At 37.3% G+C, this 121,896-nt stretch overlaps 5 protein-coding genes across 5 annotated transcripts; 1 reads left to right on the top strand and 4 right to left on the bottom strand.

Moving 5' to 3' along the window:
• Positions 1-8,164: 8,164 nt before the first annotated feature.
• Positions 8,165-9,603, bottom strand: LOC127662884 (forkhead box protein G1-like). Its single transcript, XM_052154273.1, has one exon. It carries the CDS (start codon positions 9,495-9,497, stop codon positions 8,262-8,264), a length of 1,236 nt encoding a protein of 411 aa, XP_052010233.1. The 5' UTR covers positions 9,498-9,603; the 3' UTR covers positions 8,165-8,261.
• Positions 9,604-43,682: 34,079 nt separating this feature from the next.
• Positions 43,683-65,197, bottom strand: LOC127662586 (EH domain-containing protein 4-like). Its single transcript, XM_052153841.1, has 6 exons — positions 64,776-65,197; positions 62,927-63,103; positions 59,374-59,471; positions 51,983-52,395; positions 48,503-48,667; positions 43,683-46,421 (listed from the first exon to the last, which is right to left on the bottom strand). The coding sequence occupies exons 1-6, from the start codon at positions 65,003-65,005 to the stop codon at positions 45,864-45,866; spliced, it is 1,641 nt and encodes a 546-aa protein (XP_052009801.1). The 5' UTR covers positions 65,006-65,197; the 3' UTR covers positions 43,683-45,863.
• A 3,187-nt stretch (positions 65,198-68,384) lies between these two features.
• LOC127662585 (TNF receptor-associated factor 3-like) lies at positions 68,385-89,067 on the bottom strand. The gene is made up of 11 exons (XM_052153840.1): positions 88,814-89,067; positions 80,565-80,776; positions 79,659-79,710; positions 79,395-79,499; positions 78,718-78,882; positions 78,206-78,286; positions 77,988-78,062; positions 73,019-73,111; positions 72,640-72,780; positions 71,066-71,249; positions 68,385-70,731 (listed from the first exon to the last, which is right to left on the bottom strand). The coding sequence occupies exons 2-11, from the start codon at positions 80,771-80,773 to the stop codon at positions 70,160-70,162; spliced, it is 1,677 nt and encodes a 558-aa protein (XP_052009800.1). The 5' UTR covers positions 80,774-80,776; positions 88,814-89,067; the 3' UTR covers positions 68,385-70,159.
• A 1,229-nt stretch (positions 89,068-90,296) lies between these two features.
• On the bottom strand, positions 90,297-110,550 carry LOC127662875 (REST corepressor 1-like). The gene is made up of 13 exons (XM_052154263.1): positions 109,854-110,550; positions 109,697-109,756; positions 109,096-109,176; positions 108,706-108,758; positions 106,210-106,371; positions 105,782-105,900; positions 105,506-105,584; positions 104,747-104,797; positions 102,425-102,628; positions 99,152-99,229; positions 99,015-99,072; positions 96,298-96,524; positions 90,297-91,756 (listed from the first exon to the last, which is right to left on the bottom strand). The coding sequence occupies exons 1-13, from the start codon at positions 110,008-110,010 to the stop codon at positions 91,715-91,717; spliced, it is 1,371 nt and encodes a 456-aa protein (XP_052010223.1). The 5' UTR covers positions 110,011-110,550; the 3' UTR covers positions 90,297-91,714.
• Positions 110,551-120,012: 9,462 nt separating this feature from the next.
• On the top strand, positions 120,013-121,487 carry LOC127662672 (ankyrin repeat domain-containing protein 9-like). Its single transcript, XM_052153967.1, has one exon. It carries the CDS (start codon positions 120,605-120,607, stop codon positions 121,466-121,468), a length of 864 nt encoding a protein of 287 aa, XP_052009927.1. The 5' UTR covers positions 120,013-120,604; the 3' UTR covers positions 121,469-121,487.
• Positions 121,488-121,896: the final 409 nt, after the last annotated feature.

Raw genomic sequence — 121,896 nt, forward strand, 5'->3', positions numbered from 1 at the left:
AAACTCTTAGAGAACAGTTTCTCTTTTGCAGCAGTGCCCTGGATGGAGGAGGGGTTAAGGGGACTGGAGTAACATGATGCAGCACTCAACTTGGGGTTAAGTGCTTTGCTCAGGTGCACAACGGCAGTACTATACACTAGGACCCTTCTGTTACCCATTCATTCTTTTTGGTGCACCACTGGGGAATCAAACCCACAGACCCCCAGTTTGTAGTTGGTAGCCCTGTGTGCTCAGCTAGCTACCCCTTAAAGACATGCGTGCTCCCTCAGATCTTAGCATCTTGCATCCCAATCCATCCTGTGGAATTCCCCCTTGATCTTGGGCAATGATACCACACAAATTAAAACGCCATTGGTTTGCAATCTCATCTCAAGTCCTTGTGCCCAAATCCTTTGGGCATGTCTCTGTAACATCCTCAAACAATCAGTAATCTAAACATATCATCCTGTATACAGTCTCCAGCAGGCTGGCAGTGGAAAAGTTTGGCTTGTTTATTGAGCAGCCAAAGTCTGGCTGTGAGGCACCTTTTCTGTCCATAAACAGTCCCCTCTTGAGAAACTGATGCACTGATGAGACAGTCCATGGGCATGGATGACCCACATATATCTACTATCTTTGGAATGATTCCATAAACACCATTTAGGGTATTGTCATTTCATAGTATTTCACAGGTGTAAGGATGATAATCAAGAGCAGTATTACAACACATTTGCATTTCAATCAGTTAGGCTCTCAAACAACACCCTTAACTGAAGAACCATGAAGAGAAAAAATGTTAGTAGCACAAGAACAGAGGCTAATTGTATTGATTGGCAAGTTTGTTTGCCCTTCTTTTTGTTTGTTGGTATTTTTTGGAATGAAATGAAGGAAACTGAAAAAAATCATCATCAAGAGGTGAGCTATATGTTGACCATCTGCACTATTTTTCGTTTGCACTGTAGCAGTTTTGAGGTAAGGCCTAAATTCGGATGTTAAGTCTATAAATGATTTGAAAATGAAACACAATAAGCAGACAGGGCATTTAAATACCTATATAAATATGTGCAAAAGTAATCATCTTAACATTGTAATTTGTGTTCCTTGACGAGAAATGTGCGTGTCGTTTGTTAATATTTATTCACATTCAGGTTAGATGTTACAGCATGTGTGCCACAGGGGTTGGGCACCTGTATGTTCCGTACACATGTATCGGTGTAGCTATTCTGTCTGCGTATATGTGTTTAAATGAAATACGCTGGGGAGAAATTTTGTCAAATATTATGCCTCTAAGAAATGCACAAATATGTCCAATTAACAAAGGAATCAAATTAGGCAGGGCAACATTTTCCTCTCTGGCTAAGTTGGCCGTCTTTCAGCAGCACCGTGTTCGAGGCACACTGATAAAAGAGGTGGGCGCAGGGTTGTATGAATGAATCTGTGCGACACCATTGCAGACGAATAGTTGTACAAGATCAGAAAGTAATCTTGATATGTTTAACAAGCAGCCCAAAGCAAAGCCTGATAAATAATAAAGGAGCTTTTAGTGGATCCAGTTTATGAACCATTAACTGGAGGGGCATAATGGAGTAATTCGTTTTATCTCACGTCGGCTGTTATTGGACACTGCCGCGCTGAAAGAAAACTTTATTTTCTGGCCTAACTGTAAAGACAACGGGGAGTAATTTTCCGCACCGGGAGAGAGGGGTGGTCTCTTCTGCTTCTGGTGAGATCTGGATGTTCAGGTACAACACAGTGTTTATGTAGTACTCCCAAAAGTGTATCAAAGTTCGGATCCATGGAAATAAAAGAAATGTCAAACAAAACAAGCATTAGACTGCATAAAATAAAGTATGGACAAGGGAAACAGGTGAGGCTTTGTTTAGGTGGCTGAGGTAGATCAATATCTCGGCTTGCAGGCCAGGAATCTTGCCCGTTTTCCTCTAGCACTCTGCAGATCAGCTTACGGCTTGTAGACAGACTGTCGCCTACACCTCACTGACAGACAACCTGCCTCTCCCCAAAAGACGGAATAGGGGAAATATCTTCATTCTTTTCTGAAAGCGCTGGTGGAATTAGCTCGTCATTGCAAAATAATTAAGAAATGTATAAGAGTATATCGAGAGAGAAATCATCGAAAAAGCATAACCTGGAAACACTCAGGCTCGACGTGGCCTGCACCAACCCACGCGTGTTTTGACGGGCCATCTGAATGACAAGGTCCATCCTTCCCCTCCCACGTAACATCTTAAATATTTGCTTAAACGACCTAAATGTTGGTTTTAAAATAATGCACATTTGTGTGAAACGTATTGATATACATTTTCATTCTGAAAATTCCATTTCATTTCGATTTTCAAGACACCGTGGCGTGTAATGGTATAGCTACACTTGACTAGGAGAAAGTCTAAGGAATAGATAAATGCATTTGTACTCAATAGGCCAAACTGACCGCAAAATATGTTTTCATTCTTTATAATAATCATGTAGGCTAATAATAGCTAATACTTGCTATTCATATTATTAATATGCACATTAACAATTCCATTGAGTTTTTAAATAATAAAAACCGAATTGGCACTATGATTCAATTTGCCTTAAATGTGCTACAGTGGCCTCATAAACCACAAGGGTGTAAGTGTTTACTTGGACCATCGGGATTGCTCGTGAAATCTCTAAATCAGCGTAACGAAATTCTGCGGTTGTTTGCGGCAGAACATTTCAAACTAGATCTAATTCAATACGATGACATGAGTTATTGTGGCATTATAATATGAAGCACATTTACACGTTTATAGTAACGTTATTGCACACATAGTGTATGCGCAAGTGAGATCCGTTTGGTTCTGTTTCGGACACCCAACCCGCACTGGGAGTTTGCAATCTGATAGCACGACGGCTGTGATTCCACGCATTGTCTCGAGGCTGCTTCTGATAGATCGTGCATCACAACTGAAGGAGTGATGTCAGGCAACAAGAATAATTTGGGCACCTGTTGGCTACGTTTATGCCTGAAGAAAACCGCTGTTTATTAAACTAAACTAAACTAAACTAAATAAGTAAATAATAAACAAAGGCTAGTATTTCCATATACAATACTAATAATTATTATTATTATTTTAGTTGTTGTTCATTAGCCTGAATGAAATTTATCATGCATCCCAGGTGGTGTTTCCTTTTTGTGACTAAATACACCAGACCAAACATATTGGATGAGCTTATGTCTTTTATGTGTCACACAACGCTCCAAAAATGGCATTTGGGTCTGCTTAAAGGTGGAACACTCTCAAAGTGCGATCAGTCTATCCTAATTTATAACAACAATTTGAGTCAGTTAAAGTTAATAGAGAGATAAATAGATAGACGTACAAACATAAAAACAGACAGATAAATAAACAAATATTTTTTCCCCGAGGGAAGAAGACGTTAAGCGTGATGTGCATGATGTAGCTAAATGCCCTGGGGCATGTTTAACACTTGTGTAGGAAATCTGGCAAAGAAAGAAAGAAAGAAAGAAATATTATGCAGCTGATCAGATATGGACTTCACCCTACAAAAGCTGCCTACACCGGTGTCTAAAGAACATGCAGTTACACACACGAATTAAATATTTTACGTTGCTCTGTGTACGGGTGACGGGTTTTTTTATAATTTTTTGTATAATATTATGATTCTGTATAAGATGAGACAGTAATCAACTAATCGAAATTAGCAAATTTGTTTATGGTCACTATTACGCAGAGAGGGAGCGGGGTGCACAGGTCAAGGGACAAGCGCTTACTCACAAGAGCGCTACTATAGGCTATAGAAATAAAATTCCCTCAAAACATTTCCATAAAATCTCTACTATTTAAAATTAAGAGTTTTTATAATTTTGCTTTTGTCACCTTATTTTATCACTTCACTGTGGTTCAAAATATAGTAAAACAGGACGACATATTAGACCAGATAATCAGAAACAATGATATTGCTCAGGATGGACAGCCTGCCGTGACTCTTAGCCTCACCAGTCACATCCTTACTGAGTATTCAAGCGAGACTGTTAAAACATTTTCTCCTCAAGACACTATATAGGCTAAGCACCAGTCTGATACAATTTTAATTAATAATAGTGTCATTGATCCAATAATGTTATTTTTATCCAGCAACAATTCATTAGTCTTTAGTCAAAGGAGACCTAAATATTTTCTATTTTTAATTTGCGCTATTGTGGTGGCGTACACAAGTAAATACAAATCTGCAAACACCTTTTAACAATATGGCTATGCCTACTTTTAAGTAACTGGAATATTTGGAATTCCATTTATGAAATATAGACTTTCAGAAAGACAATGGATTTATAAAAAATTTTACAATACAAGTTTTTTTTAACCCGACTGCTCCTTTCACTAAATCGGTAGCGTTACACACACTCATTAAAACAATTATTCACGATCTGTCGAAAGTTTTCTTTCATTCGCAAATATTTCACTCCAATATAGGCTGGCGTTTACCACTGAAAAATATCCTGTTGACTCAAAAACAAAGATATCATTCTCGACCTAAACCTATTGCAATTGTTATGCTTATTAGGTGTTTTGAAGAAGTCGTTTTCGGTTTCAAAACTTTTCAAAAAGCAGGATATGATATTGTAATCATTTGTTCTTACAAGAGTGTGATTATTATGTTCATTATCCTTGAACTATGTCTAATTTCATGTTAAAAGCTACTGTGTCACTGGTGATAAGTGGTTTATGGTTACTGTAAAATTATGGCGATAAATTAGCATCAGTGGGAAAAAAAATAATAATAATGAATATTCATTTATTCCAAATTGCTTCGTGGAGTTATTCATTTATTTATTTAGGGAGTATTGTGGTTTATGGGAGCAACTTTCTGTATTATCGCTAGAGTTTTTCTTTTTTTTTTTTTTTTTTTTTTCACAGCTTGTAAAGGATATTATAGCTCTTCTTGCCACGGGCAAAACCTGGTATCCGAGAGGACATGTATTTTACAAAGATATGAAGTTAATGTCACTACAGTTCTGTGTCATTCTAGCGCCCTCACTCTGCCTGCTCATATTACTTTCTGAGAGCTAACGTCCTTAGCATTTAATGGTTCAAACAGCTTTGTTAATGCTTCGTTTTAACATATCATGGCAACAGTTATAGTTAATAATGACCTTAGGCATAAAATCATGCCAAACAGGTTATTTATACGTCATTTGGCGAGAGAGATTGGGCATTATAACACTGATTTATATCACATATTCTGAATTGACCTCTTTAGTCACAAATATTTGAAGACAAATGATCACAAGCAGCAAGATTACATACGAAATATTGTGTAGATATCATGGCAGGACAGTTTTGCAAATAGCAAAAAATAAATACATAAAAAACAAGAAATAAGCACAAATGTCGCACGCTACAGACATGCATAACAATGTGGCAATTTGTTAATAGATGATAGTATAGGTTGTAGGCTACAACTTTAATGTACAGCTTTATGCTTTATATGTAGCCTACATTTGTTCGTGTTGTTATTTAACTTAATTGGAGAAATACACTAATTTATTCTATTTACTGTAATTTTATTACTATGATATGCTTGTATAACTATCCTGAAAACATAGATCTATTTATTTGCATAAACTCAATCAATTCATGTTTTTTGGTAACTTTGTGGCTGTACGGTTGTCCCCAGTTCCCCCGACACACTCCCTGTGCCTTGGGGTGATACGCAGAAACCACACCTTTTGTAGCATATGACTACAGCCTGCTTGCAAGATCTTGTGAATAGGCAAAAACATTTTATAATTATTATAATTTCAAGTGCATTGCTTCATTAACCCTGCTTACATTTCTTTGAAATGCACGCGTTTCGTGTCAACTATGGGACCACGTCGTCGAATCGATAAGGATTTCCACGCAAATTTAAATTATGAGTGATTCAAGGCCTCATTTTTTGATTCAGGTAGATTGTTTGTTAATCCTTGTGGAAAGCTGTAGACCGGAAGCAGATGCAAGCCAATTAACAAGCACAGAGCAAACAATCAGCCCAAAGATCATAATTTTGCTTGCTCAGAATCATAAAGAAAAATAAATGCTTTGTTCATGAAGCTACTCAATTTTAACATCCACCACATGAAAGTATTAATTATTTAATTGTGTGCGTCTTCAGTCAAACAGCTGAATAAAGTAGAAGAGTATAAATTTGAAGTATAAATTTGCACATGAAAAATAAAAAATAAAATTCAAAGTCCAAATTCCAATTGAAACATTTCTGCGTAGCCTATATAATACGTCTCTGTTGTAATTATATTGTATATACATTCTCAAAAAGGCTAATTGTTTTGCATCCATACATATGCATAGCCTATAGGCGAAATATATATTCCTATAATAATGTGTAAAAGGGTGGAATGTACAGTATAGCTCCATTAAAGAGAAAGACATCTTCATCGGCTACACCAAGATTTGCATTAGTATATTTATTTATTTATACTTTAATTTATATAATATTCTGCTTCTAAATTCTAAATGTTTTTTTTTTCTTTTCTTTTTTTTTTCTTTTTTTTTTTCTTTTTTTTTTTTTTTTTTTGCTGTTGTTTTTTATGGGTCACCCCGTTTAACATTTGAACGATAACATCTTGCGAGGAGATATTGGGTTCCACCGGTCTATTGTAGAAAGTACAGAGGTTATTGCACCACGGTTGGGCACAATTACCACAAAGTCTCCTTTAAAGAAAATGAACAAATTACTGGACGTAAAGTGTTGAAAACTAAGTTGTTGCTATGTAGCCTACTGCAAATAATGTGTGTCGTTGGCCGAAAGCTGAAAGTGACTATCAGGCTTATGCAATAGTGTGTATGACCTCTACAACAAGGAGACGTTTATAATAAATGTGTAATAGCTAAGCTACAGCAAAATATTTCAGAAAAAAATATTTAACACATAATAAAGACGTTATTTCTAGTCGTTTCAAGTAACCCAAACGAAACGATCACAATACAAGGGATAATTAAATATTTAGCCATATATTGGTTAGTAAAGCCTACGATAGGAACATTATTATTATTATTATTATTATTATTATTATTATTATTGTTTAATTGTTATTGTTATTTATTTATTTTTTTGCTTAGTACTTAAGTAGTAAAAATTGTGTGTCTGGTTTTGTCTGTCAATTGACCCCTCAAATATCAATTTGTAAGTTTCGGTTTGCAAACAGGAAGGCCGCGGCCTTCAGATGCCCGCAAACTGTCGCTTAAATGTTTTATTAAACATACATTTCTAATCAATATAACTTCAGACTGCTAAATGATAGCTCTTCAAAAAAGACAGTGTTCTTAATAAATGTACTTAACCTACTTTTTTATTTTGTTCGGTTAACAGTTTAAGCGACAAACACGGGCATAGGACCACAAAATCACAACCATGGAATTTAAAGACGACATAAACAATCACTCAATATTTTATGAGGCATTTACTCAACACGGGTTACACGTTCGCAAAGTTAACCTATACAACAGGTATTGACATTTCACTAATTACAAAAAGAATGTGACCTGCATGGTGGTGACACAAACTAAAAGCATTCATAACGTCTGTCCCCTTCAGAACTGTCTGTAAAGTTAATATTAAAATATATATAGCCCAAAACAAAACAAAAACAAAACCAAAAAATATATGTTTTGCTTTTTGATACCCATTCTTTGGTCTGCAAAGAAACTGTTTTGTTAATATATGTATACAAATGCATTATAGATGCATTTATACATTCTTTATTATTAAAATAACAAAACAAGGAGTCACGGATTTGAACGGGTATTGTGCACTTATAGAACATATTTATTTAAAAATGAAAATACATTTTTGAATAATCTTACCCCATTAGTGCGCTCATGATACGTGATAATACTGCAAACATGATGCCTGGTGGTTGTTTTGTAAAGATATTAGATATTTTAACATTTAAAATTAGACAAAACTGCAACCACCATTTAAATAAACATTCTAAAGTAATCATACTGCCTTTTCAAAAAAAACTATGCTTCATCCTTGTTTTTACTCTGGTCACATTGCACGTTATTGACAGTGGAATAATAAACAGTTCCGCGACACTTGACGTTTGTATACAGAAATAAATGCAGGATAATAATTATAATAATAATAATAATACAAAATACCTGGAATTCGGCTTGCATTGTCCTTTCTTTCTCATTTTTTTTTTTTCATTTATATATATTACAGTGTAAATTGGTGTAAAACGTTCACTTACAGTCTGATCCTGTGGATGTTAGTTAGTGTATAAGTGGATTTGATGTTGACCCTTGATTCTGATGTGTAAAGTAGTCAGAAAGTCCGTTGGAAAGTCCGGCTGAGAAACTGGGCAGGGAAGGCCTTAACGAGTCACAAGAGAGAGAGGAGGCCGTTTGCGGGGAGGAGGAAGAAGCAGCCCTGGAGCTCATGGACGTGGTGCTCTGGGAGGTCATGGATGGGTGAGGGACGTGGGGGAAGAAATAACTGGACTGGCCCGCGAGCAGGTTCACTGAACACGGATTCAACGAGTAAGTCCCGGAGCAGGGTACGGAGAGCCCACATGGCACTGAAGCGGCCAAAGCGGCCGCTGTGAGGTGGTGTGTAGCGTAAGGAATGTCTCCATTCACAAGTCTGTCAACACTCAAGCCATTGGAGGATGGAAAGGAGTGATTGTTCCCCAAACTGTTTTGAGTCAACATTGTGCTATAGGACATCGGGTGACTAGGGTATACCGACGACGTGCCGTTATAACTCAACGCGCTGCTCGCCCTTGGATGGTGCAGCGAGAGGAACGGTGACATGGGCCAATATAAAGAGCCAGCTCTATCCATAAATGTCAGTCCAGTGGAAGTAAGCCGTGCACCCCTTTTAAAAGCCAGTTTTGCCCTCGATGTGGTCGATCTCCGCCGAAGTTTGCCCGTTGTACCGCCAATAAACACATCATCACTAGAGGGGTCAAGCATCCAGTAGTTCCCCTTCCCGGGGTCATCGTAATGCCGGGGCACTTTAACAAAACATTTGTTCAGACTCAAGTTGTGTCTGATGGAATTCTGCCATCCCTGTTTGTTCTCCCGGTAATACGGGAAATTTTTCATAATGAACTCGTAAATGCCGTTAAGAGTTAATCGTTTCTCCGGACTCTGCCGGATCGCCATCATAATCAAAGCATTATAGCTAAAAGGCGGTTTCTCGTACTTGCCGTTTTTCTTTTCGCCTTCTTTGCCTCCTTCGCCTTCTTTGGAGTCCCTTTTGTCTTCCTGTTTCTCCTTCTCGTCCGTGCACGAAGAGTCGTTGGACGAATTCTCACTTTTCGCGCAAGTGTTCTCTGACTTTTGTTCCTGGATTGGGGCAGGTAAAGGAGTCTTTTCCTCTTCCTCGTGCACCGTTCGGTGATGATGGTGGTTGTCACTTTGGACGGCTTCGGGAATCAGACTGTTTATACTGAACGATGATTTAGGAATCATTTTGATTTCTTTCCTTTCTCCCATGTCCAACATCACAAGTAAGATAGAGTAGCAACAACCAGCAGCGGCGGCAGCAGCACAGTTGGACTTCAAATCTCTTGCTCTGGCAACTCCTCTAATTAAAAAAATACGCACAACTATTTCATGTTCCTGAAAAACACGTCGATATGAGACAGCTAGCTACAATTAATTACGGATCCACAGACACTAAGCTGTAAAAAAATTGGTTGAACCTTTTTAGAGACTGCAACCAACCACAGCAGCATAAGTATTAACCGTGCAGCCAATCACTGAGCACTTCTTAGAGCCTGTTCAAGTGCGTAAGGATACACAAGATCCACCAATGCTCATGCCCAGTCAACAATGGCTTTCAATTCCCCCTGCAAACTCCTACCAAGAAAAACAGACCACATAACCTCAATCAATCTTATATATATATATATATATATATATATATATATATATATATATATATATATATATATATATATATATTCCAAAGCCATGCGTCCTCCGTTTGTTTTCATACCGCAGGGGAAAGGGATTCAAATGGTAGCCACAAAATCAGGTACTACTTCCTGTATCGGGAAAAACAAAATACCCTTTAAAACATACAGCTATAGAGCTAATATACCATTAATCTATAGCTAAATTGCACTGAGAGTAAGTGTTGCATTTGCATTGAATGTAGAATGTATATATGCGTCTCGTAAAACATACAGCCTACTTATTCATTCGTTCACACCTATCACAATTTAAATGTTTTTCTGAAACGTCATGTACTTATATGTAGAAACATACTTAGTTGCAAGTTTATGTAAATGATTTTGAACATGTAGCCTACGACATTCTGACGTTAATGCATGGTGTACTAAGTTGCTATTAGCATATTTATTATTGGCGTACTATGGTAATAAGGATGTTACTACAACCGTGAACAACATCATGACTGCAGTTGATAAGATCAAGCACATTACAAGATCAAGCACATTACTAGGCTAATCACTGCTACTACTACTACTACAACTGAATATTAATAATAATAATAATAATAAATAACAATGTCACTAATAAAGCGAGTTAATAACATGCTATGTCTGGGCGTGTATATAGAGATGGGGTTATTCATTAATTATAACTAACAACATAACCCAAGATGCATGCAGTTTTCCCTTTGCTATTCAAAAGGCATAGAGAAAACAAATGACAGAACTTATAGTATTTCTATGGGGTGGGGAGCATCTTCTCTCGAGATTACGAAATAAAACACAAAATAAGGACCATATAGACCGTGTAGTAGGGTACTGGTTGAGGCCCATGGTAATGTTCAAGAAATGCAGAATAGACTTGCACTACATCTCTTGTTGTTCAATTCTGTATATGCTAAATAAATGTCCTTTTGCGGGCACAAGAATAACTTAACTTGTGCTGGCATCAGTCAGCTGCTTTATATTTACGGTTGAAGTTTCTCTAATGGAAGGGGTGATAGGTGTGTATTTGTGCTGAGGACGTTGTTGCGAGGTTGACTGAACAACAGACACACGCACGGCACACACTGATTCACATGTGCAAACAAATCGTACACAAAGACACACGCACAAGCAAACACGCAAACAAACAAACAAACAAACCTACTTGATTCCCACAAGGTGTAATTTTAGTAATACACACAGGCCTTTATAGGCTATAAGCATAGCCTAAGTTAAATGAAAGAATTACAAAGTTATAAGATATAGGCATATTTTTGTCGATTATCTCAGTCGTAATAATGGAGATTCCTATTTTGGTTTGCTGCCTTTTATTTATTATTGCTTATGTAGTTATGTTTGTTTTTACCGTATTAAATTGTCTAACGGTTTAAACGACGGTTTAATTGGTTTTCTAAACTTAGACTACATTCATGAACGACCTCACACTTTCTGTGCGTTATAATCATATGAATATGCGACATTATTTCCCGTCAAATGGGAGATTAAATGAAAAAAAAAAAATTTGGAATAGAGAACATGATTGAAGATGATTGTGCTACTGTATGCCTTCTTCTGCATTTGTTAGCCTAGGAGATATAAACTCATTGTTGCTTTACACACAATGTCATTGATTATTATATCTATACAAACATGCAAATCTCGCACCAGCTGCACAGTTGGATTTATTTATTTGTAATTATTATTTTTTTGAAAAAAATAAAAAATAAATCAATGATAGCATATTTTATGGAAAATTATATAAACGCGCAACGACAGCCCACGTGTTGCTTTTAAGAGCTATATGTATATATACATTTCTTGACCCTTTGACCAGCTAAGAGTTTGACTCTATTACTTTAGGTTGTTTTTAGAAATGGCACGTGTTTATAGCCCACCGTCAGTAAATACGTTTTTCATGTGTGTGTTATTAATGTATAACTGTTCGTCATTGCTGTTCTGTAGATGAATAAATACAATAAAAATCCTGTCGCTGAAAATTCTGATCTTTTCGCAGGTCAAACTTGCCATAGGCGGATAGAGCTGAATTTATTAGTCCTCCGTCACAATTACAATTATTCACACTTGTATTTTCTATTTAAATGAGTGCATTTAGCCCATGAGTCACTGCACAAAAACATTCCTCTGGAGATGTTCTCTTCGCCTATATCAGACATTACATCCAGTGGTTACTGCAAAGTTCACGTTGGTTTGCGACGAGCCATTATGAAATGTATAGTCAAGTCGTTTTTATTTGTGTAGTGCTTTTCACAACACACATCCTTTTAAAGCAGCTTTACAGGAAATCATGCATTCAAATAAATAAACGTATTAATTAAACTGACATATATATAATGTCTTACAGTGATCATTGTTTAGTTTGATTAAATATGACTGTAAAATGTGTGTAGAAATTAAATAATTAAATTATAATTGTATTTAGAACTCCAGTGAGCAAGCTGAAGTCGACTGTGGCAAGGAACACAAAACTCCATAAGGTGTTGTTAAATGGAGAAAAGACACTCTCATGGCGAAATCGTCATGATTCGTATGACTTTTCTAAATTCGGCTAATTCGTATGATATTGTGCAACTGCACGCCATTGAATTTCTACGACTTTCACTACCAATGACGTCGCTGGACAAGATTTCCAGCTAATACAGACAGTTACTTCCTTCTGTCACACACAACAGCTTCCTTTCATGTTTACACACTCCACTGATTGGTTAGGTTTAGATAAGGGGTTTGGGTAAGGGCATAATATGAATAAGCATGTCCTTAACTCCTCAAGCCAGGAACAGCGCTAACTTCTGCATTAGACATCTGGGAATTTGCATGTGATGAAGTCCTATGACTTTTATGCAAGCAACATCTTGCAAGAGCATACCAAACAGCCAATTCGTAAATTATGTACGACTTTTCATGAAATTGGGTTGCCAATATTAGTATAGGCTACATGTCTTGTTATCATCCGATGAGTTCCCAAACAATGGGCAATTTTTATATTTGTAATGCTGCATTTGACAAATCATTACTAGAAATAAATAGGTATTAGGCACTCATTAATTATGGATTATAATCTATAGGCTATCAAAACTCCGGCCCTGCCCTGGGCAAACGGATTATAAAATAAAGTGTATCTATCTATTTAATTTTGTTTTCATTTATCTGTATTAAGCGACCTGTGTGCATACTGAGGTCCAGGTCACAGCCACCAACAAATTGAATGTTTTATATAAATATATTATGTGAAATCCCCACAATCCCCACATCGCTATTAAACATCGTCCAAATAATATTCCACGACCATATTCATTTATAACTTCACCTGTCCTTTGTACCAGCAGCAGAGCATTTGTGTTGACAAGACACCAGTAGATTAATGACGGCATTCTTGCGCGAGAGAGCTCCCTGAAAAGCCTGAAATGTTCATGAACAGGTCGCTTAAATAAGCATGTTGTCACTAACCTCAACAAACAAACGCTTGAGTTGAGATGAAAACCGATAAATAGAGAGTAGGTAATCTTGGGCAAAGTCAGTCCTGTGAGTCTCTGTTGTCTTTATTAGCGCGACCTCTAGCGACGAGAAAGATTGAAGCATTTCTCATCTTCAGCGCTTAGACTTTATTCAACAGAGATGATGGGGAAAGCATCCCGAAATCCGATTTTTTTAGAGTAATTTTGAGTATTTTTTTTTTATAAACACGCATACATTCAAACCACCTTTAAACACAGTCTGTTTTATACTCTTTTCATACTTACCTGTTCCATTCTAGTCATTTTTTGATTTCTTAACAATAACTTGAATACATACTACTGAAGAAGATTCTGATCGATTGGTAGCCTACACACAACGAGACGTGGCATGCACAATTAAGATCATATGATTATTTGATCACATACCTCTAGCTAAAATCTGAAGTTGAAGAATGAAATTGTGGCTTCTCGAAAATCAATAATTATGTTTGCATTGTCCGTAGCGTAAACTTAAGATTTTGCCTAATAAGAATTTGTACCTATAATTTAAAAGCTATGATTTAGACCTATCATTTGCCTAATAAAAAGAAACCAAAATAATGTTATGCTTATAGTTACAGTTGTTGCCACAAATGGTGACAACAAAACTAAGTTCACATCTAGATCTCATTCGCAATGAAATAAAAACAGTGGATAATTGGGCCTGTAATTTATTTTTTCATTTTTTCATTTATTTTGGGGTGAATCAGTACAGGCACCATAACTAATCGTCATTTGTTGACTCTAATAATAATATTAATATTTATAATAATAATATTAATACAAATACAATAACACATAAACAAAAGCACGTTTTTCTGTAATAGTTTAAAATGGTAAATATGCGCGAATGACCATGGGAATCTTAATTTGTAAAAATAATTTGAAAATATAGTTTCAACAGCCTTTTTATTTTATTATCATTTGTTGTTGTTGTTGTTGTCTTGTTCAGTATTTAAAATCCACAAAATGAGTGTTCACTTGCTTCTAAATTTAAAATAAGTATCGAATAATAATAATAATATAGATATATTTTTTTAAACAAACATTTTATTATGGAGTATTTTCTTTAAGACCGAGTAACAAACCAGTTTTTCAAAGTCTGTAGCGCCACCATGTGGTGGGTCAATTTAAATCGTGGAATTGCTTGATTCTCATTGAGTAGAACAAGACTTAACACTACCAAATAACTTGACATTTACATATTATCTTTTTTTATTAACATTTTATCATTATTATCTCAAATTACACACACCATCATTAGCATTCAAAACATCTTTGTACATAATAAATTCAGAGGTAAGAACATGAATTTAATAAAGATACTGGAAGAATTAGATTGGATACATTTCAGTTTTTACCTTTAGCATTTTAACATTTAACATAGTTGTGAAATCTACTTATTTATTTCTTTGAATCCTGTAAACACATTAAATGATTGAACGGTTGATTTAATGCCTGGAATTACAAAAGCAGACTTTGGATTTGAAGTACAGTACTGGGCAAAAGTTTTGAAACACTTGACTGAAATGTTTCTCATGAGCTTAAAAATCTTTTGATCTGAAGGCATAAGCTTAAATGTTTGATATTAGTTTTGTATACAAAAATATAATTGTGCCACCATATTAATTTATTTAATTAAAAACTAAAATGTAATAAAAAAAAAGTTTTTAAAATTAATAACTTAGACCAACTAATAAAGAAAAGAAGCCAATAAGTGCCCAACATAGATGGGAACTCCTTCAATACTGTTTAAAAAGCATCCCCAGGTGAAACCTCAAGAAGTAGAGAAATTGTTAAGAGCACATGTCTGTAAATTCTAGCAAAGGGTGACTACTCTGAAGATGCTAAAATATAACACAGTCTTTATTTATTTTGGATTTAGTTTAGTCACAACATAATTCCCATAGTTCCATTTTTGTTATTCGATAGTTTTGATGACTTTACTATTGTTCTAAAATGTGAAAAAGAACAAAATATAATACAGAATGAGTGTGTTTCAAAACGTTTGTCCGGTAGTTTATTATTTAGAGAAAATACAGTTTCTAGAATTACAGTGTATAATAATAAAATAATAACAATAATAACACATACTGTTAGATTACAAATATAAATATCCTTTAAAAATGGTCAACTGCCAACTACTGCAACAGCAACCTACAGTAGAGGGCAAATCTACCATTATATAAAACGTATTTTTGATAAATTTCTTAAAGACATGTTTTTGGCCTTGTATTTTTGGGTCCATTCTCTGTATTGTGATGGCGGTGGTGGGGGGGAAGGGGAGGCTGGTTCCTCTGCTGACTCCTTACATTAAGATATTTGGTTTTACAGCAACACTTTTCAAATACGTGAGTCGTAACAGGTATCACATCTCACCCGAGTCTTGGCTCTCTCCTCCATCAGGGTATCGATGTTTGTTGTAATAAGTGTGTGTGTGGGGAGCTGTCTCACAGCTCTCTGTGGCGTCTTCTGTTAATACAAATCCATGGTAAGTGTTAAACAGAAGCACACACACACACTCACATTGGCACACATAAACAAACAGAAGCACTCGGAGTTTGTTCTCTCACCCTTTTCCTGGTTTGACTTTGTTGAAGAGACTTGTGTGTCAGATGTGTCGACTGACACAGAATCACACTGCTCTGTGCTCTCTTTACTTGCTTCCGTGTTAATTCTATGTGGAGGACAAATCATGACAAGCCTATTAGAACATATGAGAAATAACAATTCTTCTATTTACTGATATACCCCTCTATTATTTGACAATGCTCTGACATAGTACTATCATTACTGTTGTTTGTTTGGTTTTACCTAAGACACAGTTTGATTTGTGCAAATTTTAAGCTCCTTCAGCCACTTTTGCTGTTCCCCTTGAGAGGAGCCGGCATCAGATAGTGACTGCCGTTGCTGAGTCTAAACCAGAGAGTAATATGGAATCATAGATTTTATTTAATTTTTTTAGACATCAGCAGTGTGAGCAGATGTTCCAATGATGACCCTTTATGGAGGGTGAAAAAAATCCCAACTCACATTAGTTTGAATGTGTGGCCCTTTCTTCTATAGTAAGGATTATCTTTACAAACTGCTCCAGCCAAGGTGACAGATGGCCTATGTGTACAGTTCTATCAAATTATACTAAACTTTAATGGATCACAATATGTTATTGCTCCAAGAAAATTCAAGGACATTTTTCATTGATAAAAAAATAAAATATGTGCATTTTAATATACATTTAAAAGAAAAAAAAAAGGAAAAAAAACAATATATATATATATATAGACAGAGAGAGAGAGAGAGAGAGAGAGAGAGAGAGAGAGAGAGAGAGAGAGGAGAGAGAGATGTCAGTCTATTTTTACTATAAATTCTTAACTCCACAAGAAGACGACTTTCTAGCAAAAAAGGACTTAAATATTGATCTGTTTCTCACCCACACCTATCATATCACTTCTGTAAATATGGATTAAAACATGTGAGTCATATAGATTACTTTTATGCTGCCTTTATGTGCTTTTTTGAGGGTCAAAATATTGGCATCCATTCACATGCATTGTATGGACCTACAGAGCTGAAATATTCCTCTAAAAATCATAATTTGTGTTCTGCAGAAGAAAGAAAGTCATACCCATTTGGAATGACATGAGGGTGAATACATGATGAGATAAGTTTCCTTTATGAGTGAACTATACTTTTAAAACCAAGAAGTCCATGAACACAGCAGAAATAAAATCTTTTTTTTCTGTGTAATGTTACTTAATTGTTGTCATCATGTGGTTGACACTGATATATGGTTGTCTGCAGAAATAACTGCCCTGTCTATCTGTATAGTTTATTAATAATAAACACTACTTTCATTAAAACCCTCTTTGTATAAACTGTCTTTACTGCCCTGGCTGCCAATAGTGTGTATATATAAGTGTGTGTGTGTGTGTGTGTGTGTGTGTGTGCGCGAGTACTACTGTGTTTTTCAGTGTAGAGTCATACCTCACTGGCGGCATCTTTGTCTTTAAACAGATTGAGTGTCTCTTCTTCCAGTAGTGCATAGACCGTTTCCCAATGATCCAAGCCCTATTCTAAACCAACAGATCAATGTTCCACCATTAAGTGCTCTTACAGAAACAAAACCACACTATAAACAAAGAAGTGAAGCTAAGCATTTTGGAGAGCTTTTTAATCAATACCACCCTTTGGTGTTGGTGGAAAAACGTACTTGAATTCCACCTTGTTTCTGTTTAATCTCCAAAGTACCCTCTATTTTGGCATGACCTCATCTGATCTAGAGAAGAACACAAATTATAAACCAAAATAAGGTAACAACTAATAAAAAAGCAACAACAAGATGAGCAGTGTTTACTTTGGTGGCAACAGTTGTCTCTACTGGAGTGTCAGTGGAGGACTCAGGTAGTTCTTCTTGCTCTGAAAAGGAAGATGGAGGATATGAGTGAAGATCTTCCAGAGGAGTAAATGGGGGAAGGTTCCTCTCCTCAGAGCTTTGCTTATTGACGGAGAGCATCTCTGTGTTGACTTTAAAAGGTGCACTCCAAAAAATATTTTAGCCTATTTTTAAGATGTATCCATTTCAATTGAATAACAAATTTCCATCTAATTGAATTGAATAGTCTTATTAATTCTGTAATTAATAAAACTTGCATTTTGTATGATTTGTACATTTTATTTTGTTAAAGATTAGGCAATTCAATTATATATAGATGGGTATAGATGTAGGTGAACCTCACTTCTCAATATCAGGACTTAATGGTCTCTGATGCCATGGTTTAGGAATGGCACTGAGGGAGGGGTTTGCTTGAAGAATCAATCTGTCTCAAAGAATCTGCCTCGTCTTTGGATGTGTAGGTGTGGTTAATCTTGGAAGCAATGTGTAGATAATGGGGTGGGGCTCTCCAGAACGGAGGTTGTCATGGGAAGTTACGGTCTCGCTACTACGGCTGCTGTACCTCATGAGGCCTGAAGCCACAAGAAGCAGAAGATTGCAGAGCAATCCATTTTACCACTACTGTTTCTGTTCAGGATGGATGTGGACACTCGGGAGGGTGTGGATGAATTATCACTCCTGCCACTGCTGGATAGGATTGGTCAACAAGGGTCGTGGAGGCAAAGCAGGACACTCAGGTGATTTTCTCTTCAGGGAAGTCACACGAACAGGCTTGTCTCTACTGCTGTCTGTACTGTCACCTCTATGAGTTACTTTCATCTTCTGTTCTCTCTGAAGGGCCACAGAAAGAGCAGAAAAATCACTTATTATGAGGTGAATGAAAACTCAGATAAACATGGTTGTTTGTACTGACATTTGTGTCGTTCCAAACCCATATTAATTCCTTTATTTAATGGAACACAAAAGGAGGTGTTAGGTAGAATGTTACAGATTGGCAGACTCAGTCACCTTTTACTTTCTTTATATGGGAAAAAGATACAATGAAAGTGAATGGTGACTGAGGCTAACATTGTACCCAACATTTCCTTTTGCATTCCACTGCAGAAGAAAAGGTCATATGGTTTGGGACGACATGAGCAAATGATGACAGAATGTAATTCTTTTTTGGAGAGCTATCGTTTTAACCAATGATCTGAATTTTTTTTCGAGGAGTCTTGAGATTCAAATATGAGAGGTGTAAAAAGATCAAAAGAGAATTTTGCCTCTGTAAAAACAAAACAGCTATTTATTTATTTATTTACTAAATGTAACAGAAAATCATTTATCGATATTGGCATTTACATGCCAACATTGAGAGCTAAACCAAAATGCTGTTATGAGTAATCAGAACATCAATGAAAAATATTCTCCATTGGAGACAGTACGATTACTTCTTTGTATATAAATGCATGTTACCTGAATTCTCCTAGTTTGCAGGGCATTAAATCTCTCACTCTGGGATTGAATCATGGCCTCCAGATCCACCTGAGTCTTCATCAACTCCAGAACATCTGAAACTGAGTCCTATCCAATAGACAAATTTGATATATTTTAGATATGATGAAGCTGTTTTTATATGAGGGTGTAGTGAGAATCACCCTGGCACCAATTGAAATGAACTGGGCCTCACACAAGACACCAAAGAATGTGGCGATTTTTGATCACATTTCACTTAAGGTGTGTTTGTGATTATTCATATCAGACGGCCCCTCCTTCCTCCTCGGGGCACCAGCTAAGGAGTTTCACCTTAACAGTCAAAGAATGATCCAAATTGACCATTAGAAATATGACCAATAGACATTAGAAATATGTAAATTGGAGGGAGCTGGTCATCTAATTAATCTGAAGGATTCATGAGATTCAGCCTTACCCTTTAGAGGTCTTCTGTATCATCAACACAAGCAACAGAGTTGTAATAAAGTGAGTTTTTTTATTTACAAAATGATAAACAAGAATAACTAACAAAAACTACAAAATGGTACTAATATGTTAAAAGAGAACATAAATGAATAGGTAAATAAAAGTGCATAGGATGGAAAGATGCAAGTGGTTGAATTGGATGTAGCAATGCCAAAGTATGACTATAATCTTATGAAAGATAAATCGCTGTTAATTAATAGGGTGAAACCCTTATTTCTATTTAAACTAATAACTCAAGTTTATTTGCTAGACATTTCATATGCAAGTTATGCAATCTAAGGAACACTAGATAATCATAAACTGATAGTATGCACTAATGCCAAGGTCTCTGGTTTAGTAGTGATATTTGAATTCTCCTTGATCGATCGCAGAGTTTGGTGATGGCGACGTCTTCCATTGGGGCTCCGGGCCACATTACAGTGGGGAAGGAGCTTGATTCCATTTCAACAGCCTTGGACACGAACGAACTGTGGAATTCTGATCTCCTGGAAACACCCAGAGGGATCTTGCAATCTGGAACATGCAGATATACAGCCCTTATGTCGGTGCAAGATTCATCATCTGGAACATGCAGATGCACAAAACTTGAAGAGAAGGTTTGCTCGCCAGAGTTAAACCTTGTCCCTGTAATTATCTCCCTAGTATAGGGATTCCGAACTTGCCGTTGCAATAGTCTCTTGTAGTGAGACTTGGTACTTGCTTGATCTTCTTCTGTCTCTCGGATGGAGACTAAGAATGTTAGATGATCTGTTATCTTCTCATGGAGTGAGACTTAGCATGTTGGATGGTTTTTATTCTGTTACATCTCCTACCACTCAGGCCAGGTATTCAGAATGTTCATTATTATTCTGTTATTGCTCCCAAACTCAAACAGCCGGGAACTCAAAACGTTGATTGGTCTGTTATTGCCTCTCTTTCTTGTAGAGTGAGACCAGAACAAAGGTGTGTATGTTTTAAGGATGCTTTATACCTTCCTGATGAGGAGGAGATTTCAGTTTGGTGCTTCTTGTTTCAGGGTTATGCTTGGCTGCTGACATCGGAGGTGGCTCACACAGTGTGGCTCATGCTCCCTTCTCTGTGTGGAACATTTACTTATTTTAAAGTACATAGTTAGAACAATGTCTTTCAAGTCTTTTATATGCATTGTTCCTTTTTCAAACCTCTTCAAAATTACTGTTGGCATTTTTCTGAAGATATAGAGACCGAACTGGATATTGAAAGATTAAATATTATGCATGTGTTCATATATAGTTCAGATTGTGTGAACTATTGTGCTAATCAAATAACTGCAATTTACATAAACAGTTCAGTGAACAAACATGGAATAGATGTTTTGCAGTTGAAGTCCAATTTAGGAGTAAAGTTTGTGTGTAAAGATTTGTCTTTGTGGCTTCTTTGTTTCAGTCTTTTCTACCAGTTGGGATGTAAACACTGCTTTGAGAAGTCTTGAATAGGGCAGCAACTAACGATTATTTTGATAATCGACTAATCTAGCGATTATTAGAATGATTATTCAACTTTTCAGGAGATTATTGCAACAATTAATCACTAGCCCTTAACCGACTATTCAGCTTGTGCCCCGACAGGGTGTAAGGATGTATTAAACGTGCTTACTAACAATAAAGCAGACAAAATCATCTTTTAAAAATACCTCTAAATGACATTCACTGAAATAAAGGGAAAATAAATACTTAAGTTTAATTCAGTAAAAGCATTCACTGCAAAAAATCCTATTTTTATCAAGTCTTTTTGTATTGTTTTCCATTTAAAATAGTCTAAAAATACATTTACTTGAGAAGCAACATATAAGATGTTTAGACTTGCTGTTAAGAGACAAATATAAGTGTATTTTATATATGTTTATTTCTTCACTTGGTTATTCTTCTGTGAGTGCAGCAAAGACAAAATATACTTATATTCAAGATCTATTCTCTAAAAGCAAGTCTAAATCTCGTATATGCTGCTTCTCAGGTGAATGCATCTTTTTTTTAAAGGATTTTTAGATATTTTAAAATATTTATATTTTTTAAATTATATTCAACATTCTCAGATAACTATTTCTTCTTCTGCAGTATAGCTGGTAAAGAAAATGTATGTTGTTTTAAAGGAGTTTAAATATTTATATGGGAATACAAGCCAAAACAGCCAGTTCCAACAGTTTGGAGAGCGTCTGGACTGTGAGATGTGTGTTCTTCCTCTCCTCAGTATGGCGTGAGCTGCAGTGCTTCTCTCGCAGGCCATCATTCGAGTTTCATATGATCTCATGTTAAGTTAAATTACATCAAACTTCTATTCGACAATGGAAATTGTCAACAAATTTTTATTGTCGACGTTGTCGATAACGTCAACAAATTGTTTCAGACCTAGTCTTAAAGAATCCTTCTCACCTCTTAGGGCAAACCTTAGGATGGGGGGTTTAAGAGGTTGCTAAGAAACCACTCATGGACCAATGAGAACAACAACAACTTACATTTATATAGCGCTTTTCTCAAACTCAAAGCGCTTTACATAGTATAGGGGGAATCTCCTCAACCACCACCAGTGTGCAGCATCCACCTGGATGATGCGACGGCAGCCATAGTGCGCCAGAACGCCCACCACACACCAGCTATTGGTGGAGAGGAGATGGTAGAGAGAAGTACTTTCTAACGTGTTAGAATGTCCTTCCTGCCTTGTGAGGGGTGTCTGACAGTTGTCTGAGCAGCTTATCTGATGGCTGTGATTGACATTTGTTTGTACTGGTCCTACCATGAGCCAATCAAAAGCCACTCTTCATTAAGTCTGTTCATCATACAAATGGATAATATGCCTTAAAAAGACTACTTTTATGACACTTTTGGAAGCTTTTAAGCTTTAAAGTGAGTCACCATCAACTACTATTGTATGGAAATCGGCAGTTGTGATATTCTTCAAAATATCTCCTTTTGTGTTGTGTAGAAGAAAGACAGACATATGGATATGGAACAGCACGAGGGTGTGTAAATAATGATACGAATTGTATTTTGGGATAAACTATTCCCAGATTAAAAAATAGCAATTCTACATGCGTTATGTTAAAATACATAAAGCAGTGCCACCAAACATCTGCTGTTGGAACCTCTGCTCTGAGTGCAGTCTCATAGGTGTTGAGCCAGTGCTCGGCCTGCTCCAACTCCCTCTGCCGTTGCTGTTGTTCCAGGTCTTCCTGATACTGAGATCTCCTTTCTGCCCAGGCCTGAAGCACCTGCACCTGCAGCTTCTGGAGCTCTGTAAGATGTTCCTCCAGCTGCAAACACACACACAAACATGCAATGACATTAAAGACAAGCGTCCACTACATGACTTGCAGTCAGCGCTCTGCGACTCAGAGTCTAGTTTTCTGTCGTGCAGGTGTACAAGCCATGTGTACACTGCTATTAAGATGTGTTTTGGGTGATCCGAGCACATTTGTACAAGCAAGGCACATCACCATTACACCTGGTCATCTCTTTTGACCACTTCTGTTTGGATTTCGAGGAGAGAGTCTCTGATTTCATCAGGACATACATTAATCATTATGTCTGTGTATTACTGAAAAATAAAGCACAACAAAGTAAAAAATTAGAAAGAAAGAACTAAAAACCAGCACACAGTTTCACTTAATTATTTGCAAACATGACGTTTAGAGCAGAATTTGAGTTATGTTAGTACCTGTACCTGTACACTGGCTGCCAAAAGTTTGGAATAATCTACAGATTTTGCGAGTAAATTGGTAATTTAATTCACCAAAGTGGCATTCAACAGATCACAAAGTATAGTCAGGACATTACTGATGTAAAAAACATAAGGCCCCCCGAAAAAAGTCATTTTTTATCAAATCTAGACAGGCCCCATTTCCAGCAGCCATCATTCCAACACCTTATTCTTGAGTAATCATGCTACATTGCTAATTTGGTACTAGAAAATCATTATATCAAACACATTTTAAAGCTATTTTGTTCTTTAAATGAAGCTTAGCTTCTTTGTGTTTGTTTTGAGTTGCCACAGAATGCAATAGACTGGCATGTCTTAAGGTCAATATTAAGTAAAAATGGCAAAAAAAATAATAAATAAACTGCTTTCTCTAGAAACTCGTCAGTCAATAATTGTTTTGAGGAATGGAGGCTATACAATGCTTGAAATTAACCAAGTAAAATGGAAGATTTCATACAAGGTGTACACTACAGTCTTCAAAGACAAAGAACAACTCTAACAAGGTGTACAACTAAACAAGAGGATAAGTACTTCAGAGTGTCTAGTTTGAGAAATAGACAGCTTCATTGAATTCTACCCGCTCAACACCAGTTGCATGTACAACAGTAAAGAGAAGACTCAGGGGTGCAGCCTTATAGGAAGAATTACAAAGAAAAAGCCACTTTTGAAACAGAAAACAAAAAGAAAAGGTTAGAGTGGGCAAAGAAACACAGACATTGTACAACAGATAATTGGAAAAGAGTGTTATGGATCTTTACCCCATTGAGCTTTTGTGGGATCAGTTAGACTGTAAGGTGCATGAGAAGTGCCCGACAAGACAGTCACATCTATGGCAAGTGCTACAGCAAGTGTGGGGTGAAATGTCACCTGAGTATCTGTACTAATTGACAGCTGGAATGTCAAGGATCTGCAAAGCTGTCATTGCTACACATGGAGAATTTTTTTTTTCAAATTGTAATAGCAATTCTTCCTGTTATTAATGTCCTGACTATACATTGTGATCACTTGAATGTCACTTTGGTGAATAAAAGGACCAATTTATTTCCATAAGAGCAAAACCTGCACATTATTCCAACCTTTTGGCCGCCAGTGTAACGGAGCTTCTTGTGTGCATGCTGTGCATATCTGTGTCCCTATTGTGCATGTTCGTGCATTCACTTTAAATCAGCACATAACCAACCGTTAATTCCCAACATTGCAGTTTTTTTTCTTGATGACATGTTAATAAACATGAAGAAACTGCTCTCGCCCATTTTTGCACATATTGGGACCATTTGCAAAGGGGGAAAAAAATGACAAAAACAGCTGAAAATAATAAAAACAACAAGTAGGGAGATAATCTGGTGGTGTGAATTCTGTGCTTCAAAATATTAAATGTTGTTTAATGACTAACATTAGTGTACTGTATTATAAATGTAAGTTTTTAATTGCTGCTCTCCCCCTTCATCACTAGTTGGCTTTGTGATTTTGGCTCTGGTATGTAAACAGCTGTATCACTTTATTAAGCTTTATAAATAGAAAAAAAAAATGTTTTGTGACTTTTGTTGCATCCCACAGTGCAGCACACTGAAGGTATGAAGAGTTTTGGTCATACTGTATACTGTACTGTGTATGGCAGTGAAGTCATATAATGAGATCACATGAAACAGGCAAATAGAACTGACCTCTTGGCTCAATTCAAAGTCTGTATATTTAAAAGCTGGATGTTTTTAATGTAGCTGGAAAATGTGTAGATGGTATATTTAAAAATTATGAATTCAATATTTTGTGTTATTAATGATGTATTGATTATTAAAACTACAAGCCGTCACACAAAACATCATATCCTCATTAGTTGAGAAGTCTGAAATAATTTTGTGTGCTCAAAATGAAGTGTGAACACCCCTTTAAATGGCAAGGGAATGCTGTGTAATCGTGCAGTGTCCGCAACTCACAATAGCAGTTCTGGTCTGATGCTTGACACATATAAACGCTCACAGCAATCCGATCACTTTATGTAGCGTTCATGTAAACAGTACTTCCGTAAATCATCAATCGGAATGATTTAATGGACACAAAAAATGTCAGTGTAAACGCAGCTACTGTCTCAATGAATGTGTCATCTGCATCTCTTTAACACGATGACTGCATTTGCCACTTTATTTGCTTGCCTGAATGAATGGGTCATCTGCATCTTTCATTGGGATATTAAATAAACGCCACATACCATTACATTCGCTATAAGTTATGAGCTATAATGAGCTATATTCGTAGGCTACTCATTGTTGGGTAAGTTACTTGAAAAAAATCTAATTACTAATTACTGCTCTAAAATTGTAATCAGATTACTTATTGCACGATTGAAAAGTAACCCCATTACTAATTACTTTACATTTAAATTAATTTCTAAAACACGTCTCACAGAAAGCACTCAAAATTCAAAATAATCAGGTGTTTACAATGTCTCGTTAATGACTCTTCTGCTGTCACAGAAATGCAAACAGACATACTTGTGAAAATAATTGATGTTTTAAACGTATTCTACATTAATAATATTACTTTAGAAATGTGTAACCACTTAAATGATGCACTTCACTAAAAGTCAGTGACTGTAATCTGATTATAATCTGAATAGAATGTAATGTATTACACTACTCTTAGACTAAAATAGTAATTAGATTACAGTAATTAAATCATTTGTAATCAGAATACACCCAACACTCTCCGTACTAGACTGTAGGATTGTTTTCTTAAGCTGTGTATTAAAAGGTTAAAAAAAAATATTCATATTATTACTACTCTAGTTCATGTCAAATCAAACTCTCAAAAAGTTTGTTGTTGATGGACTCAGATTTTCACTCGGTTTCTTTAAACGCTATCACGCTGGGTAACCTTGTCCGCTGTGAACTGACTCTAATACAAAACGGTCTGAAAACTCTCTCATAATCGTATGTTGAAATCTGTGCTATGTTGAAATATATATATATATATTTTTATATATATTTAAAAAATAGCACATTTTTTTTTTTTTTAAATGTGCTACGTTTTTGATTGTTGAACTAGTTAAAAGTCTTGAGCTGCTATACGGATTTTTTGTGTTTCACTGTTGAATTTGACTGATGAAGTGACCTGAGTTTTTCTTGCAATTTAGGATTTTTTAGGGGGGGGATTTTTTGGGATTTGAGAACACTTTAAGTTCGTAAATACACAGAATTAACTTAACTTCCCTGTGTACTTTTTTAATTGACTGCCTACATACTGTGGTTTTATGAGTGTGAAACTATTCTTACAAAGTCTAATGTTCATGTATATTGTTGATTTTCCTTGAAAATATTGATGGCATTTTGTGCAAGCAACCTTTGTATGTTTTCCTTTAAATGTACTTAACTATTGACAAACTGAAACTCAACACAATCGACAGAATTCCTGTATGGCACCCCAGCATTTTAAAAAGTAAATGAAAGTGGAAAGCGTTACAGCCTTTAAGATGTGACATATGTATGTTAAGAACAAACATGTTCAGTGTTGACGTGCACAAGTAAAGAGTTGACTTGAGTAATGCTATCAAGCGTGTGACTGGTTTATTTCAGAATAGTTTGCTCACAAACAAGGATATTAAATGAATGCACAAAAGTCAGCATCTCACTATTCGTCTAAAACAACTTGATTATGGCTGAGAGCCACACCAACCTTTTTCACTGCCTTGCCTGTTTCGCTGAGGTCTCGTGACAGACATTCCCACTCCCTATGCCTTTCTATCCGGTTTTTAAGTTCACTTTCGGTAAGCAAAACCTCAAAAACACTGCAGTCTCCTGTACTCTCTGTCTGACTGTGGCTTATTTGTTTATATGTAGCTCTTCAACCTCTCTCAGTTTGATTTCTGAGTACTCAAAACAAATAAGTCTGGGGATAGAAATGCATCTCCTCGTAAACTTCAAACTCTTCAGACGTTTTGTAAAATCTGTTCTTAGTTTGTGTCCAGCTGTGTTGTGTTCTGTTATTACTATCAGTAACAGACCTGTTTTTATATAAACAGAACGAGTTTCTGCTTGAACGTCCCATCTTGCATGCGGGGGCAGCTTAACTGCTGCTATCGTGTAATCACATGAACGAAGCAGGACAGCAACGGTCGTCAATATTTGTACAAAATAATAAATTCGATTTCAGTTTGGTTCTTGGATTGGATTTTTATGTTACATTTACATTACATTTATGCATTTGGCAGACGCTTTTATCCAAAGCGACTTACAGAACACTTATTACAGGGACAATCCCCCCAGAGCAACCTGGAGTTAAGTGCCTTGCTCAAGGACACAATGGTGGTGGCTGTGGGGAACGAACCAACGACCTTCTGATTAACAGTTGTGTGCATTAGCCCACTACGCCACCACATTTTAATTTGTTTTCAATTTTTTTTAATTCAATTTTAAAAACTATCAACGATTATTTGTTATTAGCCTTTTCAACCAACTTAGTTGGTGGTATCTGAAAAATCCACTATTGGTCAACCTCTAGTATTAACATTCTGTAAGAGTCTAATGCCAAACCTTTATGAGGGCATGCACTTACTGTAGTTGCGGTTGGTCAGTATCTCAGCCTTAAAGCTCTGATGTTTCAGCAGCTTAGCCTGAAGGTTAATAGGCTCTCTAAAGCTCTCATCAAGAGCCACAGAGTTCTTCTCATACAGCCAAGAAGAAACCTTTATAAGCAAAAGCACATTTTGCCTTTATTTTGTGAAAGGACAAAGGTATTGATATGTAAGAAGAAAATAAGACTACTTAAAAGGAATCGCATCTCTTGACTTTCCAAAATTCACCAAGAGTTTTTTTCTTTGCACACCTCATAGCTTCCTTCTAGGAACTTCTGCAGCTTAGAGATTCTTTCAAAGCTTTTTGTCGAGCTTTCTCATCTATAGTGTTTTGTCTTTTCTTTCAGAAAGAAATAACACATTGGATTTTACTTTTTATTTATTTTGATCTATGGAGTTGGTTAATCACTTTTATTCTTACTGCATACCTGAGCAGAATAGCTTTGGTCTTCTTCTTGATGTTGTCAGAGTCATAGTGTTTGGCAATGAGCTGCTGAGCATATCTGTCAATTTGTTTCACCCGTTCCATATGAGCTTCTAGAGAGCTCTCAAACAGAGCATGCTTCCTCTGAAGAGCCTCCACCTCTGAAAAGGATCCCGATAAAATGCCAATGAAAAACATTTATAAACATACAGTACATTTCCATAATTACTCAGGATAAAAAGCACAAAGGCCATTTTATATGTCAAGACAGATTTTTTTTTGGTAATTTATCGTGCAAAATAATGCCTTTCAAATAAGGTCTGAGACTGACTGGGAGCAGGTACCCCAAGATCTTTATTGATAAAGAACGCCTCCCTGTTAGTCATCCAGGTCTCACTTTGCTCAGCATAGCCCAGGAATACCTGCAGCCAATAAAAGTCTTGTTATTCCTCACATACCTCACAAAACAAATGTTTCTGGCTTGAGTAAGTCCAGTATTAATAGTAAAAACCACAATCAAGCAAAGCCATCTGTTGTCATTTTAAGTTACCTGGAGCTTCAGTGCTTGATCCAGAGTTTTCTGTCTGTCCTCCCAGGCTTGAGCAAGCTTTGACTTGGCATCCTCAATCTTGTGTAAGGCGTCTTTAATCTCTGCTTCATTGCCAGGTCCAGACTTGACAAGATTCTGTAAAAAACTCTTAACTGAATCTATACGCTAAGCAAGGGCATCAGTCTCAGCCTGAAAACAATGCAGCCACATTAGTAGCTCTGTATTAGGGTTAACTTCGTATTTCTTGACAGGGTTAGACAAACAATCTGGCAAACTACTAGCAATAACTTTCAGCAACAGGAGCAGAGGAGCTGAGAAGTTATTTTTTTGTTTAGTTTAATACCTTCCAGTCCTGGTGCTCCAGTATGCAGCTCTCAGCTTCAGTCTTATTCTTAGGCAGGCCCTTCTTCACCATCTCATCAGTCTGCTTCCATGTCCAGTCCAGCAGAAGGCGCTGGTTAGCTTTCAACAGCTGCAGCTGGTGAGATTCTTGCAACCATTCTTTCCTACAAAAACATAGTGAAGAAATAGTATACACACACACACACACACACACACACACACACACACACAGAGAGAGAGAGAGAGGAGAGAGAGAGAGAGCGAGAGAGAGAGAGAGAAATGTGTCATCATTCACTTTCTTCCATGGAATACAAAGTGAGATGTTTAAAGAAATGTAAAATCACCATTCACTTTCAGAGTTGTCATCTCCTTTTGTGTTCCACTGACGAACAACATGAGTTAATGATTTTTGGGTGAACCAACCTTTATAATAATTATACTGTTATAAGTATACAGTGTTAACCTTTTTATCCAAACTATCCTCCCATAAGGTTAAGCAATTTTGACCTCTTCCTGCTTCTTTTAAGTTTGTCATACAGGTCAGTGTGCCTTCAGTCTCCTCCAGGGCCTGGTTGTATAAATTAGAGCCTTTGTTTCCTTTGTAACCCTCACTTTAAGAAGAATACCTTTAAGTGAGTTACACAAACCCTCACTCTATATCAAATAATGCACCATAAATACATTATTTAAAGACTTTTGTACATACAAGTTTCACTTTACTGGAAGGTGCTAATAGGGTCACATAATGCACAAAGAAAAGTACACAAAAGGCATATTGTATATGAAGTGTTACCTGCAGTGCGCTGAATAATGAGGAGTCTGAAGGGGGCCATGAAGTGCAAAACAAAACAACAAATCTAAAAACATAATGGCACCTAACTAAATATAAATACAGAGACACAACAAATCATAAAACACATTGGCAAATCAGAAAAAACAAAAGGACAATCAGAAAACACGACGCCATATCTAGCGCCTTGCATGGCAGCTCTGCCGTCATTGGTGGGTGTATGGGACACAGTGTAAAGCGCTTTGGTAACCTCTAAGGTTAAAAAAAGTGCTATATAAGTGCAGACCATTTACCATTTGCAGACCATATCTTACAGTTTTTTATGATTGCTTTAGCAATATTTTGATAACGGAGCTCATTTTGTCAAAACACTACACACAATTCACACAACCACACACACAAGTAGCAATTTAGCACAACACCTCAGATCTTTGCAAAAGGAAACACTTCATTCAAAACCATACAATAATTTATAAAAACCCAATTTTTGACACCATATGGCAAACACGATCCATACACTCTGATTCTGTTTGAACCAGTTCCACACTGCTGTGCTCAATGTAAAACACTTTTAACATTTTGACTTTTCTAATGATATAGTCTGGGTTTGATTTTTTCAGAGATATTGTTAGAGTAAAGCACATGAATATATTGACCAAACACAACACAGAAGGACAGTACTGCACACTGATGAAAATATAGATTTCTCTCCAGAGTGTAAAATCAGTCAATACATCCATGCATTTCCAGTGGTTGCATTTTGCACTGAAAATCAGAACATAATATATTCTAAATAGAATATAGTACATACCGTAAACACAGCAAAAACATTTGTGGAGACCAAAAAAATCAATAAAAGAAGCATGAATAAAACAAAAACCTAAGCATCATCTCTTCGCCTTGCTGGATCTGGCCACAGCACTTCGTGCACATCACAGGATATGTCCTCTCTTGCAAGACAGCGAGGGAAGAATCTTCTTAAATGGTAAATCCTTGTCCAGTTATATAGATACAGTTTCAGTAATTTTAGAAAAAAACACTTTCATAAATTCATTTTCACAATTCATCAAGATGTTATTTTTACATCCCAGATGTTGTTGTAGGCTTCCAGTGGTGTGAATGACTAAGTTACTTTAATTATTAATTAGTTATTTAGAAAATAATTGAATTCTGTATATGTGTAATTGCACATACTGGGAAAATCTCTTCTAAATAAAGTCCAACACCATTAGCAGCTTGTTACAACCTTTAGAATATTAAAATCATATTTATTTTCTTTTCTAAAATAATTGAATGCTGTATAAATAATTGAGCATGCTGGCAAAATGTCATATGTAGTAAGTCAGCCATCACACTGGCAGCCTACTGCAACCTTTAGACTGTGAAAATGTTATTTTTTTAAGAACAGTGTTTGTTTTGTTAGTATATGCAAGTCTGTAGAATGAATGCTTGGATACTATTGACGTTTTAGGGCAGCTTGTGGACATTTAGACAGTTCCTGATGCAACATAGGAAAACAGTACCTTAAAATAACTTTTTTCCCACACTCACTGTTTTTGACTGTGTTATACAGTGTCCCGTTACTGTTTTACTGAGTGAGAAACCACTCCAAATGATTCAGTTATTTCATGGATCTTGAAATAATCACACAAGCGGGTAGTGAACCAATCATGAAGGGCTAGGTATCATCTACACAGCCAGTCAGGTGAGAAGTAATGGTACCTGCCCTTTCCATTTCGACTGACTTGTCGTTGCGTTTTCTGTCTTGCTGTTGTATTTTCTGTCTTGTTGTTGTGCTTTCTGACTTAGTGTTTCCAGATTTGCCATGGAGTTTCCAGGTTTGGCGTTGTGTTTCCAGATTTAGCGTTGTGTCTCTGAATTGTTATTCTGTTTTTGGATTTGCCGTTATGTTTTTAGCTACTGTATGTTGTTTTGTTTTGCACTTTACTGCCACAGAAGGAATCTGTTCTTTGTAGAACATTTGTCCACTCAATACAGTGCCTCTCTCTTGGATGCCTCAAGCCTCCCTTTCCATATCATGTCTGCGAATGAGGTTCTCCACAGTCTTCACATCCACCCCTGCAGCAACAGCATCTACGGCCCCAGACTACTTAAACTATGCACATTATATTCTACATTATCTATCTGCCTATCTGTCTGTCCAATTCAAAGGAATGGAAGCGCAACGTAGTTCTAGCGGGAAGACTAGCAGCTGTACATCATCACATCATTAGCTGGGTAATTCCTAGCCAATCGCATGTAAGCCATTGCTTTATCACATTGCTGTTTCAGTGTACTAACACGGCAACCTCCACCACCCCACCACCACCAGTTGAGCCCTGTCCCGCACGGGGGTAGGCTACTCGCCCCTGCCTCCTATCTCCAGCAGGACATGACGGTTCCGGGTACAACTCCCTCAGATCGCCGGACGGGGCCTAAGCCAAAGAGAGAGACATTACTTTCTGTTTTACATTTATCAAATAAATGGCATCTTATACTTCACTCAAGCCTGCGTGTCTTCCCGATAGAACTATAGAGATGGAGCACTGGAGGTCCAATTAATAAAGTTCAATGCAGTTGTTTTGATGATCTCTAAACGCAGCAGCGCGGCATTTCCTGAACTCTCATGCTGCGTAAGAAGTATCCAAGCCACTATGTAAAGCTATATATCACATCATATTTCCCAGCACAATTGATCAGTATAGATTTGCTTTCTTTGTGTCAGATTTATAATCCCCACTCTATATCTTCATACCTTCTCTCCAGCTCTGTCTCTGACCTCTTCTAACTCTCAGATCAAACCTTGGACCTCTAGCACTCTCTCTAGCTTCTGTTTATAGCTGCTCAAGTTGCCATGGAAATTACTCCATCTGTTATGAGTGTGAAAAGAAAGTCAAAACAAATGACAATGTGCTAGATTATAACAGAGCATGGTTGTATTGTTTAAAAATTAACAATGTAAAAACATGAGAATGAACCGTTCATTGAGCTGCTGTCTACACTTCCTCACAGTTGCCAGCTCATCACTGTTTTGTCTTTCTAGCCGAGCAGCCAGATTGTTGATGGTTTGATGTGAGCATCATCCACAGTCTCATCCTAAGGAATGAAAACTGCTTAGTGAATGAATCTAAATTACTGTACTGAGCCATATACTGTAAGTCTGCAGTCTGGAATCTGCTTAATAAATCAAAATTAAACACTTCAGCTTTAACATTTTCTAGACCAAGAGGAACACAAGACTTACCCCAGAGCCTCAAAATTCACTGAGCTTCTTCAGAAGCTGCTGACCATGTTTATGATCCTCCCCAATATCACCAATATTTATCATCACCTCCTATACAGAAAAGAAACAGAGGCCAGTTTAACAAAATGTTACATTTTGTGGGATGACCACAGATAGCAATGTTAAGCAATGTTGTTTATTGTCTGCAATGGAATAGAGTAAATACCATAAATATCAGTGTGCAAATATTTACTAGTAAATACAAATATAATAATAGTATAATAATAGCAGCATGTTGATTCCCAATTTGGGTTAGATGTACACACTTTTTACACAATTTCATTTCTGAAATTTTCTGAAATTTTATTTAATTTCTTTACCTTTTGTCTTATCCAAACTTCAACCTGTACCACTTTCTGCAGAACTCAAGAAAATCACGGTTATCCTCCAACCTTTCCACGAACCACAACTGCTTGCTTTAAAGCCTCCCAATGAAAGACCAGAGTGGTCTAGCTGGTCCAGTGCCGCATCACTTCCTCCCCGTCACCTGTAGGCTACAACTGTGCGATTGAACTGCTTCCTGGAAATTTGCTGCCTCTGGGACGGCTGTATTAACTCTTGGTTCCCAAGAGGGAGGCCATGAACAGGTGTCCGGTGTCAGGTGTTCTCTGGCAGCCGGTCTCATTCGCCCTTCCTCTTTGCCGGCAGGGGCAGGGTTCTTTGTGGAGAAGAAGGAAACGCTCGCTGAGACACCATATAGGGAGCTAAATGACATCACGGTGAATGATCACTATCCTTTACGTTGATGTCCTCAGCCTTCTAACTATTGCAGTGAGCGTCTGTCTTTAAGAAGTTGGACTTGCGCAACACTTATCACCTTGTCCAGATTAGGAAGGGGGATGAATGGAAGATGGTTTTTAACACCCACTGGCATTGGAGATCGCTTCACACTGCTGTAGCTAGTGCCAAAATTTTCTACATTCCTGAACCCAGTGACTGTTCATTACTGTTAATAAATCCTTTGAACTGTTTCTCTGTTCTTGGGTCTCACAATCATTTCTTACAATTATGTATCATAACTATGGCACTGTCCAGGAATGGCACTAAATTAATTAATGATACAAATCTAAGAACAGCGGTGTTTGACCCAGATGATGTGCTGAGCTTTGACAAAACACAAATAAATAATTACAGACTTCCAAGAAATATAATGGAGTTATAAATGTTTTTATTACTGCAGCTTTGGTATTAAAAGCGCATTGTTAGTTATGTAACTGGCATGAGAGCTGAATATCGAACAATCGAACATTTGTCAACATTCAGAAACCCCAAAGAAAATACATGACAGGAAAAATATGAACTTTTCATCAATTGCTAATACATAATAATGAGCGATTGAAGCTCTGTCTTATCACGCTGAACGTGGAAATCAGTACACCCCTACATTCTCTCAAATATTGGAGGATGTGCCGTGAACATTTTACCCCTGAGGATTTCAGACCATAGAAAGAAACAAAGGGCCGATATCGGAATTCATCGGCTGTGCCCGTGCTGTTTATCCAGCGAACTCAGGTATGTGTGAAAACTTTGTCATTGTCAAGCCTCCCTCGGGCTCTGCACCTCCCTCAGCGCTCTGTTCCTCATCACCCGATTTCTAATTCACCACACCTGCTCTCAATTCACTCGTTCATCACTGCTTGCATAAATAACTCAACTTCACACCACTTCACTTCAAGTCTCACACAAAGAACTCGCAGAGTTACCTATCTGAATTTGCTCTTGTTCTTTGTTTATATCTGTTAGTGCTTACCCTAAAGTTTTGTCTGTTGCCTCTTCAGTTCTGTGGACATCAACCTTGTGAAACCCATTTCAGTTTGTGAAGCTTCTCTTCTGTGTGATATCACCTGTACCATTGATCTCACTGTGAAAATTCAGTGAATCTCAGTAAATGCTCTCGCACTTGGTTTCACTAAATACAACTCGTGTGGCTTGAATTTCTGACAGTCATATAGCCTATATAGTTCTACTAAAGAAAAAGCGCAAGTAGATATGGTATTGCTCTGAAATAAATTATGGTTATTTACTGCTCTAATGTTTTTTATTATTATTCAAATTTTTTTATTTTATTGTTTTTTTAATTGTTTTGGACAGTTTTAGTTTGTGAATGGTTCTTGTTCTGTGCACATTTCTTTTGTAAACAATGATGCGCTTCCTACCTCCTCCACGTGACACGTGACCTTACCAACGATCTTACGTCATTCTTACGGTGGCAGTTTAGTTGCTCAAGTGTCACAGTGTTTTGGTTGCACTAACAAGAGAGAAGTCACCCACCTTTTTACATGCTGTGATTTAGAATTAAATGTTTCTCTGACTGTAAAGAACAGAAATGGTATTAAAAGATACATTAGTCAATGACAGATGGATTGCTTGGATCTCATCTTTGGACACATATTAAATGGAATGAGTCAAACCAAACATTTACAAACAACTGGCAGTGAAAGGATCTTGTGCTTAACTTTACTTAGAGTAAAAGATAGATTGTGGGATTTTAAGAATTAATATTGTGATTCTTTATTGTGACTTTAGTGAGCTCTAAAGTTGTTCTTAGTGAAGAATGTAATGCAGGAGTGCATATTTTATTAAGTCTTACCCTAACCCTAAACATCAGTGGAGTAAAATGTATTCTTAGAAGGAAAATAGAACCTCTGAAATGCGCTCTTCAACATGGGACCCAGGTCTCCCAGGAGGCTGATGAAACACGCTTCTGCTCACACCACAGGAAAAAGTCAGCATGATTGAATCTATGCAAAAATCTCAGATAGGAGATGGCACTTGTAAGCAACATTCGACTTCCTGTCTGATCACGTTGCACTCTGCAGTGGATCTAGTGCAGTGCTTTGTTTTTGGATAGCAATGTGTGGACAGTTTTCTTTCTGAAGAAAAATATGTAGTTATTTTTAAAGATCAGTGTGACCTTTAATCATAAATGTGATATGAACAATGTTGTCTAAAACAGAACAATACACAGTAGCAAATGCGGAAGGGGAAAAGGAAAGGGAAATGTAAAAACATGTCATTCTATCTGACAACTGCTTGTACACAGCTGTTAATAATTATTTTGCCCTAACAAGTCAAGAAATGCTCTTGTAGATCCACTTGTCTGTTTGGACATCTTCCTGCTCTAATGAATAGTGTTTATTATGTAAGTCTCTCAGCCAGTTCATATAATGTTGTTCTTGTTGTAACTACACTGTAAAAAATATTTGTAATTTTAACGATAAAAGACATAAACGATAAAAAATGTAAATTGGTTAATGAGTAGTTACCATAAAATATATGTAATTTTTTAAAAATATATTTAAAAAGACAACACATGTAGTTTTTTGGTAAAATGTTGTAAAAATTTTAATTTGTAGATGTAAAAATTATGGTTTTCCTGTATAATTAATGGTTAAATGGTAAAAATGTACATTGTTTAACAAGAGAATACATGTACTTTTTACAGTAAATTATCATTACAATTATGGTAAAAACTGTAATCAGGCATTCCCAGAATTCCCTGCGTGACCCATTATATTTAATTATATTTTATGGGACTAGTTATGTTTCTTCTTATTTTTAATATCAGTTATGTTCTTTGGGGTGTTCTGTGTTATATTTGATGTTGTTTAGTTAATGTTTATTGCATTATTTTAATTTCACATGTGTTTCCCTGATGGTGTTTAGTGTTTGTGTGAGTGACACTGAGCATGTCTCTACATGTTTATTGGTCATTACTCCTGGAAGAGCCACTATTAATGAACTTAATTTCAACATGTGCACTTCTGTAATTTATATGGTGTTTAACAACCAGATTTTTACAGTTTCAGAAGGTAATATATTAAGTTTATCATTTAATAATATAAAAGATGGCACTGCACCATAAAATATACTGTAAAGACAAAAGTTTTAAACTGTAAAATTTACAGGTTGTTCTGTGAAGTTGTTTACATTTTTACTGTATTTTTTACATAATTATTCTGGCAACCACAGCTGCCCATTTTTATTAATTTTTTTTGTAAAAAAACAATCAGATTTACAGTGTATCGTCAGCCACCTCACGATAGAATGCGTATTGCGATACACATGTCACAATTCAATATATATCGCAATACATCATAATATCATGATTAGATTTAAATTTTGCTTTTAATTTCAATTAATTTGGCTATATTTCAGTTATAATGTTCATTTTGCATGCATACAGTAAATTATCTTTCAGCTAATGCTGTCATTCATTATATATGGGACCTTCTAACTTGTTTAATTTACGGGCATATACATTTTACAAAATGTATTAAAAGAATGATCATTTTGGTGGCATTTTAGCTTTTTTTAAATATATGTTCCATGTATTACGTCAATAAATATGATTGTAATGGGGTAAGGTGGGCAAGGAGGAGGCAGGAACCGGCTGAACAGTCAACGTAAGTTTTAATAACATAAATTAGCTTAAATCAACGTAAACACAACAACACAGCGGCTGCATGTGGCTCTCTCTCTCGAACTGGCACTTCTGGCCTCCCAGCTGATAAGCCCAATTCGTGTGTCTTCAAGGCTCCACCCTCCTCCTTGTCACACTCCTCAATCACCTGACTCAGGCCGGGGGAACCCTACTCCCCTCCCTTCCTGGAGGGGGGTGTTGCCCTTTCGGCCGTACCAGCCGACAGGCCTTCCCCGCCTTTCTGGAGACCTGGGAGAGATAAAAGGAAGGAAAAGGGAAGAGTGAAATAGCTAGGCAGAGTGACAAAGAGAGAGAGATTAGAGAGAGAGGGAGAAAACTGGCTCGCCGGTCCCCGGACACGCCATCGCCTGGACCTCAGCCACTCCTCTGACCTCTGGCGGACAACAGCTCACTCCTCCTCTGACAGACGGCAGCGAGTCCTCCAACCCCTGGAAGATGGAACGGCTCCTCCCCTTTCTCGGCAGACAGTGACAGTGGTTCCTCCGACCCTCGGAGGCCGGCAGCGACCCATCCGTACCCAGGTAGACGGTTGCGGCTGCTCCCCTGTCAGGATGGCAGGGGCGAGGACTCTGCGACAGCGCATCCCTCCTCCTTCCGGGGTTTTGGCACCAATGTAACAGTCACTGTAAGTTTTAATAACATAAATTAACTTAAATCAACGCAAACACAAACACATAGACACACAGCGGTCGCATGTGGCTCTCTCTCGAACTGGTACCTCCGGTTCGTCTTTATCCCCCTCCCGGCTGATTAGTCGATTCAGGGCCGACGTGTGTCCTCACTGCCCGGCACCGCCCTCTACCTCATCACAATGATGCATTGAAACGGCATATAATATATTGAATATATACAGTAAATTGTCCATGTTTGTCGTTTAAATGCCTATTTGTACTATTTACAAGTATTAGATATGGATAACAAGTGCTAAAATGGTACTGTCTTTTAAGACCTGTGGCAGAGACTTTGGCAATTGTGTTGGCTTGGTCGAATGGCTTCTTTACAGCATTCATGCTAAGTGTGATTAGAATTAAATGTTTATTTTGTTGTTTTTTGATAAATAAATGACTGTAGAGAACAAAAAGTATATTAAAAGAGACATTGTTAAACAACAAACGGTTTGCTTGGATCTAATCTTTGGACTCACATCACACAGAAAGTGTCAAAGCTTTTACTCTCAGCATGCAGTGAAAAGATCTTCTTCACCACTACACCACTCAAACACTGGTGAGTGAAATATAAAACATTTACCAGACAGTGGCCAATCACAGACATTTTTTGTAGCATATGGGAAGTATTTACAAACATGATTGTAGGGGATTGCAGATAGAAAGAAAGAGTGATCTTGGCATTTCAAGAATTCACATTGGGATTGTACAAATGAAGATTAAGTAGAAAATCTATATTTTTGCCTGGCCCTAGATCCAGATGCATGAGAGAGGTCCAGCATGTTCGTGAGAGAAACCATGAATCCTGCAGGATCAGTTTTGGTCTCTTTCGTGCCTCATAGAAGAGTCTCTGTCTGCACTGAAAATATCATGATATATCACGATACATGGATCTAAGTATTGATACAATATCGTGAGAAATCGCGATTTATCGATATTTGATCGAATCGACACCGCTCTAGTTGTAACTTTGTCGAGAGGAGGACTCTTATGGTTAGGGACATTAGTCATGCTGTCTTGTTCTACCACTATAGAACACAGCACTCATGGAAATATATATAGTGGACATACTGTAGCTGTCATTAAAAGATAAATAAATTATGTTATGACGTTCAAGCTGGTTACATTTCCTTCCTAAATCTAATATTGGTGATGTTGATATGAGTCCATGCATTATGGTAAATAATTTCTTCTGTGCTGATCCACCAACGGTTTGTACAGCAGTGTCTAAACATTAACTATAAAGTTTTCCTTCCTGTGTGTGCCTGCCAATGCCGTGTTCATTGTTTATTTTTAAACTCAATATGAGAGTGTCTCTGAAAAAAGGATCTGCATTGCATGAGAAAGCAGCTAAGTATGTTTGTCCGCTTATCATGAGATGGGCACATAAAGAATATATATGGTATTCAACAATTTAAAAAATAATTATGACCATACCTTGGTTCAAGGGTTCACATCTAAAGGCAGTCATGCTGGAATGAGCACATTCCATCATAAAACTAAAGTATATCACAGGACTGGATTCAGGATGGATAATATTATTTTACACTACACCATATATTATTAATATAATATTAGACATCACCATGAGCTATTGTGACAAAGTTAATGTTTGTGTAAGTGGATTGCTGCAGTTCCGACAGCCATCCATCCATCCATCCATCTGTCTGTCCATTTACCTACATATCGATGTACTATCTAACTACCAACCATCTATCTATCTATCTGTCTGTCTATCTACTTGCCTATCTTCCCAGCTACCTAACTATCTACCTTCCTATTTTCCTATATATCCACCAACCTATCTACAGTAAATATTGACCTGTCTCCAACAATTGATTCTGCTTTGGCTTCATTTAGATCTATTTATGTATCAACAGACCACAAACAGACACAGGTCACACTTTACATTAGGTGTCTTTAACCACTATGTACTTACATCAAACTACATACAATTAATTTACTGTGTAACTACATGTTGTTCTGCAAAATCTCACAAGATTAACACTTACTATTGAAGTTAAGGTACGGTAGATAAGAGTAGGGTTACTGAAGGTTGGGGTAGGGTTAGGTTTAGGGGTAAGTTTAACAGTGTAACTACAAATGTAATCAATTCTGGTACTTTAAATGTAAGTATAATGTGACAACACATATGTACATAATAAGTACATTGTATCAAAGTAAATAGTATTTAAAGACACCTAATATAAAGTGGGATCCAGACATATCAACTGGCCTTTTAATACTGTAAATGGTGGCAGCTTATGTAAACATATATTATATATAAGCCTTAGTCTGAGAGTTGTTTGTGCTTTGTGGTGTGCAAACAGATTTGAAGCAAACATTTGTCATCTGTGAGTGGGGGGACACATGAGGGCCAGGCATCTGTCACTGCAGCAAAGACTCACACATGTTAGATTAATGCACACACACACAGAGAGATTACTGACACCTTGGATAATAAAAATATCATGAAGACATTGAGAGCAAGGCCACATTTGCGGTCTTCAAGTAACAGGTAGGACATTTCTTAATAGTTTAGAATATGGGTTAATTTTAATAGCTATTTTGTCTGAAAAATTATATTGTGTTTTATGTTTATTTCTCATTCACACTGACACACTGACAATAGTTTTGAACATGGTAGAATGTAAATGCATTGGCTGGCTTATTGACTTACTTAATTTCTGGTGAAAACGTTCCATTGCATTTAGTGTGAATGTGTGTGTACAGTAATAGACATGATCCCCAGGGAGACATAGTTCTCTGATGCCCTCGTTGTGCATGCATGCTGTGTATATCGTCTGTCTAAACTGCAGCACCCCTTGCCAAAAATGTGTTTCTGCGCCTTTGGATTTGGTGGTGCCAGTACTGGAGTTTTGAGAATTCAATTTATCTTCTGGGAAGCTAAAATAAAAATGGGTACTACCAAGGAAATGGCATTTTGAAAGTGCTACATATATAATTTGAGATATGTAACTTTCAATTTATAAATCTTCTACTTTTTCTCTGATATTTATGAGGAACTGAAAGTATCAGGGCAGTCATGCCTCACGTGCTGACAGTGTAACTATGTAGAAGTCTGACTTTACAGACATTACAGGCATTGTAAAAATACCAAGCATTTTCAAATCATTGAATTATCCAATTGAATATATTAATTATATTTACTGTTGAATATATTGTGAGCAAGGACAACATAAAAAAGGTAGAGAATGGCCTATTTTATATATATTACATTTCAGATCTTATTCACTGTGCACCAGCATCTTAGTAGCATCTTAAAACTTTGGTGTAGTATATACTGTAGGCCCATATTTTAACTATGACTTGTTTACAGCAGGTGTTATTGGAGTTAAAGTATGTATACTGTAATATTACAAATCTTTTCTTTTTGTATAACAATTGTATTCCATAACAAGCAGCACATTTAATGATTTAGTCATGTTGTCATTTGTATACCGCAGCTATTACAAATGTATCAACAAGGTAAGAAATCATATTATGTCAGTTATGTCAGGTTAAGTTAAGATTATTTACATTAGGTCAGTGTTGGATCAAGAGACAGCACATAAACTCAGCAAAAAAGAAACGTCCTCTCACTTTTAACTGATTTTATTTTCAGCAAAATCTAAAGTAACAGTCAATATCTGGTGTGGCCACCAGATTTGCCAGTTCTTGCTGTGAGATGTTACCCCACTCTTTCACCAAGGCACTTGCAAGTTCCCGGACATTTCTGGGGGGAATGGCCCTAGCCCTCACCCTCCGATCCAACAGGTCCCAGACATGCTCAATGGGATTGAGATCTGGGCTCTTCACTGGCCATAGAACACTGACATTCCTGTCTTGCAGGAAATCACACACACAATGAGCAGTATGGCTGGTGGCATTGTCATGCTGGAAGGTCATGTCAGGATGAGCCTGCAGGAAGGGTACCAAATGAGGGAGGAGGATGTCTTCCCTCTAATGCACAGCATTGAGATTGCCTGCAATGACAACAAGCTCAGTCCAATGATGCTGTGACACACCGCCCCAGACTATGATGGACCCTCCACCTCCAAATCGATCCCGCTCCAGAGTACAGGCCTCTGTGTAACGCTCATTCTTTTGATTATAAACGCGAGTCTGACCATCATGTCTGGTGTGACAAAACCGAGACTTGTCAGTGAAGAGCACATGCCAGTCCTGTCAGGTCCATCGACAGTGGGTTTATGCCCATAGGAGACGTAGTTGCCGGTGAAGTCTGGTAAGTACCTGCCTTACAACAGACCTACAAGCCCTCAGTCCAGCCTCTCTCAGCCTATTGCAAACAGTCTGAGCACTGATGGAGGGATTGTGCATTCCTGATGTAACTTGCAGTTGTTGTTGCCATCCTGTACCTGTGCCGCAGGTGAGATATTCGGATGTACCTATCCTCTGCAGGTGTTGTTACACATGGTCTGCCACAGTGAGGATGATCAGCTGTCCTTACTGTCTCCCTGTTGTCTTAGGCGTCTCAAAGTACGCACATTGGAATTTATTGCCCTGGCCACATCTGCAGTCCTCATGCCTCCATGCAGCATGCCTAAAGCACGTTCATTCAGATGGGTCAGTAGAAAGGTCTCTAAGTTTTTATTAATGTGAGTTTAATTTCCTACCGTCTCAAAGCTGTTAGTGTCTTAACGACCGTTCCACAGGTGTATGTTCATTAATTGTACAATAAAGATCTGTAAAGTAATTTGGATTTTTACAGAATTATCTTTAAAATGCAGTGTGCTGAAAAGGGAAATTTCTTTTTTACTGAGTTTACAAGTGCACAACATACAAAAAACTTTGAATTTACTTACCCTTCCCTTGTAGGTAACAGAATGAAAGGGAGGTTAAAGGTTGCAGCTATATTCATGATTTCATGCAATTTAACATCGCACGCCTCTCAACAGCCCAATCCAGGTACAGCCGTGCCATCAGGATGGAATTTAAATAGATTCAGGGTCAAAACTGCTGAAATAATTCAGACATTCAAGAAGATTCAGTCCAGATTAAAGTCATGCCCATTTGCTTGTTGTTCATTTCACAAAAATGGTTGAGGCAAAAACTGTTAATTTGAAATAGTTTTTATTACATTCCCTTATTCCGTATAAAAGGGTGTAGAAAAACATAATCTTTTTACAATTAATTATACATAAACAGGTGGCTTAAACTTCCACATACGTTAAAGGCTTGTTAAAGCAAATGTGGAAAACACCTTAAAGCAAAGCAAAGTTTAACATCAATTATATGAATGTAATGACCCAAGAACAGTATGGGTGTAATCACTTTTTACAGTAATCTTAATTTTACCAGTTTCTTGCTAAAGTACAAAAACACACTGATCATTCAGCTGATCAATAATGATCTTGTCACAAAGTCACAACCAAGCTCTTTGTATTCCATCTTTGAGCTAACTATATATCTAGAATCTACAGTAGTTACAATTTACATATGGTTACAATGACACTAGCATACACAATTACATTCATCACTATTAAAGTATACACCGATCACTAGGAAACCACCTGCCTAATATTGTGTAGTTCCAGCAGATCCGCAGTTACAGAAATACTCAAACCAGCCTATGGCACCAACAATCATGTCACAAAAACAAAAAAACTCCAGTGAGCGGAAGTCTTGTTCGAACTGACAAAGTCTATGGTAACTCAGATAACCACACTGTACAATTGTGGTGAGAAGAATATAATCTCATAATGCTATTCAGAGATGCGGGTTGGCACTGTTTAGGTGGAACAAGGGGGACCTACATAATATTAGGCAGGTGGTTTTAATGTTGTGGCTTAATGAAACTGAACTCGTTGCATCAGTTCATTAAGAACTTCTTTTGCACCCCAGTCATATAAAGTATTTTGTAACAAGCCTCCTTTCATTTTATGAAATCAAGAAAAATCACTTACTGTCAATATATATATTTTATCTAAATATATAATTCTTATTTTAAAAGGGTAATTGATTTAAAAGACAGAGAAAACACTTGGTAGTTTGGGACTAATAAAGGACTTATGCCTCTACTCAATACTGATTTTTAAAAAAAAAAATGTATTATTATTTTTTGTAAATGTTTTTGTCCATACATTTTTTTTACATAAACCATTATAATCCTTTACAACCTATTAATGGACAGTGTCAGACAGAAATTTTGCACTGACAGTAAAAATGACAAAACATAGTGTTATCATATAATGATGGTAAATGAACATATAATTTTAGTCAACGTCATGAAGTTTTATGCAGAGCATAAAATATGTAACACCCAGTGTGAGAAGACTAGAAACATTATATCTAAAATGTAAAAAATGAATTTTGCATCATGAAAAAACTGAATACACTTTCTATTTCCCTACATTACAAAATGTACATTAAAGATGTCTAATTCGGGATTTTGATGCAATTATTTTCCAGTTTAAACAATTGTGCCATCAAGAAGTTTGAATCAAGATTTAGATAAAAATAAACTGTTGTGCTGCAAACTTATTAAAAATATATAGATAAATAGTCTTTCACATTCATGCTGTGTCAGACTGAGTGAATTGAATTTTAATTTTGTCCGTGCCCTCAGTGATAGTGCTACATGTACAAGTAGATTACGTGTTAAGTTGCAATTTAAAGAGCAATTTTTATTGGTTGCATATTACAACACAACTGAAAAAGGTTATTTCTATTGAAGTGTAATATAAAAAATTTAAAGCACCCCAAACAATGATCTACAACTGCAACAATCTACAAATACTTAGTCAAATTAAACAAAACAAGGAGATACAATTTAGAAGTAACTCTTTCATTTTATGGGCTGATATATGAATTTGTAGATATTGTCAGTCATAAATCTGTGCTCTTCTCTAACACGAAGTTAAGCCAAACTAATAAGTTTTTGTTTAATTTTAACTTTAATTTTCAGTTTTCAAATGTCATCATTTACCAAAGTATGCAGTGCTGGAGAGCTTTTTCTAAAGTCTCAATTTACAGGGGAGGAAACACTTTTTCAGTGAGGATTAAAGGCGTAAATTAAGCAAAAACAACAAGTTTTCAAACCAAACATATTAGTGTGGATGTAGGCATATTTCCTTGTGTGAGAGCTACATTTAAGTTCAAAAGCAACATACAATGTGAAAGATGGCTTAACCAATAAAAATGGCCCTTTTCAACATAGTTTTTTACAATATTCTAATTTAAGGCCACACTGTGCTAGCAGCTGGATGATAACTATACATATACAGTATGAAGGAACCTCTATAAATGGGCACTGGCTGTTAAACTGATTAATCCTCCTGGTGACTGTATAATATGTCTGCAGTGGGGTTCTTCCTGTGTGATGGAGGCACTAGGTGAACTGGTAGCTCAGTTGGGATCTCAAATCCTTCCAGCTTGACCTTAATAAGGTGCTGAGCCAGAGCAAATTCTTCATCATCCAGCATCCCATCCTTATCACAGTCTGCAAGCTTCCAGATCTTTCCTAGTACAGTGTTGGGCAAGCGGGAACTCATCATCTCCTTCTTGGCATTGATGCCAGTCACCTTCCCATTGATAGGCATCAAGGTGTAGAAGATCTCGTCATAGCGATGTTTGTCACGACTTACGATCCAGTCTTCAGTGTCAGCCCCTGCACTGATACCCTCACCATAACCATGGCCGAAAGGTCCATCAGAAGAGTCCTCAAAGGCACCACCCATTACCAGCTGAGATGGTAGTTTGCTTTCTTCCTCTCGGATCATGTTCATCAGACTTGAGATCTTGGTTGACAACATCTTGTCCACAGATTCAATCAACTTCACCTTCAACGAAGGGAACTTGCTGAAGTCGTAATGTTGGAGTTGCTCCTGCATTTATACATACAGTGACAGAGTGAGACACCTTACAAACTAAGTTTGTAATACTAGATTTAAAACTCTGTATTAAAATTGCATTAACAGCTAAAGCACATTGGGTAACATACACCTATCAACCACAACATATTTGTTCATTATTTATTACTTTTAATTAATTTAGTTTAGTATTTGTTTATTTTTTATAACCAACACTTTGAAAATAAAATGTAGTAACGAAAAAGGATGCATTAAAGCCCTGATGTGGTTATTTCGGTGATATGATATCTAGCTGGTGCTAATCAATGCTGGCTGTTGGGTCTAGAGTCTATTTAAAGCATAGCCTTTATCTTTATCAAGTGTTGCAGTTAAGCAGTCCAGTCTGAAAGGCCAGTGTAAGTACTGTACATGGACAACTGATTTATATTTGTGTTATCTCATAAACTTAAGTGTATAACTCATACACTTCTTATGCATGAGACATCTATTGTGATTTGTATATGACTATGGCTATGTTCACACACTGCAGCTAAATGTGGCCCAAATCTGAATTTTTTCACTCATATGTAGCACAGATCTGTTAATTGTTTGACAGTGTGAGCAGCCACAACTGCACTGAATCAAATATTTTCAAATCCAATCTGGGCCACTTTCATACGTGGGCATAAATTGGATACTTATCTGCATTTTTCCAACGTGCCTTTATTGTGAACAGCCAGGTTGGATTTAATGTTGTTTTTACATGAATATAACTCAACTTTTAGCATTTGTACATTTGATTTACTGCTTATATATGCCTGTTATAGTTTAAAAGTTATTTGTATTAACTTATAGATGTACAGTTAATATTTTGCAATATGCTTTATTTTCTAGATAACAAATTCAGTTCTGTTTTAAGAAAATAAAATACAGTTATAGTCTTCATCAGCTGGCTTCAGCGATTCCCTTGGATTAGACATAGTAAAATATGCCTTAAAAAGAAGTAGATTTGTGTAACAGTATTCTTATCCAATGTCACTTTTAGTTTCTATTTTTCTTACACTGTAAATCTCAAAATGAGAATGCGAGTCAATGCAAATTTGAAGTAATTAGATAGCAACTCTTCTTTCCTAAAATATTTGTAATCCTATCCTTTGATTTTATGGTTGCTTTGCAATAATATCTATATTACTGAGAATTAAATTCCACCATATGACTACAAATTACTTTATTTATATATACATCAATTTGGTCTTCCTCTGTCACTTGCTGATACAATATATTATAAGATAGGCTTCAAATGTTCAGCTAAAAATAAAAATCACGAATAATTACAATTGTAATAATAATTTAATTAATTATTCATACTATAATGAGGAAAGGCATCTGGCGAAAAACTTGTGCCAAGTCAAATATGCGTATCACGGATGGTCTGCTGTGTTGACCCCTAACGGGAGCAGCCAAAAGAAGATGATTAATTTTATAACGATGAACATGCCAGGGTTTGTTATGCACATGATTAGGAAGTATTATTCATATGCAGGGCAGTTTAGGATTGTCGGCTGTTCAGACCAGTATCTGATGTGGGCTACATTTAAAAAGGCATGTGAACCACCTACTGTATACAGAACAACATTTTTTTATATGCTGCAGTGATCGCAGCCTATGACTAGTATTTATGTATAAGATCTACATATATGTCCATTCTTAATTAGCACTGCAGTCACTGATTTTGCAGAAACCTGTACTGTGTGTGTCATGCTGAGTAAACATCCTTACGCGAGGCCTACAGAAAGAAAAAGTCCAGACCCTGCTTTGCAGACAATAACAGGGTTAGGATGAATAATTGCCCTCTGGGAAAACAAGATCACGTCATTATATTTGTTTATATCTTCATTCTTAAAAAGAAGGAATAAAAATTACGTAAGATTGCTCTTACAATTCAACATAAATAATCAAAATAATCTTCTTATAAATAATCTGCCTATAAAAATACATAAACCAAAATGTTTATGAAAAATAAAATAAAATAAAATAAAAGATACATCCTGGTTAGTTTTGCAAACATACAGTATACAGCCTATTTGGCCATGTTCAAAAGCCAGTCCAGGTCTTACCTGCATTTTGATGACATTAGGGAAATCTCCAGGTGAGATGTGGTGCTCTCTCTGCAGCATCAAATAGATCTCAGGCAGGTGGGCAATCAACTCCTCCTTCTTCTTCTCTTTCCCAAACAGGGATGGCATCTCCTTCTTCAAGTAGCTGATGATGAAAGCATGCACCTACAAAACACAAAGTAGATTAAGATATTAATTTGGAGTATGAAGAAGCAATATGTATGGAACAAGGTTGGAGATAGATATATATATATATATACACAGTATCTCACAAAAGTGAGTACACCCCTCACATTTTTGTAAATATTTGATTATATCTTTTCATATGACAACACTGAAGAAATTACACTTTGCTACAATGTAAAGTAGTGAGTGTACAGCTTGTATAACAGTGTAAATTTGCTGTCCCCTCAAAATAACTCAACACACAGCCATTAATGTCTAAACCGCTGGCAACAAAAGAGAGTACACCCCCTAAGTGAATATGTCCAGATATATATAGTATATGTGTATATATACAGTATTTACATGTATACTGTATATATACACAGTATACAGTATATAAGACAAATGAGGTTGTCCAAGGAGATAAAACTGAGAAATCTATTATGTCTAGTTAAAAAAAGTTTGTAGAAATGTAATCTTTATTTTATTAAAATACATTTATTGCAATATCTAAAAATAAATTAGATTTAATGACTTCAAAAACGATAAGTGGGGTAACCATCAAGTAAGAGGAATTCAAATACTTTCCTAGCACCTTTAATACAATTGTACATAATATAATTTTGTGTCAAAAATATCAAGATGTTTTCTTATGGTTACTCAATTTCACCTGCACAAAATGTATTTTTTCATAAAACATTTCATGATCATTTTTTTTAAGATGAGATCAAAATGGTATCCTATGTTGGATAAATCACCTGACTTTGATTTGGTGGACAAACAGTACAACAAAATTATTTAACTGGTACTTTTTTTTTAAAGAAATACTAATAAAAGATTATTCCAAACTACCAATGCAATTTTTTCAGCTTTTAATAAAATAGTTTTACCGTATAATGATAGTTAAAGTCCCAGAAAATATATCAAAATGACTTAGTTTGAACTCAGAAAAAGTAAACATGTTCAAGTAATTGTTTTGTGTGTATTGGTTCTGAACAAAAACAAAATAGCGTCACATCATTGACCCATTTACAGTATATTTGTTTGAGCATCCCAACCAGCCTGACATAGCAACATTATCTCAACCAATGGCGTGACTTTGGGTGGGACTATCTGTCTATTTTAGACCAATGGCAGACAGTGTTTTGGAAGTGTTTTGGAAACCTGTTTGAAAACAATCTTATTTTATGCGATTCTGTTTGGTGTCACTAGAAGCTCAAACATTTGTGGAACACATCTAGATAATCCATCCTAATAAAATGAAATAAAATTGTACCATTATCAAAATATTGGATTGATATCAGGGATCAATGGTGGGGGAAGTCTTGCTGTTTAATTCAGGCAATTTCTCTCACATCTGCAAAACATCCACCTACTGCTCATCTTGGCTAATTACTTAATCAAACACCATGTGTTTACACAGTGGAAACACCCTTGCCAAAGGAACATCGAAGAGCGTCTATATTTACACAAACATTTTCCTCAATTAGAGGAAGTACACTGCAAGAGATCCAAAATAAGGCTGGCCTTTTCCCCTATAAGCCATGTTTATTCCTCTGACCGGGCAGAGGAGGGACAGGAATGGCGTAAACATGACGAGTGGCAAGACTGAGTGGGGTGGAAAGGTTAGGAAAAATAAGGGCCGTGCTCTCCTAGAGCACATTGCCCACATTCCTTTGTACCATGGAAAGGGACTTAGCTGGGCCTTTCCAGGAGATGGATATGGAGTTTAATTGCCTGTCTGCAAGATACAGGATTCCTGTTTGCTGAACGTGTTTGGAAAATATTGCGGAAGAGATAAGACGAACTTCTGTCATGGTTCCATGAGTGGATTGTTTAGAGCAACTCGATTTAAGTGCAAGACGCAACCAGGCAGTTTTTACTGGGGCTCATGTAGCCCAATGTTTCAGTTTGTATAGTCTGCTAAAAACAATAGTGGTTGAACTAAGGTCAAACACAAGACAAAACAGACAATGAGCAGCCATGATGGAAAGTTGAATCAACATGAATCCAGGAGGGCCTGGGTAGCTCAGTGAGTATTGTCGCTGACTACCACCCCTGGAGTCCAGGTCTCCTAAGCAACCAAATTGGACTGGTTGCTAGGGAGGGTACAGTCACATGGGGTAACCTCCTTGTGGTCGCGATTAGTGGTTCTCGCTCACAATGGGACGCATGATAATTTGTGTGTGGATCGCAGAACATGAGCTTCCCGTGCTGAGAATCTCCACGGTGTCATGCACAGCGAGCCAAGTGATAAGATGCGCAGATTGAATATCTCAGAAGCGGCGGCAACTGAGACTTGTCCTCTGCCATGCAGATTGAGGTGAGTAACCATGCCACCACAAGGATCTAATAAGTAATGGGAATTGGGCATTCCAAATTGGGAGAAAAGGGGATATAAAAAAATATATAATATATATAATAAAAATCTACATGAATCTGTAAATTCAGCTTTTACTGTTAGGGTTAGTTCACACAAAATTGAAAATTGACTCACCATTTATTCACCCTCATCATGCTTTCTAATGTGTGTATGAATTTCTTTCTCCTGCAGTGCACAAACGAAGATCTTTAGAAGAATATCTCAGCTCTGTAGGTCCATACAATGCAAGTGAATGGTGGCCAGGCATTTGAAGCTCCAATAAGCATATCAAGTCAGCATAAACATAATCCATCATACTCCAGTGGTTAAATCAATTTCTTCTGAAGCAATCCAGTTGGTTTAGGGTGATAACAGTCCTTGGCGATCATGATTTCAAGCTCGATTACACTTCATATAGCACCTTCTAGCACTCTGTGCATATGTCAAGCACTAGGAATCTAATCAAGCTTAAAATCATGATCGTTACTAGAGACTGCAATGGCAAGATGTAGTGAAAAGGAGTTATATTTTAGTCTGTTCTCACCCAAAACCAACTGGATAGCTTCAGAAGTAATTGATTTAAACACTGGAGGCTTATGGACTACCCTAATGCTGACTTTATCTTCTTTTTGGAGCTTGAAAGGCCTGGCCACCATTCACTTGTATTGTATGGACCTACAGAGCTGAGAAATTCTTACTTTGTGTTCCGCAAAAGACAGAAAGTCATACAAATCTGTGAGTGAATGATGAGAGAATTTTTGGGTGAACTGTCCCTTTAATTAAGGACTACAAAAAACACAGTATATATTACTATACTATATAAATAAAGTACATTTAATATGCCAATAATAAAAAAACACATATAAATGCATTTCCAAGCATGAAGATCAGGATTGTAGACCACTAATCTAGGGCAACATGACATCTAAATACATTGTTTCTAGAATGCCTACCTTAGCAAGACGAGCTCTTTTGATGAGGTCATTAAGTTTACGCAGGGCAGCATTTCGAGGAAGACTTTGGATGTCTCTAAAGAGATCCTGTGTTTCAGCTTCAAACAGGCGGCGGTTCTCTGCGTTTTGGAGAGGCTTGGCCCAAAAGGAGCCGAGATAGACCCTCACCACCTCTGGTGTATTGATCACCTTCCCCAGTGACCACATCAGTGCACCATAAACCCGCATCAGCTGCTGAGTGTCCACTTGGTCAGCCTTGTTCAGCACCACACGGATTTTATCATCCTGTCCACGGAAAGCTTTGATCGCTTCAGAAAACTCATCAGATATGTCCAGCTTGTGAGCATCAAAGAGGAGGATTATACGGTCCACTCGCTCTCCAAACCAGCGCAGAACTTCAGTGAAATCATAGCCTGTGTGGAAAATTTGAGATTACACTGTCAAATAATTAGAATTGAATTAGAGAGTATTTAAAATGTCCCATTAAGGGAAATTAGTTTTGACTTTGGGTTGTGAAAACCATGGACATCACACTAGAAATTAACATGTTGTTTCCGGAAGTTCATGTACCCTGAAATCAACCCTATTTGGCTGAATTATTGATAAGCAGCACCATATCTGATCAGATATTTTTGCAACATTTCACATGTGATCACCTTTCCCTCTAGTGATACTGATAGCATGTCCTGATAGCAAATAAAGAGACAGGTTCAGGTCCCATGACAACCAGAAAGTAATCATGATCACATAAACAATCATGAGCATGATTCAGAGGTTGCATTTCTTTATTTTTATGCCACTGATGGTTAGGTTTTGGGTTTGGATTAGGGTGTTAATAGAATATGCATTCAAATTGACTGTATTACATCATTTACAACTAAAAACACAAAAGCTTTTGGTGCAACACTGTGGGCATTTCCTTAATTTTACTTTTACATTTTACTTAAGCTCACACATACACATGTGTCCAACAAAGCTTCCAGATTCATCCACTAGGGGCAGTGAATCACAAACCAATTTTTTTTGCAGAATTTTCGACATACTGTTGCTGAATTCACAGTAAGATTGATCTTGACACAATCAATCACACACATATACAAATAAAACAATAGTTTATAGTGACAATTTCAATATAAATTAAAATGACACATGGAAAATAATTGTGAAAACAGCACAAAATGTTGATTATAAACCAAATAGTTCAGACTCTAAATTTTGTTTGGTTAAGCCATGTTTAAAGCCATTCTAAATACACACCAGTGACCACATTTTTTATATAGATAACTCTGCTTCACATTGTGCCTAATAACCTAATAAAAAATGTATTTGAATGCTCGGTTTAGCATGTGCACGTGTTGCACCCTTTGATCCCACAGTAATTACCACAACACTAAAAACAGGTATATGGCGAGAAATTATTTCATGACTGGAAAATATGTTGTTCAGCTGTACAATTGTCACATTCTTCCCTCATGCATTAATAATGACCAGTTACACATTCTCCAGTTACACATTTCAGTGGAAGAAACAGGTATAAAAGAGAGATGGAAATAACAGATCAGTTTTCAAGCTGTGTATTAGTGCGTAGGTCCCTGACCTAGCATGGTCATGAGAACCTCATAAAGAAAGGGACTGCACATCAGTCCTCATTCACTGGTCCAGACGTATTCCTCATTATAAACCTTATTACTGGAGTATTGGCTGAGTTTCAGCACATGCACTGATGAATTCAGATTTTAATGCTATGAGATGCTTTTCCAAACACCCAACAGCCATGAGGAAATTACGTTACTTCAAAAACAATGCCATGGATTACACATTGCTATAACAATTTTACAAAAAGCTCTGCCAAGATTTAACAGAGGAGGAGCTCAGTGCTTAAAGTGTGGGAACCATCGATGCTGTTCCATGTAAGGCAACTTATTATATTAGAAGGAAATACTTATCCTCACTCTAAATTAACCTTAATTTTAAGTCTCAATCCTAACTATACAAATATGTTGCCCTTATTTATGAAATCTGCAGATTGCAACATGTTTCAGAATTTATATCCAGTAAATTTAACAGAAATGTCCAAGTATAAATTCTGTTCATTTCAAATTCTGAAAATTTCAGTTAGAAATTCTTAGTCATTTTAAAAATCAATGCACAAGCTTATGCACTAGCATAATATGTATCATTAGATGAGTCAGAGCTGCGTTAGAGGAATAAAACCTCAGCTGTGCAGTGCTAAAGCAGAAACAGATGTGTGGAACGCCCATGTGTCTCATCCCTAAATAAAAGTATTCTGGTATTAAATATTTCTCTTGATCACTCAGTAGCCTGCTACATATAGGATGTATGAGAGAGCTGATTCAAACCCTGATGTGTATTTGGCCAACTACACCCATGCATGCTAAATGAGGCAAAGACAAGTGAGAAATGCTGACATAGCATGACAGTGTCATCAGGGTTTCCAGTGTGTCAGTTGTTGCCATGTACTAGGAGACAGGAACGGAAATGATAGAAGAAGTTTACAAAGAAACATGCCTGCATCTGGTGACTGAAATGAAAACTAATGGCTGCAGCATTTACACTGGAACACTCCCTGAGTCCTGAGAGAGAACTGGCCTGTCTGCAGTAATGCATCATATCAAATTGTTTTTTAAATGGGAACTAGCCATAGAGACTCCAGGATGAAGAATACTGCGGAGCTGGACAGAAGAATTCATGATGCGCTGGTCATGTGACATTTCTTACCATCCACTAAGCCATCCAATTCACATAATAAAGGATTAGTTCACTCAAAACTAACATTTTTCAAGACTGCGTATTCCAAAATACACTCTGCACTCAGCCATGTAGCGTATGAACTAAAAGTGTAGTATCATCCCAAATGGAACACTTAAAACTTTTTTTACTACACTAAAAGTATTCACCGTTTAACAGTTGACAGAAGTGATGTTTCCACACATGTGATGCATTGCTGCAAGCTTAGCACATTATCCAACCTCAGTTCAAAACTTGTATCTCAGACAATGTACATATTTGCACATATTTACATTTGTAATGTGCTGTCTTCACTGAAGTTTCGCTACATTTTCCATTATTTACACTTGATTTGTCAAGTGACTCCGCCCCTTCTGCTACATACGGCAAGCCACGAGCACTGCATACGGCATGTCCAACGTTCCACACGGTTTTGACGGTTGAAGAAGTTCATAATCCAAGTGCTCACTGTCCACTTCTTTTTGTTGCATTTTCAGTTAACATACTGCTCGCACTATTATACTTGCAAAGCACCTTAAGACTTTTAACCGTTGAACACAAAAGGAACAATTTTGAAGAATGCTGATGCTGGTGCTTTCCTAGAAAATGAAAGTGAGATTGTTAGTCTCATATATTCTGTTCCGTTGACGCGATGCAACAACTTGAGGCTGTCTACACTGGACGCTTCAACACGAATATTATAAAGCATTTATTCTGTTGTTGGTAGTAGTAGCGCCAGCGCATGCAGCACAAAATTGAACGGGACACCCGTTTACTGTTGGTATGATGCAACACATCCCAGTGGGTGCTTCCAGTGTAGACAGCATCATTGATTATAATTGAGTTCTATTCAGGGCTACAGACTGTGACTAAAATGGTAGCAAATGCGACAACAAAATAAATCAGATATCATCTTGTAAGTTACTGAATACATCTTTAGAGTGCACACCGCCAATGTGTCTCAAGTCACTTTTCACCAATTCTGTTGTTATGAGCTCGCTGCACTGCACGAAACAATAAACCCAGAGCGAGAGAGTTGTGACCATATTACTTTTTCATGAATCACCCAAAAAGAACTGAGGGTGTGAGCTCAGGTTAGCAGTTTGAATCAGCCACTTTCTCAGCGAATCATCAAAATCAAATCAAATCCTTTTATTGTCACTCAACCATATACACAAGTGCAACAGTGGGTGAAAGTCTTGGGGGCAGTTCCGAGCAACATAGCAGTCATGACAGTGACATACAGTATACCAATTTACAATAAACATTAGATTTACACAACAAAATTTTCATATCTAATGTACACATAATTACACACAACACAAAATACAAATAATAATATACAATGTACAGTATACAATACACACAATATAGAATACAAAGTAAACAATATAAATAGTATATATAAAAATACAGTAGGTTGTATTGTGCTGTGTTGACATTCAGGCTGTCGGTTGATAGTCAGTTGCCAGTGTGTTGTTAAGAGAGAATAGAATTATGACAGTCCAGTGTAAGATTAATAAACAGCAGTGCTGATGTATCTTGATTGTGAGAGATCAAGAGTTCAAAAGTATGTTTGCTTGGCAGAAGAAGCTGTCATGGACTCGGCTGGTGCGGGTCCTGATGCTGCGATACCGCCTGCCTGATAGTAGCATGGCTCGGGTGGCTGGAGTGTCTGATGATCCTCCAAGCTTTTTTCACACACCGCCTGGTATAGATGTCCTGGAGGGAGAGAAGCTCACCTCCAATGATGTGTCTGGCAGTTTGCACCACCCTTTGTGGGACTTTGCGGTTGAGGGTAGTACTGTTGCCATACCAGGAGGTGATGCAGCCAGTCAGGATGCTCTCTACAATGCTGGTGTAGAACCGTATGAGGATTTGGTGATTCATTCCAAACTTCCTCAGCCATCTCAGGAAGAGGCGCTGTGAGCCTTTTTCACAATGGCCTCAGTGTGGATGGACCATGTGAATTCCTCAGTGATATGTACACCGAAAAACTAGAAGATGCTGACTCTCTCCACCTGTGCCCCATTGATTGTGATGGGGCTGTGTTCTCTGTCTTTTTGACCTTAATGACCTGTCTCTTGTTGAGGTGGACTTTTGAAGTCCACCTCAAGTTCCTTCATCTTGCTGATGTTGAGGGAGAGGTTGTGCTCCTGACAACAGCCTGCCAGAGTGTGCACCTCCTCTCTGTAGGCTGTTTCATAATTTTCAGACCAGACATACCACTGTCATATCATCAGCAAACTTAATGATTGGAGCTATGTGTTGCCACACAGTCATGTGTGTATAGGGAATACAGGAGTGGGCTGAGAACACAGCCCTGAGGGGCTCCAGTGTTAAGGGGATGTTGCTGTCCATTCTAACCACCTGATGTCTGCTTGACAGGAAGTCCAGGATCCAGCAGCACAGCAAGCTGTTTAAGCCCAGAGCCCAGAGTTTCTCATCAAGCTTGGAGGGCACTATGGTGTTGAATGCTGAGCTGTAGTCTACAAACAGCATTCTCACATATGTGTTTCTTTTTTCCAGGTGAGAGAAAGCAATGAGTAGTGTAGATGCAATTGCATCATCAGTGAAGCGATTGTTGCAGTAGACAAACTGCAGTGAATCCAGTGAGGTGGGCAGCACAGAGCAGATGTAATCTCTGATTAGTCTCTCAAAGCATTTGCTGATGATGGGGGTCAGAGTCATCCATCAGTGTGTTCACAATTGTGAGTAAAGACATTTCAAAATAGGACTCCCATGTGTATTTCTGGCTTCTTTAATTAAAAGTCCCACACCACTATATATATTATACATACACACACACACACACACACACACACACACTGGCGGCCAAACATTTGGAATAATGTACAGATTTGGATGTTTCAGAAGAAATGGTACTTTAATTTAAAAAAAAAAGTGGCATTCAGCTGATCACAAAGTATAGTCAGTACATTATTGATGTAAAAAAACAGCACCATGACTATTTGAAAAAAGAATTTTTTTATCAAATCTAGACAGGCCCCATTTCCACCAGCCATCAATCCAGCATCTTATCCTTGAGTAATCATGCTACATTGCTAATTTGGTTCTAGAAAATCACTTGCCATTATATCAAACACATTTGAAAGCTATTTGGTTTGTTAAATGAAGCTTAACATTGTCTTTGTGTTTGTTTATGAGTCGCCACAGTATGTAATAGACTGGCATGTCTTAAGGGCAATATTAGGTCAAAAATAGCAAAAAAGAAACCGCTTTCTCTAAATTAGCTATAAAATGCTTGAAATTGCCAAAAAACTGAAGATCTTATACAAAGGTGTACATTACAGTCTTCAAAGACATAGGAAAAGAGTGTTATGGATCTTAACCCCATTGAGCTATTGTGGGATCAGCTAGACTGTAAGGTGCGTGAGAAGTGTCCGACAAGACAGCCACATCTATAGCAAGTGCTATTGGAAGTGTGGGGTGAAATGTCAACTGAGTATTAGGACAAACTGACAGCTAGAATGCCAAGGATCTGCAATGCTGTCATTGCTGCTTGTGGTTTAAGAAGTTCTGAAAATGTTTTTCAAATTGTAATTAATTTCATATTATTAATGTCCTGACTATATATTGTGATCAGTTGAATGCCACTTTGGTGAAAAAAAGTAACAGTTTCTTTCCATAAGAGCAAAATCTGCACATTATTCCAAACTTTTGACACCCAGTCTATTTATCTATCTATCTATCTATCTATCTATCTATCTATCTATGAGATCCAGCTTTTGATGCTTTATTTTGACACAGGACAATTAAGGGACTTGTACACAACTATTAAACAAGGTGCAAACATTCATTGTTGCTCAAGAAGGCAACACACTAATATATGCATACTGTGTTATGTAAATATCTGCTTATGTAGATTCTAAAGGGCAGTACTAAATAAAAAAAAGTTTTATCTCTTATATTTGTATAATGTTAAAACAATATTATGTAAGGGGTCTGAACACTGATGAGACAAAAGGGGAATGCAAACTTACGTACCTTCTCAACTATGTATGTTTATTACACCACTGATTAATGGGTTATCAGCTGTCTTCCTTCTGCTTTCTATCTTGTTTCTGAACAACAATCTAAATCAAGAAATTTGGCGACTAAAACCAGCCATTTGGCTCCTTAATGTTTCAGTTATGGAGCCAATGTCTCCAAAGTAATTTTTTTTAGTCTGGAGCCCTGGTTCTATTGCTTATGACGCAACGTTCGCGTCCTGTGTAAACATTGTGTGAGATATATTTTATACAAAAGTGTTTGGAATGACATGAGAGTGAGCAAATAATGACAGAATGTTTATTTTTGGTTGAACAACGCCTTCAACAATCTGTATATCAATCGAGTTTTAAATATATAAGTAGCTCTAATAAATATCTTTGGAGTGGCACTTGAGAAGACTTTCAGAGTAGAATAATATTCGAAGTTGTCCACTTTGTCATTTAATGTCCCATTGTCTGACTTCTGTAGCATGTGTCTGGATATGAGTCAGTGTGTACCTACTAGTCTTTGTTTACCATACAATTCAGTATGGATTAGCTCCTGAGCACACAGAGACACTACAACGGCACATACAATTACTACAGATAAAATATAATTCTATAGAGTAAAAGCTCACTGTAGACACTGACCTCTGCTTATGCGTTGCTTCTCGCCAGACAAGATCCCCGGGGTGTCAATGATGCTAATGCTATGCAGGACTTGGTTAGGCATTTGCGAGCAGATGAACCTGGTGAAACAGATGGAAGGAGTTCATCAACTTATGGTATACCCTGGTAGTGCCACTACATTTTCTTGTTGACTCAAATTATCTGAGTCGTGAGAAAGCAAATTTAGTTTACTCTTTTGTTTTATTTATTTTTTTTATCTTGAAACATGACGTGTTTAAATGGGCAAATCTAGTAATGCAGTAAATAAAATGTATAAAATGAAAGTCCCAATTCAGACAATAAAAAAATTTACAATTGTGAACAATATGATGCATGGTGTGCACTCCAATGTCATTTTATCAACTCAGGGTGGATGTTACATCCATCCCAATATAGGTGATTACTTTAGCCCCTTATCCATAATTCTACACCTGAACATCTACATATTCATGTGATTATCTAATCAGTTAATAGTGTGGTAGCAGTGTAATGTATAAAAATCATAAAAATACATGTCAGGAGCATCAGTTAATGTTTACATCAATCATAATAATGGGGAAAAATGTGATCTCAGTGATTTAGACCATAGCATGATTGTTGGTGTCAGTCAGGCTAGTTTGAGTATTTCTGTAACTGCTGATCTTCTGGGATTTTCAAGCACAAAAGTCTCTCGAGTGTATAGAGAATGGTGCGAAAAACAAAAAACTTCCAGTGAGCAGCAGTTCTGTGGACAAAAATGGCTTGTTAATGACAGAGGTCAGAGGAAAATGGCCAGACTAATCCAAGTTTACAGGAAGGTGACAGTAACCCAAATAAACACACTTTACAACAGTGCTATGCAGAAAAGCATTTCTGAACATACAACATGTCAGACATTGAGGAAGATGGGTTACAGCAGCAGGAGACCCCTCCGGGCACCAGTACTGACAGCTAAGAACAGGAAACTGAGGCTGTAGTGGGCACAGGCTCACTAAAACTGGACAGGAGACGATTGGCAAAACATCGCCTGGTCTGCCAAATCTGGATTTCTCATACACAAATGGTAGGCCCACTGCAGCCTCTCAGTTTTCTGTTCTTGCTGACAGAAGTGGAACCCAACGTGGTCTTCTGCTGTTGTAGCCCATGTTGTGCATTCTGAGATGCTAATCTGCTCACTACAACTGTACAGAGGGGTTATCTGTAGCCTTTATATCAGCTCAAACCAGTCTGGTCATTCTCCATTGACCTCTCTCATCAAGGCATTTTCGTCCACAGAACTGCCACTCATTGGTTGTTTTTTGTTTTTCGCACCATTTTCTTTACACTCTAGAGACTGTTGAAAATCCCAGAGATTAGCAGTTACAGAAATATTCTAACCAGCCCATCTAGCACAAACAATCATACCACAGTCAAAATAACTGAGATCACATTTTTCCCTATTCTGATGGTTAAGGTGAACATTAACTGGAGCTCTTGACCCATCTCTGCATGATTTTATGCACTTCACTGCTGCCACACGATTGGCTGATTAGATAATCGCATAAATGTGTAGGTGTACCTAATAAAGTGGATGGTGAGTGTATATGGCAATTATGTATAAATTATTATGTTTTTAACTTATGACAACATAAATTCAAAATGACAATGAAAGTGGTAATGCACCTAGTTAATCTTAAATATTAACCATTGTGTTTTATTGTAATGTTAGATGTGTAACTCTCCCAAAAAACATCATTTTGGAAAATAAACAATTGGTAATGATTAGATTCTTGTTGTAAAGTAAAAAATAATAATGTAATATTGCATGCATTAATGTGGTATGTACAACTTGCCATATTAAGATTGGATAGTTTACACTTTTCCTGAGCAACCACTGGTATTGGAACATGGTATTAAGTGAGTTTGAAGATATATATATATATATATATATATATATATATATATACAAAAACTAAGAGGAAATTGCAACATCTGTGAGCAAACATTAACTGTGAGCTGCAAAGCAGAGAGACTAATTGAAAATAGAAGAGAACCCAGTTTAATTTTCAAGAAAACTGTATAAGCCTATTTATTCAGAAAGTTAGTATGATTAAAAGAGAGAGATAATGAGAAAAATAAACTGTTGTGCCTAAACAAGCCATCACATGACGCACAACAGTGTCCACAGGAAACAAAGTGCATTGTTTTAAGTTCCTCTGCAGGAGAGATGTTCTGTTAAGCGTGCCTTTGACCTTTATAGTGGTCACTGTCAAAGAATTACTTACCCATTTCCCCTCTACATAAATATCCAGCAAACGGGGGAAAAAAACCCTTTGTCCAAACGTCTATGTGCTAAAATTAAACAATAAAATTTGTGGAAGCCAGTTACCTAAAATGAGAATCTACCAAGGTCCTTTACACAGTTTGTATAACATTTTGTGAAACATATTTGTCTTGTAGAAAATCAGATTGCGTTGGATGACTTTTCATGAAAAGTTAACCTTATAGAGAATTTTAATCCTTAGTTGTACTGTAAACCTTGAATTGTCCACTTCTGCCTTTCCAGACTAGTTTTTCTTTTCCTAAGCCACCACCAGAGCTCAGAAGTATGTTAAATGCTTAGTGAACTAACCCTTTAATGGAAAATCCTTGTTTTGATAATGGCCCGGGCAAGAGGGAAACCTGTTACAGTATCTACTGAGAGAGCTTGTGCTTACATCCCAGCTCTCCCAGCCTGTATGACATAGTGTCTTACGACCATTTTCCTGAATCAAATTTCACAGCACATCTGATAAAAAGTGAAATATGGTAAATAAACTTTACCAGCAATATCATCCTGCAGCTCTCATGTGGTTACCCACTGAGGCTAGGCAGGGTTGAGATTGGCTAGTACCTGGATGGGAGACCGAAAAGTTCAGTTGCTGCTGTTAGAGGTCAGCAGTGGGTGCTCACCCTGTGGTCTGTGTGAGACCTAATGCGTATAGTGAGACGCTATAATGTAAATGGCACTGTCTTTCGAATGAGAAGTTAAACTGAGGTCCTGGCTCTCTGTGGTCATAAAAAAATCCCAGGGTACTTCTCATAAAGAGTATGGTTTTAACCCCTGTGTCCTGTCCAAATGTGCCCATTGGCTTCAATCATCATGGCTTCCCAATAATCCCATATAAATTAATTGGCTACATCACAGTACTCTGCTCTCCACCAATAGCTAGTGTGCGGTGGGCATTCTGGCACACCATGGTTGCCGTTGAATCATCCATGTGGATGCTGCACCATAGTGGTTGTTGAGGAGATTCCCCAAATACTATGTAAAGTGCTTTGATTGCCTGAAAAATGGCTAAATACTGTAAATGTAAGGAATGATTATTTTTATAAACTGACCAAAACTACCAGTTTATTCACACCCATTCTCTACCACTAGACATACTCAAATTGTACAGAGATTAATTTCCTATGACCAAGCAAACAGCCTTTTGATTAATCGACTGTTTTAAACACTTGATTGAAATATAATTTCACTCTTAATATATCTTCAGTCATGACCTTAAAATAGAATGAGTCCCCACTGAATCATTACCTGTTTAAGAAGGCATTTCCAAAGGTATTGAGTTTCCGGAAAGGTTTCTTTTGGTCAACAACCAAGGCATTTCCAGGAACGACCCCCTCGTTCTCATTATACATCACTGCAATGAATCCATCTGTCGTTGGTTCGGGGCCAATTCGCATCCCTGGGAAATCCTGCTCCAGAAGATACCTGCAAGAGAAAGAGGATAAGCATTAACTTTAAACCAGAATCTTGTGACAGCACATGCAAACACCAAAATGGCATGGTTGAAAGAGAATCAAACTAATGAAATAAATACTTGGGACAACATGAAGGTAAGTAAATGATGACCAATTTATTGTTTGGGGTGAATTATCAGTTTAAAACCAAGCATTAATCAATAGCCTTCCCGTTGAGACAATGCAATCACAAAAAGAGATGGTCAGAAATTAACTCTGATTGAGCATCAAAGCTAAGCACCAGATGCATTCCTAGAATGTGAAAACAGACCTATTCAGTCTTGTTCTTCCTGTAAGGCAAAGGCATACTAAAGCTCCTTTCCACATCCTGTCAGAGGATGAGAAAGTGTCAAAGGTCTTCAAGCAAAGAAACACACATGGGGTGTCATTAACTTTTTACATAAATATAAGGGAACTATAAATCAGGGTGTTCATACTTGAATAAGGTACAAATGTCTCCTTAGTGCATATGTCAAATGGGAGAGAAACTTTGGGGGAATACATTTCACTGGAGAAAGAAAGCAATGCAAACGGAATTTGTATTCACTCTTATACAAGTAGAACTTTGAAACAGTGGTCTTTCATTGTTCAGGATTATTTAGACTTAACAGGCAGGTGTAATGTGTAAAAACAGCCTTAAACATCCATCTTTCGAATAATGCCCAAATGCATCACATTATGAAGTTCAAAGTTACCTAATCATAAATTAATCCTAGTTTGAGGGGCAGTATATCCTGAGCTAATTTTTTTTTTTTAAAACCTTTTTTCCCTCCCCAATTTTGCATGCCCAATTCCCACTACTTACTAGGTCTTCATGGTGGCACGGTTACTCGCCTCAATCTAGGTGGCAGAGAACATGTCTCAGTTGCCTCCGCTTCTGAGGTAGTCAATCTACGAATCTTATCACGTTGCTCGCTGTACATGACACAGTGGAGACTCACAGCATGTGGAGACTCAAGCTACTCTCTGCGATCCATGCACAACTTACCACGCACCCCATTGAGAGCGAGAACCACTAATTGTGACCATGAGGAGGTTACCCCATGTGACTCTACCCTCCCTGGCAACCAGGCCAATTTGGTTGCTAAGGAGACCTGGCTCCTTAGGATTCACTCAGCACACCATGGTTCGAACTCGTGACTCCAAGGGTGGTAATCAGTGTTAATACTCTCTGAGCTACCCAGGACACCACATCCTGAGCTATTGGATTTTCTCATTCTTTCTGAGACTCCCAGTACTGGTTATGCCCTGATGAGATTCAACAGAGACATCAATAAGGGAGGTACTGATTAACAGTGAAAAGTCAGTGAGAAGGACAATTCTGCCATTTATGAGTTGTTTGCATACTCCCCAGCCAGTCTTCACAGACTGTGTGAGCTGGCACAAGCCGTTTTTGCAGTAACCACAAAGAGCTAACTGTACTCAATTTTCCACTTGCATGTGCTGTTATTCAGTGACTAAAAATAAAAGTGTATACATACATGTTAATATCGAAAAGCCTTTCTCTACTTGCTAGACATTGCATTACATTTATTTTAATAAATTTATTAAAAATACTGGCTTAGACGTTTCTGAATATGTAGGAAAGTATTTTGTGTTTTCCTTGAAGAAACACAAAATCCTCTCAATTCAAACTTCATTACCTTATGAAAGTGGTCTTCCCTGTGGAATACTGTCCGACCAGGAGGACCATAGGTTTGCTCTGGAAGTCCGCTTCCTCCAGTGCAGGTGAGTGGAAGTCGTGGAAGAAGTACGTCTCCTCTAACGGCAGCAGCTTCTTGGAATAAAGACTCTGAAGTCCTTCAGTCACGGTCTGAAACATATCGCCCTCCTTGTTCCTTCCACCCTGTTCCTTATTTACCCAAGTGAACATGTTGCCGTTCCTCTTGAAGCTCTCTTTTATACGTTGTGTAACCTTAGTTCCTCTTTTCTATATTCGAGGAATTTAAAACTGTGTCCAATGTGTTTTTCTTCTATTTGTAAATAAAGACGTGACACCAGCCTGTCGTATGCCCTTTGCGCGTGCTGTCCAGCTGTGACTTCATCTGTATACTTTTATGAGACGCTCATTCTCATTAATATTAATGAAGTAAAGTGACGCACGGGTTTCACAGTGGAGCGTTCCCTAGTGAGTGAGGGTTGTTAGGGTGGAGTTGAATGCAATGACGCGTTCAGCCCTGAAATCTACAGGCACTGCCTTGACTGTCTGACAGCTGTAAATCACTGCAAAGTTTCTAGTGTTTGTAAGAAAGTAGCTGACATTACGCAAACCAGAATCTGAAATTAAATGCTCTCTCACTTGTCGTCTCGCTGTAGCCCTACATTTCTATATTGAAAACAGTTTGAATACACAACGCTGGCTATTTTAAAGAACGTATGGCTTTTTGACCAAGGGGGTGGTCAAATGGTACAGATGAACCCGGGCCCAAGGTTGACCCTTAATGGGATCAAGTACAACAATTTACTTACTGACTTTTATCACCGAAAATTTACAAGATAAATACATGAATTGTTATTATTAAAACACATTTCACCTTGTCATATGATTCTGATCCCCATCCCCCCCGCTGTTATTGTGTAAATGGTGCGATCGAAACACCTGGCCAATCAGATGTGCGGAACACACACACACACACACACACACACACGACGTGCATTGTGCAGCTAATGTACAGTAGGGACTTACTAGAGAGTCAAAATGCCTCACCATCTATCTAATTAAAAAAATAAACATCGCAATTTTCCTGCCATGTAGGGATGTCACTGTTTCAAGTTTTCACATTATACCTCGGTTTTAAAATGGATGGTTATTATACCGTTGAAATCTTCTCATTGACAGTATTTCATGAAGACAGATTATTTCAGAACTTTTCTAAAATCCCAATCAGTTTAATAAAGACAGAATCTGCGACATTTACACATCATCATATAAACTTGGCTAGATAAAATAAATCTTCAAATTGCGCCTTCCTCATGTTGCATTTGACTGTCACTCAATTTTAAAGGTGACATACAGGTGTCGTGAGCGCTGCGCATCACGAGCACAAGTCCGAGCGCAACATAGCCTACACAGACATGTCCGGGCGAGCCTAAACCTTTATTCCCGCTGTCTGTGATTACTTGTAAAAGACCCACGAACCACCATCAATGTTGATGGCTACCCAGTCTGAAAAGTTTGTTGAAACAATTAACGGCTCAGGTGGGAAACACTTCAAACTTTAAGCAAAATCTCCGCGAGCACCATCCGGAATTTGCGGAGATTATAATGTGGAAATACAGAACAAATGATAATAATTTATAGCCCGTTTCATAAAAACACATGATTCAATGTAGTTTTACCTGACTTGTTAAGCTACAGTTATGATTATGTCTAAAGTTCTGTTCACTTCCTGTCACATTCACAAATGCAGCAAACGGATTTAAAACCTCGTTCAACATTACGATGTGCCAACTGTTTGTGTGCAGCGCAACAGCAGGCCAATGTGTTTGATAATAATAATAGCCTAATATTTATTTGTAAAACATTGTACTAAATAGGGTTCACAAAATGCTTTTTGGTGTTCAGGAAATTGACATTGACCATATGCAAGAATTTGACAGTGAAACTGTGGCAGAAATTGTCAGTATTGGACAAAATGCCAATAAATAAACTGCACATGACTAATATATTTTAAGTAGGCCTAGGTATTGTAGAATTGCACTAGATCACAAATGCAACAAATTACTGAATGCATGTGAATGCATATCTGAAGTGTTGCAATAATCATTACAAATGATTACAATTCAATTTAATAAATAATAAAATACATTTAACTGCTTTTAATATTATCAATGCACCTAAATACAATGAAACAAACCGTAATACCGCGTTAAATTTTGTGACGGTTGTCATAACGTTACACCCCACGGTGACAGGTCCACCTGCACTTGACCCACGTGTGCGCTGTTTGACTGACAACAAACACAACACCACAATTATTTATTGACATTTTAGATTTGTTTCCAGTGAGATATTGAGTTTATATAGTGAATTTGCTGTGTTAAACATTACTGTTGCTACACTAGAAACAACATTCTTTAAAAATATATATAAATAATATATTTGCAGCATTTGTTTAGTTAAAAAAATATATATATTAAGAGTAAGACAACGTTCTTTATTAGAATATTAGTTTTTTGTATCCAGGTTGGCAATGAGCACGTACAAGCACTGCGCAGTTAAACCCAATTGGGATGGGGGGATTAGGAAAATTTTGTGTTCTGGATTATGCATTTACGCCACCTCGTGGCCAGTAATCAAATGACAAAACATTGCAAACTATTGAACAAACTGTTAGAATGGCTATACCATGAAACAGTGTCCCTTAAAAGGGGTTGACTTCGCTAGTCAGATAATAATAATTGTCCAATTTTAACTTTTCATCGTGTATTTTCCACTCAAATGCGGAGTTCGGAATGGCATACTACTTCTGCCATGTGTGTCTATGGCAGAAATTGTAAGTAGTATGCAATTCCTAACTCAGACAAAGTTTATCAGCGTCATCACTCTGCCGATGCAACAGCCGTCAATCATTGTTCAGACCAAGAAACCGTTGTCACGTGGACACCTTTTCCAAGCGCTTGCTAGTTTGAACTAAACACAGTGGTTTATGATTATAGCAAGATTAACATTGCATTTCTTTATATATATATTTAAAAAATAAACACTGGGGTGGTATTTATTTCGTATGTATGGCACTAATCCTTGAAATGTATCGATTTAAATGATTATACATTTTAGCATACAAATAATGTCACGTCTTCAATACTAACTTTCACCTTATTCACGCTAGCGCCATCTTTGATTTTTCATTGGGAATGACAACGAGGCTGTGAGGGATAGACTTACAGTCTCATCAATGGCACGAACGGTATAAACCTGTAAAAAGTTTCTACAATTATTTTCCACAACTCATGTTGTCTGGAGTTCTTTGAATACTGAATGTGCTTGGACAGATATTTTATCAATGTTTTGTCTGCAGACCGATCCAAAAACACTTCAAACTGCAGTAAAGCCCATGGAAGAGACTAAGCAAGAGTGCACCCCACCCATTATTTAGGGACATTCTCACATATGCCACCTCAAAATTGCACCACACTGAGCTAAGTTAAGACAGTTTTGTTGTACTTCTAAACAAATACCATTTCTATCACAATATTTGATTAACTACATACTGACGAGAAATGCATTTCCATTGTTAGGTAAATTTCTGTTCTTCTCAACAATTTTAATAATATATTTGTACATATTACACATTCAAACAATACTTGTGCAAAAACCATCCCTACCATGAAAAATGATCTGGATTATTGTATGTGTGTCTGGCAGCATCGCTGGAGGCATAAAGGCATTATTTCAAACTGTTTTAAAATATAACATACAAATAACAAATACACACAAAAAAGGACAATATATTCTGATGCATAGCATCCATTAATTATAACATTACAAAAAATAATGTGTCAAAGTGGTAAACGCAGGGAAGGTTAAGTCATGTAAGAATAGTTTTTACATGCACAAAAATCTGAGGTTTTGTTTCTTGACAATGGAACCCCTTTGGAGGGTCACTGTTTAGTGCCAATATAGTCCTTCATGAATGCTCCATAGTTGGGTCCTTTATAACTACTACACAGAACAGAAACACATCCACCCCTAACCGCACAAACAAAACTCCTCTCAACATTAACTGAACACCACCACACAACACTGACAACAGATGTTAGCTCAAGTACTTATTTGCATATTGTACAAAATGCATAAATACATCCAAATACAAAACTCGTCATGATTACCAAACATATAGGGTTATCTTCCAGACATAGCCAACTATAAGAGAGATGACTATTAGCCTCAAAAAACATTCACACTAATTTAAGGCTAATACAATAGCTGGGTTTCCATCCAACTATTTTTATTCGCATTTTGAAAATATGCATAAGAAATCCTGAATGAAATGCTTGACCTGCAAATAAACATTCTACATTTGCTTAAAATGTAATGCGCTTGGAGGAGGTTGATGTTCTAGAGTTTTGCATTAGTTGAAATGTGCATTATGGTGATGGAAACAGTTTATTCGCAAAACGATGATGACCATTCGTGCATGTTTTGCAATAACTTGGCATGACTGGCCCACCGAAGGTCTGACCTTAGCAAGAAATTCTTTGAACATAGCGCTTGACTTTAGGAAGAATTTAACCCACAGCTGGTCGATAAAATGGTTCCTCACAATCTGTCAGAACAGTTTTAAGAACAGTTGCTACAAGGTATGTGGAGACGTGTTGGCATCGCAGCTATTTCAGCCCCATTATATCAGATATTACACTTATTCTGTGACGTCTCCTGGCAGCATTTGGTACAATTGTTCCAATTCTGCAAATAAAACTCTCTTCGAAGCAAGGAGGCCATTCACATGCTCCATCACAACAAGGGCATCCTCCTGCGCATTATGCACTGTATGGAAATGCACAACAGGTTCGAATTTTCTAAAGTAATTTTTTTTTTTTTTTAAATGTGTTTAAAAATGCACAAAAAAAAAATTATGGAAACCCAGCTAATGACAAAAGAGTAAACAGTTTCCTCTCAGGTTAGACTTGTTGTTGGCCACCAAATACAATACACAGTTTTCTTTTCAATTTCTCCCCATTCTCTAGCTAGAAATTCTGTTGCTTATTTAGAGTTGAAGTTTCTTTACTCACTTAATGAGGCTGGCACTGGATATCTCATTTACTTAAACAGTGTAGTAAACACAGTTCAGTTAGACCTCCTCTTAAAGGCATTAGCAATCTAGCCCAGCAAAGGCCCTTTTGTTTCCCGAAGAGCACACGATCTCGCAAGCCCAAGCTTACAGCCCTGACTGTCATGATCCTCCAGTTAGATACCCAAACTTGCCCAGGGTTCCTCGTCTCTTCGCCCAGCTCTTTGAAGCTGCACAGTCTTGGCTGGGAGGACTGTGTGACTTTGTATTAGTTGGAAACAATAAAATTTCAATCAAGGATCTGGCAAGTCGGAGGTATCAACAGTCACCTTGATGAAAATGGTGTCATCTTTGATGTAGGTTCCATTCTCCAGGACAGTTTGAGCCACAAAGAGTGGACAGCCAGAGGCAATGTTCATCTCACCAGTGGGTCGGCGAAAGCTACTGCTAATGGGGTCTGGTTTGAAGGCATCACCTAAGTGTTTCCGTGCCGGTCCCTGGTCCATTAGCATCAACGTTACTTTCTGTTTGAATGGCCATGGCAACAAGGCGTCATATTCGCCACGCATGACCACAAAGAAGAGGGAGAGATGTGTGCCTTTACCCATACCGTCCCCATTTAGATAGACGCGGGCGCACATCTTGTAGCCGAAGTAGCCTGTGTAGAAGGGTTGGCTGTAGAGCGAGAGGGTTTTGGAGGCCACGGCTTCCTGTTTCCGTCGTTTGTAGTCACGGATCTTCCAAATGAGCGTACCATTGAAGCTGGCTGTCTCTAGCAGCTGCAGCTTCAGGTCCATCTCTGCCAGGCGGATATCATGTACACTCAATGTGTCGTCGTGGCGTGAGAGCTGCTGCTCTAAGGAGCCTGGTGACAGTAATGAAAAGGGTTACTAATACTAATGTGACAGTAATACTTTGGTCGCAAGACATTTAATTGATATTATTGCTCAAGGACACAACTTTGATAAGAAGTAGCACTGCAACTAATACCATAATATAGGAATATAAACAACAAATGTAAACATAGGGAATGTGAGCAAAATCAGAAGGCTCACAAGATCTGTATGGTTCAACACATAGGCTAGTAACTGCAGTGGGCCAACAATTTGAATATTTGAAGTGCAATACGGGATGTTGCATCAGAACATCACCCAGGTATTGAGGTGTTTATAAAAATGGTACAAAACTGTTCGCCTTACCCAGGGTGTGAGAACCAGAACTGGATCCGACACGGCCCGAGTCCAGGGATGATACAATTGACCGCATGCTCTCCACTGACCCTCTGAGAGCTTCCACCTCCTCCCTAATCGCTCGCAGTGGACGAAGCTCCAGTAGCTCCATCTCAACCTCAAGCAGTTTCTCTGAATGAGTACTCATCATGTTCTACAAACATAACAAAACACACACAAACATATACACCACAAAATAGTTAAATAACCATCTAAAATGCAAGGCTAAAGTCATACTCAGACAGAATAGCTCAGACAGACCAAATCCTGTGAAAAGCCTGATTTATACAATGGAAGAAGTCAAATCTTTTCTTCTGGACAAACTAAAGCACCCTAGGCAAACAAAGCCGGTGTTTATACTACACGCGGCATCATTTTAAAATGAGTTTGTTGAGGGTTATGTTCCTGTGTTTAATGTACTGTTCCAGCCATGGAAATGATGGCAACAATACAGGTCTTTCTCTCCATGGATCACCGCTTTTTGAGCTGCATCGCTTCTTTGCGTTATTAAGCTTGTCACGGAGCCCCTTCCACTTTTGGTGACAAGTTATTTGATATGAGTTCATAAAAACGTTTGTAGTGGCCACACTGTCTTTGTGGAGTTTGTGCTGCGAATCATATTAAAAAGTATGATTCTGAATAATCTCTGAAAAGACGGGCTTCAAAGTTATACATTTTAATGACAGTAACCAAGGTAGCAACTCTAGCTGGCACGTGCGATTGCAAATACATAACCACAACTAGTTTTATCCATTCATCAACACTCTTATATTTTGAGGCCACATTTTGTAATTCTTGTTGGCCTCAAAAAAATCTTCATATGGGGCTTTTCTCAGCAAATATTGATGTCTGTGAATAAATCAGCATATATATGTAATTAATTCTTAAAGTTTTTTAATTGATTGACCTGCCGAAAAAACACATAATATATAACATAAGATGTGTTACAAAAAAAATTGCCCAATACTTTTGTTACTATTGATTATTTAAAGGAATCATTCACCCAAAAATAAAAAGTCCCATATTTTGTGTGAAACACAAAAGGAGATCTCAGTCACCATTCACTTTTAGGGCTGCAACTAATGATTATTTTGATAATCGATAATCGGTTGTTTTTCTGCTTCAAGTTGTTGTTTTTCAAATGAGTTTCATCATGCGACACAGTTTCCACCGTGCTGTAAAGTGACGTCACCTACGGAGCTTCTCCATGCTTGCAGCATATATCCAACTAATCGATAATGAAATTAATCGATAATATATCAGTTTTATTACTTCGTTGTTGCAGCTCCATTCACTTTCATTGCATCTTTTGTCCATACAATGAAAGTGAATGGTGACTGAGGCTGTCATTCTGTCTAACATCTCTTTTTGTGCTCCACATAAGAAAGCCATACGGGTTTGGTGCAACATGAGGGTGAGTAAATGCGTCAACTATTCCTTTAAGTACAGCTGTTTTACGTGACTTTATACAAAGTGGAAGTTATTTATAGCTACACCAAATGACTCAAAAGGAAATAAAACTACTACATTCTGATGGCTCTCACCTGCACGCCAAGTAGCTTCTGTTCCAGCTGTCTGTTCTTTTCTTTTATCTCCTCATATTGTGTTTCTACCTCTGCCAAACGACTGCTGAGGCTGGGCAAAACCTTATAACGCTCCATCAGCTCACTCTTAACATCTTCAACCTACACACACACAAACACACACACACATTGCATGTATGATTGTTAACACTGTTAACATTAATACATTTATATGATGTTTGATTTGATTACATTTATGGTTAAAAAAATAAACGGAAAAACAGATCCATTTTCACACAGGAAACAACAGATGTTATTAACAGACATAAAACAGTTTCTTGCGTCCGATATGTAAATACAGCTGTAAAGTCTATGAGATGCAGTTTGTGTTGACTTGTACCTTGGCCTCTAGTGTGGTATTTCTGACTGTCATCAGTCTAAGGTGCTCAGAGGCAAAACTGGCCTCATGTTCCCTCATCTCTTGATTCAGCCCCTTTCAAATAATGAGACACATATTATTAAGGACATAAGTCAGTCTAGACTTAAAAAATACTTTGACACTTCCAATGTATAATGTAATAATTGTATACATAGATATACATGTATATACACACACAAAGATATACAATGCTGTGCAAAAAGTCTTGGGTGCATTATATTTTTCACAAAAAATTTTGTCTTAAGTTTATTTTATATATTCTGCTTTTAGTGTATCAATAGGAAATATACATTTTAGATTTCAACATTCTGTTTGCTAATAGAACTGAATAGAAGAACAAGGAGCACTACAACAGCTCGTATGGCCCCCACAGAGCCCGGATCTCAACATCGAGTCAGTCTGGGATTACATGATGGGACAAGAAGCAATTGAGACAGAAGAGAGATAGAAGAACTGTGGCAAGTTATCCAAGAGCCTTGGAACATCCTATCAGCCATCAAACAAGAAAAACGGTTATGGTACTGAAATGGTGCTGTTTTGAAGGCAAAGGTTGTCGCACCAAATACTGATTTAGCTGTTTTTATGTTTCCTTTGTATAATGTTTTTTGATAAATGAATACAATTTAAGGCAGTGGAATTTAAAGTTCCAAGAGGTCCTGTCTTGACATTTCCGTCCCACCAAATGTCTGGACAATAATAACTTGTTTTGTTCGTGGCCATTCTGACCAATGACAATGTGTAAGAAATGCACATTTTGTGGAACAGTTATTATAAATTTCCATGTTGGCAGCAATAGTACTTTGTAAAATAAGAAAAAAAGGATCATAAATGGTCCAAAAAAGTCTCTAAATATCTGGGCAAGAACGAGAAAATTCGAAGCCAAAAGACAACAATGTAGTGGGCTTATGGGGGATCTTCTAACGCTTATATATGCAGTATATATTGTGTATGTTTATATATACACACATTACATACACTGATGGCCAAAAGTTTGGAATAATGTACAGATTTTGCTCTTATGGAAAGAATTTCAGTACTTCTGATTTCTCATCAAAAAATCCTCCATGTGCAGCAATGACAGCTTTGCAAATCCTTGACATTCTTGCTGTCAATTCTTCACAAAAGGCCTGCACCCCTGAGTCTTCTATTTACTGTTGTATATGAATCTGGTGTTGAGCGGGTAGAATTCAATGAAGCTGTCAGCTGAGGACATGTGATGCATTTATTTCTCAAACTAGAGACTCTGATGTACTTATCCTCTTGTTTAGTTGTACACCTGGTCTTCCACATCTCTTTCTGTCCTTGTTAGAGCCAGTTGTACTTTGTCTTTGAAGACTGTAGTGTACACCTTTGTATGAAATCTTCAGTTTTTTTAGGCAATTGCAAGCATTGTATAGCCTTCATTCCTCAAAACAATGACTGGTGTTGGAGTTTGATTGATGGCTGTTGGAAATTGGGCCCATCTAGATTTGATCAAAAATGACTTTTTTCAAATAGTGACTTGCACTATTTTTTTTACATCAGTAATGCCCTGACTATACATTGTGATCAGCTGAATGCCACTTTGGTGAATTAAAGTACCAATTTCCTTCCGAAACACCAAAATCTGTCCATTATTCCGAACTTTTGGCCGCCAGTGTATATAGGCCAAATTGTATATTTTCAGTTAATTTGACAGGCTGTCTGCAAAAAACAACAGCAGTTTATGTTAACCTGTTTCACCTTGTGAACATAAATATACAAAAACACAATATTCAGTCTTTGAAGTGTTGTCCTCAAAATGTAAGAACTCTAAATTTACATCTGCACTGCTGAACACAATTAATGTTCAGATCAGATGCAGCATATTTCAGTTAGCCAAGCTTTGTAAACTTTTAAAAGTAAAATTTGATGCTTTTCATTTCATTTAAGCTGACTAAAATGTCTCGCACAACTTTATCGTGCTTCCTCGGTTGACTGAAGGGATGAAAAGCAGCCAATCGCAGTGTGAAATGTAACTATTGCGGAGTGTAGAAGCATCTGGGCATTGTAATGTTTATTCTGATTGTACTATACAACACTTCATGAGCTTCAATCTAGGGTCGGGAATCTTTAGGCACCTCACGATTTGATCCGATTCTGGGAGTCACAATCCGATTTCAAAATTATTCTTGCTACATCTTCCTTTTTTCACAAAAGGGAAAACACAGTAACTTCACATTTTGACACAAACCGGGGTTCTTAGACTGCAAGTTGCCCTGTGACGCTCAACTAATTTTGAGAACTACAAAATCCGCACTCAAATCAAGTAACTGTTTTGTTGGTGTACAGTGTATTTACAGCCTTTGTATGGCAGTATTGTCATAATAAAAAGTGATAAACACTGACCTCTTTACACAAGAATATACATTACATAAATAGGCCTATTGGTTTTCAAAACACAATACTATTAAATAAAATAATAATTTTATGTTAAAAGCATTCTTAATCATTTATTTATTTAATAGTATTGTGTTTTTAAAACCAATAGGCCTATTTATTTTAAATGTTTAATTAGAATAAACCTATCAGAGGCATTTTGATTTTTTATTTGAACTATAACTACAGGTTGGTGCTTCAAGTTTAATACATGAGATATCTGCTTCAACAAGAGTGCAGATGTCAGCTTCTCCTTTCCTCAACCCAAACAGCGGGATTATTATTTTTAAAAACAAAAATCTATCAAGCATTCCGTATGCACTGTTCCATCAGTTTGATCTGAAAGTAGAAGTCTCACCTGCTTATCATTTATCTAATGAGCTGTCAGGTGTGCACAATCTTCCCGACAAGCAAGGGATCAGCAATGTGCAACAGCGAATGAAAGAGTGCAAGAGGATTTAAAGAGATTGGCCAGCAGACAATAAATTCGTAGAAATTAAAAACAACACCCATGTCTCCCAAACCACTCTCATCACGTCTCATTATTTTCAGGTGTTTTTTTCCTCTTGTTGTGCAAATTAGTGTAATAATGGGTGCATTTTTAGTCGCATTTACTGTATAGCCCCGTCATATGCGGAGAACTCGTAATTTCAAAGTTTTGGTACTTTTTGCCATCCATGCCAGAGATGACGCTATCCCTATTCAGACAGGCAGCAGCTAGTGAGACTGGGGAAATTTACTTCCAGCACTGGTGCCCCCCCCCAGGGATGTGTTCTCTCCCCACTACTCTTCTCCCTGTACACAAATGACTGCACCACCAAGGACCCTCTGTCAAACTCCTGAAGTTTGCAGACGACACTACTGTCATTGACCTCATCAAAGATGTCGACGAGTCTGCATACAGAAGAGAGGTTGAGGCTGTCTGGTGCAGTCAAAACAACCTGGAGCTGAACACACTCAAAACAGCAGAGATGATTGTGGACTTCAGGAGGAACACCCCAACATTGACCATTCTGAACAGCACTGTGGCAGCAGTGGAGTCATTCAGGTTTTTGACCACATTGACTCACATTGACATTGGCCCAGCAGAAGTTGTACTTCCTTTGCCAGCTGTGAAAGTTCAACCTGCCACATGTGCTGCTAATCTGGTTCTACTCAGCAGTCATTGAGTCTGTCCTCTGCACATCAATAACTGTCTGGTTTGGTTCAGCTTCAAAATTGGACATCAGAAGACTACAAAGGACAGTTCGGACTGCTAAGCGGATTATTGGTGGCCCTTGCCCTCCATTCAAGAACTGTACACTTCCAGAGAGAGGAAAAGGGCTGGTAAAATCACTCTTGACCCCACTCACCCAGCCCAATACCTTTTAGAACTGTTGCCTTCTGGTCGGTGCTACAGTGCTCGGAGCACCAGAACTGTCAGGAATAAGAACAGTTTTTTCCCCTCAGGCTATCCATCTTATGAACAGCTAAAACTGCCCCAATGAGCAATAATTATGTGCAATATACAGCTTAGTCTATTTATATTTATCAAACATATCCTACCTCTTCTGCCATTACATACTCTGCAGCTCTACTATGCAGTGCCTCATTTCATAGGCCGAGGAAGAGGCAACGTGTGTGGAGCGCGAAAGGGGATAAATTACGCGTGTTCAGTGCTAGAGAAAAACATTTGAGGATACAACACTGAAAGATCAGTGCTATCTATGCCCTGGAACTGTGTGTATATGCATATATGTATGTATGTGTGTGTGTGTGTGTGTGTGTGTGTGTGTGTGTGTCACAATTCAAATAAACTATAGTTATACAGAATGCAAATGTATTTCTTATTTTATTTTTTGTTTATACAATACTGTATATATATATATATATATATATATATTAGTTGTTTTTATGTTGATATAATTAGCAAATAAGTGGGAAAAATTCTCAACTTTAAATTAAAATAAAAGCATTAAAAAGGAATTATCCAAGTAAAATACAAGTTTAGCTCAAATCAACAGTTTTGTGTAATAATGCCGATTACCACAAAAAATAATTTCCTAACTCGTCCCTTTAAAAAAAAAAAAAAAAAGAAGCAGAAATCCCGTTTACAGTAAGGCACTTACAATGTCCTTAAACATTAAAATACACATTGTTTCAAAAGTATATAAACAAGATTTGTATTTATTATTATAAATAGTATTAAAAGGAAATATTAAGAGCGGGGACAGGAAACATGGGAAAAGTGGGACAAATGGCGGAATCGGACCCTGGTCCGTCCGTGCGACAAAAACACATCCATTCCACATAATCATTACACACCACTGCAGCGACACTAGTGGGAGCAGTTTGTCTACAATTTCTGTGTTTCCTAGACTATTGGAGTGCAAACTGCCATGCTGTGTGGCAGACCAAAAACCTTATGCTACAAATGCTGTCGATTAAGCTAAACTTGTACTGAACCCAGAACATTACTTTGTCACATTAGCAGCATTGCAGACAGTAATACTAATGTTAATAAATATCACAAGTCACTGCGATTGAAAATCACCTGGTAGGAGCATCCGTAGCGAATGAAGGGGCAGGTCACCTGGGCATTTGGACAGTCGTGCTGGTGACTGGACAGCTATAGGAGACAACTTATGAGTACATCACAATTAATCTGCCTTTACAAATAATTCACAATTCAAGTAAACTTTCATGCATTTAAATGCCAAACATGAAACAGTTAGTAAAACAAAAGTAATGCTCTGCACACTCCAAACCTACCTCGCTTCTTAAAATGGAAGAAAAGGAGCAGTGATTAGGACATGCTACAGGAAATGCAGGACAGACGGTTTCTTTGTGTTTCTGAGAAGAAAGACGGCTATTAAACTAGAATGCACCAAGAAACATATTGTATACTGTCATGTTTCAAGACAAGAATAAAGTATAAATGATGGTTATTGCATTGAGTAATAATGACAGGTTTAACTAGGTGGAAAGACAGCAAGCTGTGATGTATGTTTTCACTTGAAGAATTGAAGTGAAAACATACATCAGTCACTCTCTAAATGACAATCAACATAATGGGAGATTCCCCCAAGTTCCCTGTACAAATGTGAAACTAAAGGTCATGGGACATTAAACACAGCACACAAGGGGAATACTTCTCATAGAGGAACTGAGAGGTCCACTAATTCCAATCCATGAAAAAGACGGTCATGATTTTATCAGTACTTTCCATTAGATTTCAGGTCCCTTTTATGGGAACTGTGGGGAATTTGGGCAATCTGTGTTACCTGTAACTCGGTGAGGGCCATCTTGTGTTTGCAAAATTCACAGGTGATCTCTCTGTGTTTGCATTTGCTGTTCAAGTGCTCGGGCATGTCTTTCCTCATCATCTTCTCCTTACACTTTCCCATAAGGCATGGCACCTCAAAGTATTGACAAACTTCCAAGTGAATCTGTATAAAAGAGAAAAAACTAGGTTGTGTAACAAAATACAATACATAAAAACAAATCTAATTTTCAGTTTCTTAAAATACTTATTATAAATAATATAAATCCATTTAAAAATTGCCAATTTGACCCATATTTGAAGAACCAGCTATGACCTTTCAGCATGTTATTCAGTTATATTTATTTATATAAATCTTTGAATACAAATTTTAAATAACATATTTTACATACATACACAGTGTTCTCTGGAAAATTTGACCCAAGGATCACAGGTGGATGCTGCTTCTTAGATAATTGGATAGGTAACTAAGCAAGCTCTGCTCTTACATTACATACAATAACATTTAATCTCTGCATAAAAATTTATAGATTCCCCATTCACATACTGCAATGAAGGATACATCTGTAAAAATAAAGTTAGCTTAAATCTAGTCTCCTCATTCTTTGTGCCTTCTAGAGAGGAGGAATTTCACATATGATATACATAGACATTGCGGCTAAGAATAATATGACATACCATGACGTGTTGTAAACTCATTTGTTCTTTACATCCATTTTTCTCACTCCGGCAGTAGACTTTAAGAGCCATAATTTCCTTATGGCAGCAAACATCCCGGAATATCTGACGAAGAAAGAAAAAAAATCCATTATCAAGCCTGTCTAAAACAGATGTGTTGTATTCAGTCTGTTATGTGGCCCACATTTCTTTCACTTGTGCAAGCGAGATTTAATATCAAAAAGAGTGGGTGTGGTCTTGACTGTTTTGGCTTCACTTTCTTACCTTATCTAAAAAGAGTGGTTCAAAATCAGCTGGACACACTGGGTTAGGCTTACTGAAAAAGAAATTCAGACCCAACTGTAAGCAAACTATAGCAACGTTCAAATGACCTACATTTTGAGGAAGAAAAAAAAAAAGAGAGAAATACTGGAAATACTCAACATTATTTTGCAATGACATTTGAAAAGAATGTATCCAATAACACTTATTCTTTAGACCACAATTAATAATATTGGCTTTGTAAGACTAAGCATTCAGTGTTGGTTTTGACCAACATGCATGAGATGCGTTCACTGTCAGCTGTTTATACATCAGATTTGTGACAGAATATCTACATTTCTCAGCTCTATCAATTCCTAATCAAGGTTCCCACAATTTCCAAATCCAACAATTGGAACATAACTAAAAATAAATAATTATATATATATATATATGTGTGTGTGTGTGTGTGTATATTGTCTACAGATATTTTTCTATGACTTCCAAGATGTTTTTTAAAAGGTGCACAATTTTTGCTTCATGCTAAATGTTTAAACGGAGATAAAAAAGAACAGTTTGTGTTTAAAATTAGATAAAGTCTATTAGATAAAAAGCATATGGTACTGGGTGCACATTCATGAGTGCTACCATGTTGAGATCATATGACCAGCTGAATACTGCTCACTTTATCTCAATAATCCCTTGTAATTGGACACTTTCACTCTCTGAATAAATTCATCAATAGCACATTTTTATAATGACATCAGAAACTGACCGCTCTGTTTATGTGTGATGCTGATGCACAACATCACATTTTACTGAGTGCACCTATTTTCCATGACTTTTACAGGCCTGGACATTTCAATAACCATGGGAATTTTGTGTTAGAATAACTTCTGGAGAACTTGTACAAAAAGAACCCTTGCCCACCTAAGCAGATCTGTGATGCAGCTCTCGCAGAAGCGATGTCCACATTCAGTCTGCCGAGGGCTACACAGTACTAGTCTGCAGGACTTGCAGCAGTACTTGGGCTCAGGCGTCGTGACAAAGTGGTCCCTGAAGCCGCCATGTACTGGCAGGAAGCCTGGCTCGGGCCGCTGAGAGGTATGACGATGTTCCACATTATGCCTTGCGGACATGACCTGAAGAAACAGACAGAAAGATTAGGGTATTAATATAAAATAAATGATAGACACATCATGATCCCCTGATATGACAAACACACTAGAATATGTTGGATATCTTAGGGTTTCAATAACATTCACAAGTATTTCCAAAAGTTACGAATATATAGAAGATCCTGTTTTTTTAACAGCAGTACAATCATAATGGATTCCACAGTGAAGATCCCATTGTCATCTGCAGACAAAACTGGGATTATAGATTGAAAACAGGCATAAATATAGGGTACTCTACTGTCATCTTTGGCATATTCAATTTGAATGTGCAACAACAGCAAAAGTTACCATAGCCTTTCTGTCAGCTCAAACCAGTCTGGCCATTCTCCACTGACCTCACTCATCAACAAGGCTTTTCCGTCAGCAGAACTGCCATGTACTGGATGTTTTTTGTTTTTGGCACCATTCGGAGTAAACTCCCAGAAGTAAAAACCAAAGAGATCAGCAGTTGCAGAAATACTTCAACCAGCTCATCTGACACCAAAATCATGCCACTGTTGAAATCACCGAGAGCACATTTTTCTCTATTCTGATGGTTGATGTGAACATTAACTGAAGCTCCTGACCCATATCTGCATGATTTAATGCACTGCAGCCACACAATTAGCTGATTAAATAATTGCAAGAATAAGAAGCTGTACAGCCTAAACAGCTCTAAAGTGGAAAGTCTAATTAAAGCACAGCATAGAAAACATCTGTACAAACTATTTCACAGACATATCTAAGATAACAGAATATAAAGTTCTGCTTGTGGATATCCACTTAAATTGCTTCTATAAGCCTCAAACAAAAATCTGAATACCTTTAAAAGATTTGATGTCACTTACCTGGCAAATTAATTGACTGCATCAACAATGAACATTGTGAACACAACTAAATCGAAGTTCCATTAAACCAGATTGCAACTTACTAAATCAAATAAGTGTTTTCCAGTTTTGTGTGCAATATGCATCAGACAGTGCACAGTGTGCACGGCCTGTGAGGCCAAGACAGGTTCCACTCAACAGGTGTCCTAGCAGAGTAACCAGGTAAAGTTCATCACATTTACTAAGAACATTTCAAATGCTTAAAACTAGGTTTGAATCATTTGTGTGTGTGAATGTCTTTACATAATAAATAATAATAATTAAAAAAAGTTTCTGAAATGAGTTGGCCTGGAGAGTTAAGTAATACAACCAACAAGTGCCCAGTATGGAACTCACTCAAGACTCTTTCACATGAAGTTGGTTGGGAAAATGCCAAGAGTTCAAGAAACTGTAAATGTGGCAAAGAATGGTTGCTTTGAAGAGGCTAAAATATATTGTTGAGTTGTTTAACATTATTTAGTCACAGTTCCCATACTTCCATGTGTTATTTTTAGCTTTAATATCTAAATTCTAAAATCTGAAAAATAGTACTAATAAAGAATGAGTGGGAGAAAACACCCTTTCCTTGCCATTCCTTTCCCAAAAAACAAAACACAACAGTTAAATATTCCGCCACTATACTGTGGAACACGTATATTTTAAATTTATGTCAGCATTTTCACACTATAAAAAAAAAATCCTATTAAATTTATGGTAAAAAAAAGAAACTAACAGCTGTGGTTGCCAGAAATTCCCCTGTAAAAAATATGGTAACCAAGTTTCAGGCTTTACGGGATGTAATTTTGATGCCTGTATATTTTACGGTGCATTACCCTAATTTATATTATTAAATAATAAACTTGATATATTAACCTTCTGAACTGTAAAAATCTGCTTTCCACTTTATAATGTATTGTTAATCACTGTAGTAATTACAAAAGTGCACATGATGACATGAAGTCCATCAATAGAGGAGTTTCCAGGAGCAATGACCAAATAAACATGGAGAGACACAAACCCTAAACACCAGCAGGGTAACACATGGGAAATTAAAATAATGGATTAAACATTAACTAAAATACATCAACTATAACACAGAACACCCCAAAATACATAGCTGATATTAAAAATAAGAAGAAACATAACTATTCCCATAATCAATCTCTCTCTCTCTCTCTACACAGCTTTATCCCTCTCCTCGACTGATTAGTGTGCTCACTCACTCACGGCCCGGCCCCACCCCACCCTACTCCTCGTCGTCACATACATGGATTGTCTTTTTAAATATATTTAAAAATGTTACCGTATATTTTAAAGTAACTACCTGTTAACCAATTAACTTTAGATTTTTTGTTTTTTACTGTAGCATTTTTACAGTCTTTTACCGTTAATAATCCGAAAATTTTTTACAGTACACATCATTTTCACAAGTAGGCCTTGACTAAATTTCAGCTTCATTCATCTGGACTGCGAGTACGTCACGAGAACAACAGTGAGTATATTACACCCTCAAACACCATCTGACATCACAATGGCACGACTTCTGTCTGTCTCACAACAAATAACCTTGAGTCAAGCATAGACAGTCAAAAGTTTGTCATCTCCTTTTAAATTTTCATATGCTAATGCCTGGCATTGAGGCGACACTTTACCATTGTGCTTACACTGCCATATCAACAGCTACTGACCGGCAGCTCTCAGGCTGGGAAATCCCTTCATAACAGCCATAGCACTCTAGCTCTAATAATATCTCGCCTATGAGCCAGCTACACTAACCACACAAGCAGGAAGATCTGCCACTCATTGCTGCTAGAATTCCTTCAAGCAGATGATACCACAGTTATTCCACAGTAGTGTCCACCGCAGATGCCTTTTCTTCAGTGCGGAGATGTTGACGCCAAAGGAAACTAAAATTATAGCCATTTATGGAGAAGTTAATGAATGAAGGCAAATCTCTTGAAGAAATTATTCTTAAAAGGGGAAAATAGCAGAGCGTAAACCAGTCGAAACAGTCAAAAGACTTGAGTCAGCATGGCCTCCTTCCATTGACGAGTGATATTTACATCTAGTACCCAGGTAAAGGGATGAATCTCATGAAACATGTAAAGAACATATCTGTCACATTTCACCCCAACATCAGAAGAAATTGGAAAATACATTTTGTATGACACTGAAAATATTATTATTATTATTATATAAATGTTTTGGGGTTTTCACAAAAAAAACTTTCCGTGATAATCAGTCATTTTCCCCCATAAAACTGCTGTAATAATAATTACAAAAATCGTATTCTCATGACTGTAATGCGAAAAATAAAGATATATTATTTAAACTGCAACATACATCACAGAAGTATTTGTTGTACTGCCTTCCATTTGCCTTTCCATACACTAGATCATTGTTTTAAAGTAATATAGTAAAAAACAAAACACAAAATATTTTAGAGTAGGGAGACTCTAATGATAATCACCTAAAAATGCTCGAAAATGTCCGGAACACATAATGGTAAAGAGAATTTGGGGAAAAACTGGGTTACTGTCTTGAAAATAATAATAGTCCTAAAATAGGTTTTAATTTCTTTTTTTTTGATTTTGGAATTAATTGGGCTTTCATGTTTTCATGAGATTTACCCAAAGACTATTGGTTCATGACAAGTAGCCTACTATTAGAAATGGAAAACAAATTTGACACTCTTCTCCTTGTCACAATCATAAACTGTGTCTGTTTCATCAACTTTTTTGGCAATCAAGAAATTAAATAGTATTAGTTATTAGTTAATTAATTAGACAATGCACACAGATGATGACTGTATCCACGAGTTGAGAAAATCTGTCCGGCGCTCACTCAGGCTGTGCGAACTGGATTATGTCAAAATTTACGTCACATATACTGTGTGCAGAGTGATCCACAAAGCTGGCGCCAAGTATACTTTGGCCTTTAGTGCTATAGACATGAGTGATGCCTCAATTGTTTTGTGGCTTGTTGCAGAGAGATGTGTTATTACAGTACATTTCAAGTAATCTGACTTACAACTTCACTTGGTGGATAATTAAACATTTTCTTCAGAAAATGTCAAATATAGGCTAGATTTCTATTCTTCTGCTGGCTCTCAAATGGTTGGTTGCCCAGATGCATGGTTAATTGGGTGGCCTATGACAACCAGGGTGGGAAATTAGCACCCGCCACCAGCCAATGGCGGGTACTTTTTCAAAGTGGCGCGTGACTTTGCCTTGTATACTAGCCACAGTGGCGGGTAGATTGTAAAACATATTTTTATTGGTTACTACTTAAAACATTCCTTGTAACGGATTGGACAGCTTTTGTCAAAGAATGCTGTTGCTAAGTAACAATAATGCACTTTTGTCAAGTAACTAATTTGATTGGTTTTCAGTGACACATATAGCTGAGCTGAGGTAGGCCTACATACAGTACAGACGAAAGGAAAATTTAAAAAATGTGGCGACATATTCCTGGTGTTAAGAGGCCCGCCGCGGAGTCAGCAGTAGCTGTACAAACTGTTGAGGGCGAAGTAAATAAAAAGAGAAGGTACTTTTCGAACAAGTGGCGCATTGATGACGAAGGGAAAACGAGGGAATGGTTAGCCTACCTTCCCGTTGAACAGTCCATGCACTGTACTTACTGTCGAACCTATGCGTCGTCCGAAAATGCAAACAATTTGTTCGTTAGAGGAACAACTAACCTTAAAATAGAGTCAATAAAAGAGCACGAGTCATCCAAGTCTCATATCAAGAGCACTGCCATACAGCTGGCGAAGACGGGACCCCAGGAGCAAAGTGTGGCAATAAAGGCTATCTGCTCTATGCAATCCGCGCAGTTGGACCGAATGAGAATTCTATTCAGAAACGTCCATGCGATCGGCAAAAAGGGCAGACCTTTTCGGGACTACGTTTGGATGTGCAAGTAAGTAACGTTAAATTACTAACTTGAAGTTGTGTGTTTTGTGATGGCTAGATAGCTATCGTTTTTTTAGTTTAGCGATAGTTTTAGCAGCCACGAGGATAGGAGCCGATAGCCTACCGTGGGTGCTCCGGAGCTCGATTGCGTGTCAGTTAAACTTTTCATCTCCAACCCTATCTGTATTTGCTTTATTATCGAGCTTTCATGGAAAGAGGAGCCAAGAAGAGCCAACTTGAAGATGAGAAGGAGACATCTGAAGATGATGATGACTCTGAAGAAGACTAAAGTGACTTTTTTCACATCACTTTTTATTGATTTATTATGTATTAATTTTGTATTAATAATAAAAAAATGATTGAAGCAATTCAAAATATGCTAGTGCACTTTCTTTTATAAATTTGAATTCCGGAAAAAGTGGCTAGTAAAAAATATAAGTGGCTGGTAAAATTGGGCATCCACCAGCCACTGTGGCTGGTGGGCAAAAAAGTTAATTTCCCACCCTGATGACAACCATGTTGGATGCTCACACACACAGTCACACCCATCCAATTATTCACACACTCAGCAAGAAATGTTAAATCCCACCTGACATATAAAACATGTTATAGCATATAGGAGGGGCGTTCCACAAACACTCCATGGCTCAAGATGACTTACATAAAATTAAAATGACAATAACTCTTTCCAACACTTTCTTTACTGTAACTTTTAAAGCAAATGTCCAAAACAACACACTTGGAAAATTTGGTGGAGCTTAACGCTGCTTTTGTTTTGGTTTCAAGGTAACAGCCTACCTTTATCTACCACGTTGGACTATACCGCTGAATTCAAAGGTAAAACTTCCTATAAGTTTGAATAAAACTGCCCCTAAACTAGTATGCTCATTCCAGAAACTTTGAAGAAAGAAAAAAAATTCCTTTACAACAGTGCAAATAAAAATCTACTCTCTGTACTGGTTGACCAGTATGTTCAGTTCTCTAGGGATTTCCAGGAATATTTAAGGGACTTTTCCATTTGCTGCCTCATCTCTCACTTTCACTGCTGACAATACACACACATACACACACACACACACACACACACACACACACACACACACACACACACACACACAAATGAATACAAATTATGGAAAAGCAGTCGGTATGCAACTATTGTGTATGTGATTAATTATGCAGTTATCAAAAATTAAAAGAAAAATATAAGCATATTAAAGGGATAAAAGGGAACGGTGACTGAGTTCAGCAAACACTGAAAAAAACATGTATAATAACAATTGCCTATTTTTAGGATTTACACATTTCAATTTCAGAAAAAGAGGCCCAACAAATTGAACTGTGTATTTTTAAACTAAATTAAATTAATAAAACTAAAAATTATTTAATTTTCATTGTATTTATTTAAAGATTACTTGATAGAATTATGTTATAAAATTAAAATGCATAAATCCTAAAATAAATTTTTGAGAGTATTATCTTCTTTTGTGTTTCACTAAAGAAAATCATAAAGATTTGTAACAACATGATTTTTAGTAAATGATGACAGAATTTTTATTTTTGGGTAAACTATTCCTTTAAATGTTCAAACAAATGTATATAAAAATATCTTGAGTGCAATGCCATACAATACAGTTTTAGGTAATTGCATAGTGTTAATTATGCCAAAAAATAACAACAACAAAAAAAACATTGATTAAGTCCTTCCTGACCTAGTCAAAGGTTTAAAGCTATAATTAATGTATCTGTCTCAAGAAACTAGATGAAAGACAGAAAAGAATAATAATTAAATCCAATGGACCATAAATTTGAATTTTAAAAATGAAATTTAAAAATGTCGCTCTAAGAGAGACTGCAAATAAGACTTAAAATGCTCTCATAAAGCCAGCAGCATCCAAAGTCATCTAGAATTTAATACCAGCAAGAGCTGCAGGTGAAAAGTGTAACACAATACATGTCAGACTGCAAGTTTAGGGATGAGAAGTGTCAGGGTAATACAGCTTCTTTGAATGTATTTGCACTGCAGGAGATCTCATAACAAAAATGAAACAGAAGAAGGGGAATATGCTTTATTCTCATCTGACCTTTTACCAGAGAAAGACATATGTGACTACCGTGGTCACTTACAGGAATAAAATGTCATTTCACAAATGAACATATGGTAAAGGTGTGATGGGAAAAATGCATTGTCGAGGGGTTACTTAATGTGAAAACGCAGAGACAGAAATCCGGCTTTTTTCCTTCTCTTCTTCGCTTTTTGCTGTTAGGAGAGTGTCTACGGTCTGTCTGGTCCAACCTCTGATGAAATCAAGCCCCCAAACGTGTGTCCCCTGTAGCATATCACAGCACTTTACAGTGTCGCTCTGAGAGTGAAACTAAACTGGATTTAAGCAGTCTCAGTTTTGATCTGCACAGAGCAGCACATGTTGAACTATTTTAGAATAATTTTCTTTCTGTCAATATATTCAAACTATATCAATACAGAAGCATCTATGAGTAAGTACAGATAAAAAGTTATTTTCATATCGATAAAAAAAGCAGCACACCCATTTCTCTGTTATAAACTGCATCCAACAGTGGAATACAGTATGCCATCATGGTTTTTTCCATCAGTAGCGTACCTACAGACCTAAATCATGCAAGTTAGGTATTGCCCCCAAAGATTAAGACCACAGAAGATTTAAGGGGGAAGAAAATTTTATATTACACTGTATGAATGTGTGTACATGTATGTATGTATATTCATAGAGTGTGCTCTTTAATTTATGTATGTATGGCTTTATTTCCAAAGCATGTATAAACCAAATATGTGAGATGTAAAAATCCTTGTAAAATCATGATCACAATTATGAAGAAAAGAACAGCAACAGTGTAAAGTTGACATACAAATGCAAAGGTTAGTGGCTGCTTAAGGTCTTTTACCATTAATGGCAGCAGTTCTTGCATATCTATCATGATTTGTTTTAAAGGAGCTGTTCAGGATTTAAGCTGTAATCATTCTCATGTAACTTACAGAACCAGAACCAAGAAGACCCATATGTGTCCTGGAGATCTCAGAGAGGGCAGGTGAACATCTCAGATGAGAGCAGAACATTAGACTGGAGTGAGATGTGACTTTGATCACAGAGGGTAAACCTATAGACCTCAACACAAAGTGCTTTTGGCTTTTCTTAAGCATACCTTTCACTGACATGAGCTACTTGGTATATTACGTGCAGGTAATTAAATAGCCATTCACTTACATGAATCAGTTGGTCAGCGATGTCGTCCAATGATCCAACCGTGTTTCTCTGAAGAATTTCACGAATGGAGCGACGGATGGTCCACTCATATGACAGACGCCGAGACAACAACGTCCAAATTCACGCGGCCACAGCTCCGTCCTCGCTTCTCAAACAGGCAACAACGGCCGTGCGATCAAATCCTTTCATTTTTAAACCGGATGCTTCAAAAACGACTCGGTAAAGGTATGCGAATAGGTAGAGATGCCGCTACTGTGGCAGGGTGCTGTTGATAGCAAGTCTAGTAACTGGAAAGCCCCCTTGGTCTGACTTCCTTAGGAAATCCCCGTCATGAAAAAAAGAAAAAAATGTAGCTTGTTAATGGACGCCATAGAGAAATAGCAGGCTGTAGTGTGGCGTGTGGTCGCTGGGTGGCGCCAGCGAGCGCTCCTTTCACTTCAGCAGGTCTTCCACGTGTTTCGTGACTGACGGTGAGAACTACGTAGTGTTCACTGTTCAAATTTACCCGACCGACAGCTGACACATGAACACGAGGTGAGATGAGGAAATGATGACAGTGATTGTTACAGAACACATGTACTACGGTTCTGATTACATTTGACATGCAATTGTATTTGTAGAAATGTACATTTGTACGATTTAGATATTCGCGATCATATTTGTGTATAGTGTGTATAAGGTGTGCGTGCAGTGGCCTAAAACAGGTGTTTACGCGTAAAAATGTATTAGACAGATAGATTTGGGATAATCTAATGACATTACAATGCACCTGTATGTGTCCAAATAAATGTAGAGATATACAGTACTGTGCAAAATTCTTAGGCACATAAGATGTTTTACCGAAGCTTGGAACATCGTATCTGGAAACAACCAAGAAAAACTGTCCAGGTCTAGGAGAATTGGTGCTGTTTTGAAGGCAAATGTGGTCACACCAAATATTTATTTAGCTTTTTTTTTTAACTGTTTTACTCTGCTTTCGTAAGACAAGGTTTATGTTTTCTAACAAGTCAAAAAAAAATTATAAAATAAAAATTATTGTATGGGAGGTCTTTTTATATGTGAATAGATATAGCAGCCTTTTTATTTTAGGAAAGGTGTCCCTTGCAAGAAGATCATAATATATGTGGTGGTCCTTGGCATCAAAAAGTTTGTAAACCCCTGATGTAATTAACAGATGTTAAGTAAACTATGACACTGTAGTGAGTGTAATGCATTGAGACAATGCCTCTCCAACAACTCAAAATGTTACTAGCATCATCTGTTCTTGTTAGCCTGAACACACAGCACTGTAAATAAATCTCCTAAATAGTCTGTTAATTTACTTATTAAAAATTCCTTTGCTTTATTAACAACTGCAAAACAAGAATTCTGTAGTCACCAAAATTGAACCAAGCTTCTCATTTAAAATTTGCCCATGATAAATTCAATAAATGTAACAATGTATACTGGGTTTTAAAAATAATTGTAACACAATGCATTGGACTGTATATATCCCTTAAGTTTATTATGACTAATGTGTGACAAACGGATTACACATACAGGCGAAGTCTATGGCCACATTAGATCGCACCCACACACGCAGACACACACAATTTGACCTCAACCATTTACATATTATCAGCACACATAAGCTTAAAAGAAGTTCACACATGTATGGTACCAGTACAGTTATTACAGGGGAAAAGTTGGTAGAAACAGGTGAGATGTGCACACATTTTAAATAGTTTTCAAATTAAAAACAATAGAACTCATGTACTTTTTCCCCTCCAAACACCTTGTTAACTTTGGATGTATAAAAATATCTACAAGTGTGAAATTGAATAAAATGTAGATGTGCTCCCACATCTTGAAATTCTTAATAACTATTCATGGCAATTCCTATTTTAGTTTAGATACCCTAAAAAGGTGAAAAGCATAACCTTGGCACTGAGGCTGTGTCAAGAAACTCTTCATGCATAATAACAGTTTTAAATAATATCTTTAATATCCAAGCAAGAACAAACATACTTCAAATACAATTCCCATTCCATAACTACACTTGCCTCTTTTTAGTCAAAGGCCTCAGCCAAGAAACCTTTAGAGACAGTGAATTTCAATTAAAATGCACCGTGATTAAACATACGTATATTCCGACGAATACTAGACCAATTCACTTGAATAATATATAAGAGCTGCAAACTATCTCATTCTTAAAATGAATATAAAAATGTACATTAAAACAATTTCGAATTTAATCTACACTGGCATTTTATGTGTATCGATACAGTGCAGTTCTCATAATTTATGCAAATAAATATTTTAACATAATCCAACCAGAGATCACCAAACCTCCCAAAAGTTCTACTTCAAAGAACAAATCATATAACTAGAAGATATACTACAGTAACAAAAAGGTAACTGGAAAGGATGTTTGACTAGGACCAAGTCAGAGTCCTATGAATATAAAAAGAAAAAGAGAGATGGTCAGTGACATTGAGAAACAATATGAAAAAGCTCCTTATGACAAATATTTCAGGAGCACAATTCAATAACCAATTATGATTGGATGGGAGACTGTCTCTTTCTCCCATTTGACAGACTATAAGTTTCATTTACCCTATGTGGAGAAGGCTAACTAAACATGATTTTTGGAGCACCAGACTGGTAGAGTCATGGACTCTACTTCTGTTGGCAGTGGCAATAAACAAGGAAGATAGTCCTGGTTCCTTTCAGTTGCTTGTGTTTGCACTCCCATTCGGTAGCATCTGATTGAGTCCTGGGTTCAGCTGGGTGGTGGGATTTGGTGTGAAGAGGAATGTCCATTAAGAAGAGGCTACACTTAAGGCTTCTTAAGCCTTAATGCCCCTTATGCACAGCTGCAATATCTACTGAATTGACCTCATCTGACCAGTGGTTGAGAAGTCAGGAAGCTGAAGGGTTCTGCGTTTCCATTGTCGTTGGTTCCTGAACAAAATATTTTTGATGTTTATTCAAAGAGAGGCAGCAAAGACTTACAAAAAAAACAGATGCCTGACAAAATCCTTCACTTAAATCCTTTTCATACATGCAGTGACTTTGTTTAAGGTTGCTAGTCTCTGTACTGAGGTCGCTAGCTGGCATTCCTACTGATGTCGTTCTAACTTATCTGGTGGACTGCATGCCTGGCCTTATCTTTATCTTTAGAAAATCTGATCACAAATGAGACATTTTACCATTATAACTAAGATTTAGTTCTAATTTAACAAGGAATTCATTTTCTTGTCACTATAAATGAACATTCTACAGTGGATTTATATATACTCGTACCACAGTTTTCAGACTTGGAGGCGCAGGGCATGTGTCAAACATCCCGGGGGCGCCAGAGCGCTCAAATATACGCAGCTCTATGAAATCTCCCTGCTCTAGCCCAGAGAGTGCGTGTGCATGTCATATGCACTCACAAATCTATTTTGAAGCAACATAGCTCTGACTTTGTTCATACATAAAAAAATATTCTACCTCTGTAGAAGTGTTATATCAAGGGAGAAAAGATACCAGAGTCAAACTCGCCATTTGGCCTGCACATTTTATTTGTGGAAAATGCAGCATAATGGTTAAATTTGTATTGCAAGCATGCTAGGCTATTGTGATGCTCGCTGACAATGTAAGTGTCTAGGATGCAGAAAATAGTAAAAAAAAAAAAAAATCACAACATGTCCTTTATAATGAGTTCAACTTTATATCGGGTCGATGTGTTTGAGACCAGTACAGTTTCAAATTTGGATGGAGATTGGCAAATGTGATGTGATTTGATCACAGATATAGACTATAACAGTTAAGTAATCCCAATGTCATGAGGACAAACCATATATTTTATAAAAATAATGCAAAATACGGCTTCATAAATATTTATAGCCGTTAATCCTGTATAACACATTGTTAGACTGAATTAAAGGTTATTGATGAATTGCTCCAACACCTTTTATAGTATAGAGTTTTATAATTAAAAAAAAATGTTATCCCCTTTTCTCCCAATTTGGAATGTCCAATTCCCACTACTTAGTAGATCCTCGTGGTGGTGTGGTTACTAACCTCAATCCAGGTGGCGGAGGACAAGTTTCAGTTGCCTCAGCTTCTGAGACAGTCAATCCGCGCATCTTATAACGTGGCTCGCGTACATGACACCGTAGAGACTCACAGCATGTGGAGGCTCATGCTACTCTCCGTGATCCACGCACAACTTACCATGCGCCCCCCCTGAGAGCGAGAACCCCTAATCGCGACCACAAGGACGTTACTCCATGTGACTCTACCCTCCCTAGCAACCGGGCCAATTTGGTTGCCTGGGAGACCTGGCTGGAGTCACTCAGCACGCCCTGAATTCAAACTCACGACTCCAGGGATGGTAGTCAGCATCAAAACTCGCCAAAATATGATACATATTACACTAGAGGACAATGCCTGAAATAACTTCAAAGTGGCAAGAATGTACCTGCTGTTATATATATATATATATATATAATTAATTTTTTTTACATTTAGCATAGGCTGTATTATTTATCATTTACTATTGTAAAGGCCTATATAAAATTATTGTATTGGTCTAAGGGGGGGCGCGGTCTTGCAAATTTTCTCTGAAGGCGGCTTACTGTCAAAGACTTTGAAAACCCCTGAACTAGTACATTAAATCATTGACCAGATGCACGCCAGCCATATCTAAAACTTCATTCTAATTTGACAAAGAATTTAGTTTTTTTTTGTCCCTAAAATATTACATTCTGCAGGGGTGTGTTTGAAAATGAGCTGTTCTGACAGTTTCTTTTCCACTCATCCTTTTAATTAAATCCATGTACATGGTTTCAGACAAATCATATAGAACAGTGAAATCACTCAAAAAAACTTCTCAGTCTCGCCTGCACTCAACACTTATATCTCACAGGAAACAGATGGCATGAGCTCCACTGACACTGAAGTGTATCCCCTTTATGCATTCAGCAGCGGCACTGCTGCTGAATTAAGAGCGATACATTTACGATACATATTATCTATTGATATTTCATATGGTTAATTAATATCCATGAAGCAATGTAACACTTGCCAGCACCAGTCACCTGCGCGCTTATACTGTGTGCAGTCAAACGGGACGCCTGTATGAAGCAAAAGATACCCCAACATATACTTGCACATATTCACAGTGATGTCATGATCTAGCAGCCCATCAAAGGCTGTTCATGAGTGCGTACACATACACAACAGAGAAGCAAGAGACCAGACATAATACCTCTTCTAGCTTAAAGTCTTTTAGTCTGATAACTTCTTTGGCAAAGGTAGTAGAATATAGGGGTCCAGACTGTGACTACATTTAAAAAAAAATAATAATTTCCCGGCGGTGAGATTCAAGTTTTCTTTTTTTTTTCTTTTTTTTGAGGAGGTCACACCGGTTGACACGTCTGTTTTCTGTTTCGTATGAGAACGTAACAGCACTACTTGGATCTATTATCAGCCAGCTCAATGAACAGAGCAGCACAGAGCAGTCTAACCCACGCAGTGCAGATCATTATAAAAAGCGCTGTGAGAAACGTGGTGCAAGATTAGGGCTGGGATAAACGATTATTTTTTAAACGATTAATCTAGCGATTATTTTTTCGATGCATCGATTAATCTAACGATTCGTTTTTTCAGTCCGATTCGATTAATCGACTTGTGACAACACCGGTAATACCGGTTTCATCGGGGGTGGGGGTGTATAAAATGTTTAAAAAAAAACATTTGCCGGGAGTTTGATTGACTGGCGATCTGATCAATCAATCATAATACGCCATTTTTGTCCGACAAAGTAGTCAGGAGAGAGAAGATTAACGTCAGTGGATTTGAATTTGAATAATGGATTGTAGGCTATTGTACTTACATCTTTCCGCGGTTAAAACAACAGTCCTTCTGATGTAGGCTACATTCATGTTTAGCCTGTTTGATGCTATAAATTAACCAAGGAAAAGTTGATCAGTTTACGAGCAGCTTTAACTGAGGCAATCTGTCACGACACATTAAAGAGCCACAAAATAGTATGCCTATTTATGGTTTAATTTTCTTTGAATGACCAAATTTGAAAGTTGAGACTTTATTAAATGTTACCTGCTTGGACCTGTCTGTCAGCGCGTTGTCAGTGACCTCTATGTATTTTTCACGACATTCATAGCTATAAGCGCATTATTAATAGCTAAAAGCGAAAACTTTTGGTGTCGACAACGTATTATAGCCTACTCCAACATCGAGTGCAAAGTGGGGAGTTGGAAAAAAAAAAACTTACGGTGCTCTGTCCTCTGCAGCTGCAACCGGGTGGCGCCTCTTAAGGTGCTGGTGCATTGCCGTGGTGCTAGAATGGAAGGCCATCTCCATTTTGCAAAGACGACATATCACGGAATTGTTTCCTTTAAAATTAAAGAATTCCCATACTTTAGAGGAACGAGTGCACGCCGCCTTGCACTTCTGATAGTCTGAGGAGCCACTCGCGTTGCTATTACTTGCCGGCGCCGCCATCTTTGTTTTGGGTCCGACGAATCGACGCGCATATTTTGCGTCGACGTGTTTTTGACGTCGACGCGTTGTCCCAGCCCTATGCAAGATGCGAAACTCATTTGAATGTGGCTGTGGAAAACCCAACTAAACCCTTAGTGTCTCTTGCCTTGGTGATTTAACAAGTTTTAAACCATGTTTAATGGCACACCATTATAAAATACACTGACCAGAACATAAAAAAGGCTGTACCAATCATGAATTCTATGATTTTATGCTTTCATTCTGGAGCCCTGGCTTCAAAATTATTTTTTGGTATATTGTTTCGCCAGATGGCGCCATTTTTCTCATGTTTAGCCTATGGAGCAAATACATGCTTTTTTCTATTTTCCATTTGCTGTATTATAGAGCAATGCAGGCCAATTGAATAAATGATGCAGCTGATATTGTGTGGGTGTGTTGGTATGGATGTCACAGTGTGTTTTGTATGTGTGTATTGAGAAATGCACTTGTGTGTGTATAAAAACACACATTATGCATGTGGCATTATGTAAACAAACTGGCATTTAAAGGGTAACATCCTGAAAATGAATGAATATTGTGTATTATGATCAGGACTGATGTTGGTTTGTGTCACTGAATGTGGAAAACAATATTAATATATAATATTTTTATGGCAGTTTATTTGACACTAACATATTTGTCCTCTAAGGACCTCTGAGTAACTTTTTTTAAATTGACACACAATTGTTAAGATAATTAAATAAATTTTTATGCTAAAAGTTCCCAAAACTTGGAATAAGACCCTGAAGTGCTGTTTGTTTGTTGGCAGGTTGTTACGTAAAATGGTCAAGTTGCTTCATCGTTCGGCTCTCAAGTCAGTTAAAACAGTGAGCTGGTCCAGATTCACTGACCTAAGCATTGTCTCCTGCATCATTTCAGTGAAAAAGGGGTAACAGCCCATTTAACTAGAGGTGCTGATGAGAAACTGTGGAAAGCACACAGCTACTGACCTCTGTCTGATTTTCTGCAGACCCAGGGGTGTTCCCCTCCTCCGAAGACACCTCCATCTTTTCTTCCTCTCTTCCTTCGACACCGTGCTCAGCCTCCCACTCCTGCAGCACCTCATCCAGGTTAAAACGTCGACGGTAATTGACAAAGAAGTTTTTCACTTGAACCACAGACTTGTTGCCAATCACATCAGAAATGGCTTGGAAATCCTGCCCATACTTCCTTATAGCTAAGAGAGGGAACAGAGAATTGTCCAGAATGAGACAAGGATTCAGAGCAATGTAACAAAGTTTCTGTAAATTGTAGGACTTAGCGATATGATGATATATCTTGTGGCGACGATAAAAAGTGTCAATCGATATTTCTATATCATGTATATTGTGATATGCAAATCCATGTGCAGTGTAGGGTATCGGTGGTTTCACGGTATGAAAATTGATGGTTATCATACCATGTACATTTGCTTATCTACGGTATTGAGAAAAAAAATACAACCGGATGGAGAATCTCACATGCGCAGTACCTTTCCTCCTTGTCTGCCTGTCAGACTCATCAAATTGCGTCACACACACATGCAGAGAAAATGTCAGAGAGAAGCGAGGCAAGGGGGTCTGACATGAGTATGTGTGGGAGTTAAAACAGCGTTTCTCAACTGGTGGGTCGCAGGTCTATTCGGACTGGGTCGCGGACCGCAGGGAAAGAACAATGCCATGGCTCTCCTATTGAAGATATTTTGGCGGCCGCCCAAGTGATAGCCTATTTACAACTGCCGAGGCAGATTTAATGATAATCTTGCAATCAACTAAAGGCTCCTCATTTGCACTTTCGCACGAAAGTTATGGCACGCGCATGCAACAAATGGGCTTCCCTCGATATTGCCGAGCACAGACATCAAAACTGATGTGACCAATTTCAATTCTAGTGAGACTTTTCTAGTTTAAAGCATTACGGAGGAAGTCAAGTCAAACCCATCAAACAGTAGCAGCCCTGACATGCCAAACAGCACTGAGGAGGAAAAGAGCAACACTGTGCTATGCGCCAAAAATATTTATTAATAATAATAACACACCAACACCTTTACAAATTTGTTTCACAATTTTACATGAGTAAAAGTAACTGTTATATTTTCACAAAATGTTAGTTTCATATGAAATAATCTTAAGGTATAATCTATTAGACCTCATTTTATATCAACAGTGGCAGTTGTAGTTAAAGTTTCAAGATGTGTTTCAGCTAGTATTTATTTTTTCATAAATACATTAATTTATTATTATTACTATTATTATTATTACTATTATTTAAGACTAGCTACACTGAGCTAACCACTGTAATGAGGAGCCTTTCCTCCTGTGTAATATGTATGTTCTGTTTGAATTATGTTTGAAATTAGGGAACAAATGGGATGATAATGGTCTCAAAGTAAATATGGTCTTCAATTTTTAAAAGGGGGGAAGAGAAAACTTCCTGTTGATTTTGTTGTTGACATCAACAAAAATAATGTCACTTGATGCATATCCTTGTACTGGAAAACCATGAACAAATCTATGCAACATAAAAGGAAATGCACTCAGGATACATTAAATACAGGCTATGTTTTACAGGCAATGTAAAAAATGTAAAAGCAAAACCAGTTGATAATCACTGAGTTAAAGGTACAGACAGGAGCAGTCTGGCGTTGTGCACCTGCAGTATATGTTCATTATTAATAACCATATGACATTACTTTAAAAGCTCACACAGCTGATGTCATTTTTCATTTAGTATTTAATTTAGCATGTTATGCTACCATGTAAACTGACATGCTTCAATATTTACATAATATTACATAACATGTTATAGTTACATGCTATTTTTTATCATGTTTATAATTTGGTTATTATAATTCTGTTAGCTTTCTTATTTTTCTATTTATTTTATTAATTTCTTTACACATAGTTCAATAAAAAAAAAAAACTTTTATAACTTGAAGTTTCAATTATAATAGTGTTTGCTCAAAATAAATAAAATAAGCCTTCTGTTTTCACTGATAATAGTAATTGTTTAATACCGTATACAGTGATTTTTCTGAGACTATTATCATACTGTGAAAATCTATCAGGGGGCAGGGCTTTACATGAAACCGAGTAATACAAGCAATCTGTTTTAACACCTCAAAATTAAGCATGCTAAAGAATATTATATTATTATTATTATTATTATACAAAAAGATGTGCTATGCATTAATTGGGCCATCATTTTTGCAAGTATTTAACTTTTTTAAAAGAAGTGTTTGAAGTGTGAAAGTGATTGAGTAAAAAAGGCATTTTGATTTTGATCCGTTTCTCACCCACACCTACATCATCACTTCTGAAGACATGGATTAAACCACTAGAGTCTTGTGGATTACTTCTAGGTTTCCTTTATGTGCTTTTTGGAGCACATAAATGCAGTACATTGGTAAAATGTACTGCATTGTGAGGAACTACAAAGCTGAGATATTAATCTAAACATCTTTGTGTTCTGCTGAAGAAAGTCATCCACATCTAGGATGGCATGAGGGTGAGTAAATGAAGAGAATTTTCATTAAATCTAATTTCTGCACCACTAGAGTCACCATATTGAATTGCAAAAGTGATAATGGTTTCCTGAACACTTTCCCACATATTTTAACACAAACACAAATTGCACAATTTCCCTTTAAGTAAGCCCCACAACTATTGAGAAATTTGGTTAAAATTACCTTGTACTGCAAGCAGCTGCTCTTCTGTGGTCCAGCGTGTATTAAATTTCTGAGAAGCCTGAGAAAAACAAACAAAAATTGTAAATATGGCCGTCTTTGTTCATCAAGAATTCTGAGGATTCAGTAAATATTGTTACCTCAGATGGCCTAAGCTCATCTACGCCTGTTTCTAGCTTGTCTCTCAGGGCACTATTGTACTGTTTGATGCTCTGAATCTGTAAAAGAGGTTAGAATTATCTACATGATTTCCAAAATTTGCTGTTTTAGACTTAATAACTTTGCTGTTGTTAGATTTATATCTAGTTTTTCACAATGTCTCAAATATAACACACTAAGATGAAAGTGAGGTTAAAGGTGCACACAAGAATTTTTATCCATCCCAATAATATCAATGGTTTTGGACTTTATGCTGACACATACCACATGAATGCGCAAGGTTTGTTTATTAAATGCTGCCACTTCACACTGAAGATGTTTATCCTCCGTTTTGTTACTTTTAGTGTGTTTTCTCCATCTCATCCTATACACATCCGTATAACGGACATTCTTGGATTAAATCCAAGCAAATGTTTATGCACTCTTGCACACTGGACTGTGTGACAGGACTCTCCCGACTTGCGTGCTCTCTGGCGGTTGTGACTGTTGCGTGTTTGCACTCGGCACTTGATGTTGTGCCATTTTATCCATTATCTGTGGTATGATAGCTGCAGGTAGTAGCAGTTTGTTTCATGACTCCAGCATGGACCATTTGTCTTTCCACTTGCACTCATTCTGTTTAGACTGTCTGGTGGATCACACACCAGTACACAATACTTTTGACTCAGGTTCCTTTGTCTGCAGTATGTACTGTATATTGTGTTTGTTGTATTGTCTGGTTTGTTTTTGTTGTTAACATGTACTTTTATGTTTGAGCATTGGCAAAAAGCGCTATAAAAGTAACCAAGTAATGATTATTGTTTTTTTTATTATCTGTCCTTTGCATGACACAGGTTCTTATGTGACGTAAACATGGCAGCACCAATCAGGGGCGACCCGCTCAATCACTCCTTTGACCATGTTAACGGATAAGTGCCGTAATGATGAAGAGTGCACATGTGTGTGGAACAGATCAGATAAAGTCCGTCACTGGATGTAGCCTTACATCATATCAACACAGTGGAAAGAATTCAAAATTTCTGCGAGTACAATGAGTAAGGAAAAAAAACGACACCAATTTTAAATATTGACTACTGTCTCTCATGTTCACATATGCACTCAAATACATTGGGGGGAATACCGGAGTTTGGCATAAACGGGATAACCCCACTACTGCAGCACAATCCGCTGCAGGCCGCAATGGACCGTTATGGAAACAAACATTGCAACTCAAGAATATCAGGAAATAAACAAAGAATAAAAAATAGCAAAGGTGTACTCAAGATGTCAGGTTAATGTACACTAGCATCGATGTATTAAAAAAAAGCTGCTTACTGACCAAGCCGCATGTGCAGTTGAAGTCAGAAGTTTACATACACTTAGGTTGAAGTCATTAAAACACATTTTTTAACCACTCCACAGATTTCATATTAGCAAAATATAGTTTAGTCAAGTTGTTTAGGACCTCTTTGTGCATGACATGAGTAATTTGTCCAACAATTCTTTACAGAGACCGTTTCACTTTTAATTGAATCACAATTCCAGTAGGTCAGAAGTTTCTTACACTACATTAACTGAGCCTTTAAGCAGCTTGGAATATTCCAGAAAATTATGACAAGCCTTTAGGCAATTAGCTTCTGATAGGCTAATTGGTGTCAACTGGAGGTGTACCTGTCGACGTATTTTAAGGCCTACCCTTTAAACCTATGCTTCTTTGTTGACATCATGTGAAAATAAAAAGAAATTAGCCAAGACCTCAGAAAACAAATTGTGGACCTCCACAAGTCTGGTTCATGCTTGGGAGCAATTTCCAAATGCCTGAAGGTACCACGTTCATCTGTACGAACAAATGTACGCAAGTATAAACACCATGGGACCATTCAGCCATCACACCACTCAGGAAGGACATTCTGTCTACTTGAGATTAACATAGTTTGGTGCAAAAAGTGCAAATCAATCCCAGAACAACAGCAAAGGGCCTTGTGAAGATGCTGGAGGAAACAGGTAGACAAGAATAGATACCCACAGTAAAATGAGTCCGATATTGACATAATCTGAAAGGCTGCTCAGCAAGGAAGACGACACTGATCCAAAGCCGCCAAAAAAATCCAGACTACAGTTTGCAAGTGCACATAGGGACAAAGATCTTTCTTTTTGGAGAAATGTCCTCTGGTATGATGAAACAAAAATGTAACTGTTTGGCCATAATGACCATTGTAATGTTTGGATTAAAAAGGGTGAGGCTTGCAAGCGGAAGAACACCATCCCAACCATGAAAAATGGGGAGCATCATGTTGTGAGGGTGCTTTGCTGCAGTAGGGAATGGTGCACTTCACAAAATAGATGGCATCATGAGGAAGGAAAATTATATGGATATATTGAAGCAACATCTCATGACATCAGCAAGGAATTTAAAGCTCAGGCGCAAATGGGTCTTCCAAATGGACAATGACCCCAAGCGTACCTCCAAATTTGTGGCAAAAAGGCTTAAGGACAACAAAGTCAAGGTATTGGAGATCCATCATAAAGACCTGACCTCAATCCGCTATAAATTTCAGGGCAGAACAGAAAAAGCATGTGCAAGCAAGGAGGCTTACAAACCTGACTCAGTTACACCAGTTCTGTCTGGAGGAAAGAGACACATACTTCCAATAACTTATTGTGTGAAGCTTGTGGAAGTCTACCCAAAAAGTTTGATCCAAGTTAAACAATTTAAAGGCAATGCTACCAAATACTAACAAGGTACATGTAAACATCTGACCCACTGGGAATGTGATGGAAAGAAATAAATGCTGAAATAAATTATTCTTTCTATTATTATTCTGACATTTCACATTCTAACAAAAGTAGTGATCCTAACTGAGCTAAGACAGGGAACGTTCTCTTTGATTAAATGTCAGGAATTGTAAGTTTTAATGTATTTGGCTAAGGTGTATATAGACTTCTGACTTAAACGTCATCTGTCCAAGAACATTCAGTATACAAAAACTCCAGACAACATGAGTTGTGTGAAAATCAGATGTGATCTAGGTGCTTTATATAGGTTTATACCGTTTGTGCCGTTGAAGAGATGTTAAGTTTATCCCTCACAGCCGCATTGTCATTCCCATAAAAATCAAAGATGGCACTAGCATGAATAAGGTCTACTGGCTTTTATTGAGCTACTGACATCTAATGTGAGTGTAGACCATCCTAAACAGATTTCTAAAAAATGCTATTCATATCTTTGTGTAAAATGAATGCATCTTTAAGCGGAGAGGTAACGAAACTCTCACCTGTCGTTTAATGCCGATGAGCTCCATATCTAGCTGTCTCAGAAGGCTAACTGCAGCTGGGCTGCTGCTGGAGACGGCAGTCACATCACTGGAGTTTAAATGCATTCCTTTGGGAGGTTTCTTCTTTGCCCTGTGTAGGTTCCTCCCAGCAAGTCCCTGTGCTTCCTTTTTAATATGCATTGATTTTTCTGCAGTGTTTGCTGGCTAAAAAAGTAGACACATTGTTGATACATAGCCATTTGAATGCACCTTTGATTTTAAAGACCTTGATTGATATAGACACATATACAGCATATCAGTAGGCCTACAATGGTACACAAAATTCACGGTTCGGTATGAACCTCAGTTTTAGGGTCACTGTACGGTATGGTTTCGGTACAGCAGAGAAAACTAAGTTCTTAGTAACAATCTTTAAATTATTTATTTTGAAAACACAGTGGCTGATGGGCAATAATTCTTATTGTGAAGGCTCATTTATACATGCATTATTTCTTCAACAAAATTACAATACAAAATAAATATAATAAAAACTTACAAGCCTCTTATATGCACATTGTATAAAAAGAGGTAAACAAAAGTGCAATTATAATAACTGTAACAAAATTAAGGCATTAGCAATGCATATTTCGGTGTCTTTTGCCTTTCAGCTCACCACTTGTACTTATCACTCAACTTTTAAAGTTTTTTTTTCCAGTAACATCAGAATATCCACATTATGAGAGGAAAGGGCGAAACTACAGAATTGCTGAAATGCATTCTTGTGGGAACCTTATAACGGGGCTCAAGCATGTTAAGCGGACACTTAAATCCTGTGTTCTCGATGACCGAGTATGATCACATATCGGCAGCAATAAATACTCCTATGGCATTCATTATCACTTTAGCTCTGTCTGAGCTTGCAGCTAGAGGCTGCTTGAATGCAGTGGCGAGACTAACTTGCAAATTGAAAATGCTCCACTCCAGCACTCTCAGGTTCATTTGACAGAAATGTGCAGAAAAGGACTGCTCTCTATGGGTGCCCATTGTACCAAGGTGCCACGGTTTGTTTCTTGCAGGCAGCAGATACACTAATCCTGCCCCCACCCTAATCTTAACCAAATGTAGCCTGCAAGACAGAGTAGCCTGCCAGGAACAATGGATGGTACCTTTCTTCCATCGGGTCTATGGGCACTTCGCTGAAGTTGTTTGTGGGGTTGAAACACTTGGTTTCTGAAACATTTTTTAGGTTTGGGATTCTTTAAATTCCCACCAGGATTGGGAATATATTGGTGGATCAGGATAAACTCAATGATTGACATGATTTATGAGATTTCATGGATCCCCATCATTGTAATTTTAGACCCATTCACCCCACAGCTGCTGTTGGTATATTTGAACTTTTCGCAATCGCACAAACTCTGATAGCAAACAGACGTTTTTAATTTCCAAAGTGCTATCACCGTGACGGATATGAGGCCAAATATGATCTAACTATGAACAAGACCCATGAAAGATAACGAGAATGGAACCCCATCTCTACCACCGCATTGCATAGGCTACTCTTCGTGAAACGATATTAATAAAAATAATGTCATAATGTAATACTTCTAAAATTATGTCTGTGCATTTATTTTGACTGCAGTAAGTAACTTCAATCAAAACTGGCTGTTTTTAGGAACAATATTAATATATTGTTATACAATATTAGAATATTGATGAACATTGATGATCACGTGTGACTTTATTTTAATATTATTATAAAAAATAAAAAAACAGGCTACATTATATCATGTATATCGTTTCATATTAATTGCAGGCCTCTGAATTGAATCAAAACTAAGTCACATCGTTGCACACGTTGAGGTATCAGCAAACATCGGTTCACTGGCGAGAGAATCGATGTAAGATTGTATCATGATGAAACTGGCAATTTATACCCCTTATATATTTACAGAATAGTAAATGAGTATCACATTAGGTGAAGTGTGCAATTTCTGCGCCACTAGCATCAAAAATAGAATTGCAAAAATGATGTCTGTTTTAAGCAGGTCTCTTGGACACTCCCCACACCTGCCATTGGTCTGAAAAACAAAAAGATTCCACCCAAAACAATGCTACTGGTTGAGCCAATTTGCTGTTATCACGCTGGTTGGGATGCTCAAACAAACAGTGCAAATGTTTTGATAGCACCACAGGGCTAGTGTTAACACTGAGGAAATCAACCTAGGTATGTGGATGGCTTATAGTTGTCTCAGCATATTAAATTGCGATAGGAGCAAAGTATTTTAAACAACACATTTAACATGACAACAGACTAGTAGGACATTTGAAGTAGTTATGTACCTTCTGCACAACTGCTGGTTTTGATTCTTGCTTTTCAACTCCAGATGTTCCCTAAAAAAAAAATATATATATATATATAAAAAAATATAGCTGCAAGCAGCAATTATCGGGGATCAAGCTGCATAGGGCCTTTAAATGAACATGTAACATGATATTAAGCATTATTCAGAACAAACAAGCACCTGAGATAAAGAAATATAATTTTCAGCAACATCAGGTAAATTACCATAGAGATGTAGTCATTTTAACGTTCCTCACTGTTATTGCTCCACCCATTATCCAATCTCCAGTAAATAGTGCATGCTTCTTCTGAATCATCTCTCATGCAAGCATTCTTATTTGATGAAAATCAGAGGGTTTTTTTTAGTAGTTATAGGTATTTTGGGTAAACTAGGCCCATATTTTTACATTTCCCTGTTATTGCAATGACGAACTGGTTGATGGCTGCCATGTTTTTCAACATATGCAACTGTCCTCATAGAACTTAATGGCACTTTGGACAAAGACAAGGCATGCAAAATTTCAAGTCTATCGAACCAACAGTTCCATATTTAGAGCTATTTTAAATCTTTGGTATAGCGTTAACAAGAGGGTGAGACGCACAATTTCTTTCATGTGTCTTCAGATTGTCCTCATAGTTTCCATTTACAACAGTGACTGATCCTTCATCTAAATTATCTGAATGCAAAACTGACAATCTGCTGCTGGAAAATTGGGACAATAATGCACAGAAAGACGAAACATGTCCGTGTATATTACCTCTTTCTTCTCTTCCTTATTTGGCTCAACTTCAGTATCCCTTGGGGAATTGCAATTGTTTTCTTCTGCTTCATTATCACTAGAGGCGAAAAAAGGATGAAAATGTCTGTCTGATATTTCCTTTTCACCAATGACAAAGTCTTCTAAAAATAGATCATGTTAGCATTCCATGACAGCACAAATCATCTTTGATCAAGAATCTTAAAAACCAAAGAAAAAACACTAAAAGTTTGCAGTAACAAACATCCAATCAGCATATTCATGCCAAAGGCTAACCTCTCTTCTCTGTCTCTCTTTTGTTTGCGGGCGTGACGGTCCATCACACTCGTTTTGCTGCGTGTTTTCTTCCACGAGTAATAGAACCTAACCAGGCTTGCAATAGACTTGTCTGGTAGCTGATATAATGGAAACAGTTCACAAATCAAACAAACAAGCAATGAAAACATCCGATATACCATAATGATCATCATTGTTCATGATCAAAGCTAACATGATTCATTTGCAGTTCAGCCAATGCATTTTAATTTAGAAATTCAGGACTTGAAAGAACCCATTTGGTTTTCATATGCACAAGTGACTGTCCTAAAACAAGCTGAATACTTGAGGCTCCTTGTGATTGGTTGTCACTTTAATATGTGAAGATAGATTCTCTCTAATGCATGTTTTGCAGTAATGGTGAAAGTGTTTTTTGCCATCTTAATCACCATCTGCTGGATTCGGTGAAACGTCTTGCCGTGAAAGCTGAAACCTTGTTCAAACAGCACCCTGTCTTCCACTGTCCACTCATCTGGAAAAGGGGTGAAGTTGGGAAGATCTGCCAAAGACTTTTCAATGTTGTGTTTATGCCAAAACAGCATGCCCAATGCCTGTTTAACACAGGAAACAAAAAAGTTTAACTATAATTGCCCTTGAAATAAAGTAGTTTCTACATATTAGCCCTAAAATAATAATTTAATTTTGCAGTAATCAAATGTTAAATATAGGTGACTATAAGAGATGAAGTGACAAAATTCTAAATTATTGACACAAATTATATTTTCTCCTTTTAAGTTAAAACAATACAGATGAACAGGGCTTTTAACTTTAAAAAAAAAAACAGCACAAAACTGTTAAAGGAAAAGTTCACCCAAAAATTACAATTCTCTCATCATTTGCTCACCCTCATGTCATCCCAGTTGTGTATGACTTACGTTATTCTGCAGAACATAAACTAATATTTTTAGAAGAATACCTCAGCTCCGTAAATCCATTCAATGCAAGTGAATGGTGGCCAGGCCTTTGAAGTTCCAAAAAGCAGATCAAGTCAGCATAAAAGTACTCCATAAGACTCCAGTGGTTTAATCAATGTCTTGTTAAGTGATCCAGATGGTTTTGGGTGAGAACAGACCAAAATATAACTCCATTTTATAACTCCTATATAACATCTTGCCATTTCAGTCTCCTTAGCGATCATGATTTCAAGATTGATTACACTTCCTAGAGGTTTACAATTGCACAGAGCACAAGACTGCATTATAGGAAGTGTAATTGAGCTTGAAATCATGATCGCCAAGGAGACTGCTGCCAAGATGTACAGTACAGTGAAAAAGGAGTTACAATTTGGTCTGTTCTTGCCCAAAACCATCTGGTTCACTTCAGAAGACATTTACTTAACAATTGGGAGTTTAGTGGATTATGTTTATGCTGACTTGATCTGCTTTTTGGGGCTTGAAAGTTCTGGTCACCATTCACTTGCATTGAACTGACCAACAGAGCGGAGATATTCTTCAGAAAAAAAGTCATACATATCTGGAATGACATGAGGGGAAGTATATTATGAGACAATTATCATTTTTGGATGAACTATTCCTTAAACATTGGCCTCAAAAATCAATGACAAATGGGTCATTGACAAATAATATTCTTTAAGTTTGAAAAAATAAGAAATATTTTTAAAATCTAGTTTAAAACTGAAGTATCAAGTTTGCAGGAAACTACTCTTTGGGATCAATTTGGTTTCACACATTTTTGAAAAGCATTTATAGCATTTTCTATAAAATAATTATTTAATGACTTTGTTATGTAGTGTAACCATCAAATTGCACCTTGAACACATGAGTGTGCACAACTTCAATCATTAATTTTAAAAGAAAAAAAGTTTAAGCTAAAAAATATTTATTTTTACAATTATCAAGAGTCAAGAATATCAAGTAGTTTTCTCAGGGTTACACCGAATCGCTTGAACAAAATGTGCCTTTAAAAATTAAAAACAATAAATATTCCCCCACTTTTGGGAGTCTAATGCTCCTCTCTGTTTTGAGGTTTTAGTCAACAAACAACAAAATGGCAAACTACATGTTGGTTACACCACATGACTTTGATTTGGTGGACAGAACTTATTTAAGTATTAAACCACAGTTGTTTCACTGATCTTTTTTATTTTTTAAGAAATATTAAAAGATTATTCTGCACTATTAATGCCAACATTACTTATTTCAAGAATTTCAGCTTTAAGAGGACTTTTATTTACGGTCTCCAAACGGTTAATCCCCATTCACACTGCCAGCAACATTGTTCAAGACAGCGACAACATCCCATTCGTTTTCAATGAATACACAGCGACTTCCGGCAACACGAGCTGTCGCGACCGTTGGTGACAGAGATCGCCATGGGGAGCAACAAGACAAATTTCAACTTTATGCAAATGACCAGCGACATTCGGAAGCGACTACCAATGAGAGTGAAGACAGAGGAGCTTACGTCATCCGTCTCCAGGCAGGGTAAGTGTGAGATACTGGAGATACATAGTTATGGCCTAAAAACATTATGCATGGAAAACTTTGTCAGCATTCTGATTGAGTTTGATTCATATATTGATATAATGTTTATCTTGTTTAATGATATGATGCATTAATCACTTCCGCAGGTTATATAACATGCTCTCCCTTGCAGAAAGTGTATTTTAAAAGGCTGATTATTTGTCAAATTAGTATGATATCTTCGTTTTATCGGCAGTATTATCTGTAAACAGCATTTCAAACGCTAATATGGCCAGATGTGCATTCCACCAACAACGGTAGAGTGGCAGCAACAGTAGGAGGAACACCCACCAGCGACACAGATCGCAAAGTCTAGCGACATGCCACCCGCGGTGTGAACGGGGCTTTACACCACATGACATTTTTACTTTAAGTCCCAATGATTTATTTTAATGATTTTACCTGCTCCATATTGTACCCATGTTTTTCTTTGGCTATTGCAATATACTCATCCACTGTAATAAAAATGGCACAAAAACAAAACAACCTTTAACAGATATTCAAAATTCAATAAAATGTTTAATGCTACAAATACTTGAAGGATAGACATTCTTCATTTAATAGAAATTTCTTGTTAGACAGTGTGAAAAATATCTAATGTAAAATTATAATTTCTTTATTTTCTTCCAAAATGCTGATTTAAGCCAATATTTACATTAAAGTGAAAAAAATGAAAATTTGAAACAGTGTAATGTTGTAAAATAACAAGGAATGCCAATATTTACTATAAAGTGATAGTTAATGCTGATTTATTGTTTAGATTCATTATTAAAATTCTTATAAATGACTCACATTTGGCCTCTGATATGCTCTGATTTGGAATCCACACCAGCATACCCAGATTCTCTCTCTCATGGCTTGCCTTTGCTATTTCTGATTTAAAAAAAAAAAAGAGACATAAGTGGATTAGACAAGAGCAGGCTGATCTACTTTGTTTCAAACACTCTGTTAGGGGAAGTTCTCTGTATGCAAATTACACCTAGTCATGGATTACATGTAATACTAATGGCAATTCTCCACTATAAAGCATTTTACTACAGTGCATTAATGAATCCATGAAAACAAATATTTGAATACATTTTAAGGATTAATCATTTTAAACATAGTTGTGTCTGCTCTGCTCTTGACAGGTCCCTCACGGACGATGATGTGCTCATGTCAAGTTTCAAAAAACAGCAAGTTCTACCATCTTTTGTTTGATCGTCTTAATGCATCATAACTACAACAGACCCCTTTCCATTAATTGGCAAAGAGACAAAGAATCAAAACCCCGTATTCTTGCTAAAGATGAAGCGCACTAGGCAAACTAATCTGACAACGGACAGTGTTTGAGGCTATTATGCCTTCAACCCTATTCTGCCAATAAAGATTCCATAATCAAAATTCCACCAACCGGTATCATATTCGGGAACAACAGCCTGATACTGCGATCCAACTCGCATCCCTCCCGCACCTTTAAAATAAATGGGGAACAAATGAGTTTGACTAATTACATTCATCATTAGAGTGTGAACTTGTGAAGAAGGACCGAGGCTACCAACATGACTTACCATGCTCGTCATCACTTGAGGAACCCGAACTTCCTTCCTCCCATGAAATGTTACTGTTCCCGTTTGAAGTAAAACTTTTCGTCGGGTTATTAACAGACGTTCTGCCTCTTCTTTTACCCGACATCTCGGTGGTGCCCTTCTCTAACATAGCAGGCATCTTGAAAGCGAAACGCAAAAGGAGCTTGAGGAACTTCGGCTCGCAAGCTGCTCGCGCTACCGCTAAGCTAACTCAGCCCTTTACCAAAAAAAACAAAAAACATAAAAAAACACCGTCCTGCACTGATACAAACTCTCCCAACTGACAATATAAAGCTATGGTGACTCGAGAAGGTGCATCGAAAACATAATAGTATGCACCAACGCTTAAATAAGTAAAGATTGCCTACGGAAGCAGATAAATGCACATTAGGCTGCAATGTTAGCAGTGCGGCTGCTCTAGCGTTAGCTCGCTCTCCCCCCTCTTTCTCTCTCTCTCGATCGCTCTCCCCCTCTCTCTCTTTCTGATTGACCTGCTTAAGCTAACGTCAGTTCCTCTTCAAATCACACATTGTTTAATCTTATCCAGCAAATACTAAAGACCGCGACTGTTTTCCCCAAGGCGTCAAGATAGATTTGATCTAGAAGAGATAAATTTGCTACCAAAGCAACTACAGGCAAGTATATAAGCAGCTACATCAGCTGGTCCTCGAAACTTACGGACTAGTTCAGCGAAAAGTTTGCCTTTCTAATGAATGCATTCTACATGCGTCAGCCAGCAACTGTCACGTAGCACCAATGGAACTGCACAAAACGTGGAAGGGGAGAGGAAAGATTTGAGACATACAGCGTTTTCCAAACGGCATCTTTGCACCCTTCAAGGGCACTTTGCCACTCGTAATGTCGTTCCAAACAAAAGTAAAAAAAAAAAATTTTTGTTTTTTTTTACCCCCCATAAAGGGCCCTTTCAGAAGACTTTTGGTTAAGGCTACATTTAAAATGTGATGCATGTTCCCTTCAGAGTGCCCACATCGAGAGCTCTGTCTTTCGTACTGAGTAGATCATAGGGATGATCACTTTCGATTGGAATAATAATAATTTTAGAAATATAAAGTCAGATGTGCTTGATCATAAAACAAAGGACAAATAAACTACAAATGAGATCACGAAAGTGGAGCACAGTAATAAATAATAATCTAATTATCATAATAATTATAAGTAACTGCCATATTATTAATCTGCATGATTTATATTTCCTTTAGTTTTTTTAAATATCATGTAATTATACATGAATTAAAAACAAAGCTTAAAGACAATGTTTTCTGGGCCCATTCAGAAGATCTGATTTTCAGTGAGTTCTTGTGTTACAGGTTAAAAGAAAATTAAAACGGTGGAGGAAAAAAGAAAAAGAATGAAATATTAGATATAAGAAAGAATTGCAATAAAGAATAGAAAATACAAAAAAAGGCAATAAACTTTGGAAAAAATATTATAGTCAAATTATCATTTTATTATTATTAGCAGTAGTATAAATTCGATCATATATATATATATATAATTCCAGTCTCAAGTTACATTGTTTAATATTTAAATTGGCAGATATTACCAAATTATTCAGCACTCACATGGACACATGGGTTGTTGAGTTGCACTGGCTTCTTTGTTCCTGAAGACTCAGCGATGAATAAGTGATACCCTACAATTTGCATCAAGGTAATTTTTGCATATACTGTAATATATATATATATATATATATATATAATTTGCACCCACTCTTACACATGTTGTAACTGGCCTAAATGAACAGAAACTAATCTAGCAAGTTGAACCACAAGCTACATAGCAACTGCTAGCACACTAATTTAATAATGCTTTAGCAGACAATGAATGAAAAATGACTGGACCTTATATTGTTGTCAGATTTCAAGCATCATCAGTTTTATTTATTCATGGAGGTATTACAATATACTGCCACATAGAATTAATTGGTGTTCATTTAATTAGTGCTAAATATGTAAATTATTGCAATAAGGATGCCAAAAAATATTTGGTGAGATTCCACTGAGGTCCTGACCACTAGGGATGAACTACTTAAATGCAGCACACCAACTGCACAGGGGAAAATCAAACATAACATTTTCAATAAATAATCAAACTTAATAATCCAAACACAAACCCACTAGGTCAACACCAATTACAAATTAAGAAACAGTAGGCCTATGAAGTTTTGTAGTAGCTAATACATGTATAGCCTACAGTATAGACTAGATAGTCTGTTATTTGATAAAATAACATTATAATAATAACATTTGATTAAAATAGTTGAACTATCACAAAATATTCAATAGCTGTTTCTGTTGATATCAGCACTAGCCTCAGAATCAACTGATGATGCCTTATACAGTACTGTACAGGGCTGGAGTGGCTTATCGGGTGGATCGGGAGAATTCCCGGTGGGCCGGTCAACAATTGGGCCAGCAGGTCCACATAATAAAGTTTCATTATGCGTTGCGTAACAGTGTCATGTGGTATTTAAGGGATCAGAATTGTATTATGTTTTTAGCAGACAGTCTCTATCTTATTTTATTGTCTCACACCCAAACAAATGAGAGAGTGGGCTATGAGCGACACATTGTTCCATCACGGACACTTCACTTGACAGCACAGGAAGGATCACGGAATATCCAGCAAGAACCAGATACTATTAGTTGAATGGATGAATGTGCTTCAGGTAGCCTACAAGATCATCACAAATGTAATACTGACTGTAGTCTCACGATCTTAATAAGTTAATCTATGAATCCTCTTTAGCATTGCAGAATGAAACGTATTGTCATCACAAAATAAAAGAATGCTTAAAGTATATCAATACAGATGCAACAGCATCGAAAATACAATACGAAAATAATGAGACTTTACAGCTCTCAAAAGATTAAACTCAACCAAACAAACTGCACAGAGTGCCTTCAATATTGTATCATGTGATGAATCCCTTTTAAAGAGACATTAACCATATTGCCGCCATCCATATAAATTACATTTAAAGTTAAAGAAAACATTTTTTCTCAAATATCTGGGATGGCATGAGAGTGAGTAAATTATATGATTTCTTTCTTCGGCAGAACACAAAGGACAGTTTTTAGAAGAAAATCTCAGTTCTGTTGGTCCTTTCAATACAAGTGAATGGCAGGAGTGGAAAGAGTACTGAAAAATAATACTCATGTAAAAGTACTGTTACTTCTTAAAAAATTTAGTTTAAGTAGAGTAAAAGTACTTTCTTAAAAACTACTCAAGTAAGAGTAAAAGAGTAGCTAATTTAAAAGTACTCATGATTAATGAGTATTAAGTACTGAGTTGTGAAAGCTATGCCCCATTATAATAAAAACTCTATGCTGCAATTTAAAAATGAGGCACACATACCACAATATACATTCTCTTTTATGACCAGAAAGAATAAAAAATATAGATACTTTATAGGTGTTTGTGATTGACAATCTTTTAAAATACATCACTTATCTATGATACTGTAAACACTACATTAATCTGATTTAAAAAAATAAATAAATAAAAGTGTGACATGATTACAGAAATGAAAAGATAAAAATCATAATGCATAAAGCAATTATATTAAAGGGGACCTATTATGCTAAATTCACTTTTACATGGTGTTTGAACATAAATGTGTGTTTGCAGTGTGTGTACACAACCACCCTATAATGATAAAAATCCACCCAGTCCTTTTTTTTAATCCCCATTAATCATAAGCACTGTCTCAGAACAAGCCGTTTGCAGATAGTAAAAACTACTGTTGACTGACACTGCCGCACCTGTACGCCAATTCATAAGTGAACATTATGCAACATGTTCAACGTGTTTGTTTGTGTGTTGTTTCGTTATAGCGCATAGTGAACATTGTAACAGTATTTGTGTGTGTGTTGCTCATCCATCATTGCAAAACTGCTGAAAAAACTATAACAAATACAGTATCTCACAAAAGTGAGTACACTCCTCACATTTTTGTAAATATTTGATTATATCTTTCCATGTGACAACACTGAAAAAAGGACACTTTGCTACAACGTAAAGTAGTGAGTGTACAGCTTGTATAACAGTGTAAATTTGCTGTCCCCTCAAAATAACTCAACACACAGCCATTAATGTCTAAACCGCTGGCAACAAAAGGGAGTACACCACTCCAAATTGGGCCCAATTAGCCATTTTCACTCCCTGGTGTCATGTGACTCGTTAGTGTTACAAGGTCTCAGGAGTGAATGGGGAGCAGGTGTGTTAAATTTGGTGTCATCGCTCTCAAACTCCCTCATACTGGTCACTGGAAGTTCAACATGGAACCTTATGGCAAAGAACTCTCTGAGGATCTGAAAAAAAGAATGGTTGCTCTACATAAAGATGACCTAGGCTATAAGAAGATTGCCAAGACCCTGACACTGAGCTGCAGCACGGTGGCCAAGACCCTACAGTGGTTTAACAGGACAGGTTCCACTCAGAACAGGCCTCAACATGGTCGACCAAAGAATTTGAGTGCACGTGCTCAGCGTCATATCCAGAGGTTGTCTTTGGGGAAATAGACGTATGAGTGCTGTCAGCATTGCTGTAGAGGTTGAAGGGGTGGGGGGTGAGCTTGTCAGTGCTCAGACCATACGCCGCACACTGCATCAAATTGGTCTGCATGGGTGTCGTCCCAGAAGGAAGCCTCTTCTAAAGATGATGCACAAGAAAGCCCGCAAACAGTTTGCTGAAGACAAGCAGATTAAAGACATGGATTACTGGAACCATGTCCTGTGGTATGATGAGACCAAGATAAACTTATTTGGTTCAGATGTGTCAAGCGTGTGTGGTGGAAACCAGGTGAGGAGTACAAAGACAAGTGTGTCTTGCCTACAGTCAAGCATGGTGGTGGGAGTGTCATGGTCTGGGGCTGCATGAGTGCTGCTGGCACTGGGGAGCTACAGTTCATTGAGGGAACCATGAATGCCAACATGTTCTGTGACATGTTCTGTGACATGTTCAGAGCATGATCCCCTCCCTTTGGAGACTGGGCCACAGGGCAGTATTCCAGCATGATAACGACCCCAAACACACCTCCAAGATGACTACTGCCTTGCTAAATAAGCTGAGGCTGAAGGTGATGGACTGGCCAAGCCTGTCTCCAGACCTAAACCCTATTGAGCATCTGTGGGGCATCCTCAAATGGGAGGTGGAGGAGCACAAGGTCTCTAACATCCACCAGCTCCGTGATGTCATTATGGAGGAGTGGAAGAGGAATCCAGTGGCATCCAGTGAAGCTCTGGTAAACTCCATGCCCAAGAGGGTTAAAGCAGTGCTGGAAAATAATGGTGGCCACACAAAATATTGACACTTTGGGCCCAATTTGGACATTTTCATTTAGGGGTTTACTCCCTTTTGTTGCCAGCGGTTTAGACTTTAATGGCTGTGTGTTGAGTTATTTTGAGGGGACAGCAAATTTACACTGTTATACAAGCTGTACACTTACTAATTTACATTGTAGCAAAGTGTCATTTCTTCAGTGTTGTCACATGAAAAAAATATAATGAAGGAGTGGTGGTGGTGTAGTGGGATAAAGCTCATAATTGTTAATTAGAAGGCCGCTGGTTCGATCCCCATGGCCACCACCATTGTGTCCTTGAGCAAGGCACTTAACTGCAGGTTGCTCCGGGGGGATTGTCCCTGTAATAAGGGCTCTGTAAGTCGCTTTGGATAAAACGTCTGCCAAATGCATAAATGTAAATAGAATCAAATATTTACAAAAATGTGAGGGGTGTACTCACTTTTGTGAGATACTGTAAATACATTTATAAAATAACTATTCTGAAACTTCCTGGTTCATTCTCAAATTTGTTACTTCTGGCGGAGTCTCTCCCTCATCAGTGTCTGACTCCAGCTCAAACATATACAGTATGGCTGAACAGCACTATTTTCACTGTCAGTCATATTGTTATGATGTCTAGTTATCTGAAGCAGAGATGTCAAAACTCCGCACAATTCTGGATATGGGCGGGGAGTACCAGCTCATTTGCATTTAAAGACACAAAAACAGATAGTTTTTATTCCCACCCAAAAATTGGCATTTTCAACATGGTGTAATAAACGATCTGTTGGGTATTTTGAGCTGAAACACAGACACATTCTGGGGACACCAAATATTTAATTTACATCTTGTGAAAAGGGGCATAATAGGTGCCCTTTTAAAATTAGTCTAAATTTCCCTTAATGCCCCCTGAGAGAGTTATTGTTGCACATAGAACATGTTCAAAACAATGCATGGAATGCAAATGAACACTAAAAAAGCAGGGTCACTTGGCGCGTCATGACCCGCACAATTGAAGCGGTAGAGCAATTGTTTGGTACAGGGGCCACATCGGGCTTTAAATAAATAATTCACACAAACATTTTAATTCTCTCATCATTTAGTCACCCTTATGCCATCCCGGATGTTTATGACTTCCTTTCTTCAGCAGAACACAAATTAAGATTTTTATAAGAATATCTCAGCTCATTTGGTACATACAATGGAAATGAACAGGTGCCAACATTTTGAAGCTCCAAAACTCACATAGATCAGCATAAACGTAGCCTAATCATGTGACTCCAGTGGTTTAATCCATGTCTTCAGATGAGATATGATAGGTTGGGTGAGAAACAGATCCTTTTTTTTTTTTTTTTTTTACTATAAATTCTCCCTACTCAGTATATCTCCACTTTAACTTTCACTTTCTTCTTCTTTTGTTTTTGCGATTCACATTCTTCATGCATATCGCCATCTACTGGGCAGGGAGAAGAATTTCTAGCAAAAATGAAGATATTGATCTGTTTCAGATCAATCCTTTGTTAATTTTGGAGCGCCAACATTTTGGCATCCATTCACTTGTATTGTATGCACCTACAGAACTGAAATATTCCTCTAAAAATCTTAATTTGTGTTCTGAAGAATGTCATAGACAGATGGCATGAGAGTGAATAAATGATGAAAGAATTTTAATTTTTTAGTTAACTATTTTTTTAAGTAGCACATGGGGGGCCACATTGTCTTCCTTCTGAGAGACAATGGTCCACATTGATTTAGTTCTTGTATCTTTTATACAAATAGTTATAGAAATAGTTATATCAGGCATTAGAAAAAGCTTGATAAAGGCTAAGCATAATTATACATTATTTTATCATCTCTACTTTCCTGGTAATTTATTATACAAATGAATACAATCTCTAAATCAGGGGCTATTATAAAAAGAAAACTAACAATATAAAAAAAATCGTAGAATTAAAAATTATATTACATGAATACTTTTAAAGATACTCAAGTTATTCATCCAAAAATAGTGATTGGTTTTCTCGTTTCCTTGTTATTGTTGTTTGATTAATAGCCTCTTTACGAAATAGGCCTACTAGAGTGCTCAATTCCAAAAATTTTATACAAATATGCTTTTTGTCCCACTGTTTACATTCACTTTAGGCCAAACCGACTGTGTTTACATTAAATCCTTACCAAGACGGGCATTGGTGGAATTATAAAATGCATTTGACCATTTAGGCGCGTATCTGCATTAGTGCACAAACATTAGCCGCCTGTCAATCTAACAGCATGCAGTTACATGTCAGGGAATAAAAAGTCAATCTTTTATATTTTATCTAGATCAACCAACCAGTGGTTGTCTTGCTATCACAATCGATGTAATGAACACCCCTGTCCTAGATGTAAAACATTGGCTAAGTGTAGAAAATGACTCAAAATTTATCATCGATATCACGGACATCTTTCTTTTTTTTTTTCAGATAAACATCAAGATTGATTTATCGGCAAGCCCTATTGATAACATTGTCTTAATCTCTCACATCAACCCAATAAACTCAGTTATAGATAATTTCCAGCTATATTATAGACACACAGAATCTAGTAAGCAGAAATATGAAATTTACCTCAATATGTTTCTTAAAATTAGAGGCAGCATTCATGCTGATATCTGGCTTGAGCAAGTTAAACTCACATGACACAATCATGCAGTTGGCCTTTTTCCACTGCAAAAAGCCCTTTCAGGTGAAGCCGTGATGTTCAAGTGTTGAACTGCATTTGACGCATCCTCCACATCCATAACCAGCATGTTGCCATAACAGTTGGCGCTGGATCTACAGCTGCCATTCAAATTTTTTACGTGTGATTTGATTTGACGGGAGTCACGAGTCTCTCCCTAGCCAATCATGTTGATAGATAAAAATAAAATCAGGACAGGGATGTAGCGAACACAGATGATGGGAAATAGCGCATTAAAAGTACAGTTACAGCACTACAAAATATACTCAAGTAAAAGTATACAATTTTTAACTAATTAAAAAATACCATTCCTGTGAAAAACTATTAAATTACAGTAATGTGTGTATTTGTACTTTGTTACTTTACACTCCTGGTGAATGGAAACCGAAAATTTGAAGGTCCAAAAAGCATATAAAAGGAAGCATATAAGTAATCCAACTATACAACTCCAGTGGTTAAATCCATGTCTCCTGAAGCAATATGATAGTTGTGGATGAGCAACTGTTCAATATTAAGTACTTCTTTTTTTTTTTTACTATAAATTCTCCTCCCTGCCCAGTAGGTGGCAATATGCACAAAGAATGTAAATCACCAAAAATAACTCTTAAGACAGAAAAGCCCTTGGAACATAAAAGTGGAAATTTAGAAATACATTTTTAAAAAAGGACTTAAATATTGATTTGTTTCTCACTGCTTGTCATTCACTTGCATTGACAAGGACCAACAGAGCTGAGATATTCTTCTCAAAATCTTCATTTGTGTTTAGTAGAAGAAGAAAATCGCACTCATCTGGGATGGCATGAGTGCGAGTAAATGATGAGAGAATTTTAATTTTTGGGTGAACTGTTCCTTTAATATTCACTTATTTTTACAGCTGATGCAATGAAGTCTTATATCACTAAGAGAAATTTTAAGTGAATCCCAAATGTGGCTTAAAGACATGGAGAGCAATTTCAAGTAATTGAACATTTTGTATTTTTTGTAGCAACCAGTCAGAAGGGACTCGTTATGATCAGACCCCTGTCTGCGTGTGTGTGTGAGTGTGTGAGTGTGTGTGTGTGTGCACATAAAATCCCCTGGATGAATATGAATCCTACTCCAGCCCTGGTACTGTATGATGTCTGTTATAACCTCCTGTTATGGGTTGAAAATGTTTTATGAAGCGTGGCCAAACATGCAATCATGATAGTTATCCACTAGATGGCAGTCATCCTTTGGCTCCACTTGCTTGTCTACCGTTGAGACCTACGAAACCCGTACCCAATATTTTTTCAGTCAGACAGTTTCCCGACTGATATTCAATGCATTGAAAAGCATTTAATTTATTTTACCATATTGACTTTTGCTCTTACATTTTTTTTTAAATTAATCAATAAATACATTAATTAAATAATTAATAAAGAACACTTAAGCCTGTGTAAATTAAATGCATAGTTCAGCCCCAAAATGAAACTTGTCATCATTTACTCACCCTCATGCCATCCCAAATGTGTTTAACTTTCTGACTTTTGCTGAACACAAATTAAGATTAAAAAAATAAATAAATCTCAGTTCTGTAAATCCATTCAAGTGAATGGTGGCCAGAATTTTAAAGGTCCAAAATGGACATAAAGGCAACATTAAAATGATCCGTTCATCAATCACAATATGATATGAAAGTCCTTTTTTACTGTAAATCCACTTTCATTTTCACTTCCACATTCTGGTGTGGAAGTGACTTTCACATTCAGATACCTACGGGTGGGGGCTGGTCAAAGGTGGATATTTACAGTAAAAAAGAACATAAATATCTATCTGTTTTTCACCCACACTTATCATATTGCTTCTGAAGACATGGATTTAACCACTGGATTTGTATGGACTACTTTTATGCTACCTTTATGTGCTTTTTTGGACACCATTAACTTGCATTGTATGGACCTGCAGAGCTTAGATATTCTTCTAAAAATCTTAATTTGCGTTCTACATAAGAAAGAAATCATACACATCTGGGGTGGCATGAGGGTGAGTAAATTATGAGAGAATTTTCGTTTTTGTATGAACAATTCCTTTTATTCTGTAACTTACACAATCTAAAATAAAAATAAATTTGCTTAAATGTTTTCTATAATAACTTAGTTTGCTTAGAGTCATTGCAGCAATTACAAAAAACTCATAAGACAATATTAACACAACAAATTTTGATTCCTACTGAAAAACAGCATCCTGAACGCATGGCTCGATCTGTGGAGTATTACGTAAAACGAGTCGTGTTGAATGTTCTGTATGCGCAAGGGTCACACGATGGCGCCCAAACAGACGCACACGTGCCGATCTACACTAATAAGGAAAAGTTGAAGGCACTTTGTACCCTTGTGACGTGCGCTTGCGTCCCATGTGACAGACCGCTGAGGTACGCGTACAGTTACACGGTCCGCCCAGCGTATATGAACCCTCCGCTGAGTTTGAACGGAGAACAGTTTTTAGACTACATCGTTTGAGATTGCCGCTTGGTCTCGTGAACTAACCGAAGAGTTAAAGGTCTAGTTGGGTCGTATTAATAATCGTACATTTGCTATGTACTGACATTATTATGGGCTGGCTATAGTTCATCCCTTACGGATGTTTCAGCCCTGGCTACACTGAAAATTCAAACCCTGAATCTTTGCAGGATCTTTATATCAAAGACCCATAAAGTTTTATACAGAGAGCAATAACGAAGACATTTTCAATGCATATTTATGTGGGGATGTACGAGAGTCGCGCGGACTATAAGTCCCAAAAACAATGCCAAAAAACCTCGTTCCGGTTTTATCAAGCAGTGCGGGATCTGTTACCGGTGTGGGTCCTTGAGGACATGCGGACGATGGAGGTGTTTCACTGGGAAGATGACGGACGGGCGTGCTTGTATTCCCCATCGGAGGCTTTTCTCTACGCGCTCGTGCACGACCACCAGCAGTACGCGCGCTACATCCTCAACAGATTCTCTGTCCGCGCGCTGGAGATGCCCAGTAGAAGTTTCTGCTGCTGTCAGGCATCTACGACACCTCACCTCGCCATAGCGGTCCGCTACAATCGCATTAACATCCTTAAAATGATCATGGACACCATCAAAGACTTTAAAGACTGTGAGAGACAGAGTTATCTCAACCGCCACGGCTGCATCCACACTGACGGCAGCAAGACCGCGCTGCATCTCGCGTGTGACCTGGTGCGTCCTGAGTGTTTGAAACTGCTGCTGAGACACGGCGCGTGTCCTTACGCAACGGACCTGACAGGGAACACTCCACTGGACTGTTTACTCAGGCAGATCGGCCAGAGTGAATTTGACATGCAGACGAAGCACATTTGTCTTGGCTACCTCATTGTATTCATGCCCAAACTTCATTTCCAGATGAACGGACAGTTGCAGGACAATGCAGATCTTTGGAGGAGTCTCATAGGAGAGCAGGCGTTTCAGTGGCTCTCCGGATCTTCCCCTTCTTCACTGTTCGTTCAGGCCATGCAGAAGCTCAGCCAGTCCATTTCCAGAGAACAGATGGACTCACTGCCGGACTGTCTGAAACCCCAAGACTTCAGATTGGATCAAGCTTAAAGTGCACAATAGATAATGCAATAGTGCACACAGTTTGACACCTGTAATAGTCTTGAAATATTCAGGCTATAATGTATGTTGGGATAAGCTCTGTAAATATAATATGTGAATATTATGTTAACGCTAAGTTGATTACATTGCCCATGCATTTTTTAAAGAAATGTAAACCTTATTAAAATATATATATATTTTTTTGCAACTATGTTGATGCCATGATTTTTGTTTTCTGTGCCAAAACTTAATGTTTCAGTTTTCATTAAGTATAAAAAACATGCAATATGATAATGCTGCAATTGTACCACAACAGGCAGAAATGTATATGTAAACATTTTAATTTTGGAACTTTGTCATGACTAAGCATGGAGTAAAGACCACAGAGGTTAAGTCATGGTGAATATGTGAGTTCACGTTTTGCTGCATAATCACCA

Source organism: Xyrauchen texanus, chromosome 22, assembly GCF_025860055.1.
Source record: "Xyrauchen texanus isolate HMW12.3.18 chromosome 22, RBS_HiC_50CHRs, whole genome shotgun sequence".
Lineage (NCBI taxonomy): Eukaryota > Metazoa > Chordata > Actinopteri > Cypriniformes > Catostomidae > Xyrauchen > Xyrauchen texanus.

Bases quoted from the DNA above. Each gene is read 5' to 3' on its own strand.
- LOC127662884 (XM_052154273.1), bottom strand. From the start codon at position 9,497: ATGTTGGACATGGGAGAAAGGAAAGAAATCAAAATGATTCCTAAATCA.
- LOC127662586 (XM_052153841.1), bottom strand. From the start codon at position 65,005: ATGTTCACTTGGGTAAATAAGGAACAGGGTGGAAGGAACAAGGAGGGC. The intron at 63,104-64,775 runs GTAATGAAGTTT...TTTCTCTTGCAG, and splicing joins GGGAAGACCACTTTCATAAG to GTATCTTCTGGAGCAGGATT. The intron at 59,472-62,926 runs GTAATGATTCAG...CTGTTTCACCAG, and splicing joins GGAAATGCCTTCTTAAACAG to GTTCATCTGCTCGCAAATGC.
- LOC127662585 (XM_052153840.1), bottom strand. From the start codon at position 80,773: ATGTCCGCAAGGCATAATGTGGAACATCGTCATACCTCTCAGCGGCCC. The intron at 78,883-79,394 runs GTATGTCATATT...TCTTTTATACAG, and splicing joins TGAGTTTACAACACGTCATG to ATTCACTTGGAAGTTTGTCA. The intron at 70,732-71,065 runs GTAAGGCGAACA...TACTGTCACCAG, and splicing joins TTCTGGTTCTCACACCCTGG to GCTCCTTAGAGCAGCAGCTC.
- LOC127662875 (XM_052154263.1), bottom strand. From the start codon at position 110,010: ATGCCTGCTATGTTAGAGAAGGGCACCACCGAGATGTCGGGTAAAAGA. The intron at 106,372-108,705 runs GTAAAATCATTA...TGTGTTAAACAG, and splicing joins ATGGGTACAATATGGAGCAG to GCATTGGGCATGCTGTTTTG. The intron at 105,585-105,781 runs GTTAGCCTTTGG...TTTCGCCTCTAG, and splicing joins AAGAGAGACAGAGAAGAGAG to TGATAATGAAGCAGAAGAAA.
- LOC127662672 (XM_052153967.1), top strand. From the start codon at position 120,605: ATGCATATTTATGTGGGGATGTACGAGAGTCGCGCGGACTATAAGTCC.